Genomic DNA, 144,179 nt, shown 5'->3' with positions numbered 1-144,179 from the left:
TTAAGTATCTCTTTGGGATATAAGCCCAGTGGTAGCACTGCTGGATCAAAGGGTAGGTAGAGTTTGGTAATTTTTTGGGCGCAGTTCCAAATCATTCTCCAGAATGGTTGGATTCGTTCACAATTTCACCAACAAGGCATCAGTGTCCCAGTTTTCCCTCATCCCCTCCAACATTCATCATTTTTTTCTTGTCATCTTAGCCATTCTGACAGGTTTGTAGTGGTATCTCAGAGTTGTTTTAATTTCCATTTCTCTGATCAATTGTGATTTGGAACACTATTTCATATGAGTGGAAATAGTTTCAATTTCATCATCTGAAAATTGTTCATATGCTTTGACCATTTTTCACAAATCCAAGTCTTTCTGAAATTATTCATGTTTGAGACTATGATTCTTTCTGGGGTTTTCTTGGCAAAGATGCTGGAATGGTCTGCCATTTCCTTCTCCAGATCATTTTGCAAATGAGGAACCTGAGGCAAATATGATGAAGTTGACTTGCCTAAGGTATCACAGCTAGGAAGTCTAAAGTCAGATCTGCACTCAGGAAGATGTCTTCCTGACTTCAGCCTTGGCTCTCTGCCTACTCTACCACCTAGCTGCCTTCACTCTGCTGACTGGAAGATAAGAGAAATGGTTCTCTCATCAATGATTCTCACCATTTTTTGGTTGCTCAAGAATCTTTTAACAATAACAAAAGATGTATTGTGATTTAATATGCTATTCATATTATTCTATAATTTACTGCTTGATGCATACATGTTTGGCATACACCCATTGTACCATTGAACTACAATGGGAAGTACCAAATTAGAAGCTTTCTGGATAAATAGTTCTAAATTCTTGAGTCTTTGAGAAATCAGTGGTAAATTGTTGAATGAAATAATGGCTGTGAAGATCTCAAAATTATTATGAGAATTAAGGGATTAAAATACTTCTTGAAACCTCAAAGCGGATTAAGTGGACTAGAAGTGTGTTTCTCATTGTTTCCCAAATCAAGGAAGTCACTGTCCTCAATTTTTCCTTCCTTGCTACTTCTCTGATCAGAGAAGTCTTGGCTGTCCCACAGAGTGCTGACTTTGAAGTCCTTTGGGAGACACAGAATCTTAAAAGCATAGAATATCAGAGCTGGAAGGAACTTCATTGACCAGCTAGTCCAGCCTCTTTCACTTTGCATGATTTGGCAGCCATGAGGCGATACTAATAATCATCTCTTTATCCTCCAGTGGCCCTGGGCCTGAAAGGAAATTGGCCTGACTGCCCAGGCCTGGGTGGCAGCCCTCTGTCGGCTTGGAGCTGAGCTCTGTTTAACATGCATCTCACCATAAGTTCTGTCTTGTAGGGTTTCCAGTAAGTGTCTCAGGGAGAAGAGCAGCTCTGTGTGAGCTTGCTGGCCATGGTGACAGGGATGAGACTTGGCCCTGAAAACATAGACTGGCCATAGGAGCTAAACCTTGGGGGATTTCCTGAGCTGGGGTGGGCCAGGATGTGTGGCTTCTCACTTTCCAGTCATTGATATTGCACAACTGTAAAATCACTGGGGAAGTTAGATGGTTCAGTGGGAAGAGTGTATTGCGCCTAGAGTCAGGGAGACCTGAATTCAAACCTAATCTCAGACCCTTGTATGAATCTGGGCAACTCAGGTCTACTTCAGTTTCCTTAATTGTAAAGTGAGGATAAGAATATCTCTCACAAGGTGGTTGTGAGAAATAAGGTAATAGAAAAAGTGCTCAGCATAGTGCCTGGCGAATAGTAGGTGCTTGAGAAATGCCTGATTCCTTTCCTTTCCTTCTACCATAATTGCAGTTAAGGAAATAAGTTCTAAAAAAAGTGACTTTCCCAATGTCATTCAGTTTGATAGTGACACAGTAGGTACAATAGGAAGAACATTGAATTTGTAATCAAGACATGGGTTCAAATCTCAGCTTTGCCATTTTAACACCTACCTATGTTAACCAAGTTACTCCATCGTTTTGGCCATCAGTAAAATAAGAGATTAGACTTGATCTGTGATTCTCAAATTTTTGTTCTCAGTAGCTTTCTACTTTTAAAAATTATGGAGGGTCTGCCCAAAGAGTTTTTATATGTTATATTTATAGATGTTTACCATATCAAAAACTAATATTGAGTTTAATAGATGATCTTAGTTATAGATCTTATAGTTTATAGATTATAGATCTTCTGGATTACACTCTGAGACCCACTGGACTAGTTGACCTTTAAATCTATAATCTTATGAATACACAACCTACATGGGTCTGTTTTTCATTAGTAAAATGAAGAAAAAAAAGAAGGGGGGGGGGGACTATTTGACCTGGAAGGTCTTTTTCCAGGCTAAATCTATAATCTTATGACATCTCAAGATCTGGATTTCAATTTTCTTCTGTTGAAAAATAAGGTGTAATCTCCAGGGTTTCTGCTACTTAAGATTCTTATGACCCCAAGTGTGTGGAGTTTCCCTCCAGTGTTCCCTTTAGGACATCACTACTTCCTCATTCAAGTTTTTCTTTTCATTTGTTTATCAAATCATTTTTTTTCTTAGGCTAGAAGGGGAGGAGGAGATAGAGAAAAGGACAAGCCCCTTTTCTTTTACTTTAAGAGTTTAGGGTTTAGCTGGGGGGATTTCATGTACAAAAAGCAATAAATTGGCCCTTTACACCCCATGATAAAAGTGTTTAGCATTTGCAGGCTTCCTCTACAACAGAAATATCAGCTGTCTTTCTCATCAGGTCCTTGTATCTTTTCTTTGAGATGGAGGAAGATAAGGGAAGACTGCTACTTTGGAGAGGGCCTGGCTCTCAGCTGATGACAAAGCCATCTTCTTAGATGGCCAAGCCCTGGGGATAGGTGTTTTTGTTAGGGAGGATGTGTCTGCGTCAGCATCTCCAGGGATAACAATTTCTCAGCCCCAAGGGAAGCTGGGGAGTTTGGCAGGACTGGAACTGGGGAAAAAAAGAGTTAGGTTCATATGGGGCAGGCAGAATTTCATGCTGGTCCAAAGAAGGGGTCACAGACATAGCTTTATTTAATGCATTCAAAGGTCCTAGAGTCTAGATCTCAGAATTGAGAGGTATCTTATGAATTAGTTATGCTTCCTGCATGGTAAAATATTCCTACTACCACTGTTAAAATATCTTCAGTTGTACATAGTGCTTTGTAAACCTCATTCCATGTAAGGATGATACTATTACTCTGAGTGCTTCATATAAACATTCCATGGGAAGTTGGTGATATTATCCCCATTTTAGAGATGAGGAAAATGAGGATCAGAGATATTAAATCACTAGCTGAGGATCACTGGTAATAAGAATCTGAACAAAAGATTTGAATTCAAGTTTTCCTAATCGAAAGTCTAGTACTTTTATCATTTCCTGATTTATAGATGAAGTAAATGAGCCTCAGGTTAAATGAGCTGTCCAAGGTCATAAGGTTAGTGGAAGGAATGGAAATTAAACCTGAGCTGTCCTGCCTGCTCCATTTGGGCTTCTACCATATCACATTCCTGAAACTACTTCCCTATCTCTTTTTCAGGTCAGGTATTGACAACCTTCTAAAGAAAAAAAAATAAATCCAGGGTTTCTTTCTTAATCACAGTAGATGCATGTCTGAAGGAAATAACCTTATTCAGGAAGAGGGATTCCTTAAGTAATTTCTTAAGTAAAAATAATGCTTAAATGATCGGGTATGGTAACAAAGACCATGTGAAAATAGAAATAAATGTATAATTTGGAGTCAGGGAAGAACAGGAGATGGAAATTCCTATAGCAGGAAGGACTTTGAATGGGGAATTGTGGGGAGGGTAAGATGGGGCAGCTAAGAGGTGAATAGAGGAGATAGTTTCCTTAGAAAAACAGGTATCCACAAGAGGAGCAACCTGCTGTAGTGGGAAAATGGATGGTATTGAGAGAATCATCTAATCCCAGTTTACTACTTTGAGTAGTAATTTCCACATTACTCAAATGTTTCCACATTAATCACATTTTCCACATTTCCACATTAATCAAATGTTAGATGAGGTTGTATTGATGGTCTTTAAATAAAAATTCTATACTTTGTGCTATAGGCATAAATTTCTAAAAACTAATATTCTAACACTTCCGTATAAATAGGTCCAAACTTGACATACCCTCAGATATCTCTGGGACATAAGACACTTAATTTGTATGAATGAGTAAAGGAATAGTGGCACAGAGAATAGTGCTGGGTCTGCTAAATGTATGATCTTAAGTTACTTAATCTTTTTGCCTCAGTTTCCTCATCTGTCAAATGAGCTGGAGAAGAAAATGGTAAACTTTCTAGTATCTTTGCCAAGAAAACCTCAAATGGGGTCATGAAGAGTCAGACATGACTGAAATAACTGAACAACAAATCATTTGTATCCCTATCCCTTAGCATAGTGACTAGGAATCAAACATTAAACTATTATGTGCCATGACTGTACTAAACTCTGGAGGTACAAAAAGAGGCAAAAGACAATGCACATTCTAAGTGCACAATCTAAGAGGAAGACAACATGCTAACAAATATATACAAAGTGAGCTATTTACAGGACAGAATAAAAGAAATAAAAGCATCGGAATTAAGAGGGGTTAGAGAAGGTGAGATTTTAGTTGAGACTTAAAGGAAGTCAGAGGAGTAATTGAAGTGAAGGAGTAGAGGGAGAATGTTAAGAGAACGATCAGAGCTGAGAGATGGAAATGTGTTTATGGAACAGCCAGGAGACCAGTGCCACTGGATGGAAGAATACATGTTGGGGAATAAGGTATAAGAAGACAAAAGATGGAAGGGCAACTAGGTTATGAAGAACTGTGAATGCCAAACATAATTTTGCATTTGCTCTTGGAGGAAGTTTACTGAATAATAGGGTAAAATGACTGAGCTCATGCTTTAAGAAAATCACTTTAGTGATTGAATGAAGTAGTGATGGAATGGAAAATGGATTGTAGTGAGGTGACGAGGCAGGCAGACCCACTAGTAGGCTAATGAAGTATTAAAATATAGAATGTGTGGCCCTGGGCAAGTCACTTAACCCCAATTGCCTCAAAAAAAAAAAAGTAGGGTGATAAGGGCCTACAACGTTAGAAGAGGACCTACTTAAGAGCTATTACAGAGATGAAATCTGTAGTCCTTAGCAGCAGATTGGACTTGGGGGACAAGAGATTGTGAAGAATCCAGGATATCTGAACTGAAATGACTGACCAAATCATTATATATATTCCTATCCCTTAGCATAGTGACTAGGAATCGATAAACATTAACCTGCCCTCTACAGCAATAGGGAAAGTAGGAGGGAGAAGAGAGATTAGGGGAAAAGATAATGAGTTCTGTTTTGGACATACTGATTTTAAGATGTCTAGCTGGATATCTGAAAGGCAATTGGAGATGCAAGATTAGAGGTCGGCAGAGAAATTACATCAGGAAAGGTAGATTTGAGAATCATAAGCACAGAAATGGTGATTAAATTTAAGAAAGCTGATGAGATCACCAAGTGAAAAGGCTCCAGAAAAGAACCTTGAAGAAAATCTATAATTACAGGGTGTGATCTAGAGGAGGATTTAGCCAAAAAGATAGAGAAGGAGCAGTCAGATAGGTAGAATAGTAACCTGAAAACCTAGAAAGGAGAAGATTGAGGAAAAGTGATACTTAGCAGTGTCCTGTCAAAGGCTGCAGAGAAGTCAAAGAGAGAATTAGAAAAAATGACTGAATTTGGAAACTAAGATCATTAGTAATTCTGGAGAAAATAGTTTTGTAGGAAGTCAGATTGTAAGAGGTTTAGTTAAAGGAGAGAAAGAGGAGGCATCTATTGATTTTTTTTTCCAATTTAACTACAAGGAGCAGAAGGGATATAGGACAATAGTTAGCTGGGTGGGAAGATTGTGAGAGTTTTTTTCTTCTTTCAGGATAGAGAAACATGGGTATGTTTGTAAAGAGTAGGGAATGAGCCAATAGAGAGGGAGAGATTGAAAATAAAAAGAGTGGGATGATAGAGGGCAATCTGTTGGCAGAGATGAGATGGAATGGGATTATTTGAAAAAATAGAGGGGTTAGCTTTGCTAAGGATCAAGGTCACTTTATCACATGAGACATGGGTGAAAGAGAAAGAGGCAGATGAAGAAAGAAGAGGGAGCTCATGGTGACTACTCATTTTTTTCCCCTGTAAAATGAATCAAGGATCTTTGCTGAGAGAGTGAGGGAAGGAGGAACCATGGGAAATTTGAGATGAGATGAAAAGCCATTGTGGAATGAGCATTGTGGAATACTTTATCACTCTCAGTCAATGAGCATTTATTAAGTACTTACTGTGTGTCAGGTGTTGTACTGAGCAATGGGATACAAAGGCAAAAAAAAATTAATTCTTGGTCTCAAGGAACTCCTAGTCTAATGGGAGCGACAACATGTAAACAATTAAACAAGAAGATATAGACAGAATAAATTGAAGTAAACTTAGAGGGGAGGCACTAATATAAAGGAGGACTGGGAAAAGTTTCTTGTGGAAAGTGGAACTTTGGGGAGGAAAGAAAAACATTTATTGAGCATCTATTGCATGCCAAATGCATCCAAATTACATCCTCACAACAACCCTGGGAAATAGATGGTGCTATTATCCCCATTTTACATTTTGTGGAAACTGAGGAGACAGAGATGAAATTATTTTCCAAGGGGCCACATAACTAGAAAGTATCTGTAGGCCTGATTTGAATCCAGGGCTTGCTGATTCCAAGCCCACAATTATATTCATCGAGCCACTTAACTATCTATAGCTGAGACAGAGATGGAGAATTACAAGTTTGGGAGGTAGTCATTGAAAATGCCTAAAGCTGAAATGAATCTTGTTTGAGGAAGTTAGAGTATGTGGAAGAGATAAAGTATAAGAAGTATGGAATTATAATGAGTCAGGTTATGTAGTTGTTCAATTGCTTTCTGTCATGCTTGAGACTGCATGATCCTATTTGGAGTTTTCTTGGCAAAGATACTGGAGTGGTTACTCCAAAGATACTGAAGATGTTACTCTAAAGTTACTCCAGTATCCAAAGATACTGGAGCTTCTCCAGCTCATTTTCTAGATGTGGAAATTGAGGCAAACAGGGTTAAATGACTTGCCCAGAGTCACACATTGTCCTCGCTGTCCCACTGAAGAGGTGAAATAGGCATCAGAAGTGATTTTAGGAGAGCAATAGATTTAAGAGAGCATAATTGAAAAAATATTATATAAAAATTTGAGACATAGAACAACCATGATAAGACATCCATCACAGGTTACTAAGATTTTGCTCTTTTATTATGTAAATATAGCACACAGAACTTAAAAGGAAAGGGGCTTTAACAATTGACAAGGGGGAAAGACAAGTTCCCTAGTGGAACTCACAATTAATCGGGAGGAAGAAGCCATTAAAGAGAACATGGCAGGAAATGGAAGTATGCCATTGATTGGTAGGCTAAGCCAAAAGAGATTTAGTACTCTAAAAGAGTTAACTATTTTAACTTAATAGCTAAAAAGCCCCAAACTATTTGGGCTTTAGTTTCCACAGTTATGTGGTTAGACTATAGAGGGAAGCCATAAATTAGAATAAGAAACATAAAATAAGTGTATACAAAACCCAAATAACGTGAACTCTGAAGGGAGATGTAATTAGGGATAGAGACTCAAGTGTAGGAATTAGGCTCTCCGGATAGGCTATAACCTCTATAGTACCCAGTCAATAGGAAATGAGGAGAAAGACTTGCTCTTTGGGGACAGTGTATAAAAAGGCGTGCTCAGATGGTTCAGATTTTGGACACCCAGTCTTGCAAGATTGTGAAATAAAAATCCTTTCCTGTCTTCATTGGGTTTGTAGAGTTCTTAGTAAGATGCTTACCTGTTACAGCCATAACAAAGAAAAAGAGACCATGAGTTACCTATAGCTAGCTCACAATTAACAAGGAGGAACCATTAAAGGGAAGTTGCTATGAGGTGGGAGAGAGTACCTCATAGTCCTGAGTAGTTAGCAAAGATCTACACCATGAGCAGATCTTTTATAGAGGATAATATAATTTCGGGGATTTCTGATTAGTTAAGTAAAGGTGGGGTTTCTAGAGAAGGGGTTTCCCCTTCTCCCCCAACTTGTCTCAGGGAGTATTATAATCCTCTCATGCTTCAGGCTTTCCCTGCTAACACCCACCTTGATATTCAGTTTCTCATCACTTTAGGAAGAATTTCCAAAACCAAATAGAGAATTTGGAGGTAATAGGGAGTCACTGGAACTTATTGAATAGGAGTATGAGTGGGTGATATGGTCAGATTTACATTTTAGGAAGATTCATTAGTGGGGAAAACAAAACTTTATGGTAATCTTGAATAAAGCAACTTTAATAATCATATATAATATAATGATATAGTTATAATTTAGAGTTAACATTCTTCTTTCTTTAATAAAACAAGAGTCAATTCATCTTGCAGAAAAATTATCCGCCCCCCCCCCCAATTCCTCTTCAATCTCTTCCCTCTAGGCTTTTCCTCAAACTGGTGGAAAGTGACCTGAAGTAATCCAAGGTTCCCAATTCTCTTTCAGGCCTGGGGGGAGAGGGGGAAAGGTATATTTGCCTTAAAATGGTTGAGAACAATACTGTAATCCCTTCTGGAGCTGTGAGAAAGTGATAACTTTGAGTCAGACTATTTCCCTTTCTAAATTTGTTTAATCAATTTCCTGGAGTCATAGCTTTTGTTCTTGACCACTTTCCTAAGAGAAAGGGGTGAGGGAATTTTAGTGGGGGGCTTTGTTTCCTGAGAGGTTTGATTCAGTTACTGAGGAAGTTACCTTCCTACTGGTAAATCTGGAAAGAACTTCAGATTGGAGAAATAGTTCTTAATTTCAGTTGAACTGAAAGATTTTAAAAATATGCTTCCACGTATCTACAATACTTTCCAATGCTAAATTCAATAGTCAAAGAGATATAAAAATTAGGACCTGGATCAATTATTTCCAAGATTTCTTTCTTTCCTATTTTACCTTTAATAGGGCTGAGATAAGGAGGAGCAGCCCATTCAGTTCAATTCAGTAACTATTTAAGTTGTTGATATTTCCCCGGTACTGGGCTAGGCTTTGGGGACACAGATTATAATGATATAGTTCCCAACCTCTGAGAGTCTGCATCCAGTTGGAGGCAGGTTGGGGGTGGGATGGGGGGGAAAGAGAGAAAGGGAGAGAATAACAAGATCTTATTGGTCCATTGGCAACCACCAGGAAAAACTCATAGAGGATGTGGAATTGTGTGTGTGTGTGTGTGTGTGTGTGTGTGTGTGTAGATCTAAGTAGGACAGGCAAGGTTACCAGATTAGGGCATGAGACACTGCCCAGGTGGACCATCTTCGTGGTAGGATGACATGGGATACCCTGGACAGCTCAGGAATATCACAGAGGCACTGGCACTCACTGGGGAAAGTGCTTCAAAGGAAGATAAGATTTACAAAGACCACTCCTCCAACTTTCATAGAATTATAGATTATTTCAATCAATCAATAAACATTTATTACATACCTACTATATTCCAGAAAATTATATTAGATATATAAAAATATATATATATCCAGAAAAATTACAAAAAAGAAACTTTCAGCATTCTCAGGTATTGTTGGGGAAGATAACGCATATACATAAAAGTATATGTAAAATATATGCCATATGTTTGGGTAATATAGACCTAGAGGCCTGAGGCCTATTTTGTTGCATGGAGGACAGAGAACGTGGAGTCAAAGCAGACTTGAATACAAGACAGTTACTAGCTCCAGGGCGAGTCGCTGTCTGCCTTGGTTTTCTTATCTGTGAAATGGGGATAATAAGATCATCCCTTGGAGGGGTGTGAGGATCAAAGCACTTGTTAAAAGCACTTATCACAGTGCCTGATTTGTAGTGGGCAGGATACAAAGGCTTATTTCCTCCCCTTTACCTCCCTATTCCCTCGTTTCTCTTTATGCCATTCAGCCTTGCCATCTCGCCACTTCCCCTGCTTTTCCCTTATTTTCAAAGGCCAGGCCACTCCCCGTCCCACTTAATTTTTGCTTTGGGAACATTCATATTTACCACTAACATTTATACAATTGTAATATAGGTACGTCCAATATATATTGTCTAAAACAATATAGATGGGGCTTATGAGTGATGTGGTTAGATATGATCTTTTTCAATCTTGTCCTACTCTTTGTGACCCTATTTGGAGTTTTCTTGGCAAAAATACTGGGCTGGCTGGCCATTTCCTTCTCTAGTTCATTCTATGCCAAGGTAGGCAGAGTTAAGCAACTTGATCCCGCAACTAGGATTGTGGAGTTGTGCTTTATCCATTGTACCACCTAGCAGCCCGCAGATATGACTTGATCATATCTGTGAAGATGAGAAGCAGGAGGAGAGCAAAGGGCAAGGTCCTTATTTACAAATGAGATTATATATATGTAAAGTGCCTTGTAAATTTGGCTTTTAAATAAGCCTGGGGAGTTTTTCTTGTTGGTGTAATAACTGGAGGTGAGACAGAGAGGACCCAGCAGTGCTGAGAGGCTGGGTGCTTTTTGATCTGTTCTCCAATTTCTGAGAAGGGTCCTGAGCTGGAATTTTATCAATCTCTGCCTTTCCTCAGATATATCTGATCTGGAGATATACTTTTAGTCTCCAAAGGCAAGTTGCTTCTATTGCTTTTAATGGGGAAGGGGAAGTCTTTGATTTCACTTAACTTTTTTATCTCTTTCCTACCAAATACTAGTGATACAAATGTCCATCATAGATAGGGAATAGTTAGTAAACCTATTTTTGTTTTTTGAAAGGCAATTGGGGTTGAGTGACTTGCCTGAGATCACACAGCTAGCAAACTTTAAGTGTCTGAGGCTATACAGCTAGCAAACTTTAAGTGTCTGAGGCTATATTTGAACTCAGGTCCTCCTGACTCTAGGGTTGGTGCTATGTCTACTGTGCCATCTAGCTGCCCCTGGTAAACTTATTTATACAAATAAATAGAAAATAGACATTTGAAGAGTTAGGCAGATTGCAATAGAAGGAATAAGCTATTTGACTGAGGGAGATAAGATAACCCAAACTATGAGAAGAACATTTTCACCTGGAAGAGGAGAATTCTATCAATCTCTGGAATTTCAAGCAGACCCAGAGATGTGATGGAGCCAGATTCCCAAATATGGCTGTCATTTCCAGTCTATCTCTCCCATGTCCCTGAAGTGGACACATATCCTGTTCAACAGCATTTTCTTTTTTGCTATTATTGTTCATTTATTTTTCCTCTATGGTATGTTCTTTCTTTCTTTCTTTTTAAATTAAAGCCTTTTATTTTCAAAACATATACACGTATAACTTTCAACATTCACCCTTGCAAAACCTTATGTTCCAATTTTTTTCTCCCTCCCTTTCCCCAACCTCCTCACTAGATGGCAAGTAATCCAATATAGGTAAAACATGTGCTATTCTTCTATACATATTTCCACAATTATCTTGATGCACAAAAAAATCAGATCAAAAAGGAAAAAAAAAAAACCAGAAAGAAAACAAAATTCAAGCAAATAACAACAAAAAAGTGAAAATATTATGTTGTACTCCCCATTCAGTCCCCATAATCCTCTCTCTGGGTGTAGATGGCTCTTTCCATCACAAGACCATTACAACTGACCTGAATCACCTCACTATTGAAAAGAGCCACATCCATCAAAATTGATCATCACATAATCTTGCTCAACAGCATTTTCTCCATCAGTCCGGAGTTACATTTCCTTTTCCATACAGAGTGATAATAAAAACTCCTCAGGCTTGCTTAGAAACCAGTTATATCTCACTCTAAGGTTTGCAAAGCACTTTACATATATGTGTGTATGTATGTATAGATACATATATATATATATATATATATAGATAGATAGATAGATAGATACACACACACATACAACCCCACCCTCACACACACAATTTTTATTTGATTTACCAAACTAAAACACCTTTTCCTGGCCTCTCACTCACTTGAACAAGCCAAGTATGAGATCTGCAATCCTTTTTTTCTGTTACCACAAACACAGAGCAAGCTAGAGGTTGGACCCTAAGCTGTCCTTTTCATTCCGTGGGTCCCTCCTGCACCAAACACTGACAAGCAGCCCTATGTGGTCAGGATACCCTTTGCCAGCTTTCTACTTGCGTGGAGGGTTGTTTTACCTTGAGGGCACAGCAGCACACTGTCTCAGAGGGAAAGGCCAATAGCTCTGCATGGGAATATAGCATAAATGGGAAAAGTACTGGAACTGAAGTCAGAGATCTCAAGATTCAAATTCAGTGTTGACCAATTAATACCTATGGACTAGATGAAATCTAGTCTCAACTCTAAATCTCTTCTACTTTGTGGAGAGAGGGAAAAGAAGGGACAGAGATGGTGTTATGACGTTTGGGGAAAGGAAAACTATACCTGTTAGTGGTAGAAAGTGGTTTTGAGCAGCCAAGTGGGGTTTTGGTAAGACAATAGGTCCCATTTTATACTAGTCTTAAAGTTTACAAAGTACTTTACACGCATAATGAATGAATGAACAAAGAAGAAAAGCATTTATTAAGTGTTTATTACCAAATACTGTCATATATGCTGGATATACAAATACAAAGACCTTCCAGATTTCATTGTAAAATGGTGGGGAGGCAATACCTCTAGAGGAGGAGGGACCAGGGAAGGACACTTTGATCCAAGAAGTTACAGAAGGGCTGAGAGGATCACCATACCTTATCGAGGAGCAATGATAGAGTTATCTGTTTGATTGTGGTTCCAGAATTGGAAAGCATGTGTTTGTTGGGGGAGGGGGAAGAAGTGAAGTTGGAGTCTGGACTGTGCCCTCCACAGCAACACAGCCAATGACTGGGGACTAGAGATCAAAGTAAAGAATGACTGGAACTGCCTGAAATAATGGGCCAGGTAAAGCAAACACCCATTGCGACAGCAGGGGCCCAGGGTGGGAGTTGGGAAAGGAGAGGGTTAAAACTTTCAGGTCATGATTTTAAGTCTGGCCATCAAGGCAGATGGTTTGAAAGTGGGGAATAAAGTTATTTCATTGGTTCTCATAGCCATCACCCTGTGATGTTTCTCTTCTTTCCCTCCCTCCATTTTCTTTTCCTCTTCATCCTGCTCTTTCTCCTCCTCCTCCTCTTCCTCTTCCTTTTCTTGTCTTCCTCTTCTTTTTCTCTATTCTTTTTCCTCTTCATCCTTCTCTTTCTCCTCCTCTTGCTCTTCCTTTCCTTGTCTTCCTCCTCTTTTTCTCTCTTCTTTTTCCTTCTCATCTTTCTCTTCTTCCTTTCCTCTTCCCCTCATCTTCTTCCTCCTCTCCTTCTTCATCCTCTTCTTTTTCCTCATCTTCCTCCTTCTCTTTCTCTTTTTCCTTTTCTTCTTTATCTCATCCCCCCTCCTTTTTTTTTTTTTTTTTTTTAAATCCACATTTGTGATTTTATCCATGTGGAGAATTCTCCACCTTAGAAAAGTTCTGTCATGCAGATAGACACACTTTATGGTTGGGCCCCTAGGGTCAGAAAGGTTAAATAACTGACCCAGAGTCACATAATGAATAAGTGTCAATGATAGGATCAAACTCAGGTTTTCCTGACTTCAAGCCAGTCACTCTATCCCACTGCCACCATGTTGTCTCTCAGTCCTTAGCTTTGGGCAGCTGCTAGAATGGTGCCCTGAAGCAGGCCACTCCCCTCATGTGATTGGCAGAAATCCCAAGTTGTTCTCCTTGAGTACTTGGCTTCAAAGCAACCCTTCCCCTCTGGCTTCCTCATCCTCATTCTTCCTTGTCTTCCCAGCCAAGATCCATTTGTCCTTTAATTATAGCTCCTTTCTCCTACTATGGACTACTTCAACTCAATCAATCTTCAATCTATCCACATTTACTCAGTCATCAAGCTGGGATCTGGGGCTCTAAAGATAAATATGAAATAACTATTGTTTTTAAGGACTTAGCATTTTATTTAGAGGAGACAGTCTGTGGATTTCACATACTCCTTGATTGTTGGAATCTGGGTTTTCAAACTTCAAACAGTGGTTCTGGCTTGCTCAGTGGAAAGATCATGAACTGGCTAAGGAACTCTCTATGACTGTGGTCTTACCACCGCTCTCTGGCTGGACCAAAGGTCTAACCTGGTCATAAGTCCTTGTCTTGTAAATGGCAACACTAGGGTCTTTACTTGACTTCCAGATCTCTATTACCCTCCTACAATTTGTGAACCTCCCAATTCCTGACTTTGGCTTCTAAATTAGATGGCCTGCCAGATTCCTTGGACACTGCATTTACCTGTTCCCAGTCTGTCCTCTGACCCACACCTCTTCCCGATCTCATTGTTTGCCAACTACCCAAGGTCCCACCTTGTCTTGTGTTCAGTGCCAACTGTTGCCCATGCTCTCCTGAGATTTGAGTAGCAAGCCCTAGATTGAGCACCTAGACGATGTTATGTCTCTTACTACAATGGAGCTTTTTTGGGTAAAAAGTGAGGACTTAGGATAACATCTGCCAGGAAAGGCCTTTTGGAAATTCGGGGTATGTGTGTGTGTGTGTAAGTATGAATTTATCTATCTCCTATCCCTTCCTGGATCCCCATTCCCCTGTACTCCAATGTTATTGCTTAGTGATATCTGACACTGCAGCCAAATTTCACCCAGAGATCATAACGGACCTAAAGATCTAAAAGCAAATGTTAGTTCTTAAGGAAAAAAAAATTTGGGGGGTGGGGGAGAGAAGGTGCAGGGAGAAAAATGATTAATGGTTTGGGTTAAGATTGAGTGGTGCTATCAAACTCAACTAAGAGGCAGGGTACTAAACCATTCATAAGGGTCCCTGTGGGTACATAGTGACTTAGGAAACCACATATTAACATCATCTATGTTTTATTGTATTTTTTTTGTTAGATATTTCCAATTACATTTTTATTCTGATTCCTACTGCATTACCTGAAGCCAATCCATTTTTGTTTGCCTTAATTTCCTCAAATGTAAAATATAAAATAGAAATTACCTCTCAGGGTTGTTGTGAGGATAAAATATTTGCAAGGCATACTTAGCATAGTACTTGACACATAGTAGCTACTATATAAATGCTAGCTATTATTATGTATATGTTTTATGGATACTTTTAGCAGTCTGGTAAAGCTTACAGATTCTTCAGAAGCATGTTTCTCCTCCCCACCCTCACTTAGTATTTTATTTTTTCCCAATTACATGTAAAGATAGTTTTCAACATTCATTTTTGTAAGATTTTAAATTCCAAATTTTTTCTCTCCCTGTCATGGCAATCTGATTTAGATTATACCTGTATGATTATGCTAAACAAATTTCCATATTAGTTATGTCATAAAAAAAAAGAATCAGAACAAAAGGGAAAAACTGTGAGAAAGAAAAAACAAAAGACAAAATTAAAAAAAAAAAGAAAATAGTAAACTTTGGTGTTTTTTTGTTTTTGTTTTTAAATTTAATAGCCTTTTATTTACAGGATATATACATGGGTAACTTTACAGCATTAACAATTGCCAAACCTCTTGTTCCAATTTTTCACCTCTTACCCCCCCCCCCAGATGGCAGGATGACCAGTAGATGTTAAATATATTAAACTATAACTTAGATACACAATAAGTATACATGACCAAAACGTTATTTTGCTGTACAAAAAGAATCAGACTCTGAAATATTGTACAATTAGCTTGTGAAGGAAATCAAAAATGCAGGTGTGCATAAATATAGGGATTGGGAATTCAATGTAATGGTTTTTAGTCATCTCCCAGAGTTCTTTTTCTGGGCATAGCTAGTTCAGTTCATTACTGCTCCATTAGAAATGATTTGGTTGATCTCGTTGCTGAGGATGGCCTGGTCCATCAGAACTGGTCATCATATAGTATTGTTGTTGAAGTATATAATGATCTCCTGGTCCTGCTCATTTCACTCAGCATCAGTTCGTGTAAGTCTCTCCAGGCCTTTCTGAAATCATCCTGTTGGTCATTTCTTACAGAACAGTAATATTCCATAATATTCATATACCACAATTTATTCAGCCATTCTCCAACTGATGGACATCCATTCAGTTTCCAGTTTCTAGCCACTACAAAAAAGGGCTGCCACAAACATTCGTGCACATACAGGTCCCTTTCCCTTCTTTATAATCTCTTTGGGATATAATCCCAGTAGTAACACTGCTGGATCAAAGGGTATGCACAGTTTGATAACTTTTTGAGCATAGTTCCAAACTACTCTCCAAAATGGTTGGATTCGTTCACAACTCCACCAACAATGCATCAATGTCCCAGTTTTCCCGCATCCCCTCCAACAATCATCATTATTTTTTCCTGTCATCTTAGCCAATCTGACAGGTGTGTAGTGGTATCTTAGAGTTGTCTTAATTTGCATTTCTCTGATTAATAATGACTTGGAGCATCTTTTCATATGACTAGAAATAGTTTCAATTTCTTCATCTGAGAATTGTCTGTTCGTATCCTTTGACCATTTTTCAATTGGAGAATGGCTTGATTTTTTATAAATTAGAGTTAATTCTCTATATATTTTGGAAATGAGGCCTTTATCAGAACCTTTGACTGTAAAAATAGAAAATAGTAAACTTTGATCTGTATTTAGTCTTCATAGTTCTCTATCTGGATGTGGATGGCATTTTCCATTCTGAGTCTATTGGAATTGTCTTGGATCAATGTATTGCTAAGAAGAGCTAAATCTATTGTAGTTGATCATTATCCAATGAAGAACGAAGTGTTATGCTGAAATAAAGTTATTAAAACATTTGAATGGGATGGATTGGATGAAGTATTCTCAAGTTTGAGACTAGTTTATGAGATTGGGCCTAAATCATATGATCCCTATGTTGAGGTCAGGAACCAAATGTTGAGGTGTAGACCACATGAGGTCTAGATTTGGGGTACCTAAATGAAATTAGGGTTTAGTTAAGGTCTAGTGGCAGGTTTGGGGTATAGGGAGTCAAACAGAGTTCCCCTGCAACCCCCTTGGATTCGGTGCAAGGATACGGCGGTATATGAGGTCTAGTAGCGGCGCGGAATTCCCAATAAAAGCATTTATTGGCCCGGAGAGCTAGATTAATAAAAGAGGTTTATTACTGAGTTTAGAAGTAGGAGATAGGTGAAGGTAGAGACAAGGAGGGCACTGGACACAGGGTCCTCACATGGCTGGCATGTTTGGAATCTCTGCAAAGAGGGGTTCCCAGTGTGATCCTTTTAAGTAGGAGACTTAGCTTGAGGGGCTTTGGGGTGTAGCCCCAAAGTTGGCTCAGATCCGGGTGGGGCTGGGACAGGTCCGGATCTTCTATTGGAATTCAAAGGGACCAGGATTTGTGAGTCAAAGGGTAATTTATATTAGCTGGGGGGTTGGGAATCAAAGATTGGAATCTTTCCCGCATCACCTATTCCCAGGCCTTGAACCCTGGGATACAGGAAGTTAGTGAAGTTACAGGGAGCAACGTGAACCACAGGAAGCAGACAACACTGGTGACCATTGGTCAAGGATGTAATTTATGTCCTTTTGGTCTATCCAATGAAAAGCCTTGGGTCTTTTCCTATTTAACTGGCTGTTCTACTTCCAGCTGATCAGGTTCTAGGAGCCCATGGTGGGAGCTGGGATGGCTCTCAGGTGTGTCTGGGCTCTCCTTGCAGGGATTAAATTAAATGCTTTCTCTTTGTACCTAAAGATGTCTCTGATTAGTTAATTTGGGTAAGGGGTCTAGCACCTGTCCCACACACATTTAAAAAAATTCCTATAAGTTAAGAACCTCTGACCAAGAGCTAGCTAGTGAAATAAACATACCTTCCACCTCATAGCTCCACCTGATTAGACTCATTTGGGAGCTGCCATAGTCTTTACAAGGCCCTCGATGTCTGTGAGCCTCAAGTTTACAGGTGGCAGAGTTTACCTGGTCTTTCCCTTTCAGAACATGTGGGCAACTTGGGAACCAGCTTTCTATTTAGGGAAAAAAACCACCCAAAAGTCCCACTCAGCCCACAGAGAGGGTCACCCGACCAATCATCCATTTCTGCTTCATCCCACAGGAAGTTGACAAAGGCGTTTTGGGGAAGCACTGTGGGGACAGGAAGGGGACTGTAAGAGGGCTTGGGAGGAAGAAGAACGATAGTGGCTTCCCCAAAGAGCAGCCAGGGACAGTCCCATGGATAAGGTCCGGAGGAATTTTCAGTAATCCAGTATTGACTAGTACCTGGGGAAAGAGGGGAAGGCCCAGCTCTTGCTTCAATCCATCAGCATTTATTAAGTTCTTACTATATCCACTGTGCAAGAGATTAGAAATATCATTTCATTTTATCCTCACAACAACCCAGAGAAGCAAGTGCTATTATTATTCCCATTTTAGAGATGAGGACATTGAGATAAACAGACTTAAGTGACAGCTACTAACAGAATGAGACCAGAGATAGGCTGGGATGCTATCTATCTTCCACCTACAGTGAGCCTCCATGGAGGAGGCTATATCTATGTGTATGTATGTATGTATGCTCTTAGCCCCTGTGGTTTAGACAGCTCACAGCTGACTTCCTGTGCAGAATCAATTAGGGCCCTTTTGATATTGCACAACTCTCTTCTCACTTAGTGTTTCCTCAGAGATGGGGTGGGTGGGGCCTTGGCAGAGGGACAGTGATCTGGCCAGCCCCCAAACCAGAGACAAGGTTGGGAGGGCTTTTTTCTGGTCTGGCCGGGGTGTGGGCAAAGGTGATGAGTTTCTCCGTTTAGCCAGATAGACATTATCATACAGAGCATTGGATCTCAAGGGCTAGAGTTCAAATTCTGGCTTTGCCATATGATCTTGGGTTTATCATATAAGCTCTGAAGGGCTCAGTTTTCTCATCTGTAAAATGGGAGTTGGATTAGATGACCCCAAGATTCCTTTCAGTTCTAAATCTAGGGTTCTAGCATCCTGCCTAGAGTTATCCCATAGATGGGAGCTGGAGATCATAGCCAGAACTATGCTTGAAGCCTTCAAAGTCTGTTAGACTTGCCTGGTGTATGTAGCCTTAGAGACTCCACCCTACAGCTAGGGGCCACATCAGGATACAGTTTAACAAAGGTCATATAATGTTAAATAACATTTCTCTTTTGCAGATTGGCAATACTACTATTATCCAATCAATAATACTCTCACCATATGCCTCTCAGGTAACACTCTGGATCGCAATGTTGGTTCATGATGACAGTTATTTTCCCTTGTTCATTTAAGATACAGTAAAGTTCGCTATTTTTGGAGTCGGAGGCCCTGGGCTCAAATCCTGGCTTTTGTGTGACCTGGAGAAAATCATTTAAGCTCCCTTGGTTTCTATTTCTTCCTCCACAAATTGAGAAGGATTGGCCTGGATGGCCTCCAAGGTCTCTTTTATGGTACCAAGTCCGAGAAGAACAGGAACCATAGTAACATTTTGTTGTTTGTGGTTCAGTCATATCTGATTCTTCACGACCCCATTTGGGGTTTTCTTGGCAAAGATAACTGGAGTGGTTTACCATTTCCTGTTATAGCTCATCTGACATATAAGGAAACTGAGGCAAACAGGGTGCCCAGAATCATAGTAAGTATCTGAGATCAGATTGGAATTCTTGTGTTCCTGACTCCAAACCCAGTGCTCTATCCACTGTACCACACAATCTGAACCCAGGAAGACGAGTCTTCCTGACTGGGCCAGGGGCCTTCCTCACCATGTAACCTAGCTGCCCTTTGCATGTGCCCTATGCTAAAAGGTCATCTACTTGAGAGACCTAATTCAGGATCAAACTTGATCTCTTCCAAAGGATGCATTGGATGCTCCTGATCCTAAAAGCCTCTAATACCCCTAGAATATCACAATCTACTTGTTCACTGGCTATCATATTTACTTTTTTTCACATTAAATTTTTTAAGGCTTTTTATTTTCAAAACCTATGCATGGATAATTTTTCAACACTGACCCCTACAAAGCCTTGTGTTCCAAATTTTCCCCTCCTTCCCCCCACCCGTTCCCCTGGATGGCAACCAATCCAATACATATTAAATATGTTAAAATAAATGTTAAATCCAATATATGTAAACATATTTATATAGTTTTCTTGCTGCACAAGAAAAATCAGATCAAAAAGGAAAGAAAATGAGTAAGAAAAATGCAAGCAAACAACAACAAAAAGAGTGAGAATTCTATGTTGTGATCCACACTTATTCCCCACATTGCTCTCTCTGGGTGGTGTGGATGGCTTTCGTCATCACAAGATCATTGGAACTAGCCTCAATCATCTCATTGTTGGAAAGAGTCACGTTCATCAGAATTGATCATCATATAATCTTGTTGCTGTTTCACATTAAATTTAAAGATTTTATTATTCATTTCTATTTTTTCAATTTTATTTTATTTTTATATTTTTTATTCATTTCTATTTCTAAGCATTTATTTTCATTCTCTCACTTCCTTCTCTCTTGATGTTTACATGTTTACAATTTATCACCAACTGAATATATTCCTTGTTAGACCCTCCTTTGAACAAGGACAGTTAAAGAAAAACCAATTTATATGGCATCCATAGAGAATGATTCTTTTTGTGCCTGCGGGAGAGATGGAGATGTCAGGGTTTTTTATTTGTTTCTTTGTTTTGAGGGGGAAAAGATTCTTCATTCCTTGAGAGATATACAGGGGATTCCAGATGCCTTTTGGGGAAGAGATATTTGGAGGAAGAGAAAAAAGCTTTGGGAAATGGCAAGTAAATAGAGGAGTGGACACTTCTATATGTCTTTGATTTCAGTTTGTCTCCCTAGACATTGGGGAATTTCCCTTTGGATAAGATGAGGAACTCTCTTTTGGTTGAAATGAAGATATTTTCCCCCAGTGTAGAACTTATTTACTATGCATATTTTCTGCTATATTTATATAATGTCTCCAATTCTGTTTGTCATCTTCTTTAATAAAGGATTTTACTCAATAGTTATTATTTGTGATTTTTTTGTGTAACTAGCTTTTGGTGGAAAGGAGTCAAGAGTCTTCAGGGGGAAGCTTGGTGTTAGCCTTTCCCTTTTAAGAAATAGTAATCAGGAAAGTGATTTGAAGATTAAAAAAAAATCATGAAGTGATATTAGGGGAACAGATATGATTCTAACCTGCTATTTCCCCTTTTCTGGTTTCCTTCTTTGTAGGAATCAAAGAATTGAAGAATGGAGGAAAAGATTCTACCTTGGCAACCAATGTGGAGATATATATATATATATATATATATCCTACATGGGCAACACATATACTGTGTATATAAAATGAAGGGGCTGAATGAGATCAGTGGTTCTCAGGCATTTTTGTGCCCATGACCCAATAATGGTTTTTGGGAATGGGGTACAGTAGGGAGTAGAGGGAGACTCTAACATTTACACACACACACACACACACACACACACACACACGATTGCAAGTATAACTTCCAAATAATTCATAACATACCTATCTAGGACATTTGAGAACCACTGAACTATCAATCAATCAATATTTATTAATTACCTACTATGTGCCAGGTACTGTGCTAAGTGCTTTTACAAACCTATCAACCCTATCAAGGATGTGCTATCATTATCTCCATTTTATAATTGAGGAAACTGAGGCAGACAAAAGTTAAGCAATTTGTTTGATGTCACAGAGCTAGTAAGTATCTGAAACTGAATTTGAATTCATATCCTCCTGAATCCATGTCCATCTCTCTATCCAATGAGCTATCTAGCTGCAGAATATCTTTGGGTTCTATTTCCTTTGACAAGATGAACTTTACTGGATGAATCCTGGTTAATTCTTCTAGCCTGGGGATTTCAAAATCTGTAGTTCTATCACTGTGCTCGTCAAAAATTGTTTTTTATTTTTATTTAAATTTTTTTCAACATTAAAAAAAATAAGGACAGCTAGTTTCTCTAAAATAAATAGCAATGGTTTTCTTGGTGAATTCTCTTCCCTAGAAATTGGTGATGATGGTGATAATAATGTTGATGATGGAAGGGAAGGGAATAAGCATTTATATACTATCTACTACATGCCAAGCATGGTGCTAAGCACTATTTTAAAAAAGAATCTAAATTGATCCTCAAAATAACCCCTACAAAGTAGGGGCTGTTATTATCCTCATTTTACAACTGAGGAAACTGAGGCAAATGGAAGTTGAGTGATTTGCTCAGAGTCATACAGCTATGAACTTGATTCACCATGCCACTTAGCTGATATTATTATTATTCAGACAGACAACAACTCATAGTGGATAAAGAGCTGACTTTGTAATTGGAAAGATCTAGATTCAAATGCTGTGACTTTTACTGGTTATATGATCTTGGGCAAGTCACCATTTCATATTCCAAGCATCTCTAAAACTAAATTAGAGAGGAGATGCCAATTTTATTGGTAAAGGGAATTCGTCAAAAGGAGTTTCCTATGTTAATAAAATCACAGATCAGACTAAAAAAAGAGAAAGAAAAAGATGAAGAGGATGATCATTACAAGCTTGTGGGGTTGAAGATCTTTGAATGCTCCCAACTCATTAGCTGAGTGTTGAGCCCTGTCCTCCTAACTCTGTGAGCAGAGGACAGGATTTCTGGAGCAACTTCCAGGGTATGAGTGGGGAGGGCCTCAGACCTCAGAGTAACTGGCCACAGAGGTGGCCAAGATCGCCTGCAGTTACCCTTGCTTTATCCTGTTAGGAGAAAACACAGAAACCTCTGTTCTCTTTGAAACCCAGTTCCCCACCCTTGGCCATTTTCTGTGTGGGACTTTTTTTCTCTTTTGGTTTCAGCTGCTGGGTTCAGGTTTAGTTTTCTACTCTCTGCCCAGTTTTGGGGACTTAGTCTTCCTCTCAAGCCAGCTTTTGCAGCATTGCCTTTATACTATTCAGAACAGTTTATCAGAAGCATCAGGATCCATCAGCTCCAGCTGTCCCCAGGAAGCCAGGTCATCATAATAAGGCAGAGTGTCCAGAGACCCAGCCTACAGCTACTCTTTTCTCAAGCCCTCAGAGAAAGGCCTACCAGGACAGGATTCCTTTGTAAAGTCCCAAGGCCTAGTCTGGGCTAAGTTCTGAAACTTTCACTGACCCCTTACTCCTGAAGCCTCCTCTCTCTCTCTCTGAGAGCACATTGTCCTACTGGGCCTCTACAAAACATGGTAGCTAGTGGAAAAGTGCTGGCCCTCATGTCAAGAAGCTCTGAGTTCAAATCCAGTCTCAGATACTCACGAGTTCTATGACCCTGACTTTATCTTTCTTTACCCTTTACCCTTCTTTTTGTTTCAGTTTCTTGGATTGTAAAGTGGGGATCAATAGCACCTACCTCCCAGGATTGTTATAAGAATTAAATGAGATATTTGCAAAATGTCTGGTATATAATAGGAGCTTAATAAATGTATGTTTCCATCTTTTTTACCTTCCTTTCTCTCACTCCATTAAAATCCACTTTCTTTCCAATTCTAAATTCTGCTTCTCTCCTCTCTTTCCCATTTCCTACCATTCCAAAACAGATCCTTTGTCTTCCTCCATCAGAACTCATTCTCTGCGTGCTCTTCTAAAGAAATGTCATAGGCACTAATTCACATTAAGGTATGGATGATTTGAGAGAACTTCACTCTGGTTATCCCCTCAGGACTCTTTCCCTTTTAAAGGGGAGAGCCAACATAGCACCTTTCCTTTTACTTTTCTTTTTTTTTTTTAATTAAATCTTTTTAATTTTCAAAACATATGCATGGATAATTTTTCAACATTAACTCTTGCAAAACCTTGTGTTCCAATTTTCCCCCTTTTACCACCATCCCCTTCCCTAGATGGCAAGTAATCTAATGTATGTTAAACATGGTAAAATATATATTAAATCCAATATATGCATACATACTTATGAAATTATCTTGCTGTACAAGAAAGTCAAATCAAAAAGAAAAAAATGAGAAAAAATAAAATGCAAGCAAACAACAACAAAAAGAGTGAAAATGCTATGTTGTGATCCACACTCAACTCTCATAGTCCTCTCTCTGAGTGTAGGTGGCTTTCTTCATCACACTGATAGCACCTTGTTTTGTAGCTTTCTATTGCCCTTATCATGTATATTCTATTTATAGGTATTAATGTCTTATCCACCAACTAGAATAGAAGCTGTTGGGGACAGAGATCTTGTATTATTTACATTTTTTCTTCTCTCTCCTCCCATTGTCCCAAGTACCTAAACACCATTAAGTGCTTAATAAATGTTTGGGATATAATAACCTAAAGAAATGTGTCCTTAATAGTAGAATTTCAGGTATCATTATTAATACAGAAGATATTTTAAACAGGATGACTCAGTATCCATAGAATTATATCATATATAAATGATCTTTAACTGAGTATAGGCCCCATTGATCTCTGAGAGGAGATAATTGAGACCTAGTACAAAGGAGATTCATTTGACCAAAAAGACAAAAAGGTAAGCAGTTAAATTAGTTGGCTCAGTAAGGGTTTGGGTGGGTGTCAGTGGCAACGTCCAGGTTCAGCGTACCAGCTTGGTAGATTCCCCTAGTTATCAAAGGGTGGCCTCATGATGTGGCATTCCAAAGTGAAGAGAGGGGGTGACTGTTTAATATGAATATTCACCTTGATACCCTAAAAAGGGAGCATTTGTCAGTCACCAGAAATTACCTGGGTTTCTTTGCAATAGGGCTGAAGAAGGCTTGAGTTTTTCCTCACATCACCCTTCCAGCCTCCCATCTCCTTCTGAGTCAGAATGCTATACTCAGAGCTGGTTAGGACCCGCATGATTACTTAACCTATTAACTGCCTATTGTTCTTTATACCACAACTCTCTGCTGGGACAGAAAAATGCACGTATCTCCTAAGCACCCTAATAGTGGTAGTGGTGGAGTGCAGTGAACATTTTGGAACAACTAAGCTCTTTTGTCTGTCAAGTCTAATACTCCTGTGGAAGAGAGGCAAGCTTCCTCCCTTCCACAGAAGACGTTGTGATTGCTTCGTAAGAGGCAATCTCATTCTGGGCTTCTGGGTGGGGAGGAAAAGGAGGGCAAAGGGAAAGGGGAAGGAGAAATGGGAAGTAGGAAAAGACAGGGAAAGAAGGGAGAGAATCTAGAATGGTAGAAGGGTAATGGTTGTACCAGATGATCCCTGAGGTCCCTTCTACCTCTGAGATTCTGTGATTCTGAGGAGGAAAGGGGGGAGGGAGAGGAGTGGAAAGAAAATGAACCAATAAAGAGGGAAAGAAAAGGGGAAAGGAAGGAATTGGTGGAAGAAGATGGGGAAGGAGGAAGGCAAAACGGGAAGGAGAAATGGATGAGGGGGAGAAAATATGAGGAGAAGAAAAAGAGTTGGTGGAGGAAGAAAGGGGAAGAAGAAAGGCAGAGGGGGAAGGAGGAATGGATGAGAGAAAATATGGGGAGGAGGAAGGAAAGAGACAGAGATAAAGAATGATGAGAAAGGGAAGAGCTTTGGGAATGAAAGGAAAGAAGGATAGAGAGGAGGGAAGGAAAGAAAGAAGAGAAAGGAGGGAAGAGATAAGGAGGGGAAATCTAAGGGAGGAAAGAAAAGAAAAGAAAAGAGGTTAAAGGGTGGAGGGAAAATGGGGCAGAAATAATTTAGCTTTTCAAAAAAATGAAACCAAAAGTACTCTAGGTAATAATCTGAAAGAAAGATCTATTGCTGAGCTCCTACACCAGCAAATTGGAAACAAGGTGATCACTAAAGGGGAGATCTATCCCTAGAAATACCCCAAAAGTTCCCTGTGTTATTCATAGAACAATAACAGACATTTATCAAGGGCTTCAAAGTTTGCAAATCTCCTAATAGATATTCTATTCTATTCCTCACATCTAATCCTCACAACAACTCTGTGAATAAGTACTATAGAGAAATGTGGAAAACAAATTTCCCTTCCAGATCTTGCAGGCTAGGGTCATCACTTCCAGCGTCAGTAGAGAGGAAATAACAGTGATAGGAGATTTCCAGTTGTCAGTGACTTTCGAACAGACTAGAATTAAATCTCTGTAAAGCTGATAGAAGGTGCAGTGGATAGAGTGCTGGGCCTGGAGTCAAGAAGATTGATCTTCCTGAGATCAAATCCTGCCTCAGATTCTTACTAGCTATATGACTCTGAACAAGTCACTTAACCCTATTTGCCTTAGTTTCCTCACCTATAAAATAAGCCAGAGAAGGAAATGACAAATTCCTCCAGTATTTCTGCCAAGAGAACCTCAGATGGGGTCACAAAGAGTCAGACACGATTGAAAAATGGTTGAATAACAGGAAAATTATACTAGCGATTAGAGCTGCCCCAATGTAGAGGGGTACTTGGAAGGTGATGGTGGGGGGTACCCCTCCATGAAAGTGTTTAAAGATTGGGTAACCTTAAATATATGATATCTTGTAATGGGGGTTCCTTCCACACTGGTTGGACTAGGTAGCTACAGAGGTCCCTTCTAGCTCTTAAGTTCTGTGATTCTATGTAAAAGCTGGATTGGAAGGGAGAGAGAATGGAAAAAGAGATGCCAGTTAGGAGGCTATTGTCATGGTCTAGACAAAAAGTGATATAAGGTAGAGGTTATCGAAGTGGACAGAAGGGAACAGATATGAGAAAGGATATGAAGGTAGAATAGATGAGACGTGTCAGAATGCTGAATGTGAGGAATGAGGGAGAGTTTGTGAATTGGGATGACTGGAAGGATGGTGATTTTCTTGACAGAAATGGGGAAGTTTGGAAGAGAGATAAGTTTTGAGAAACATAAAACAAGAGAGCTAGTAGCCAGGAGAAGTTGATTGACAGTATCAACATTTGCAGAAAGGTTAAGGAATCTAGAAATCTATCCTCTTTCAGAGAAGAGGCCCCTCCTTTCCTGAAGCACTTGGTGCTTTTTGCGACAGAGATAGCACATTCTACTTTGTTCTGTAATCATTTGCTTACATGTGTCAGTCCCACTTGAGTGGAAACTGCAGGATAGAAGAGGATCCCCTTTGCTTCTCCCACAAGGCTCTGTAAACAGGAGGTACTCTATAAACACTGAACATTCACATAGAGTAAACCGACTCTATCTCACTAATATTTGACTTCAGAAATGCTTTGGGGTTTTTGTTGGCAAAAACATCACCTCACCCAGTTCTCCTGAACAAGGCGTTCCTCTGTGAAATCTGCATTGGTGAGTCTTGGACCAAAATTCCCGGGCCTCTGCTTTGGGCTTCAAAGGAAGGTTTTATCCATGGCGATCTCTGTGCCCTGATGAACCGGGGGAGAATTCTGGCCTCTCTTAGACTATGTTGGGGGTCTGTCTTTAGAGTTCCTGTAAAGCAGGGAGAGTTCGTCTTTAATAACTTCCTATTTTCCTCCTTGAGTTAGAGCTAAACTCGTGTTTCATTACAACGCTGACTTTTGGGAAAGTTCCTCTTTCTTGACAAATATTAGCAATCCAGGGAGTTTATGAAGGCTTCCAAATCAAGGCAGATTGTTTATGATTTCTCTGCCAGCTGCATTGGTTCCCCCATGTGGAAGGAATAAGTACTGCAGACCGATAATCAGCTGTGTCTCTAAAACAAACTGGGGGATCCTAAAGGAATGAATCATTCAAGTGCTAGACAATGAAAGAAAGTGACCTCTTTCTGACAGTTTTCTTTTCTTTTTTGTTACGTTTAATCAAAAAGTTTAATCATTCCCTTTTGCTTAGCACAGTTCTCTATATAGCAGGGTTTTTTTCTTCTTTTAATAAATATATTGTTCATTTATCTCTAACATTCATTTAAAAAATTGAGTTCCAAATTCCCTTCTCTCTAGTCCTAATGCTAACTCATTGAGAAGGAAAACAATATGATATTAATTATATATATGAAATCATCCAGATTATTTCCATGTTAGCCGTGTTGCCAAAAAACAAAAACAAAACAAGAAGGAAAATGAACAAAATTATACTTCAATATGTAGATTTTTTTGGTTCTTTTTTCTGAGGATGGGGAGCATTTTTTCATCATGAGTCCTTCAGAACTGTCTTGGATCATTGTATTGTTAAGAGTAGCCAAGTCTTTCACATGCTTATCCTTACAATACTGCTGTAACTATGTACAAGGTTCTGCTCACTTCACTCTGCATCGATGCATATAAATCTTCCCAGGTTTTTCTGAAACAACTCAGCATTTCTCATGGCGCAATGGTATTTCGTCATAATCATAAACTTGTTCAATTTTTTTTGACCATTGGTCTAATTGTTTCTGCTATTTTTCTAAAGGCAATATCTAATTTCTCATATTGTGATATTTTTCTGAGACTATTCACAGAGAGGCAGCAAGCTAAAGGGGATTCTGGGTGGAAAGTCTGATATTCAAATCCTGGATCTTACTATTTATGTGATTTGGGAAAAATTGGTTCACTCAGTTCTTCAGAGAAATGACTAGATATTAGTTAATGTCGGGCTAAGATATTCAGGGATTAGACAGAATCAGCTATACCCAGAGAAGGAACAATGGGAAATGAACGTGGACTAGTTGCATTTTTGTTTTTCTTCCCAGGTTATTTTTACCTTCTGACTCCAATTTTTCTTGTGCAACAAGAGAACTGTATGGATCTGGACATATATATTGTATCTAAGATATATTTTAACATGTTTAGCATGTAGGAAACTGCCTGCCATCTAGGGGAGGGGGTAGAGGGAAGGAAGGGAAAAGACAGGACAGAAGTGAGTGCAAGGGATAATGTTGTAAAAATTATCCATGCATATATTCTGTCAATAAAAAGTTATAATAAAAAAGAAATAATTATGAAAATGGGAGAAATTTGACTACAGCAAGTTTATCCTGTTCTACCTAAACAATATTTAACATATATTTAATTAAAACAGAAAAGTAACATTTTAGATTTTAAGAAAAAAAAAGATATGCAGGGATTAGATAGGTAGCCCATTAAGTCAACCCAACATAGAATCAGATCTAAATCTATAGATTTAGAGATAAAAAGGCCCCCAAAGGTCATCTTGCCCAATTGCTCATTTGTAGATAAACAAGCTGAGGCTCACAGAAGTCAAGAAACTTACTTAACATCATACATAAGTAAATGATGATTGAGATTTGAACTCAAATACCAAGATTCCAAGTTTAGCCTCCTTTCCTATGTACATGTATTGCTATTTTTTTTTTAAATTTCTTTACAACATTATCCCTTGCACTCACTTCTGTTCCGACTTTTTCCCTCCCTTCCTCCACTCTCTTCCCCAGATGGCAAGCAGTCCTATACATGTTAAATAGGTCACAGTATATCCTGTGTGTGCAGAACCGAACAGTTCTCTTATTGCACAGGGAGAATTGGATTCAGAAGGTAAAAATAATCTGGGAAGAAAAACAAAAATGCAAACAGTTTACATTCATTTCCCAGTGTCCGTTCTTTGGGTGTAGCTGCTTCTGTCCATCACTGATCAATTGAAACTGAGTTAGATCTTCTCTTTCTCGAAGATATCTACTTCCATCAGAATACATCCTCATACGGTGTCATTGTTGACGTATATAATGATCTCCTGGTTCTGCTCATTTCACTTAGCATCAGTTCATGTAATTCTCTCCAAGCCTCTCTGTATTCCTCCTGCTGGTCATTTCTTACAGAACAATAATATTCCATAACATTCATATACCACAATTTACCCAACCATTCTCCAATTGATGAGCATCCATTCATTTTTCAGTTTTTAGCCACTACAAACAGGGCTGCCACAAACATTTTGGCACATGTGGGTCCCTTTCCCTTCTTTAGTATCTCTTTGGGGTATAAGCCCAGTAGTAACACTGCTGGATCAAAGGGTATGCACAATTTGATAACTTTTTGGCCATAATTTCAGATTATTCTCCAGAATGGCTGGATGTGTTCACAACTCCACCAACAAGGCATCAGTGTCCCAGTTTTCCCGCATCCCCTCCAACATTCATCATTATTTTTTCCTGTCATCTTAGCCAATCTGACAGGTGTGTAGTGGTATCTCAAATTTGTCTTAATTTGCATTTCTCTGATCAATAGTGATTTGGAACACTCTTTCATATGAGTGGAAATAGTTTCAATTTCATCATCTGAAAATTGTCTATTCATATCCTTTGACCATTTATCAATTGGAGAATGGCTTGATTTCTTATAAATTAGAGTCAATTCTCTATATATTTTGGAAATGAGGCCTTTATCAGAACCTTTAACTGTGAAAATGTTTTCCCAGTTTGTTGCTTCCCTTCTAATCTTGTTTGCGTTAGTTTTGTTTGTACAAAGGCTTTTTAATTTGATATAATCAAAATTTTCTATTTTTGACCAATAATGTTCTCTAGTTCATCTTTGGTCACAAATTGCTTCCTCTTCCACAAGTCTGAGAGGCAAACTATCCTATGTTCCTCTAATTTATTTGTAATCTCGTTTTTTTATGCCTAAATCATGGACCCATTTTGATCTTATCTTGGTATATGGTGTTAAGTGTGGGTCCATGCCTAATTTCTGCCATCATGTATTGCTATTTTTGAGTCATTTTCAGTCATGCCCAACTCTTTGTGACTCCACTTAGGGTTTTCTTGGCAAAGATACTGGGTTGGTTTGCCATTTCTTTTTCTGGCTCATTTTACAGAAGAGGAAATTGAGGCAAAAAGGGTTAAGTGACTTGCCCAGAGTCATCCAATCAGTAAATATCTGAGGCCGGATTTGAACTCAACCAGATGAATCTTTCTCATTCCAGGTTCAGCGCTCTCTCCAGGAATACCTATGTTTAAGTCCTCATTTAACTTCTCACTGTCCTCAGATAATTTTCTAAATAATCTAAATATTATAGATGAGTGCCCATAGTTGTATCCACACAGGGAGTTGTTTTTACTGATGAAATTACAAGTCCAGACCAAAATAAAAAATGGAATTGTTCATCTAAATTGTTTCTTTAAATGAGTATAAATCAGGGTAAATCACAACCTTATTTATAGCAACTGCCGATTTCCAAGGCATAAATACCATATCTAAAATGTAAGAATCCAGCTCTAGCATAACATTGCTTCTAACTGAAGTCGCTGTGTGTCCTTTGCTTTACTGGGTACTCCTGTAGAAACCATGTACTCTGCACTTGTGGTACTTGTCGTCTGTTTCGGGACATAAGTTGACATATCAAACAATGAGTCAATGATACAAGTTGCTTTGAAATAAAGTGCCAGCTTTTGTTATATAATGGCATATTCACAGACACAAGCACATGCATTATAATCTCTTTTGAACCTTGCCACAACCTCTGGAAGCCTGTAGCAGCATGGCCTGGGTTAGCTTCATTTTGCAGATAAGAAAACAGATACTTAGTCAATAAACAAAAGCAGCAAAGGGCACAATGTATAGAGCATCAGATTCATCTTGGCTGTATGACCTTGGGCAAGTCACTGACCGTTTGCATTAGTCTCCTCATCTGTAAAATGACTTGGAGAAGAGAATGTCAAGCCATTCATGTATCCTTGCCAAGAAAACTCCAAATATGGCCATGAAAAGTTGGGTGTGACTGAAATGCCTCAATCAACAACAGACAGTAAATAAGCATTTATTAATCACCTATGATGAGCCATGAAATGTGTTGAACACCGGGATTACACAGTCCTTGCTTTTAAGGACCTCACAGTATAATAAGGGAGACGTATATTTATGTACAGGGCAGCTACCTGGCACAGTGTACTAGGCATCGAGTCAAGAAGAATCATCCTGAGTTCAAATCTGGCCTTAGACAAAGAAAACCTCAAATATGGGCCCAAAGAGTCAGATAGATTCAACTGAAATGAATGAACAACAACAAAATATAAACAAGAGATATACAGGATATACAGGAAAGATAATCAACCAATGGAAGGCACTAAGATTATGGAGGATTGGGAAAGGCTTTGTGCAGAAAGTCAGATTTTAGCTGAAACTTGAAGGAAGCTGGAAGGCAGAGATGAAAAGAAAAAAAAATACTCAAAAGCATGAAAGACAGCTATGAAAAGCTGGAGTTGGGTGATGGAGGGTCTTACTCAAGAAAGAGCAAAGAGGCCAGTACTACTGAATCTCAGAATTACCTGGGGATGGAAAGAGGTAGAAAATGTAAAAAGCTTGAAAAGATAAGAGGGGCCATGTTAAGAAGGGTTCTAAAAACTAACAGAGAACTTTATATTTGATCCCAGAATTAACAGGGAAACACTGGAGTTGATTAAATTTGGGATGAGGAGGGTGAAATGGCCACACTTTTGTTTAAGAATGATCAATTTGATAGATGAAGGAAGGATAGAATGGAATGGGGAGACCAACCTGAAAGCTATCTCTGTGATCCAGGGGGGCCTGCACAATGGTGGGTGCAGTTTCAGAAGAGAGAAGGTGTCATATTTAAGAAATGTTATGAATGTAGAATTATTAGTAACAGAGTAGACATAGGAGGTGATGGATAGTGAAAAGTTGAAGAAGACCTAGATTACAAGCCTGGATGACTGCTGTTAGGATTCTTACAAGGTACTAAGTCAGTGGAATTGATAGAGACAATAATTATCTAATTTAGCATGGTACTTAACAGTTCTCTAGTTCAGAAATGTACTTAGTTATGATGACCACGTATTTTAAAATCAGCCGGAGTCAGGAATTCAGGTTAAGGGAAAATCTTCAATCTTTATTCTTTGTGGAGGAGAAGGGGGACCGGAGGTGAAGGGGGATTGCAATAGCAATGTGAGCAGCTGCGACAAGAAGTCAGCCAGCAGTCTCTCCCCGCCTCTCTTCCTCCCTCTCTGCCTCCACCTACCAAAATTGTCATTTCCTATACAACACATCAGGACTTGCACAAAGAGTGGGCGGGGCCATTCTTTCTCCAAGCATATATATTAATAGAGTATGGTCCAATTACTATTTAGCCTCATGTGCTTGGGACCTCAGTGCATCAACCCGAGCTTCAGCCCATTACATCTCCCACTTTCTTTTGTTTTAGAACACAGGTGGTCATGCCATCCCTGACTCCTCAGGGAGGTCAGAGCCCCCAAGGGGAGGTGATCACACCCTCCCTGACTTCTCAGAAAGGGAGGTGAAAGCACTAAAAAGGAGATGATCTTGCCCTCCTGGACATCTCAGGAAGGGAGGTGAAAAGCACCAAAGGGAAGTGGGGGTTGCTAGCGGGTTTCTGGACTGAAGGGTCTTATTATGCACAAACCTATCAGCATGGGAGGTATTACACAAGCACATAGCAATAATGCAGAGGCTATTAGGGATGACTCTCCCCACAGTCAGTGCAGGCTCGATACGGTGTAACAAACATGAATTGTACACTGAAGTAGCGGAATAGCAAACAATATAAATCAACATGATGTTGTAAAAGATTGTCAGAAGTCCTAGAAGGAGGGTATGTAAACAACAGTCACACAAACATCTTCTTCAGCAGCCAAGAGATAGTCCAAAACCAATCTATTGTCCATTGCTTCACATGTCAGGGAATCCAATGATCCCTGAAAGTTTTTGAAGTCCTGCAACAGTCTTTTTATGTGTTAGGGAATCCAATAATTCCAGCAGATTTTGAAGGCCTGTAACAGTCTTATCATTTCTCAGAAAATCCAATGATTCCTGAGGGCTTTCAAGTCTTATGTCTCAGAGAATCCAATGATTCCTGAGGGTTTTCAAGTCCTACAACAATCTTATATCTCAGAGAATCCAAAGATTGCTGTGGGTTTTCAAGTCCTACAATAATCTTATCATGTCTCACAGAATCCAATGATTCCTGAGGGTATTTGAAGTCCGATAATTTTCGACGTCCATGAGCCAAATGCCATAACTGCCACGCTCTTTCAAAGGTGAGCACAATCAGCAACAGAACCACCCGATATTTCTTGGGTCTACTCCTTTGTTTCAAGGGTCTGCTCCATCTCTCTGCGATGGACAAGGCGAATACGGCCTGTTGGCACTTATCTGATTCCTTCTCAACCTGTAGAGATACAAGCAAACCCTCTCCCCCAAGCAGTTAGCCTATCTGGTCCCTTCCATTCACCACTTTCTGGATCTCTCCACAATCTTTAGATAATCGCCAGGCTTAATACTTATTAGAGTTCCATAAGATTCACACCTTTGATAAGAGACCATATAAGCTTGGACAAGCTCAGCCAGGAAGAGAACTGAGGAAGACAGAAAAGTGGTGGCAGTCTATCCTGTGGAGAACACTGAAACCAAGATCCAGAAGGCCTCTAAGAAAACTAGTCGAGCCCCAAGGGAAGGAGACAAGACTTTCAAGGAGACAATAAAGGATTTGGATTTTAACGTCTGGCTGCATTTGGGGTGATTACATTGAATTGAAATGAAGGTGGCCTCTAGAAGCCCCCCAAGAAACCTTCTCCCAGAGAACATTATATTTTAGAGAAAAACTGGGAAGATAGTGGTTCCCTTGACAGAGATGGGACAGTTAGGAAGAGGGGACCTGTTGAGAACCATTGAGTTTAATTCATCTATGTGGCACTAAGTTCAAGATGTCCAAGAGGCAGCTAGAGATTCAAGATGAAGAATAGGAGAGAAGCTAGGGCTAGACACATAGATCTGAGAATTAAGTGCATAGAAATGATAGTAGAATACAGAGTTTATATGACTTATTTATGTTTGTATAGCTGCGACTTAACAGTCTTTCATTTAAAGTCTCATGGTCATTTTTAGGTTGAACTAATCAGGGATATCATGGAAGAGGTAGAGTTGAATTGAGTTTTAAACATTTTTTAAAATAAATTAATTTTTTTCAACAAACAAAAATTAATGCTTTCTTCTTCCAATAATAATATACAATTATAACTCTAATTCCCATTAAAAAAAAAAAAGAAGAACAAAACCCTGGTGATGTAGTCAAGTAAAAGAAATTCCAACCTTGTTATGTTGAGCTGAGCTTTGAATGGTGGTAAGAGGATCAGGACAATCCAAATGGAATTTTGATTACAATCGGTTTGAGGGGAGGGGAAGGAAAGGAATAAGCATTAGTGTCTACTATGTGCTAAGCATCATGTTCAGCTCTTTACAAATTTTATCTCATTTTATCCTAACAATCCTAATATGTAGATGCTATTCTTCCCATTTCACAGCTGAGGAGAGTGAGACAGATAGAGTTAACCTCAGAATTGCCCAGGGTCACATAGCTAGTAATTGCCTAAAGTCAAATTTGAACTCAGGCTTTCCAAAATGCAGGTTCAGTGCCACTTACCTGATAGAGATCCATTGGTAGAGAGAGCCAGTCAATGACTTGAGTTAATAAAGCACATTGAATAAAATATTGGACTTGGAATCAGACTTGGATTTGTATTAGAAAGATCTGGATTTGAATTCTACTGTAGAAATTTATGGTGTAATTCTGGAGAAGCCATTTAACTTGCCTCCGTCTCCTTTTCTTCAAGAGTAAAATGAAAAAAGAAATCTGTAATACTTATCTTACCAGGGTTGTTATGAGGTTTAAATTATAAGGTTAGAGATCTAGAACTGGATAGGGTCTTAGAGACCTTTTAGTCCAAAATTTTCAATTTACAGCTGAGGAAACTGAGATCCAGAGCAGTTGTGATTTCTATCTTAGATCATATATGTAGTAAGCATCAAGTTGTATATAAAATATCATCACCATCACCATTAATACCTACTACTAACCTTAAAGCTCTAACTTAACAAGATATCCCCCCAAAATGTGAAAGTTTTAAGCTACTAATATTAATTGTTGTTTTTGTTGTTATTGCCACTGATGCCTCTCCAGTATAAACCATATTTCCCCTGATTTGTGATGTTTGGAGGCTGACCTGAGGTCGTGCACTGTCTGCCTGATGAAGATAAATTACCAGAAAGACAACAGCCATCAGCTCCACTTGGTTGCTGGCTGTGTGTCTTGAGCTCTGAGCTCTAGGTCATTGTTAGTCCTTTGAGACTTAAATATTTCCTTGTAGCTCAGACAACAGGCTCTTTTGGGACTGTCCCACAGCAGAAAAGACCAAAGGGCAGGACCCTAACTAATCACTGTTAGTAGTTGGAAGAGATTTCTTGCCAAAAGTCACCCTGATTTAATACTCCGCTCCCCCCCCCCCCCCCCTGTGTGTGTGTGTGTGTGTGTGTGTGTGTGTGTGTGTGTGTATGAAGGGGGGGAGACAGACAGAGAAAGAGAGAAGAAGAAGAAGAAGGAGGAGGAGAAGGAGGAGGGAGGAGGAGGAGGAAGAGGAGGAGGAGGAGGAGAAGGAGGAGGAGGAGGAGGAGGAGGAGAAGGAGGAGAAGAAGGAGAAGGAGAAGAAGAAGAAGAAGAAGAAGAAGAAGAAGAAGAAGAAGAAGAAGAAGAAGAAGAAGAAGAAGAAGAAGAAGAAGAAGAAGAAGAAGAAGAAGAAGAAGGGAGAAGGAGAAGAAGGTGAAGAAGAAAGAAAGAAAGGAGAAAAAGGAGAAGGAGGAGGAGAAGGAGAAGGAAAGGAGAAGAAGGAGAAGAAGAAATGAAGAGAAGAAAAAAAGATCAGGGAAGGAGATGTTTTCTATTATCATTCACTAACTCACACTCATCTCATCTCCAAGATCAATCTGGACTGATGCTGAAAAGAATCAGAAAATGAGAGGTGGGGAGGAAAGACCTTTCCTTAGGACCTCAACTTTAGGCAAGTAACTCACAGATAGCCACTAATGTGGAAACAAGTATTGGATCAATTGGCACATTCTGTTCCAAAAACCTAAGGGAAATTGAACAGAAGAAAGTGAAAATCAAAGATTTTCAAAGTGAATTAAGAGGGAGATTTAAAAATCACACTTGTGGGAAGATGTAAATAGTCTACACTTTTGTCCAGCATGGGCCAGACAGTATGTAGTTATTCCAGAAGTCCATGAGGTGGTACCCAGATTGGCTTAGAGGGATCTTTGCCCAGACTCTTGCTGGACTCCTCCCCAAATATGCTAGTATCTGGTGAAATAGGGAATTCCAGAATCCTAAGATCTTAGAATTGGAAAAGCCTCAGTACCTGCTTAATCCTAAGTAAGAATCCTCTCAGTAATATAACCAACAGCTTGCAGACTTCCAGTGAGAAGGAGCCTCTTGTCTCCCAACATAATCCATGCTTCCTTTTTGATAGTTCTGCTGGGAAATTTTTCCTGACAATGAGATTAAATTTGATTTTTTTCCATACTACTACCCATTGCTCTTTCTTCTAGCTTTTGGGGCCAAACAGAACAAGTGTAATCATTTTTCTATCTGACAATTAAAAACGTTTTTCTAATCAAGAAGATCCTCTGGAATCATCTGACAGTTTTTAAAATAGAAGATTTGGTTTAAAATCCGCCCTCCCCTTCTTCTCCCTTTCCCTCTCTTTCATTTTCTCCTTCTTCCTCTTTCTCTCTGTCTCTTTTACACACACACACACACACACACACACACACACACACACACTCCTCAGGCAAGTCTCTGTGCACTACTCTGTGCTCTAGTTTTTTTAGCAGTTGAATTTGATGGCAGCTAAAGTCTATTCTAATCCTAAATCTATTATACTAAAAGTAGTCTTAAATTTATTATTTTAAAAGTAGCAAAAGACAGGTATCATGTCCCTTCTGAATCTTTTTTTTTCTCCGTAGGCTAACCATTCTTGGTTCCTTTTCTTGATCCTCGTGTGGCTTCTACTCTATTCATGACTCTGCTTACCTTTGATTAGATCTTCTCCAGAATTATCTTTATTTATTTATTTATTCATTTATTTTTTGCTGAGGTGATTGGGGTTAAGTGACTTGCCCAGGGTCACACAGCTAGGAAGTATTAAGTGTCTGAGATCAGATTTGAACTCAGGTCCTCCTAACTTTAGGGCTGGTGCTCTATTTACTGCACTACCTAGCTGCCACTTCCAGCATTTTTTTTTTTTAGTGTTTCTTTTTTTTATTATAATTATAGCTTTTTATTTACAAGATATATGCATGAGTAATTTTTCAGTATTGACCCTTACAAAACTTTTTGTTCCAATTTTTTCCCTCCTTCCCCCCACTCCCTCCCCCAGATGGCAGGTAGACCAATACATGTTAAATATGTTAAAATATATGTTAAATACATTATATGTATATATAGCCATACAGTTATTTTGCTGCATAGGAAGAATTGGACTTTGAAATAATGTATAATTAACTTGTGAAGGAAATCAAAAATGCAGACGGACAAAAATAGAGGGATTGGGAATTCTATGTAGTGGTTCACACTCATTTCCCAGAGTTCTTTCTCTGGGTGTAGCTGGTTCTATTCCTTATTGAACAATTGGAGCTGATTTGGTTCATCTTATTATTGAAGAGAGCCACGTCCATCAAAACTGATCATCATATAGTATTGTTGTTGAAGTATATAATGATTTCCTGGTCCTGCTCATTTCACTCAGCATCAGTTCATGTAAGTTTCTCCAGGCCTTTCTAAAATCATCCTCCTCTTCCAGAATTATTTTTAAAATTATTTATCCTTTTAAAAAAGGAGTTCTCAGAACTGGATGCATAGGATATGAAAGGATAGGATATAAGCAGGATTATTACTTTACTGTTCAAATCTATGTCCTCTGAATGTAGCCCAAGGCTGTATTTCATTTTTTGACTGCCATAGCATACTTTGGAAATCCATTCAGATTCCTAGCTCAGTTTTCTGACAAACTGCTGTTTCACTTTGCCTTCCTATATTGTACTTTTGAAATTAACTTCTTGAACTCAAATGTAAAACTTCACACTTATCTCTCTTAAATTTCATTTCATTAGATACAGTCCTATTTTCTAAACAGATAATAATAATAATAATAATAATGGCAACTAGCATTTATGTAGCATTTTAAAGCTTGCAAAGCAGCTGACAAATTCTCATTTCTGGATCCTGATTCTATTAATTAATGAAATATAATGAATAAGAACTTATTAGGTATTTACTATTTTACTATATGCAAAACATTGTACTAAGTTCTGGGATTACAAATAGAAAAATAATCACACACCCACATATATAGCTATTAAGTGTTAAGTTTCTGAAGCTGGATTTGAACTCTAGTTCTCTGACTTCAGAGCTAGTATTCTATCCACTATACCATCTAGCTAACTCCAAAGTAATCATATTTTAAAGAAGAGACAATATCCATCATTCCATAAATTAATTCTTATTTCTAGCTTTGTATCATCTACAAATTCAATAAAGATGCCCCCATGCCTTTATCTTATCTTTATCTTATCTTTATCTTTATCTTCCACCTAAGGGCAGTCTCCCTTTTCTATTCCATTCCTTACACAGATGTCAGATAATCTCCCTCCTGCCCAGCCTTGAGGTCATCATTCCCCTGCTAAAACTACGACAATAATAACAACAACAAAAACAAACAAACAAAAAAACAATGACAACAACAACAACAACAACAACAACAAAAACCTCCAGCCCTTTCAGAAGCCACCCTAGATCTTAGGTGGATGACCTGAATGAATTAGAAAAGGATTAGTCTATTAAGGAGGACTCTGGCAAGAATCTTCCCAGCAATGACTAAGAGAAAGGACCTCTCCCCACACTACCTGACCTTGTGATTGTCACAGGACAACTTATTTCCCTTTCCTTTATAGAGATAAACAATGGAGGCATCCTTGAATTCCTAGGAAATAACCTCCTTTTTGCCATTTAACCCAGAAAATTTGTCAGCTTCTGTATGAACAGTGAACCTATTACCTTGTAAATTTCTGCTGGAATAGAACCAGCACCAGGCACTTTGCCACACAAAAGGATTCTAATGGCATTCAAAACTTCTTCAGTTGGAAATTTGGCTAGAGAAGGATTGACTTCAAATTGAGGTATTCAGTCAATGGCTTCCACATTGGTTGATAACAGTCTGCTGAAAACACTATAGCAAGTTCAGCCCATCTCTGCAGGATCATGCCCTTATCACTAATTAATATGGCTCTACCAGCATAGAGAAGATGAGCTGCACCATTGATCTTTGGCCCAATGGCACTTCAGGACATCATAAAAGTGCTTTGGATTGTTAACTACCATGGTAAAATTTAATCTCATCTGCCTTTTTAATGAGCCAAGAATCCTGCATCTCTCTCTCTCTCTCTCTCTCTTTTTTTTTTTTTATGACTTATCATAATAACTTTTTATTGACAGAACCCATGCCAGGGTAATTTTTCACAACATTATCCCTTGCACTCACTTCTGTTCCGATTTTTTCCCTCCCTCCCTCCACCCCCTCTCCTAGATGGCAAGCAGTCCTATATATGTTGAATATGTTGCAGTATATCCTAAATACAATATATGTGTGCAGAACCGAACAGTTCTCTTGTCTGCATCTCTCTTAAGTTTTGCTTGTACTTTACTTTTGATGGAGTTAAATTCTGCTGACTTAGAGATGGAGGAACTATCTCACTGGCAAACCCTGGGAGTTCTCATTTTTCATTTAGCAGTTTCTGAATTTCCCAATCTTGATTTTTATGAGTGTTTTGGCCCAGATGAGTAAATGCAGTACTGTACACCAAATCTCTGAAAGCTGCCCATTCCTTTTCTCCTCTACGGTTGCCAATTTTGTGTTGGCTCTGCTTTCCCTCCAATTAGTAACAACTGTTCACACTCAGAGAAATACATTTAATCTGTTGACATTAAGTATTCTGGTAGTCATCTTGCCTTGGGGCCACTACTTTTGTCAAATGCAAATATTTATCTTAGAGAGGATAAGTCTATGGTCAGTCCAGCACTCAGAACTACACATCCCCTTTGTCACTCTCATACCCTGTCTGACTCTTCTCCTTACAATGACATAGTCTATTAAATGCCAGTATTTCCTGCAAAATTGCATCCACAAAATTTTGTTGCATTTATATAAACAAAAGACAATGTTGGTGATGAGGAGGTCATGAGACACACAGCTCTTCAATAACAAGTGACCATTTCAGTTGCTGTTTCCAACTCCAATTCTCCCAAGGATTCCTTGCCATATCTGATAGTTTTTGCCTACTCTGGTATTAAATTCAGTGGAATTACAAACTTGGGCACATTGATGATGAGGGTCTCTGTCTCCATGAAATTTTTTCTTTGACCTCCTCAGGGTTCATCATGGTAGGAGCACACACATTGATGATGGTGGCATGGTATTTCCCTGAAAATGGCCATTACAGTCTTGAGCCTATTTTACTCTTTTTGGTAGGCATGCAAGCTTGTTGACTAGATTAATTTTGATTGCAAACCTATGCCAGCTTCATGGTGGTACTCTTCATTTTGGCCACTCCAGAAAAATATAGATCCAGCTCCAACTTTAGGAAGCTGGTCTTTTTTTGCCAGCCATGTTTCACTCATGGCTGTTATTTGGATTCAATACTTGCTATTCAATGAGCTGTCAGTGAGAGCTATTCAACTTTCAGATTTACCAGATTTCAGTGGGCCCATAAGAATATATCTATCTTTTACTGATAGTGAGTAGAATCATCTTTGCCAAAGTTTTTTGTACAGTGTGTGTGTGTGTGTGTGTGTGTGTGTGTTGACTACAAGGTAGGGCCCTCCCACTGACAAGGCAAACAGGGCACCTTTTCTAGGCCCTTCATCACACCAGGAAGTGAGCAGTATAGTTCTTTAAAAAGTTGCCCAGACACCCAAGGGGTGCTGAATCCCATTGCTGCTTTAGTCCATTGAAGATGACCCTCTGGCCTGGACTGCCTGAAGGCAGAGTTGTGACTACAGTTCCCAATGTATCTAAATCTGCTGCTTTGTCACTTGCCTGTTGCCATAGGACTTTGAAGTAAGAAAGAAAGGTAAAATGGTAGGAATGATGTCTTTTGACTTATGCATAAATTGGATTTAAGTGAGGCAGAGTTGGGCAAAATCATGAGCCTCACTCTCTCTTCCAAAGTCATGTGTTCAGTGGAAAGACAGTGGAACTGGCTTGAGATGCAGAGGATGAACAATGTCTAACCAAATTCTAGAAGCTCCATAGCATCTGCTTGAGCTGCCTCAATGGTCATTGGAACAAATTGTTCTCATTTGCCCATTTGCTGGGGAAGATTGTATTTGTATATTAAGAGCTAGAAGATCATTCATTGTCTCTATGATTTTTGCTTTTTTTTTTTTTTTTTTTTTTTTTAATAGAAAGCCAGCATGAACCACTTTGACAATGACTTGGGCTCAAGTCTGTCCCCTAACATACACAGTGTGACCTTTAGCACATTACTTAGCCTTCCTTTAACTGGGTCCTCAAACTACAGCCCACAGGCCAGATGCAGCAGCTGAGGATGTTTATCCCCCTCACCCAGGGCTATGAAGTTTCTTTATTTAAAGGCCCACAAAACAAAAGTTTTGTTTTTACTATAGTCCGGCCCTCCAACAGTCTGAGGGACAGTGAACTGGCCCCCTATTTAAAAAATTTGAGGACCCCTGTATCTAGGCACTACTCTGAGAGCAGAAGTTGCAGAGAAGGTGCAGATCTTCATCAGAGGAAAGAGATTCTTTACCAGGGAGTTTACTATACCAGTAAAATCACAGATCCAACTTTTTATCCCTATTCTTTGGTGTACTTTTTCTGAGATATCTTGTCAAATATGATTCAATACTTTCAAAATTGTGAGGCCCTCAGAAGGAATTTCCTCTATGTGTGGTCTGCTTCGGTACAGTAGCTCTTCCCCACATCTAAAGTGCTATTTTGCTTTTCTGTGGGGTTAGAGGTATTACTATATTCAGCCCACTATGCTAGGCTTGGGGGAAGATGGTGATAATATTGTAACTGACATTTCTACACTGTAGCAATTTAACATTTGCCAAGAGTTTTCTATAGATTATCTCTTTTGAATCCCATTAAAAAAAGAGCTATTTTGTTGTTCAGTTATGTTAAACTTGTGGTTTTCTTGGCAAAGATACTGGAGTAGTTTGCAATTGCCTTCTCCAGCTCATCTTACAGATGAGAAAACTGAGGGAAGCCTGCTTAAGTGACTTGTCAAGTATCACACAGCTAATAAGTATCCAAGACCACATTTGAGGTGATGAATCTTCCTGACCCCAGACCCAGATCGCTGTGTACTATGGTATCATCTAGCCCCATTAATGAGAGAGATACCATAGGCATTATTGTCTCTCCCATATGAATGAGGAAATCTCAGTTTATGTGACTTATCTATGGCCCCACAGTAAGTAATAAAGGCAGGATTTGAATCCAGATTTTCATGACTCCAGAAAGATGCAGTATTTATTTAAGACAGTCCTTACCCTCCTTGGGCTTCCAGTCAAAGAAGGGGATAAGACACAAACATAGACAATATAGTAGACAACCTGATACGTCCCAAAATAAAATGCAATGAGAGGTCTAAAGGAAAAGGGCCATTTTCTGGCCTAGGAGATCAAAAAAGCGGCATTTGAGTTAGGGCTACAGAAGGAAGCATAAAAATTCAACAGGTGAGGAGAGCTTGGAAACCTAGGATTTATGTGGCAGGAAACAAAGGAAGTGCCCATCCGAAGGACAGAAGGAGAGTCCCCTAGGGTCAGTTTCATACACCCTTATTGAAGGCCTGTTATATGTAAACTCGATGCCTGGAGCCGGACTGACAGACCCCCCTGGGATCCGGAGGTCTGAGCCGTTGCTCAGTCGCCGTTGCCCTATCATCGCTCCCTTTCCCATTCCCACTTCCAATCACCTGCCTTCCGTTCTTCCCAGCCACCCCGAAAGCTGGAGAGGCGCCCCCGCCCCTCTCAGTACGCAGCACCGGCGAAGCTTCACCTCCTGGTTCCCGACAGGAGCGCGCCTATGTCCGCGGGCCGGGGCTCTGTCCGGCTGCTTCTGGGAGCCTTCGGCCTCTGGGCTCCGCTTCTCTCCCACCGCCGGCAAGGCCGGGGAACTGAGCACTGGGGGGCTGGAGCGGAGGCGGTGGAGCAGGCGTGGCAGCGTCATCAGGGGCATGGAGGAGCAGCTAGCCTTGGAGAATGACTGCCGTGAGTCCGTGCGTCTGGGGCGCGTGGTCCTCCGGGGGTGCTGCCTTCTTCCTGGCCTCAGGGGAGGAGGCGTGTGGGGAGGCTGGGGGCTCTGCCCTCGGGGGAGGCTCCTTCTCGTTGTCGCGCCGCGCAGAGCGCGTGTGGGGCTTCTCTCGGCCGGCTGCAGGCCGGACTGCAAGCATCCCCAGCGGTGCTGGGCCACTGCGCGCTTTGGGGCGCGGGCTTCAGAGGTTCCCCTGCTCCTAGACGGACAGATAAGCGGACTGAAAGTGCTTGGCGAGCTTCCTTAAGTGTATGCTCCCTGTGGGTTTGCGGATTTGGGGGCAGTGCGGGGAGGAGGGAGGGAGGCTTCCCTTCCATTTTGATTTATAATTCCGATTTAGGCATTCTCAGCCGTCCCAAATAGCTAGACGACAATTCTCTGCTCATTCCAAGTCATTTATGCAAACTGACGGTGTTAGATGCATGGTGGAGTGGAAGCCAAGTCCCGCAGCCCTGCTTGAATTGATCTGGGAACGATTCCCCACACAAATGAATGGAAAGAGTGAGAAGGGAATCTTATTTGGAAACCTCAAAGGATTTCTATTTGGTCTCTGAGGTCTTTTGATTTCGAAGTCACAGAATCTCCAAAATTCGAATGCCAAGATCTGCTCGGCAGAAGCTTTTTATTTTACAGATGAAGAAACAGGCCTAGAGAGAGCGAACAACTTGCAAATGCATTTATTAATCAGGAGCACCCTAAGTTGTATGTGGGAAGGTTGATTCCTGAAACCCATCTTCACTTGGCTCACATCCACAGCCATAGATTATTGGAGCAAGATCTGAATCTGACTTGGCCTGTTTCACACCATTGCAGTCTGCCAGTTTGTTGTCTAGGGTTCTTTTGCACCTGACTGGCTGAGAAAGAGCTGATCGGAAGGGGGAAAAAAAAGACTAGTTCCGTTATGGCCCTCATTTGAGGTGTTCACTACATCGGAGAAAAAATGTGTTGGCTGAAATGAACCATAACTCTGAGGTAACATATAGAGTCTGGTCGAGCTAGGAAATGAAAGGGAAGAATTAGATGGCCTCCAAGATACCTTGCAGCTCTGGATCCATGATCTATGGCTCATGGGTAGGTAGACCAGGAACACTCACAGCATCATGGCAAGATTTTCCCTGACTAGTATATCTATCATTCTCCTACCATTGTAAATCTTCTCTCCTGGTTTGGGGACAGGGTTCACTCAGGCAGAATGATGAAGAAGGAAGAGGACTAGTCTCTTCCCCTTTTTGTGCCTCTTTCCTTCCTGATACTTTCAGGAGCCAGTGTCTTTATGTTATCTGTTAGCTATACAAAGCTTTCCCTAGTAATGCTGTATCTAGATCTCTCCCAAGTGCTTTAGGTTCAAAAATGACTTGCGTGGACTGAGAGGGCAGCCCTTTCTCTTCACCACCTCATCCCTCAATTAAGCTAAAGATCTGGAGAGCAATTGAGGTGGGATGTAATAGGGGATAGGTAATTGGACTTAGAGGCAGGAAGACATAGCTTCAAATTCCACACCAAATACTTACAAGCCACATGACCCTGGGCAAGTCAGGGTACCTCAGTTTACTCACTTGTAAAATTATAGGGTTAGACTTTATGGCTTCTAAGTTTTCTTCTAGCTCTAAATCTATGATCTCATATTCTAAATTAATTCTTATTTTGGGTAGGATGTTCCAGATGATTTCTCAAGGCCCATTTCTCACCTGAGATTTCTGTAAATTCATACTGATATAAATAATCTTTCAAGTCAACAAGCCTTCATAGAACATATGAAAGGTCTACACATTCTAGGAAAAAGCAGCTGTTTAGTAAGTAGGTCTGTTGCCTAGCACATTTTCCATCTGTATCTGAGGTGTATCAGCAACCTGACCATGAATACACAGTGGAGTCCAGGACCTTGCACCACAGACAAGGATCACAATTTGGCAGATGGTTTGGTAATAATAAAACATTAAGCTTATAGAGACTCAGGCACTATACATCTCTCAGATTGGCTAAGATGTCAGGAAAAAATAATGACAAATGTTGGAGGGGATGTAAGAAAATTAGGAACTAATACATCATTGATGGAATTGTGAACTGATTCAACCATTCTGGAGAGCAATTTGGAACTATACCCAAAAGGCTATCAAACTGTGCATACCCTTTGACACAGGAGTGTTTCTATTGGGCTTGTATCCCAAAGAGATCATAAAGGAGGGAAAGGAACCCACATGTGCAAAAATGTTTGTGGCAGCCCTTTTTTAGTGGCAAGAAACTGGGAACTGTGTGGATGCCCATCAGTTGGAGAATGACTAAGTTATGGTATATGAATATTATGGAATATTATTGGTCTATAAGAAACAATAGCAGAATGATTTCAGAGAAACCTGGAGAGACTTACATGAACTGATAGTAGAACCAGGAGATCATTATACTTGGCAATAGCAAGATTATACAATGATCAATTCTGATGGATTTGGTTCTTCAACAATGAGATGATTCAGGTCAGTTCCAATGGTCTTGTGATAAAGAAAGCCATCTGCGCCCATAGAGAGGATTGTGAGGATGAGTGTGGATCACAACATAGTATTTTCACTTTTTTGTTGTTTGCTTGCATTTTGTTTTCTTTCTCGTTTTTTTCTTTTTGATCTGATTTTTCTTGTGCAGCATAATTGTGGAAATATGTATAGAAGAATTGCACGTGTCTAACATATATTGGATTACTTGCCATCTAGGGGAGAGAATAGGGGAAAGGGAGGGAAAAAAATTTGGAATACAAGGTTTTGTAAAGGTGAATTTTGAAAATTATCTATGTATATGGTTTAAAAATGAAAAGCTTTAATAAAAAGATTATAGATTTTTTGATATCTTTTGTTTTTATATCACCTAATTTTCTTTTTGTATTCCTCCTCCCCAAGAAAAGATCATTTATAAGAATTTTTAAGCAATGCAGTAATCCAAGACAATCTGAAGAACTTATGAAAATTGCTATATTGAGAGGGTGTGATCTGGAAGAGGATCCAGCAAAGGAGACAGGGCAGGAGTGGTTGGGTAGGTAGGAGGAAAACCAGGAGAGAGAGTGGTAGTCTGAAAACTTAGAAGAGAGTTTCAAGGAAGAGAGAGTGATCAATAATGCCAGAGATTACAGACAAGTCAATGGGAATGAGGATTGAGAAGAGGATAATGATAAGATTAAAAGCTGGATTTTTAAGGGGTTAAGAGAATGAGAGAAAATGAAGTCAAGACACCTATTGTAGATAGCTTTTTCAAGGAATTTAGATAAAAGGATCCAAAGAGAAATAGGACAAACAAACAAATAAAAAACCACCCTTTCCAGAAAATCACAATCTTGGAGACTGTTTAGTCTTATCTATGTCTGAACAAGAAAGACCTCTACATCATTCCACAAGTGGACAACCAACACTTGCTTGGAGATTTTTTAGCAGGGGACAACCCACTGTCTCCAAAAAAGGCCCATTTTTGAAAATCTGGACTGTTGGGAAAACTCTCATACTTAAGCCCAATTTCCTGTTCTCTTGTAACGTGCAGAACAGAATATAGAATCCTTCTTCCAAGTGTCATCCCTTCAGATGCTTGAAGAAAGCTATGATGTCTTCTTTTCTCCAGGAGAAATTTCCCAGTTGTTCTTTCAATCAGTCTTACTGGGGCATGATTTCAAAGCTTATCACTATCCAGGTTTGTTTGTTTGTTTGTTTTTTGCTGAGGCAATTGGGGTTAAGTGACTTGCTCAGAGTCACAAGCTAGGATGTGTTAAGTATCTGAGACACATTTGAACTCAGGTCTTCCTGACTTCAGGGCTGATACTCTGTCCACTGCACCACCTACCTGTCCCTCCTGTTACCTTTCTTTAGATAACTTTCAATTTGTCAAGAATGGAACAGGATACTCAGATGGTTCAACCAGAGCTGAATATGGAGGGGGAGGAACAGTCACCTCCCTTCTCCTGCATACTACAACTTCCTTATTGTAATCTAAATTTACACTAAACATCTTTGACTGCCATATTGCCCCATGACTCCAATGGAGCCTTCAAAGATCCCTCCACACCTTCATGTCTTTTGCAGGTGTTCTGTAGCCGCACTTCTATCTTATACTTGTAGAGTTGATTAAAAAAATAAAACTAAACAGCGAGGTATGACTTTCCTTTATTGATATGTTCTGGTATTTTTTTTCACAGAACCAGAATTTTTCTCATTATTTCTCTTTCATCTCAGAGAATCATCCCATATAAATCTTTAATTTAAGGAAAAATTTAAGGAAAAACGAAATGAGATAAAAACAATCAGCAAAAACCAATCAATATATCAAAAAAGCCTGAAAATGTCTGCTTTGTATTATATCCGGCACCTCCCATCTCTGTAAAGACTGGGGATAGAGGTATCTTCTTATAGCTCTTTCTTTGGTACATGCTTATAAGTTTGCAACATTAGCTTTTGATTTTTTTTGTATAAGTGTGGTTATTCTTTACATTTATATTATTGAAGTCATTGTGTAATTTAGTAGTTTTACATTCATTCCAGCATAGTTGCATGTCAAAATCTTTTTTCTGGATCCCAGCTCTGGCATTCATTATATTAACTCTCATACAACTAGTCGGTTTTACTGCTTTCATTCCTTCCCCTCTCTCCTTCCCTTTTCCCCCTCTCCCATGACCCTTCCCCTTTTCCCTCTCCCACAATTTTCCTCATCCTCATTAATAACCTTCTTTAATAGCCTAGGGAGAAAAGCTGGAGGGGAAAGGGAGTATAGTTTCAAAACTGTATCAGCTGTAAGCTCTCTTCCCTCAGTACTCAGCTGTCCACTCTTTGAAATCTATCAGTGTGATGGGTTTCAGATTTTATCCTAAAAGCAATTTGATGGAAGGGTCGGGAGGAGAGAAGAGAGAAAGGGGTATTATTGAGAGTAATGGAGGTCAAGGAAGACCAGAGAGGTCTGCATTGCTGAAGACAAATTATGTTGCTTGTATAATTTGCTGAGGGTCAATGCAGCATTCATAATGGGTCATTAAAGAAGAAAAAAAAATTAGAAGGTAAATAGCAATTGTTTCTGTTTTGGTCAGAAATCTTGAGAGTTTTCTCCTCTCAGATTGAGGTTTTTTTTTTTTTTTTTTTTTTTTTTTTAAATTAGATAAAAGAGGCCATTTTCTGCCTCATTTCTTACCTAGCCTTAATTACTGATTGGGCATTATTTCAGTCAAAATGAGACCTCTTAAAGACCTTAGCTTTAAAAGGTCCAGATCTGCATGCAGGGCCATCTCCTGGTCCATATCTGGCCACTGGATTTGGATGGCTCTTCAAGAACAAAAACCAAACAACAACAAGAAAAACTAGGGTTTTTGATACATTAATCTTTTGAAGTTGATGTTACAAAGTAATGGTCATGAACTCTCAGAAGATTTTCATCAATCTTCTCTCCTGGCCAAATGGAGATTGGATTCCAGACTCAGTAGATCATGGGTATAATCCAGAGTGGATTTACTTAGGCTCTCAGGTTCAAAGATAGTTTTTTGGTGAGTGACTTGGTCTGGATTGCTCACTTGAAGGATAAAAACCAGAGCTAGGGCTGGCTCCTTTCTTTGGTCCTTTGGCCCTTCATTATGATGCTTATCAGTTATATATTCAAAGTTTCTTTTTTTAATCCTTTGCTGCCTTGTATTCCATCTTTCTTTCCTTTTCCCTTTAGTGCTTCCTTTGGAGAGACAATTCCATGAGGCAGCCAGACAGAACAATGTTGGGAAGATGAAAGAATTGATTGGAATAGGAGTCAATATCAGAGCTAAAAACAATGTAAGTCATTTTTCTCTCTAGAACCCCTTAACTTTTCTGGGATTTGGGGTGGGGGAGGTCCATGAATAGATTACAGGAGATCTGTGGAACTTAAATGGGGGGAAATGATATCTTTATTTTCATTAACCTCTGATTAAAACTTAACATTTCCTTCAATTACTAATGTCAGCAGCAAAACACTCTTCTGATAAGGTGGGTTCCAAGACTAATTATACATTATTTTACCTTTCCTACCATTTTGATCCTTGAAGAGAGCTCCATCATACCAGGCTCTCATTTATTCTTCCTTCCTCTCCTTTCTGACCTTAAGGTCACTTTTTCCCCCTCTTGGCTACTCCTTTTTTTTTTTTTTTTTTTTTTGTCATGTTCAAGGATAAATCCTATGCATTTTATATTTTTGAAATACTATTTTATCAATTTAAATGTGAAATTCAATTTAAAAAAAATTTAAAAATCAGAAGCAAGAAGAGAAGGCTAGAATTTTAGCAGGCTTAGAATTAGGAGGCTAGAATATAGCAGGAGTCCACTGGGAGGAGAATAAAGGAGAGAAAATAGGGTGTGATTTTTTTGAGTAGTTTGTGGATAACAGCCAAGAAAGAAGCAACCCAAGTTTAAGGCTGATGGAATCTCTGTTCTTCTGAAACAGGTGGGCAGGTTGGCACTACACTGGGCTTCTGGAGCTGGGCATGAGCAAGCTGTGAGACTACTCCTGGAGTATGAAGTGTCTGTGGATGACAAGGACATGGTAAGTAGGTGGTGCTGGGCCATTGTCTCTTACTCTGTATTTCTGGGCAAAAAAAAAGATCTCTTTGTGTCTTACTTTGTAAATTTGGGGTTTTCACTCTGAATTTGATCCACCAACCTTTATGATTTAATTTACACCTTCCAAACTAAAAAGAATACAATAGTGCCTTAATAATGGTATATAGACCATGGAAACAAACTTATAAGCATCTGGAGTGACATCAAAATAAAGAAATCCAGAGAGGTCCATGGATAAATAGAGAATATTTCACTGGGAAGAGGCAATACAACATTTGCTGGCCTCAGACACTCAACACTTATTAGCTGTGTGCCCCTGGGCAAGTCATGTAACCCCAATTGCCTCATCAAAAATAAAAATAAAAACCAAAAAACAGAAACAAAACAACAAAAAAGGGCAACATTTAGTGTGCATCTGATGTCTGGCATTTGAAGGTCTGCTGCTGGGAAGAAGAAGAAATGGACTTGTTCCATTTGGTTTTAGAGGATAGAACTAGGAAAAATGAGCATAGTCATAGCTAGGTTTGGGGGACGGAAAACCTTCCTAACAATCAAAGCCATCCACAGATGGTATGGGCTACCTCTCGAGGTAGATTCCCTTCATTACAAGTCTTTGAGTAAAAACTGGATGATCATTTGTCAGATATATTATAGAAAGATTTATTATTCAGGTTTGAGTTGGACTAGATGGCCTTGTGGGATTTTGTAAATGTTCAAGAATGTGAATGGGGCTGGCTGATAAAGAAATACACATATATATATATATATGTACGTACACACACACACACACACACCCCAAACTTTAAATTAGTGGTCTCAAAATTCAGTGAGTTTCCTATCAATGGAAGCATTCATAGAACATGGAAGGATTATGTATAAAATTTGCAGGTTACACAAAGCTGGAAGGACAGGATAGAACCAAGGGCAGATCTTCTTCTATATTTTGTATTAATGACATAAGAAGACATAGGATTTAGGTTTTTACCAAAAATTTCCAGGTCTCATAAAATTGGAAGAAATTCTTTATATGATAATAGAATACTTTATAAATTTCAAGTATTATATTCCTTTGAGTAGTTAAAAATCAGAATAATCTTAACAGGCTGAAATAATGGATTGGAGCCATTTAGATGAAATGTAAGAGACATATAAAGTTCAGATTAAAAAAAGGATGCAAATATGGAATGCGGGTATGTGTGGAATTTGTTTGATAGTTCTGTGATTTGAGATTTTAAGGTGACCACAGTGTGATACAGCTATTTAAAAAAAATTAAAAGCTAATGAAATCTTGCATTTCTTTAATAGAAACATTATAACATATCAGGAGAAATAATGATTCCATGATCAGCCTTATTAATCATTACTATAGCAATCTACTCTAGACATTCAGAGTATTGTCTTCAATTCTGGGTATTATACTTTTGATCAACTAGGACACACACCAATATGTGTGCATATTTACATTATATACATACATTACTATATGCACACACACACTACATGCATGTACACATGTATATACATATGTACATATCTACTGTATGTACACATATGTACATACATATAGTACTATATATGCACACTATAAAACTTATAAAAATAAATATTTTTTAAAGGATAAAGTAAAGAAAAAATATTTGATCCTAGAATCAATAGGGCATCTTTGGAGGTTTTAACTAGATTATGATAAGATTGATCAGGGAATATCAAGGTTATACTCTTAAATTTGAGGAAAATCACTTTGGCAACTCGGTAAAGGCTGGACAGGAGAACAATTCACAAGGAAGTAAAGAAAAGATAGACACCCATGAATATAATTTCTTTTACTAATATATATATATTTATATATATGCACTTTCTTGAACTGATACTTTGTTTATATTTTGAATCTTCCTTATCTTCTGCTGAACACATTGACAATGTTTTCTTGTCTTGTGTTTTGTACTGTATTCCTTTTGCTTTTCTTTTTTTTCTTATTTTGTTTTTTAAATAAAATATATGTTTAAGAAAGAAAATATGCAAAGTTACCCAAAAAAAAAAAAAAAAAAAAAAGATGAATTGGAGCAGAGAGAAACATAAAACAAGAAGATCAAGTAGGAGACTATTACAAGTCCAAAAAAGTGATAAAGGTCTGAGCTAGAGGACTGGCTGAGAGAAAGTGAATATGAGAAATCCAGAGTTTGGAGACCCCTGATCTAGAGTTTACGCAATAGGACCATTGTGTTAGTTATATGGAATAAAATTTTGCCTTAACATAAAGGGTTTTTCAGTGGAATGGGCTGTCCTGAGAAATGAGGGTTAGATAACCATTGCTGAGATAGGTTGTCTTTAGGCAGTGAGTTAACAGACATTTATTTTGTGCCTATTATGTGCCAGGCACTGCCAAGCATCTTCCCTGGGAGAGGAGATGCTTGCATTAGATGGAACATTGAACCATATGACTTCAAAATTCTCTCCTGACCCTAAAATTCTGAGACTAAAAGTCACAATTAGAAAATTATCTGAAATTTAGGTTCCTAGATTTGCAGATAGAAGATCACGCAGACACATAGGTAAGAATGGATTCAGATGCCTCAGCACATGGACATGCAGGGATGTCTGGGGATGTGATATGAGTACATAAAGAAATAAACACGCCTCCACGAAGCAGGAAGAAACACAGCTACAGGAAGAATGAAGACAAAAACAGTCTGCATTTTTCTTCCTCTCTCCCTCTAGTTTGGGATGAATGCACTGCTTCTCTCTGCCTGGTTTGGCCACCTAAGGATCCTACAGCTGCTAGTCAATTCAGGGGCCAAGAGCAACTGTGAGGACAAGGTGAGACCCCTGCTTAAATCTGGGGGCAGATGAGTCGGGACTACAGAACCCACCTGCCCCTAGCTGGGAGCAGGTTTGATGAGTGAACTACTGAGAAGCCTAGGAATGTGAGCAAGCAAGGTAATAAAGCAGGATCTCCACCCTTCACCCCCAATGCTATTTCCCCAACTAGCTTCTGGATTATAGTCTATAAAGCTTAAGCATGACTATCCTGGGGTTCTGGGATCCAAACAGGGATACAACCTTGGGGAAAAGTGTGGTAAGTACATTCTTTATGTGTAAGAGGCAGATGGGGAGGAGAGAGGAGATGGGAATACAAGTAAAATGGTTCTGTTCCCCTTCCCTCTCACTTTTCCTTCCCCCCATCCTACCTTGTGCTCTTCCTTCTCCCTATCTCCCCCTTCTCCTTGTCTCTCCCCTCTCCCTGTTCCCCCTTCCTCTTTCCCTTCCCCCTCCCTCTTTTTCTTCTCCCCTCCCTCTCTTCTCTCTCCCCCTCCCTCTTTCCCTTTCCCCTCCCTCTTTTCCCTTTTCCCTCTCCCTTCCTTCTGTTCCCTCTCCTCCCTCTCTTTCCTTGTCCCCTCCCTCTTTTCCCTCTCCCTTCCTTCTATTCCCTTTCCTCCCTCTCTCTTTTTCCTTGTCCCCTCCCTCTTTTCCCTCTCCCTTCCTTCTTTTCCATCTCCCTTCCCTCTTTTCCCTGTCCCCGTCTCTCCCTTCCTCCTTTACCTTTCCTCCCTCTGTCCCCTCCGCCATGCCCTCTTCCCCCCACCTTCCCTTTCTCCTCTTTTCTCCCCCTCTATAGCCAAGGACTTACAGACCAAACCACTGAAACTTTTGTTCCCTCACTGAAAGCAATAGGGATGACCAGGATATTTATTCCTTCTCTCCCCTACAGGCTTCCTTACCTATGATCCATTCTCTTCATCTGTTAAAAAACTCCCTTAGTCCTTTTCCCACTCCTTTCTGTTACCTGAATTTTGGGTATTCCACTCCCGCCATGATAGCTGGTATAGAAATAAAGGGGAGAGGGGTGTATATTTTTTTAAAGCTTTTTATTTTCAAAATACATGCAAAGGTAGTTTTCAATATTCACCCTTCCAAATTTTTCTCCCTTCCTCACCCCACCCTCTCCCCTAGACAGCAAGTAATCCAATATATGTTAAATGTGCAATTCTTCTATACATATTTCCACAATTATCTTGCTGCACAGGAAAAATCAGATCAAAAAGGAAAAAAATGAGAAAGAAAACAAAAAACAAACAAACAACAATTAAAGAGGTGAAAGAACTATGTTGTGATACACATTCAGCAGTGAGGCCCTTATCAGAGCCCTTGGATGTAAATTCCTCCCCTTCCCCCAAGTTTTCTGCTTCTTTTCTAATCTTGGTTTTGTTTGTACAAAACATTTTTAATTTAATAAAATCAAAATTATTCATTTTGCATAATGTACTCTAGTTCTTCTTTGGCCACACATTTCTTCCTCCTCCACAGCTCTGAAAAGTATATTATTCTTTGTTCTTCTAATTTGCTCATTCTTTCTGTCTAAATCATGAACCCATTTTGACTCTATCTTGGTATAGGGTGTTAGGTGTTGGTCAATGCCTAGTTTCTGCCATACTAGTTTCCAATTTTCCATTTCCATTTCCAATTTCCAAAAATGTCAAAGACATTTTTTACAGAGGGGGAAATGACCTACATATACAAAAATATTTAAAGCAACTCCTTCTGTAGTGGCAAATGAAATTTTGGAAATTGAGGGGATGCCTATCATTTAGGGAGTGGCTGAACAAGTTGTGGTTTATAAATGTAAGGAGATACTATTGTGCTATAGGAAATGGTGAGCAGGGGTATTTCAGAAAAACCTGGAAAGACATATGAACTGATACTGAATAAAGTGAGTAGAACCAGGAGAACATTGTATACAGCAATAGAAATATTGTACAATGACATGGCAACAAGATTATATGATGATCAATTCTGAAGGATATGGTTCTTTCCATCAATGAGATGATTCAGACCACTTCCAATAATCTTGTGATGAAGAGAGCCATCTACATCCAGAAAGAGGACTGTGGGAACTGAGTGTGGACCACAACATTGCATTTTCACTTTCTGTTGTTGTTTGTTTGCATTTTATTTTCTTTCTCATTTTTTTTTCTTCTTGGTCCAGTTTTTCTTGTGCAGCAAGATAATTGTGTAAATATGTATACATATATTGAATTTAACATATATTTTAACATATTTAAAATGTATTAGATTACCTGCAATTTAGGGGAGGGGGTGAGAGAAAAGAGGGGAAAATTTGGAATACAAGGTTTTGCAAGGGTCAATGTTGGAAAAACTATCTATGCATGTTTTGTAAATAAAAAACTTTAATTAAAAAAAAGAAAAAAAGAAATATTGTACAATGATTAACTATGAATGACTTAGCTATTCTCAACAATACAATGATCCAAGATAATTCCAAAGGACTCATGATGAAAAATGCTATTCATATCTAGAAAAAGCACTGATGGAGTATGACTACAGATGGAAGCATACTATTTTCACTTTATTTTTGTGTGTGTTTTTTCTTTTAGTCTAGTTTCGTCTTTCACAATATGACTAATGTGGAAATATGTTTTACATGATTGCACATATAGAACCTACGTTATTTCTAGTAGGCTCATGCCTAAAATAAAGAAAACAAAATTTTCTTCTATGGAACTTAGCCTCGTTTTATAACATTACTTCATGGAAAAATGTACTTTGGTCTCCTGATAACCATCTTATTTCTGGGACCCAAACCATTTCAGATATTAAATAACACAGGGGATTTAGAAGGGGAATTGAGAGGCTTAAAAAAGGCATCACTAATACATTTGCCTTAGAAGAGAATGACCAAGGCAGTGAATGGTGACATGGGCAGTGTTGGCAGGGGATGAAGTCAAAGGATATTAAAGAACATCCCTTTTTTCTTTTGCAGAACGGTCTGAACATACTACACTGTGCAGCCCAAAGAGGCCATGTCCATGTGCTGGAGTTTATAATGGAAGATTTAGAGGATGTGCCCCTTGATCGAACTGATAAGGTAAAAGCTATTACAAACCTAGTGACAACATTTTTCACTTTAGGATAATAATGATGAAATTTGAATCTGGGAACTGGGTAGGGGTAGAGTCTTCTTGGAACAGAGGTCCAACTTCCTTTCATCCTTTTTCAAATGTTAGGTAAAACATTTATTGAGAAGAAGGGAGGGAACATTTATTAAATACCTACTCTATGCCACGCACTGTGCTAAACACTTTATACATATTATCCCATTTGAGCCTCGTAGCAAGTCTGGGAGATAGGTGCTATTATCATACCTATTAGCATAAGGGTCTTAAATGTTAATTATTATTATTATGGGGCAACTAGGTGGTACAGTGGATAGGAACACCTGACCTGAAATCAGGAAGATGTGAGTTCAAGTCTGGTCTCAGACACTTAATACTTGTGTGATCCTGAGCAAGTCATTTAATCTCTGCCACGGTTTCTTCATCTGTAAAATAAGCTAGAGAAGGAAATGGCAAACCACTGTAGTATTCTTTCCAAGAAAGCCCCAGATGGCGTCATGAAGATTCAGACACACTTAATAATTAAAAAATAACCAAAAGTGATTGACTCGAGCATGGAGTATGTGAAGGGAAACAAAGTAAGGAGGGGAAGAGGTGTTTTTGATGAGGTACAAATGATGAGATGCAAGAATAGAGAGAAAGAGATTCCCTAACAGCAATGGGATCCCCTTGGCCGGTGGCAGGCTTTGCGAAAGAATTTGCAAACCCTAATAAATACAGGCCCGATGTTTGTGGCAGAGAATGGGATTTAATTACACTAAGAAGCTAGCTTGCTGGGAAGTCAGCCTTCTTAGTGGGCAAGGAATATAGCAAAGATGGCTTACACTGAGAAGAAAATATCTTCAGCAGTGGCAAGGTCCTGTTAGGAAAGACAGGAAAGGTCCTATCTGCAAAGGTTTGAGCAACTCTTGGTTATATCAGGTACACCTTGGTCTGGGGGATGGGGAACAGTTTGAGCCACACAATAGAGGACTATTGACTATGAGATCTCCAACTGAATAAGATCACTTAACTGAGAGTTTGAGACACTGTCAGGGACTTGGTCTTCAGTTCAATAGAAGGTGTTGATTATGTCCCTGGCCAAGATCTCCAATTGAATGAGATTACTCTGGGTGTTTACCTTATGGACAGAAGGGTGTGCCCCACCCAGGAGAGAACTTGAGACCCCGAATCACCCTTCCCTCACAGATTAAAGGGGACAGTTTCAGGGCCCTCTTCCAAAGGTTAAAGGGAAGATACAATTTACATCAGGTTATTCAACAATTAAGCAAAGATGTACCTCACTATAGCAGAAGGAGAATATTTGGCTACAATATGTGAGAAGAACTTCCAGAATTGCTTCCAAAACAAAAAGCATCTTTGCCTGAATTGCCTTTTGTGGTTTACAGGCCAAGAACATGACTATACAGGAAGTTCCTCATGGATGATTTATGTCAAGAAAGTGAACTTAACAACCTCAGCCATTATTTCCCTGAGTCAATCATGTTTCAAGGATAATTTTGATACTATTTAAAGACAAATTAGTCTAACTCACATGGGGGAAGGTTAAGATGCTGCTTCCAGTACAAAATGAATTAGGATCAGAGCAACTCATACATTGTCAATCAATAAACATTTATTAAGTACCAATTATGGTCCACTTTTAAGGCATGGTCCTAACCTACAAACTCCAACATATCTTGTGAGGTTGCAGCAGTCAAAATTTACATTACTTTAGGCAAAGCACTTGCAGGTAAGGGTATGATACCCTATGTGGGCAGAAGGAAGGGAAGGGAAAGAAGGAAGAAAAGAAATTATTTTGGCTCTCATTGATTGACTCACTTGGTCATTGTTTGGTTTCCGATTGCCCCAGAGTGAATGTAAGTAATAATTGTTTCTGTTTTGGAATCCTGACCAAATCCTGGATTCCAGGATTCCATATTTTTGACTAGGTAAAAAATCATTTTCTGCCTCATTTCTTACACCGATTGATTGTTGCCTCAGTCAAACTGAGAGCTGTTAAAGAACTTACCTTAAAAAGGCCAAAGTCTCCCAATGCCTCCAGGTTTATCTCTAGTTATCCGGATCTATATCTTGCCACCAGACCCAGATGGCTCTGGGGGAGAAAGTGAGGCTGGTGATTTTGCTCACTCCTGCTTCATTTAACTCCAACTCACTTGCATATATCATGGCATCCCTCCCTTTAATTTGCTTTTTCTGGATATTTTTCATGTCATGCTAAGTCATATAGATTATATTTTCCATTCCCTTATATTATAGTTCTTTTTGAAAATGAAGGACAAACAACAACTATGAGCCAGCCCTTATGCTTAGTGCTAAAGGTACAAAGTTAAAACAGAGTTTCTGCCTTCAGGGAACATTCAGTCTAATTGGAGAAAATAATACATAAATATCTCAAAAGAGGGCAAGAGTTCGCTGCAGTGCAGAGAAGTGTGGTCAAATGAGAAATGAGTCAATTGCCCTGTGTGTTTTCCATCAATGGAAGATGTAAGAGGAACTCTCTGAAGTCCAGTCCCCCATTGTCCAATCAGAAGGAAGGAGGGGCCCCAGGAGTATGGAGTCCTGATGAGGGATGAATCTTAGGATGGTTGTGATCTTGATGGATGATGAGTTTCTGAAGACCATGATGAAGTCCAGATGTAACTTTGAGGGATCATAGAGAGTCTTGAATGCCAGTCTGGGAATTTTTATTTCTTTTGGACAATAGGAGAACCATCAGTTCTCTCATCTGCAGAATGAAGGGGCTGGATTAACTGATTTCTGAGGGCTTTTCCAGCTTCAACATTCCATGATTCCAAGACATCAGATCAAGTTGGTGCTCAAGAAAGATTAACTCAGAAAGTAGTCCTTGGAGCTGGGAAAGACTAAAAATAGATTAGTAAAAAAGCTGTTGTAATAGTCCTCTTTTGTGAGAAAAGGCTCATTTTCTCCAAAGCCATGAGGAAAGAATGGTGATAATGATAATGGTTCCTATTCAGATAGGTTTGCAAAGCATTTTACATATATTATTGTATTTGTTCATTGGGGAGGAGGAGAAAGTGCAGATGGTAGATTTCCCCTTTTGTGAGAAGGCTGGAGAGGGAGGGTATCTACCAGCTGTTCCTTCCTTTCCATTGGAGAACTATGGGAGGAAGCCATGGCAAAAACAGCTTGTAGATCCAGCAGCTCCCAAAATCTCTTCACGCTGCCTATGTCTTCTCAGAGGGAGTCCATACATAAAAGCCTGGAAATTTATCAGCACATGCTTAATCAATGAAATGAACTCTCCTAGAACAAATTGCTGCTGGTGATGGCAAGAGCCCTTTGTGGAAACAGTATCTGCCCATTGGAATGTGTGCTCACTTGAGAAACTGTGGACAAGCTGACTCTAGAATTCTAGGAAAGGAGTCTTTGTAATGACTCAGGCTAAGTGGAGCTTTGGCTCTCTTATCTTCCTTTGCATCTCATGTCCCTCCCTTTAATTTGCTTTCTGAGCATTTCTCGTGTCATACTAAATCATAGGGATTATGGCTCATTCCCTGGGCCATGGGACTCTGGATTGTTTAAACTTCTTATTTCCAAAGCAGTCCAATTGGCTTTGTTTAATAACAGGATTGGGGATTATGACCCTAATAACTTACTGTACAATAAGATGCAGCTGAGAAGTAAGCAAAAGGCCAAACTGACCTAGAGGCCTTGGAACAGCAGCCCCAAAGTTTATACATTTCATTCACAAGAAAGTCTTTTCATTCAGATTTTAGATGTAGTTTAACCAGCTTGTTTATCTGGCTGCTAAGCTTCCAGCAGAGCAAGAAGAGAAAAGCTATTGGAGTAGATCCCCCAACCATGAGAGAGTCCTGAATGTGGAGTTTAAAGACCTGGAGGTGATGATAAGGGTATAGATTTGGATTTGGGCAATGAGGTGGCGCCGTGGATAGAGTGCCAGGACTGGAGCCAGGAAGAGTCATCTTCCTGCCATGGACACTAACTAGCTGTGTGACCCTGGGCAAGACACTTAATCCTCTTTGCCTCAGTTTTCTTATCTGCAAAATGTGCTGGAGAAGGAAAGGATAGACTGCTCCAGTATCTCTGCCAAGAAAACCCCAACTGGGCACAGAGAGATATGACTGAAATGACTAAACATCAACAAGATTTAAAGGTGGAAGAAGGACATCATCTAATCCAACTACTTCATTTTACAAATAAAAGAACTCAGGACCACAAAAGGATATCAAGTCACTTATCCAAAGTCTTACTGGTAATAATCCACAATGATAAGATTTAAAACAGGTCTTCTGACTTTAGGAGCAGTGTTTTTCCCCCCACTGACAGCATACTTCCTCAACAGTCATATTTAAGCTCTAGCATGTATTACTTGTGGAGCCCTGTGCTCTCGGTTTCCTCAACTGTAAAAATGATGGGATTGGACTTGATGACCTTTAAGTTTCCTTTCACTTGTGAATCTAGAGTCTTATGATGAAAAGTGGCAGCTTACCACCTGACTTTGAAGTCATAGACAGAAAACCAAGAAATAGCTGATAGGGATTTGGCTATTTAAGCAGGCTGGAGGACAGTTTCATAAATCTCAGTGCAACTCTGAAGGGCTCACTGTTACTGCATGCAAGATCCCTCTTGCTATTGTGACCTTTTTCTAGAAGCACTAATAGCATTTTTTGAAATTATTTTTTTTCAGTGAACAGAAATCTATTTTTTCTCCCTTCTCCCCATTGGGAAAAACCTCCCCTCCAAACTTTATAATATACAGAATCAAAGCAAAACAATTTATATTATCCATGTTCAGATAAAATGCATAAAATTTTGTTTTGTATCACTCTAATATACTTGATCTAGCTATAAATATTGTGTTATAGTTATATCTTATTCGTTGTATAAAATATATTTCAAAAAGATTTTAAAAAGGGAAAAGAATCTATTTTTTAAATAACTTTTTATTGACAGTACATTTGCATGGGTAATTTTTTACAACATTATCCCTTGCACTCACTTCTGTTCTCACTTTTCCCCTCCCTCCCTCCCTCCACCCTTTCCCCTAGATGGCAAGTAGTCCTATACATGTTAAATATGTTATAGAATATCCTAGATACAATATATATATGCAGAACCGAACAGTTTTCTTGTTGCTCAGGGAGAATTGGATTCAGAAGGTAAAAATAACCTGAGGAAAAAAACAGTTTACATTGATTTCCCAATGTTCCTTCTCTGCCTGTATCTGATTCTGTCCATTATTGATAAATTAGAACTGAATTAGATCTTCTCTTTGTTGAAGACATCCATTTCCATCAGAATACATCCTCACAGTATTGTTGTTGAAGTATATAAGGATCTCCTGGTCCTGCTCATTTCACTTAGCATCAGTTCATGTAAGTCTCTCCAGGCCTTTCTGAAATCATCCTGCTGGTCATTTCTTACAGAACAGTAATATTCCATAATATTCATATACCACAATTTATTCAGCCATTCTCCAATTGATGGGCATCCATTCATTTTCCAGGTTCTAGCCACTACAAAAAGGGCTGCCACAAACATTCGTGCACATACAGGTCCCTTTCCCTTCTTTAGTATCTCTTTGGGACATAAGCCCAGTAGTAACACTGCTGGATCAAAGGGTATGCACAGTTTGATAACTTTTTGGGCATAATTCCAGATTGTTCTCCAGAATGGTTGGATTCGTTCACAACTCCACCAACAATGCATCAATGTCCCAGTTTTCCCACATCCCCTCCAATATTCATCATTATTTTTTCTTGTCATCTTAGCCAATCTGACAGGTGTGTAGTGATATCTCAGAGTTGTCTTAATTTGCATTTCTCTGATCAATAGTGATTTGGAACACTCATATGAATGGAAATAGTTTCAATTTCATCATCTGAAAATTGTCTGTTCATATCCTTTAACCATTTATCAATTGGAGAATGGCTTGATTTCTTATGAATTAGAGTCAATTCAAAGAATCTATTTTTACAAAAATATTTATAGCAGTTCTTTTTGTGGTGGCTAAGAATCAGAAATCGAGAGGATGCTCATCAACTGGAGAATGGTTGACTAAACTATGATATATGATTATGTTAGAATATTATTGTGCTTATTCCCTTTCTCAATATAAAATTGCTAGAACAATTTTCCTTTTCCAAAATTTTTCCAAACTTTGTCTCCCATATTCTGAAAACAGGCTGGTACTTAATAAATGTTTTTTGGGTTAAACTGAATTATGATAATTGGAGAAGGAAATGGCAAACCACTCCAGGATTTTTGCCAAGAAAACACCATGGACAGTATTGGTGTGCTATGGACCAAGAGATCACAAAGATCAGAGGAATCTGCATACTGTACAACAAATTATGATAGCCAATATTTTTTAATAGATCCTGAGTCATTAAGAGAAAGTTTAAATCACATTAAAAAAATTCTATATAAGAAGGCAGGGAAGTATATCTTATGGTATATGTTAGAAAGAATTCTATTCCCAAATTGCTCTTTTAGAAAGTTTTGTTATTAATCCCCTATTACGATCTTATTCTGATGCCTTCTTGTGTAGCAGAGATGGTACTGAATTCCTTTCCCCCCCATTTTACTTAACATTTATTTTTCATATTATATTCATATTTCATTTCGTATTCAGATGTCACATTTTCCACACTGGAATTTTCAGGTTACCAACCCCCTCTGATCCCAAGAAAAATAAAGGATTTTATACAATTTTAGGATGGAATGTCCCAGAAATGACATTGCAATTACACTCAAGTTAAAAAGAACATAAAGAGACAAAGAAGGGGAAAGCTGCATAGAATACAGCTGCAGGGAGAACATCAGAAAAAAGAATCTTCGTGTTAATATTTGTGTCATAGGGTTAGCCTTAGAGAGGTCAGCATGGTCAGAAAGCAGGACCAAATAGTGAATTTCAACAGAACATTCTATATATGAGTTCAAAATATCCATTTACACTGTAAATGTGCTGTTCTTTCCCCTGTCTGTTATGATAGTAAATATTTTTGAGATTTAAACAGTAATAACATGAAAGAATACTAATATGCCTTAATTTATCAAGCTGAAATGAATGATATGTTCTTCCTAAGCAAATAGATTTTTGTAGCACAGACAAGAATAACTGGACTTCCCAAATTCTCTGCATTGGAGGCTTAATAAAGACCACCATGACAAAGCAGGAAACTCACTGTCACCAGATAAATACCAGTTGTTTGAAAGGTACACGTTTTGATATCTATCTTAGAAGGAGTAGCAGCAAAACCCAAGAATGCCTCCTCCTTCCAGAGTCAGAATCGAAGCCAATGGTTGTCTTTGCTCTGGGATCAACATAGATCATCATCATCAGACAGTAAAAGTTAGAGAAAAGGCTTTCTTTGCTAGTCTGCCCATGAACAGGCAAGAGCAAGTACAATCTGTTCTGGGCAGCAGCATGGGAGCAGTGGTATTTAGGATGAAAGGAGATGTTCTCAATTAAGAGGAATTAAATATATGTCTCTTGGATCTTTGTAAAGGATTTGTACAAATTTAGGCTTGTCCTTTATTTGGAGGCTAAGAAAAATAGTAGAGCTTCATATAGCCACACTCTTGAAGAGGTTTAAAGGAATAAAGTCCAGGAGAGCCAAATAATTAGGGTGTAATTAGATGATTAATAAGACCATTAAGTACAAACACACACATCAATAAAAGACAGCTTCAATTTAATAACCACTTTAACAAAGCATGGAAGATACTGGCTTTTTGAATAGAGGATATTTTAAAGTCTATTATCAATATAAAGCATAAGGAAACTGGCATTATATGACACCTGTTCTTTGTTTTAATTACAGGGTAACATGTAAACTTCAAGTCAGGAGGAGTGAGAAGGGGAAGGGTCTTAAGAATAAAACCAATATTTCACAGAGATGAAATTGAAATTAGTTCTTTATTGAAGAATCTCACGGGTAAAATTTGCTCAGAGTGTTTTAAGGAATTCTCTTCAATATTTCTTTGGGCAGGATTTGGAGGAGCTGCCAACCCAGTGTCCAAAGTTTCAAAGACTACGTTTTTATAAATGCCCTGAGCAATAAAATTCCTTTCAAATTTTTATAAAAATTCCAGATAAAGGAGAGCATTTGAAATGAGGGCTTCTTCTCAACAACTGCTTTCATGGCTTGTTCATCCTTACTAATAGCATAACATGCATCCAGCTGGTTAGATACAGCTGTATGATCTTTTCTGGTCATAACCTATCCAACAGCAGACTTCATTAACTGGAACATGGAGAGCAACACATTAATAGATGGATAAATGTGTCTTATGCAGCTGCCTGTCCGTTTAGATTTGTCCTTTGGTAATGTTTCCAGTCAAATCATGGATGGAATGAATGATATCATCATTGGGCATGGTGAGAATAGAGATCTGAGTAATTTTGCCATTTATGCCTTTCGTGAGCCGCTCATTCATATATTATGACTAAGTCTGTATACATATAACCAGTAAGCTACAAGGATCGGAGGCGACTTCTTGGGCTGCTGAAACCTCTTGAAGAGCTTCAGCATAGAACTCTTTTATCTGTTAGAATGATCGGTTTCTGCTGTAGAGCTAGATGAGGGGCAATAACATCTCAATGGTTGGGTCAATGGCCAAGTGAGAAGAGACAGACATTATCTATTGAACCATTTTCTTTAAAGTCTGATTTGAAGAATTGAGCCATTTCCACATTTACACCCATAGCACAAATACAATCATAAAATTTACTTCACTGAGTCCACAGCATCTTTGGATTTCTCCCCCAAGGCAGTCTGACATCAGATCTGAGCAGGACCTCATTAGGAGAAAATGGGAATTTTCTGCCTCCTAGCCAGATGTGAAGCCATCTATTGCTGAAATGCCTGTTTGAATCATTTCCTCAGGGTATCATTGACATTGAGGACTGAGTGGACATTCCATAATGTCAGGAAAGTGGGACGACTGGACTTCTGTCAATAGTTTCCCAGAACCATTGAAAACTTGGCCAAACATATCTTCAGACACTGTTATTTAAAGACTATCTCCTGTAAACTCACAGGCTGTCTCCTCGGAGACAAAAATTGGAACTATCACTGCTTTTCTGTCACTAACCTGACCACCTCTCGGTGCTATCAGGAAAGGTCAAGAAGATGATCTCAGTATATATGGGAAACTTAACTTGATGTAAGATTACCAAAGGATTGTGACTCCCAATACTGTTTTAGAGTGAGATGCAGTAGAGAGAACTGGCATCTGCTCCCAGATCCTTGGTGTGGGCCCCATGCTGCATCTGGGTGACTGGGACAGGTTGGGCACAGACCCAGTCACCATCCCCCAAACCACTCACACTACCATCTTGTCTCCTCTGTCCCATTAGGCCCTCTATGCCTCTGGATTCTTGAAGCCTATTTCAGCAAAGAGCAAAGTCCAGTTGGTCCTACCAAGTTGGATAGGACTCGAAGATTGTTCATTCATTTTTTCAGTTGTGTCGAATTCTTTATGACTTTTGGATTTTTCTTGGCAAAAATACTGGATAGGCTTGCCATTTCCTTATCCAAATAATTTTTTTCTTAGCAGAGGCAGTTGGGGTTAAATGACTTGCCCAGGGTCACACAGCTAGGAAGTGTTAAGTGTCTGAGACTAGATTTGAACCCAGGTCCTCCTGACTTCAGGACTGGGGCTTTATCCACTGCACTACCCAGCTGCCCCTTTCCAAATCATTTTTACAGATAAAGAAACCAAGGCAAACAGGGTCAAATGTCTTGTCCAGGGGTTACACAGCTATAAATGTCTGAGACTGAATTTTAAATCAGATTTTTCTGTCCACAGACCTGGTATCCTATTTACGGAGCCATTTAACTGCCTTAGGATTAAAAATGTGGATTGACAAATGTACAAGCCATGTATTGTCTATTGTCTGAGGATCAGTCTAGCTAAGTTTGTCATCAGAAGAGTATTAATATTTTTGACCACAGCAATTCTGAAATACTTATTTACCTAGACACATAGCACATGGGGTATCACAATATGTTTGTCGCTAGAGACTGGGGGTTTATGCCTACATTGATTAAAGTCATGAATTCCTGATGTAATAAAGCATTAATATTTAAAGGGGTGAATTTCAGTCAAAGCTAGTGTGTAGTTGGATGCTGGATGACTGAGGCACTTTTGTATTAAGGAATTGTCAATGTCAGTCCTTCAGCACATCAGAGGAATTGGCTGTCCCTGTTTTGTGGACCTCTAGGGATGGCTCAAGACCTCTAAGTTTGCTTCTGGGGTCCTTCTGTAGCGTCTATCCCCAAGGAAATGTGAGATGGGATTGACAGGGTGATGGAGGCTGGGGAGAAAGGTGACGACTACTTTGTTGGGTTGCATTGAAAATAACTGTATTTTTCCTCTGAAATCAAAGTTGAATCGGACAGCTTTCCATTTGGCGGCTGAGCATGGACAGCTTGATGCTCTGGATTTCTTGATTGGCTCCGGCTGCAACCACAGCATCAAAGACAAGGTACTGAGAGCTAAGTCTAGGGTGGGAGAGGGGAGACTGGAGAATTTCTAGTGTTTAGAGGGAGAGTCCTCAAAATGGGATCTGGGAGTCCCCAAGACTCTTTCAGCAGATCTTCAAAGTCAAAATTATCTTCATTATAAAATATTTTAATTTCTAATACAATATCAACAGGTGTAACCCATACAAACAAAAACTCTTTGAGGGGTCCTCAATGATTCTTAAACATAAAAACAGATCCTGAGATGGAAAAATTTGAGAATGGATGCTCTAGAGTCAATCAATCAGTAAGTATTTATTAAGAGTCTAGCCAAGCATGTGCTAGATACTAGAGATACAACATTGTCCTGAAGGAGCCTCCATTCTCTGGGAGATATCAAGAGACACTCACCCTCTCTCCCTCCTTCCCTTCTCCCCCTCCCCTCCCTCTTCCCTCTCCCCTCTCTCTTCCCTTCCTCTACCTCCTTCTTCTCTCTTTCTCTCTCTCTCTCTCTCTCTCTCTCTCTCTCTCTCTCTCTCTCTAATCAGCTCATTTTTCAGGTGAGGAATCTGAGGACCAGAGAGGTGAAGAAATCCCATTCAAGCACTCACAGCTAGTTCATGAATGAAAGGAAACTAAAATCCCACCTCCTAGAGTTGTTCAGTTATTTTCAATCATGTCCGATTCTTCATGACCCTATTGGAAGCTTTCTTTTTTTTTTTTTCCCCCATTTGAGGTTTTCTTGGCAAAGATACTGGAGTGGTTTGTTATTTCCTTCTTTAGCTCATTTTACAGATAATGAAATTGAAGCAAATAGGAGTAGGTGACTGCCTATCCAAGCTCACATACCTAGGAAGTGTCTGAGGCTGGATTTGAACTTAGAAAGAGGAATATTCCTGATTCCAGGCCTGGTACTCTCTCCACTGCATCAACCAGCAGCTCTGTCTCCCGTAGTACGCCTCCTAAAATTTTTTTATTATTATCACCTCCTCCACCCAGAGAGCCATCACTAATATCAAAGAATAAAAGAAAGAGGAATAAAAAGGTGGTTCAGCAAAACTGATGAACATATCAACCAAAGCTGACATATACATAATATTTCAAATCTATGATCTCTCACCTTTGTAATGAAGGGGGAAAAATACATTCTCCTATCTCTTTTTTTTGGGGGGGCCAAGCTAGTTCATTATAATTACACAGTATTCAGGCTCATTTTGCTTTTGTTCTTATTGTTCTTTCCATTTACTTTGTTGTGGTCATTGGGTATATTGCTTTCTGCTGATGCTTTTCATGACAGGAGAAATCTTTTTTTGCATAAGAATTCTTCCCTAAAAGTAATGGTGCTGTCAGAGAGGCCTGGAGAGACATGAACTCATGCTATGTGAACTAAGTAGTACCAGGAGATCATTGTACATAACAACAGCACAATTATATGATAATCAATTCTGATGGACATGGCTCTTCAACAGCGAGGTGATTCAGGCCAGTTCCAATGATCTTGTGATAAAGAGAGCAAATCTGCACTCAGTGAGAGAACTGTGGGGACTATGTGAATTGCAATACAGTATTTTCACCTTTTTATTGCTGTTTGCTTGCATTTTGTTTTCTTTCTCATTTTTTCTTTTTAAATTTGATTTTTCTTGTGCGGCATGATAATTGTGAAAATATGTATAGAGGAATTGCACATGTTTAACATATATTGCATTATTTGCTGTTTAGAGGAAGGGGTGGAGAAAAGGAAGGAGGAAAAGAAATTTAAAGTAATGGTCTGTCCAAGGCCCTCAGACATGAGTGAGGCCATATCCTCTCAGTTTATCAATGAACATTTATTTTCATTTGTTTTATCTTTATTTTAAATAGAAAATTATTTTCAGTTCCAAATTCTTTCCCTCCTCTCAGCTCCTCTCCCACCCATTGAGAAGGCTATCAGTTTATCAGTTATACATGTGAAGCCATGCAAAATGTATTTCCATATTAGCCATGTTGCAATAAAAATGAAGAAAAAATGCTCCAGTCTGCACTCAGAGCTCATTAGTTCTTTCTTCAGAGATAGATGGTATTTTTCATCATGAGTGTTTTGGAATTATCATGGATCATGGATCGTGGATCATGTGATAAGAATAGCTAAGTCTTTCACAGATGCTGATTATTGTTATAATATTGTTACTGTATATAGTGTTCTCTCACTTTTACTCATTTCACTTTGTATCAGTTCATAAGTCTTTATGACTTATGGTTTTTCTGAAACAATTCTATTGATCATTGCTTATGGCATAATAGTATTTCATCACAATCACACACAAGTTATTCATTTATTTCCTAATGGATGGACATCCTTTCAATTTTCATTTCCTTGCCACTACATAAGGATATACTATAAATATATTTTTATATATGTCCTTTTCCTTTTAAAAAATTTCTTTGGGATTATGATATAGCAGCACTATTGCTCAAAGATATGCACAGTTTTATAGCCCTTTGGGTTTAGATCCAAATTGTTCTCCAGGATAGACCAATTCACAACTCTACTAACAATGCATTAGTGTCCCTACTTTATCTCTTCAACCTGTCATTTTTCTTTCTTTTCATGTTAGTCAACCTGAAAGAGTGAGATAGTACCTCAAAGTTGTTTTAATTTGCATTTCTATAATTATTGTTTTAGAGTATTTTTATATAATTATTGATAGCTATGATAGCCTGTTTATATCATTAATTCACTTATCAATTGAGGAATGGCTTTTATTTTAATAAATTTGGTTCAGTCCATATATATATATATATATATATATTTTTATATATATATATATAAAATGAAACCTTTATCAGAGAAACTTATCTCTCTCCTTCTTGTTTTCCTTCTAATTTTGGCTGCATTGCTTTTGTTTGTGCAAAACCCTTTTAATTTAATGTAACCCAAATTATCCATTCTCTCCTCTCTCCCTGCATCAGGGAGCTTATGAAGTACTTGCTGTGTGACAGGTTTTGCGCTAGGAATAAAAAAGACAAAAATGAAGCATTCTCTGTTTTTATAGGTAGCTATATAGTATGGTGGATAGAGCACTGGGCTTGGAGTCAGGGAAGTTGTGAGTTCAAATTTGACCTCAGATACTTACTAGCTTTGTGACTCTGGTCAACCTCTTTGCCTCAGTTCCTCAACTGTAAAATAAAGATAATAGTGCTTATCTCCAGAATTTTTGTGAGTTCCAAATAAGATCATATTTGATTTTTTATTAAAGCTTTTTATTTTCAAAACATATGCATGGATAATTTTTCAGCACCCTCCCTTGCAAAACCTTGTGTTCCAAATTTTCCCCTTTCCTCCCACCCACTCCTAGATGGCAAGTAATCCAGTATATGTTAAACATATTAAAACATATGTTAAAATCTAATATGTATAAATATATTTATACAGTTCTCTTGCTGCACAAGAAAAATCAGATCAAAAAGGAAAAAATAATGAGAAATAAAACAAGATGCAAGCAAACAACAAAAAGAGTGAGAATGCTGTGTTGCGATCCCCACTCAGTCCCCACAGGTCTCTCTCTGGTGCAGCCGGCTCTCTCCATCACAAGACCATTGCCACGGGCCTCCATCATGAGATCATATTTGTAAGGCGTTTTTTGCAGACCTACAAACGCCTGCTGTTGCTTATAATCGATCAGACCAGAGGCAACTGAGCACTTTGGGCTTGGAGTACCCAGGCTCCGATGATGAGGATGACTTGAGTTTATATTAAATCAGAGCACAAAGCGCCGATATTTATAAACCGCAAGCAAAGGAACAAACAAAGACGGTCCCTCGGCCCCTTTCTGGGAGCTTTGTCTGCTTCCTTTGTGTCTCCCCGAACGTGAAAAGGCCCAGGCTTGGAGACGCTTCCCGCCGCGCGGGGACCAGCCACCCCCGCGGTGTGTGTGTGAGATCACGCAGAAGGTGGCTCCGGAGCCGCGGGTAAATCGCTGCCGGTTCTGCTGGGGAGTATTTTTGGCCCCTCCGTGATTCTCAGGCACGTTTTCAGACAGGATGATTTACATCTAAAAGCGGTGGCTCGGGCCTCTTCCGTCCCGGAGGGAGGATGGCATCCTCTGGCTGGATCCGGGCTTAATTTAGAGAAGTCAGCGGCTGAAGCCCGGAGGAGACCGTCCGGGCCGCCCCTTTCCCAGGGAGCGGAGCCTTTCCCAGGGAGCCGAGCCTTTCCCAGGGAGCGGAGCCTTTCCCAGGGAGCCGAGCCTTTCCCAGGGAGCCGAGCCTTTCCCAGGGAGCCGAGCCTTTCCCAGGGAGCGGAGCCTTTCCCAAGCCCAGGTTTATTGATGGCTGGGAAGCCCCGGCCGAGCCGCGGGGCCGGCTGTCCCACCCGCACCCCCTGCTGTCCCAGGCTCTAACCCCCCGGCCGATGGACAAGCATTTCTCAAATCCTTACTGCCCGTCAGGCAGCGCCCGGCCTTGGCGATGCCGAGGGAAAACTCGGCTGGACTCCTTGCCTTTCGGGCTTACGGGAAATGACACCGAATCCCAGGTTTCAGCCACTCGCGGGCCCTTCCCGTCCTTCTGGAGACCCGAGGGCACGGGCCGAGCGGGGGGAGAAGGACAGGCTGGGCTGGGTCAGCGCGTGAGCCTCCGTGGCCTGGTGTGAGCGGCCGTGTTTGGCGTGGATTAAGCCGGAACATGACCGTCTCTTTGGGCTTTCACCTCAAACGCCCTGAAAACGAATCAACAGCACTTAGGCTTCATACCCATCGTTCGTTGGTCCCGTGCACCTCTTTGGCAGCTACATAGGTTTATAGTATATAGATTTCTTAGAATAATATTTTTAAAAACATGTTGTTGATTCCCTTTTATTCTTATTTCCCTCCCGATATGATTCATAAAAAACGTGTATTTAAAAAAGTTGATATAAATGTATAAACAGAAAAAAACCAATCTTTTAAAATGCTGAATTGTTTTCTTCGTGACCCCATTTAGGATTTTCCTGGCAAAGATAATGGAGTAGCTTGCCATTTTCTTTTCTAACTCATTTTACAGATAAGGAAACTGAAGCGGATTGAGTTACATGACTCACCCAGAATCACACAGCTAATTAAGTGTCTGAGCCCAGATTTGAACTGGGTCTGTCCTATTCCAAGCCCAGCGCTCCATCCTCACACCATTTAGTTGCTCTCACGTCTCTCGTGTTACCGCCTTATAAAATGGATGGGTGGGTGGGCCCAGGTAGTCTTTAAGTAAGTCCCTGTGACTTAGGTGACTTTGGTTAGTATGCAGAAGCACTCACCTGCCCATTTTCCACCTGACCAGTATTTCTTTGCAGGAGGGAAACACAGCCCTTCATTTGGCAGCCAAGAATGGCCACTCTTCGGTGCTCCAGAGGATCATCGATATTGGACTGGATCTAGAGGAGAAGAATGCAGTAAGTCCCACTTGCCATGAGCCCCGCAGGCTCCTCCTGGCTCTAGGGTCGGTCTGAAGCCTCAGTTTCTCAGCTTCCCCTTTCAGCTTTCAACAGATATCCCAAGCACCCCTCTCTGTCTTAGTCCTGCTCTCGGTGCTCATTGGCTGATTTAGGTTTATTTGTCCCTTTTGCAGAATACTTTACCTTTTAATGTTATTTATAGAATACTAATATTTCCTCTAATGCAGGGGCAACTTTGCTTCGATAATTATAATTACAAAAATAATTATAAATATAATGATAATAACAACAAAAACAACAACATGCATGTAGCACTTACTATGTGCCTTATAATTATTATCTCATTTGATCCTCACAACAACCCTGGGAGGTAGGTGCTATTATTATCCCCATTTTACAGATGACAAACAGGTTGACTTACCTAGGGTCACACAGCTATTAAGTAATTGAGTCTGATTTGAACTCATCTTTCTTCCTGACTCCATGTCCAGCACTCTATCCACTGAACCAACCTAACTGCTTCTTTACCCCTAACCTTCCCCTCTTTTCTCCCCATTTCCAACACTTAATTGAGGTATTTGTAGTGTCTAGCAGAATACCTGGAACTTTGTAAACATCTAAAAAAGTATGGTTAATTTGATGTTCAGTTGTTTTCAGTCATGTCCAGTTCTTTGAGGCTCTTTTTGGGGTTTTCTTGGCATTTCTTCTCTAGCTCATTTGACAGGTGAAGAAATTCAGCCTGGCCCAGGGTCCCTCAGCTAGGAAGTATCTGAGACCAGATTTGAACTCCTGGTTCCAGACCTGTTACTCTGTCCACTGGCACCATATTTCTGTATTTGATTAGTGTTTAATTGATACTTTTGTTCAAAAGGTAATCCTTGAGATTTGGGGAATACTCTCCATGTAAGGGAGAATAGGACATGTTTTCTAATTCCACCTTACTCCTCTCCAAGTGGCTGGAGTCTTGGAATTGTTTACATGTGCATTAATGCAATAAAAAAATTGTTGAGCACCTGTTGATGTATAGAGATATTGACTATATATGTAATTTATAGCATATGTGTATATATGTAATAAAGCTAATAGATTTAGAGCTGCAAAGGTCCTTATTGGGCAACAAGTCTTCATTTTCCAGATAAGATAAAGGTCAAAGATATTATACTGACCCAGAATCACAAAAGCAGCAATTACCTGAAGTGGGAGGATAGTGAAATCGTATAATAAGTTCCTTACCCTCAAGGAGCTTATACTTTAGTTAGGAAAATCATACATGTGCATATGAAAAGTTAAATAGCAGTATTAATGCTAGGGATGTCAGAAGGCAGGACTTGTAGCAAGAAGAGTGGAACAATCAATCAGCAAGCGTTAATTGAGTACCTATTTGTGTCTCACATGGTAGAAACAGACAGAATTAGTCCCTGCCATCAAAGAGCTTACATTCTAATAGGAAAATAAATGTCAGAGGAATAGAGGAACCTGAGATCCCTGTGGCTGAAGGGGTCAGGAAATGCCTTTTAGATAAAGTGGGACTTTAGCTGTCCCATAAAAGCAAAGTTTTGGAAAAGAAAAGAGGAGGAGGAGGGCATCGCAGGTATTGGGAATATCATGAACTAAAGTACAGAGGCAAAACTGACCATAGCATGTCTATAGGACAGTGAGCAGATCAGCCTAATCAGAGTAAATTGTGTGAAATTATAACTATTCTAAATAGGGATAAGGACTGAGATCTGTGTTTTCATTAATAAAGGAAGCTTCTATAAATAAAGAGCATTACTTTCTCTGCAACATAAAGAGTGTTCGAGTTTCCCAGAGCATTCAAGAGTTAAGTTTCTTGTCCAGGGCCACACAATCAGGCTGTATCAGAGTCTGGAATTAAAACTAGGTCTTTCTGATTTTGAGGCTGGATATCTATTCCCTGTGATATGCTGCCCCCATCTCTAACTTGTGTTTCAGGAAGGCTTGACTGCACTGCATATGGCAACTGAGGAAGGCCACTTGGACTGTGTCCAGCTCCTGCTTCAGGCTGGCAGCAAGGTCAACGCCCAGACCCAGGTGAGCCAGCCCGACCTGTTTGTTTTCACCCTGTTTGGCTGCTGAGGAACGTGCCTTGTGCAATTTGCCTGATCCTGCTTCATTCTCTGTCACTTGGACAAATAATACATAGTTAAGGGTCATCAAAACGAATGGCCAGATAGAGGTGGATGCCTGATGAGAAAAACTGGGTAACACAAGATTTTAGATTTGTACCTTGAATGGATCTCGGAGTCCATCTCATCCAGCCCCTTCATTTTCACAGATGAGGAAACTTAGACCCAGAGAGGATTGGGATTTGCTCAATGTCACACAGGTAGTGACAGTGTTTAGCACAGTGCCGGGCACGTAATAAATGTTCATTAATTGACAAAAGCAAGTTGGGAACCAAGGTCCTGTGACTCCAGAGGTGGTATTCTTTTTTACTACCTTATTAATACACATTAATTCACATGAGAAGTTGTGAGGGTTTTCTTGGAGGCAGCCTTAGTCTCAGTTGAAATAAATAATTACTTCTAAATCGAAGCCAGCTGGTAAAAATGCAAACGTTTATTTCTCCTTCCAAAATAGCCCGGTTAGTTGAGGCCTATCTCTCTGCCTGGCTCCAAGAGATCTTGCAGCTTTGTCCTTGGCTTCTGCCTCTGCTTTCTTCAGCCTCCAGCCAGCATCAAGTTGGAAGATGCAATGAATCTCTCTGTACCTCCAGTCAGTTCCACCAGAAGAAGTAACTTCAAGCTTCAAAAGCTCCCTATATTTATGTGATCTCCCAAAGGTTAACTCCACCTTCTGGAGGGAGAGGGATTCTGGGTTATCTCCCAGAGTGCTCTCTGGCCCTAAGAACTTCTAGGGAAGTGTGAATTCAGACTAAACCCTACATGTGTGAACTCCATTGAGTACTTAGATACTTATGAGCTCTCTAAAGGTGTGAACACAAGCATTGTTTCCATCAGTTCCACTTAGTACCTAGTTCAAGTTATGGCCCAAAATATCTTCTTCTAAGATCAAATCAACTCCAATGTCTTAACACTTTGTAAAGGTAAGAAGTAACAAGAAAACTGCAGCAATAAAAGCAGCAGGAGGAGGTCCAACCCAAGAACCTGAACTGTTTTTGGAGCTTTGGGGTTTGGACATGAGTGGGTTTATATGCTAGGATCAGGGCTGCTTCGCATGGTTGTCCCAGGCTGTAGTGTGGAACTCTGCCAGGATTACCACCTGGAGTCTCCAGGCTGAGGCCTCTGGGGCTAATTATCTTTGGACAAGGATGGTAACTCACTCAAGGCAGGGAAAGTGACTTTGGGAGCAATAGATCTGGAGCTAAATGAATGGATTTACCTCTGGCATGTATAATGGCTGAGAGGGCTAGAATTCAAATCCTGGAAGCTGCTGTTAATAGCTCAGTTTCCTAATCTGTAAAATTAAGGGATTAAACGCCGTGGTACAGTGGAAAGAACACCAGAGAACCTTGTTTCAAATCATAGAACCAGAGATTTGGGGCTAGAAGAGACCTTAGAGATTTTCAAATTCAGCCCTCTTCATTTTACAGATATGGAAGCTGAGTGACTTGCCCAGAGTCACAGATCTAAAAATTGTCTGAGGTAGGATTTGAACTCACAAGATCCCTCACTTTATCCTCCCTGAACAAATCCCTTAAAACACCCTTGTCACCATCTACAAAATAAGGAGACGGAATTAGATAATTACATCCATGATTTGATACCCCTAGAATCTTTGGGGATGCTTTTGGCCGTAAAGTTCTTTGGATTTCAGGATGGACAGCACCGCATCCCCTGGTAGTCCACACTTGGGTCTCTGTGTTTGAAGGAGTAGCACGGACTATAGAAGACAGAAGATAGGAGGGGGAATGAGGATTCAGAGATGGGGACTAGAGGGTGTAGTTTTGCCTGAGCTCAACAGGCCAGGAGACTTAAGGACAGAACAGCTGATTCACAAGCATCCTGATGCTCCTCTGGCAGGCAGAGTTCTAGTGAAAGATGAAGTCTGGTCCCTGGAAACTGGGCCCTTACAGGCTTCTCTAATATAAAACCAAAGCAGGGGGCATTCTTTTTTTTTTTTAATTACTTTTTATTGACAGAACCTATGCCAGGGTAATTTTTTACATTATCCCTTGCACTCACTTCTGTTCCGATTTTTCCCTCCCTCCCTCCACCCTCTCCCCAGATAGCAAGCAGTCCTATACATGTTAAATAGATTACAGTAGATCTTGATACAATATATGTGTGCAGAACTGAACAGTTTTCTTGTTGCTCAGGGAGAATTGGATTTAGAAGTATAAATAACCTGGGAAGAAGAACAAAATGCAAGCAGTTTACATTCATTTCCTAGTGTTCTTTCTTTGGGTGTAGCTGCTTCTGTCCATCCTTGATCAATTGAAACTAAGTTAGATCTTGTCTTTGTTAAAGAAATCCATTTCCATCAGAATACATCCTCATACAGTATCGTTGTTGAGGTATATAAGGTTCTCCTGGTTCTGCTCATTTCACGTAGCATCAGTTCATGCAAGTCTCTCCAAGTCTCTTTGTATTCATCCTGGTGGTCATTTCTTGTAGAACAATAATATTCCATAACATTCATATATCACAATTTACCCAACCATTCTCCAATTGATGGGCATCCATTCATTTTCCAGTTTCTGGCCACTACAAACAGGGCTGCCACAAACATTTTGGCACATACAGGTCCCTTTCCCTTCTTTAGTATCTCCTTGGGGTATAAGCCCAGTAGACACTGCTGGATCAAAGGGTATGCAGTTTGATAACTTTTTGGGCATAGTTCCAAATTGCTCTCCAGAATGGTTGGATTCGTTCACAGCTCCACCAACAATGTATCAGTGTCCCAGTTTTCCCACATCCCCTCCAACATTCTGCATTATCTTTCCCTGTCATTCTGGCCAATCTGACAGGTGTGTAGTTGTATCTCAGAGTTGTCTTAATTTGCATTTCTCTGATAGTGATTTGGAACACTCTTTCACATGAGTAGTAATAGTTTTAATTTCATCATCTGAAAATTGTCTGTTCATATCCTTTGACCATTTATCAATTGGAGAATGGCTTGATTTCTTATAGAGTCAATTCTCTATATATTTTGGAAATGAGTCCTTTATCAGAACCTTTGACTGTAAAAATGTTTTCCCAGTTTATTGCTTCCCTTCTAATCTTACCTGCATTAGTTTTGTTTGTACAAAAACTTTTCAGTTTGATATAATCAAAATTTTCAATTTTGTAGTCAATAGTGATCTCTAGTTCTTCTTTGGTCATAAATTCCTTCCTCTTCCACAGGTCTGAGAGGTAAACTATCTTATGCTCTTCCAATTTATTTATGATCTCATTCTTTATGCCTAGATCATGAACCCATTTTGACCATATCTTGGTGTACGGTGTTAAGTGGGTCAATGCCTACTTTCTGCCATACTAATTTCCAATTTTCCCAGCAATTTTTGTCAAATAATGCATTCTTATCCCAAAACCTGGGGTCTTAGCAGGGGGCATTCTAAGGCAGTGGTTTAGAGACAGGTAAACACACGATGCTACTGAGGCAGGCAGAAGGGGTACAATGACCTTAGAACTGTAAATAATACTAAGGAGAGCTAATGCAATTTTTTATAGTGCCTACTATGTGCCAGGCACTGTGCTAAGCTCTCTACAAATAGCAGATGGGTCCCCAATCTCAGAGGGAACATGTAGCAGCTGCACAGATGGGGAAAGGCTTCCTGCAGTAGCAAATGCATCAATGGTGGCTGTAAATGTGGTCGCAGGAATCATGCTGCATTTCTGATGTTTCCATTAGAAACAAATGAATTGCCTTCATTATGCCGCTCTTCACGGCTTTGATGATATTGCTCAAGCTCTCATTGATGCTGGAATTAGCACAGATGCTGCAAATCAGGTAAGTTGAATTTTTTAGAGTTAAAAGTCTTATATACGTTGGTATTGAATATGTCACTAGTGGAAAGATGGCTCAAGTTGCTATAATGCATGAAATCATATGTGAAACGTGCTTTCTATGGGGGTTTTGGACCTTAGGGAACATATCTAGCCTAATTCCATTTTATAAAATGAGGGGTTACTTATAAAGTGTTTTAAAATTAGCAAAGCTTCATATACATTTAAACCTCATAATAATCCTGTGGGTTGGGAACTAAAGGTATTAGCTTCATTTTATACTTGAAGAGGTTGAAAAGATAAAAGGAACACACTACTAATAAGCATCAAAGTTGAGATTTGAACCAGGTCTTTGTATATATATATATATATATATATATATATATATATATATATATGTGTGTGTGTGTGTGTGTGTGTGTGTGTATGTAAAAGGTATATGTGCATATATAAATGAGTTTGCCTCAACTTCCTCATCCATAAATGAGCTGGAGAAGGAAATGGCCAACCACTAGTTAAGAAAATCCCAAATGGGGTCAAAGAGTCAGACACAAGACTAAACAACAATCTTCAATACCTTGCACATGTAGTAGGCACTTGGGAAGCACTTGTAGAATTAAATTGACCTAAAGGAAAACCAAATGAAATGAAAAGGGTGCTGTACTAGGAGTCTGATAACCTGGTTTCCATTTTCTTGGGCAAGTCCTTTAATAGTTTGTCAAATGTCTCATTAATAAACAAGAGGGTCAATCGAAATCTCTTAGGTTCCTTTCAGCTTTACAGTTCTGATTGTTTGACAGGATCACTAATTTAAAGTTTGTGAAGAGCTTTTAAAAGAGGAAATCTTACCTTATGGAGTACTATACTAAAAGAAAATGAGTTAGAGCAGGGAAGATAAGTTAGACCCCCCCCCCCCAATAGGAATAAGCATTAATATTATTTATTAATTTATAACATATCAGAATAAGCATTTATTTAGTAAAAACTTACTATGCACGAGGCACTGGGGATACAAAGGCAGAAATGAAACCACTTCTGACTCTCAAGGAGCTTACATTCTTTTGGGAAAATTAACATATACAAGAATATACAAACATAGATTATATAAATCCAAGATAATTGGAGAGAAGGAAGATGCTAGTACTAGTATCTGGGGACCAGATTGTTGTTTGCCTTTAGCTTTCGAAGAGGACCATGACATCAGGGAGGTAATGCTGTGCATGAGAGTGAATTGGGTTGAAGTGAGGGAGGCTGGGCAAGGTTACCTGTCTTACTTTCCCCTCCAAGGGTATCTGGGTCTACTGGCCAGATAGAGATCAAGACAACTGGAGATGGCCTTGGATTCAGTGGGAGACCTTGGCCTTTTTAAATTAAGGTCTTAAATAGGTTTCAGTTTGACTGAGGCAACAGTCTTTGTGATTAAGGCTACATAAGAAGAGAATGGTCTCTTTTACCTACTCAAAATATATCTATGTCTATACCTACTTAAAGAAACATATTGTGGCAGCCCTTTTTGTAGTGGCCAGAAACTGGAAATCGAATGGATGCCCATCAAGTGGAGAATGGCTGAATAAATTGTGGTATATGAATATTATTGTTCTGTAAGAAATGACCAGCAGGATGATGTCAGAGAGGCCTGGAGAGACTTACATGAACTGATACTGAGTGAAATGAGCACAACCAGGAGATTATTGTACATAGCAATAGCAAGATTATTCAATGATTAATTCTGATGGATGGGGCTCTTTTCAACAATGATTCATGACAGTTCCAATGGTCTTGGATGGAAAGATGCCATTTACACCCAAAGAGAGGACTGTGGGAACTTGAGTGTGGATCACAACATAGCATTTTTACCGTTTTTATTGTTTGTTTGCATTTTTGTTTTCTTATTTTTTTCTTTTTGATCTGATTTTTCTTGCACAGCATGATAATTGTGGAAATATATATAGAAAAATTGCACATCTTAAATATATTGGATTACTTGCTGTCTGGGAAAAGGGGGTGAGGGGAGGGAGAGAAAAAATTTGGAACACAAGGTTTGCAAGGGTGAATATTGAAAATTATCTATGCATATGTTTTTAAAATAAGTTTTGAAAAAATAAAAAAGATCACACACAAAACAAATATATATACATGTATGTGTATATATATATATATGCATGCATGTGTGTATATGTTTATTTCCCATACAGAATCTAAGTCAGGCATCTATACAATGATGCTGCTAAAGCACCATTGTGATGGGTTATTTATAGAAAAGATACATGTAGAGTGGCAGATAAGCTGAGTTTTGAGGAGCTTTAAAGACTGAAAAGCTTTTTGATTACCTGAGTGACCCAAACACAGAAAAGGTAAAATGGAGTCCACCTTCCCCCCTAGAGATTTTCCAAAAGAGATCTTATACAGATAGTTTAGGGATCAAGGAAACAAACATGTGACTAAGTTAGATGAAATCCCTGCCTGAGGTCCTTGTAGCTTGAGTATTTTATGGACTTTTGGGGAGATCAGAAAAGGGTGAATGAATCTCAGCAATAGTAGCAGGCAGCAACACCTGGTAGTAGTAATTGAGGTAGTAGTAGTATACTAGGTCTTACCTAGTTACCATCATTACCAACAGTCCTAACCAACAAATGTGAACCCTGTCATGGTGCTAAAAGTGTAAGAGCCTAACTGGTTACATAGGGCATACATATAAAAAGAAAGTATATGTACTTTATATTGTAAGAGGTCTTAAATAATCACTTTTGCCTTAAATATTAATCTCAAGAATATGACTATGATCTCTCCAAGACATAATTCCTTCGTCATCTGTATAATTAGGTAGTTGGACTAGATGCCTTTTAAGAATTTTTTCCTTTCCAGTTTTAGATGCTATAAATATTTGATTTTAATTCCCTAAGTCTTGGGACTTAGGTGAGCAGCTGGGAGCAGGGTGGTATTATATTGCTGGTGGCCCACAACTGTGATCCTGACTAGGGTAGGTTGAGGTCAGGGAATGGCTTGAGAACTGGGGATTCTTAGCTTCAGTGGTGCTAATGCAATTAATTAGAAGTTCAATATGTGCTGCACTAAGCTCCTGAGAGGAGGGGGCCATCAGGCTGTCTAAGGAGGGGCAACAGATCAAAGCTTTCTGTGTTGATCAGCAGTGCAATTGGGCCCATGAATCCAAAAACCAAACAACCCAAACTCAAAACTGTAATTCAGAAAAATGGGGGAGAAGGGGACACAGCACTTACAAAGTGCATTCGTATGTTAGTCACTCTGCTAAACATCTTATAATTATCTCATTTGATCCTCAAAATTTTAGGAAGTAGGTGCTATTTTTAGTCCCATTTTATAGGGGGAAAAACTCAAGCAGAGAGTGGTGAGTCTAGGATCACACAGTTATGAAGTAAGTATCTGAGGCTGGATTTGAACTTGGGATTCCCTGATTCCAAGCCCTGTATTCGACATAGTAATTTCTTTCCTTAGGTCTCTGAAATCAGTTTGTATTTCTTTATCTGTATTCATATTGGTTATCCTCCAGTAGAATATTAAGCTACTTGAAGCCAGCAACTGTTTCATTTTTGCCTCATATCTACAGTGCCTAACATAGCACCTGGCAAGTAGTAGGAGCTTAACAAATGCAAAAAGAAATTGAATTTTATCTGCATTAGGTAAGATTTTCTTGTGATGAAGTAGTCTGAAGTGAGGGAAGCAACCCCCAGACTTGGGCTCGGGGCTTCACATTTTTATTGTTAATGCCTTAGTCATCTAGGCCAATATTGTCACAAGCCCCACCCAAAAGCCAGTTCTGAGTTGTAAGCTTCTCTGGGGAGTGTTCTTGGGCTCACTGATGCAATTTCTTCACAGCAAAATGCATCTCCCATCCACATAGCGGTGTTGAACAATTTTCCTTCCATAGTCAGACTCCTCATTGAGGCAGAAATCAACCTGGATGTCACCGACAACGTAAGCTTTTATAAGGGCCATCCTTTGCAGATGTTAAGTGGCCAATGATCGTTTTGCCGTTTTTGGACTTTGGCAGGTTTGTTGCTTGATGGTGTAGTTTTGTCTTGGGAGTAAATTCTTTCATTTTGGGAGAGATAAATTTTGTTTCTATTAATAAAAATATTTCCCCCTCTGCTATCATTCTTCCCCATTCCCATTTGAGAAATCCCACCCAAAATGTTATTTGAAGTTATTTTAGGAGGAAAATCAACCAACTTACTATTAACATGGTTGCTCAGTTGTAAATACGGTTGATTTCTCTTTTACTGTTATAGGTCATTAAGCATGCTGTGTCTGTAATTTGAAAGTGGAACTGCTGTTCCATTTGGTTGTGGATTATTTGCTTTATTTCAGGGCAGATTCTTGAGGTCCTTTTTCTGTCAGTGGGAAGCCAAAGACCACATTCCGATCCAGAGAATTAAATCTTGCAATGAGAGAATGTATTGAGGCCAAAGGCTCTAGTCGTATGAGGGCTCCTGATAAAAATCTTTTCATTTTGTCCAGTTATCTTTTTTTGTTCAATTTGCAAATTTCTTTAAGCTAACCTACAGCAAAGGTTTTTTTATTTATTTTATTTTTTTTTATTTTTAAAAAAACCTCAAGGCATAATTAGAGTGCTAATGGCCATTTCAAAGCTTGACTTCCTTATTTCAGAGCCCCACTGCTACATGGGCCATATCACTTGTTACCTCCTAAGTTTAAAGGCTTTTGCTCTGAAATTCATTTCCCTTTCATCATGTTATTTTCTCAGAGGCAACAGACACCCCTCCACATTGCTGCTGAGAACGCGAGACAAGACATAGCAGAAATGATCCTCCTCGAAGGAGTGAACTTAAATTTGACAGATAAGGTAGATTCCCTACTCACCCTCCTGTTGTTAAGGCATTGCCTCTTTACCTAGTATCAGGAGCTAGGTCTCATGGAGGTACACCATAAGCTATAACCCCTAGCAAGGGATTATTTAGGCACAACTCTCCCACATAGGGAGCTGTGAAAGCCTTATCCATGACCTCTTGTGATACTGCTGAAATATATTTACCCTCAAGTACAGCCTTGCAAAGGGATAAAGGGGTGGGGACGATAGGTGAAACAACAGGCAACAATCTATGTGGAAATGGGGAGAATCAAGATGGGCCAGGGCTTTTTCATCTTTTTTTATGTTCTGGATTTCCTCTTACAAAGATGTTTTAAACAAATAAAACAAAACACATTTACATGATACAGTGAATGCAGTGCTGTCTTAGTCAGGAAAATTCATCTTTGTGATTTCAAACCACAGCTGCAGCTGTGGGATGCTGAGCATCACTTAGTCCCATTTGTCTTAGTTTCCTCATCTGTAATGGCAAAAACTCCAGCGTTTCTGCCAAGGAACACCCCAAAAAGAGTACCAAAGTCAGACACGAGAGTGAAAAACAACAACAAAATACATAGGATGACAGAGGAAACCAATTATATTGAAATAATTACCAAATTATTTAAGAAAGCAAGTTCACCGATGAGAATCCTTTTAAGAGGCTAAAACTTAAAAAAGTATGAGCCTCAAGTCATTTTTCCCCCTTAACATCTGTTGATCCACCTGCTGCCTCAATGAGTTATTTCCAGGGGCCTCTAGAATCACAACCCAAAGTTTCTCCAATTTCCTGTACCCAGGGGGTGACTGTTTTTCAACATGAATACAGGTCACTCTTCACAACAACAGAAAAGCATTTACTATGGGTATTCTGTATAAACTATCACAGAGGTGAAGTCCTTTTCCTGGCTTGGAGGAATTTGTTATTTAGCTGAGAAATATGTCAGCATCATAGACTTAGAGCTGGAAAGCACTTTGTAAGCTGTTGACTCTAGCCTAAGAAAACCAAGGCTAAGTTAAGTGGCTTGCCCAGGATCATTCATACATTAAAAAACAACATATGGCAGTACACAATGAAGTGCTAAATTGGGTGATAAAAGTTGTACAAGAATTTAAGGGACAAGTTTTTTCCCCTTTTGACCTGATTTTTCTGGTACATGACAAATGTGGAAATGTTTAAAAGAATTGCACATTTAAAAAATGTTTAAAAGAATTGCACATTTAAAAAAAAGAATTTAATGGAGGGATGGATCATTATTACTTGTGGAAAATTACATACTGGAAGGACTTAAAGGATAGTGGAACAGAGAGGGGAGAACGGTAAGACGATGACTAACAAAACGTCATGTACCTTCTTAAGAGTGGTGCAGGCCATTTTATCGTGGCTGTCCCCAGGAAGCTGGAAGCAAAGTCCCAGAGGCTGTGTTTGCAGGGGAGAGATAGGGGGCAAAACAAAGGACTGAGGTGTTCCAGTGCTCATGGCTCGTTCAATTTACTCAAGGGCAACCTTTTGACAGCTAGGTGGCGCAACGGGCTGAAGTTAGTAAGACCTAACTATAGTGGATCACAGATACTGGCTGTGATCTTGCTGCCCTACCTTCCTCAGCTGTAAAATGGGGATACCATCTACCTTCTAGGGATTCTTGAGAAGGTCAACTAGTTGGATAGCACCTTATACCATGCCTGGTATATTGTAGGCCCTACATAAATGCAAGCTATTATTATTATTTTGAAATAGCAAGATAATCTGGATTTTGTAGAGACGCCAATATTTACATCACACTACTTATTAGTTGTGTGACTTTAGGGAAGTTATTTTAATCCCTGATCTTCTTTTCCTTCCATAAAAAACATAATTCACTCACATTGTGATATTCATAGCACAGAGGGTTGTTTGTAAGAAAAATGCTCTATAAATCTAAATGGTATAACTATATATAAATGATTCCTATGAATGTGAATATTCTCATTATGGAAAAATGTTAAAATATTAAACATTTAATATCATACCTAAAGAAACCTCTCATTTCCCCCTCTCTAATATAGATAGGGAATGTCATCCTTTCAGTATATAGGGCATACTAGAAAAAAAAAATCTCATTTTCATTTTATATAAATAAGTGTAATAATGCCATTTGTTCTTTCCTCTTAATTCTAGCAAGGAAAAACATCACTGGATGTCGCTGCTCGTGGCAACCACATCTGCTTGGTAGATATGATCATAAAAGCAGATCGGTTTTACAAATGGGAGCAGGTAGGAAGGTACCCCGCTGTTGGTGTGTAGAGAATGACATGACTCACGTTTCAGGGTAATTTGGCCATAGTTGGCTCCAAGTAGCCGGTATTGCTTCCAGGTGGTGATGGAAGAGATGTCTGTGGAGGTCAGGGAGAGGAAAAAGAGAAAATAGCAGGATACCCACTGCATTCACTCCTCCCATTTTGACAAACTATCTCAAATGAATGAAGTGTGCTTATGGGATGAATGTCACTGAGGGTGGTCTTTTTTTCCCATCCTGCCTTCAGGGCAAATTACATCCATCAAAGTGCTTGTTTGAAAATCAAGGCAGCTGAGGTGGAAGAGTAGGGACTGGCATTGTGGTCAATTAGCTGACAAGATATAGGTAGAGTTTAGAAGGCACGGATTAGAAATAAGGACTGCAGGTATTATCCCTCTTTATAGATAAGGATCCAGAACTTCAAAGGAAAGATTTTCCTAAGTTGCCCAATATCACAGGATGGTAAAAACATAGAATCAGTGACAAGCATCTTGAAAATAAGCCAATTCTAGTTCACAAAGCCTTTTTTTTTTTTTTTTTTTTTTGGGGGGGGGGAGGTATGTGTCGAAGCCAGCCCCAGGGTTTGGTTAACCCAAGACCTTCATGAAGGAGTGGATAAAATCTAGGTTAGAGAAATGGTAAAAAGCATGGGGATGAGGAGCTGGGAATCTCTGACTACTATTACAGTAAATCTCAATTTCTGTAAATCTGTAAACTGGGGAAAACACTTGTAGATCTTTTATTTCACAAAGGACACTGTAAACATCAAAACCCCATACAAATATCAGGATGTTTATTCATTTTGGCCAAAACAAATAAGTCTTAAGACTAAATTTAACCTAATTTCTTTCAATGTTTTATTGAGGCATTTTTATATTATTCCATTTCCCAATGGCTCCCCTCTCCCCAAGAACTTTCAATTTGTTTCCCTTAAAGCCTCTTCCATTTAAAAAGTCAGAGAATATATATGATCAGATGAGATGTAGAAAATTCTGTATTACTGGGGGTTTTCAAGCACAAACTAGATGGCCTCTTGCAGAGAGCACAGAAGGATGCTTCCATGGCCTCCTCACTTCATCTACTACAGCATCTTCCGGAAGATGCTGTAGTAGATGAAGTGAGGAGCCAACAGTGACTGGTCCCATGACCAGCATCACCCTCCCCAAAGCAGAAAGCTGGGGCACTCAGCAGATTGTTTCTAAACAGTTCTTTTTTGGCCAGGCAGACTGTGTCCCATGATTTCCTCCTGACAGGCTATTTGCACTTTTCACACCATCAGCTTCTATTCTGCCGCTGCAGGACAACCTCAAAACTGGGTCTGACTCTTGGGCTATGAAACCCTTAACCTTTAAACAGGACCATGGGGTGGAAACCCAGCATATTCGCTCAGTGCTGTGGCACTTAGCCACCAAATACCTCAAGCACAACGACTGGAAGAAACTGGCGCATCACTGGAAGTTTACTGATGCACACATTCGCGCTATTGAACAGCAATGGGCAGGTACTTATTATACACAAACTCCTATTTCTGGGGGAAATCTTTTTTACCCTGTGATGCACTGGAAAGAACTGCGTAAGGCAGGTCACGTTCTAGCTTCCTCTTTGTACCTGTTTTGGCTGGCTGACCTTGAGCATGGAAATCATTTCTCCTAGCACCTTGTAACTGACATAACGTCCTTGCCACAGGTTATGCCCCATTACAGGGATGTGTGGGTAGGTCTTATTTTCTCTCAAGTAACCCTGTGTTGGATGAATACAGCTGTGACCTGACAGCAGAGTCCAAAATATCTGTTCAATGATATGGTCTGCCTTAGAACCAAGATTCTTCTGGGCTCCCTCTTCATTTCTACCTTTTAGATTTCTTCTCTAGGATTAGTTCAGGTAACATCATGATGTCTTCCTTAATATCCACAAATTGTTGCTGCTTTCTCCCTCAAATAGTCCCCCAACATTTTCATCTCTCCTTTGCCCTCTCTTTACTACCATTCACAAATTATTTCATTTTTGAATTCTCAGTACTGTGGTTTCTTGAACATATGCTACGCCTTCAAATCAAAGTGAACTTTGTCTATGGGGTTCCTGTATAAAATATGAAGAACAAGTATGATAGAGAAAATGTACAAAGCATATCAAATGAAGAGGAGTCCTGGGATACCATACTGTTGTGATGGGCTCTGTGGGTTTAGCCAAAAAATTCAATGATCAGTGTGGTTTATCTGTAATGTCCTGTGAAACAGATCCTTCTATTTAGTAAGCATGACTCCTAGAGGGCCAGAGCACCAAACTTACTGAATGTGCACCCTGTTGTCCTTTCCAACAAGTGCTGCTGTTTTTTAAGTACCTGCCATTTGTTTCCCATGGCTGGGTCCTACAGGGTTTACAGAGACCTAAGTCAGGATACTTGTCCTAGAGGCACTTAATTGTGTATGCAGGGAGACAAACCCCCTGGAAAAGCTGAACTAGAATTAAATAATTTTAAGACTCTGTGTGAAAAATACTAAATAAATGGCACCAATTATAAAGCCTGTAAAAGCTCAGAAATCAAAGGATATGAACAACAAATGATAAACATGGAAAAAACTCTCTGACCTCACCTGTAATCAATTAAAATGAAAACAAATGAAGCATATCCAGAACTTACTGAACTGGTAACAATAAATAAAGAGGACAAAACATGAGAGTGGAACTGTAGGGAAACATAATCTAGGCATGCCTGGTAATATCAATGGTCTAGACCAGAGGTCCTCAAACTACGTACGGCCCGCGGGCCAGATGCGGCAGCTGAAGACAATTATCCCCCTCACCCAGGGCTATGAAGTTTCTTTATTTAAAGGCCCACAAAACAAAGTTTTTGTTTTTACTATAGTCCGGACCTCCAACAGTCTGAGGGACAGTGAACTGGCCCCCTAGTTAAAAAGTTTGAGGACCCCTGGTCTAGACAATACCCAACACAAATAATATTGACATGAAATTATCTCCACTATCCCAGTGTTGGAAATGTGCCCCAAGAATTTACTAAAAAAGGAAAACATAGAGTGATACATGAATGATCCTGATAGTGGCATTTTAAGCCAGAAGCAGAAAAAATCCTGTCAAAAACTTACATGTCTCATGGTTGAGGAAAGGCTAAGTATCTGCTAGTAAGAATGACAAATATAGGGATTATTTTTAAAAAAAAATGCGATAAAACTGAACAGTACAGTGATTACAATTAACTCTCGTTTCTAAAAGTAAATCCTAAGAGGTGCCAAACACATAGTCCTTGCGGCCCAATTTATTTCCAAGGTGAGCCAAAATGGATTAAAATGTAATTGGAAAATATTTAACAAAATAAATTAAAATTCAATTCAACATAATATTAATGTGTGTTTTTCCAAGTCCAGATATGGCCTATGGGAATCCTTATTCCTATAACCCTATATGGGTTAATGGTCCCCATTTACAGTTGAGGGCAATTAGGTGGTATGGTGAATGGAACAGAGACCTCACATCCAGAAGACTCATCTTCCTGAGTTCAAATCTGATTTCAGACACCCTTACTAGCTATGTGACCCTGGGCAAGTCACTTAACCCCGTTTCTCTCAGTTTCCTCATCTGTAAAATGAGCTAGAGAAGGAAATGGCAAAGCATTCTAAGTATATTTGCCAAGAAAACCCCAAATAGGGTGAGGAAGTCATTCACAATTGAAATGATCAAACTGTCAAAATTATATTAGAGTTTGATACTCCTGATCTAATACAGATATGAATATATCATCAGATGGGAAGGGGATTTAGCTAGAGCTGCCAAGAAGTTGATATTGCTATTGTGTTTAAGTATGCTTTTGTTATAGTTTGGGAATTGATGCTTATGTTTTCATGGAAAGTGAAGTAAACTAAAAAATTATTGTAAAAAAAAAAAAGTTCAGGGAAAGAGATTACTGGGCTAAAATGATTTTAGAGATACTTGGGATTAAGGTTCATGGAGGATGGTGACTTTCATGGAGGAACTCACTTTCCCTGAGTGAATCATCACCCTCATCTCTGTATGAGCCACCTAGGGAAAGGAGCTTCATAAGGGGCATCTTACTGTTTTCCTTCAAGGAACTGTTAAGCATTAGCTAAAAACAAACAGACTCTGAGATTGCTGCTGGTAGCTCTGAGTTTTTGCTGAGTTGTTTTTCCCTCCTATTCTCCATTGTCATCAGGCACTAAGAGCTATCGGGAACATGGCCACAGAATGTTGCTTATTTGGCTCCATGGTGTAATCATGGCAGCTGAAAACCCAAACAAAGGACTATATGAAGGGCTTGTGGGAATCGACAGAAGAGATCTCGCTGGTAAAATACGTCCTCAGCACATTCAGCTAAGTAGAGCACTGGCGTCCCTTGGGGAAGATGATCATTCAATTGTTTTTCTACACAGCTCCATGGGCAGTGTGGCTTTGGCAGGGGCCATTTTCATCTGGAACACCACCAGATTTCCTTAGGGTGCATTTACAAAGGGAGTCTGATATACTCCACCTGGGCAGCCAGCCCTAGCCAGGGAAAGAGCTAGATGTGGGGTTTAAGTCCTGACTGATTCACCCTATAGTGACCTTGGGCAGGTCACGGTCTCCAAGCTATTTACAAAGGAGACTCACTGGATTCTGGGCAAGATGTATAAATGAGGTTATTTTTCTTGAGATGGGTTGGAGCATACATTTTTTACAGCATGGTTTTGTAGAGGGTAAATGCTAAGCTGTGGGCACGCTAAGCTACTTTTCACCTCTGTTGCTTTTCTTGTAGGCTTTTCCTCTTGGTCTCCACCCCTCACATTCCTGACAGCAATATTTTCCTGTCATTCAGAAATACAACTATAATATTCCTTCTCAGACAAGTCAGATTATATACACAAGAGTTTAATCTGCTCTTGGGTGAAGGAAGCATAATAAAGAAGGATAATGGGTTTCAGGTCATGAACAGTTTCTCATTAAAATAAAATCAGTTCTGCAAGGTAGATCAGAGTTTTCCATCAACAGAAGGAAATATAAATTCCTTGTTTTCTTTTACAGAAAGCATCAGAAAGAAAGCGAATGCCGATTCCAGTTCTTCCAAGAAGTGTATAACAATGTGACTTGACCTAGAGGGAGCCGGGTGGAGCAGCCCTCCAGAAAGTGACTACCCTTTTATGGCTCTGACACATTTCTCACTGAACCCAGAATCTCAAGATCAGCGCCACAGAAGTCCCATGCCAGTAAAGCTTTCCTTAAAGGTCTGTGCAGGGGTTTGTTCCACATCTCCTCCAGACTAGGAAACTAGTCACTGTAAATGGGTGCATGAATAACTTATGGGATACACTGGGCTTTGGAATCACATAAAATTGATCGCTTTGGTTTTATTATTGTAGCCTGTTTACCCCTACAACTGTTATTATTTATAAGCTGGTTTGTCTGCAACTCAAGAATACTGCTTTCCTGAGTTTTGCTAAGAGGACTGGCCAGGACAGGTTGTTATGAGTTCTCAAGTGTTACTGATAATAAGTAGAAAAAATTACAATGGCCATTTTGAATCTACTAGGTCCAACATTTTGTGAAAATCACAGCTGCACAGTTGAGTAAAAATTTTAAAATGTTTTCCGAAAATTACACATGACCATGTTTTGCTTTATTGCATAATTTCAGAGAGAGATTAAGGGGATTACTTCTTAGAAAAATAAATACACTGGCAACTAATTAAACCTTTTTCATTTGGCAAAAGCTGCCCATTAGGGGAAAGGTCCAGAGAAGAGAAAGAGACTCAAGAGTTTAGGGCTTGAAAGAATTTTCAGGGTTCTTCAAAGTTGTCAAAATCTCCATCTCCCTTTTAAGAAACATGTGAAGAAACTGATCCCATGGCTAGTTAGCAAAACTGGGACTAAGATTTAGGTCTGTTGAATCCTCCAAGTCACGTGTAGTTCTGAGGAATGTGTATTCCCTTAAATGCAGTTTTTCTGCCCTCCCTTACAATATAAAAAGATTCCTGGGGCAAAAGGAGGAGGGCAAGCTGTGATTTTCCTTGAGTGCTGGTTACTTAATCACATGTAGACATTGAGTTCTCTGGGCAATATATGCCATCAGACAGAACCTAGATCACAGGGAATTTAGATGGTCTAGTAAAATGATTTTTACAAACAAAGTTTTCTAAATTTTTTAAGAGGAAAAAGTTATTAAATTGATTGCGGATTCTATAATAATAAACTTTGAGTTGGACCAAGTGAATATTAATTAGTTCATTAAACACAATGGCTTTTCTAAACTTCCTCTCAATTCTACCGACAAGTATTTATTAGTAGTATCTATCTGGGCAGAAAAGATGACTCTCATGTAAACAATGATGACAGCACTGACCCAGTCTGTCAGACTGGTGCTAACAGCAGTTCCCTCAATATCACTGTTTCCTCACATGCAGAGAAGGGAGAGGTCTTCCTGACTCCACAGTTGGCCCTCTGTCCACTACACCATCCTAACTCTTGCTCAAAGATAATTTTTCCATTGTATCCTTTGGCTTTTCAGATCTCAGGAACAAAAATGATATAAATGGGGCCCTATACATTTTCTGCATTATCTGCTGTCGTCACGTTAGTTATTCCTGAGAGAAATCCTCCACAATTCACATTTCCTGATGACTGGGAATTAGTTCTTTAGTTCTCTTCACCTTGTATTAATAAATGAGAAATCACTGCTTGGGGAAAGCAGAAACCTGTGAGTAATACAACAAAAACTCTATCATTCTCAGTGGTTATCCACAAAAAGGAAACCTTTTTAGCTCATGCAAATGTATAATGTAAGTAGGCTAGCTACCAAATCAGACACCACAGAAGATATTGGCTTTTCTTGATAATTTACCCTTTAGAGCCAGCAAGAAGCCAGTAAGAGCCACTGATCCCTGTGTTTGAGAAGGTACCACCTTTTATAACCACGGTGGCTATTTAGCACCATTTTTAATCATGTGCTTTATGGACCTTCTTAATACACATTCAGCCCCCTTCACAATGATTCTGAAGTATAATGTTCTAATAAGGGGGAAAAGAAACCCAACCTAAACTTTTCTTTCTTTATGAGTAGTCTAGTTCCTAGAGTATGTCCATTAAAGTAGAAGTAAGTTGAAAGTTAAGTGTACCCAGCATAGCTATAATCAACTTCTTGGGCTTAGATGCCTCTTCAAGTCTGAATCAAACTGTCTGTACCATTAAGAATTGGCAGGCAGAAACACTTTTCCTCTTTCACAAAGAAAATAAGTGACAGAAAAAACAAATTAAGCTGTTTGAAATAGTTTTCTCAACATTAACACCACATATTTTCCCCTTTTTAAAAGACAATATGAATGATGATACTGAGCTTCCTACACAGACACACGTACAAAGATCATCTGATAAGCAAACAGCAAGAAATCAACTTTAGGAAAAGCCCTGTAACTAAAATGGAGCAGCAACAATTATGATAAAGAAAACCACTTCTTGAAACTGAAGTTTTATTCAAAATGACTGTAGTAGTTGGCAAGATGACAGCTAAAAAAAGCCCAAACAATTTGTTTTGATTACAAATAAAGCAAAGAAGTGGATGGTAGCCTTGGCACCTTAACAAGTTTTAACCAAAAATAGATAAAAAATAATCAATAAGCTTCTAGTACACAATCTGGATTTGCAGTATTTACATTACAGCTAAAGCATTAAAAAACACTCAAACTTCACGAATTAATGTTCCCTTAAATGCAGAGGTGAAGACTTTTGGTAGCAAAATTTTTCACAATTCTTAAAATAGGAGGTTTCAAAGATATTCCTTTAAATTCAAAAGCTAAAAGTCAAACCAAAAAAAAAAAAAAAAAAAAAAAAAAGCAGTTACACTGGCTTGGGGAGCTCACTGGTGACAGTGTCACCAGTCCTGTCACCAGTAATGCATTTTACAGAATGGGTTCTATTTCAAAAACCCAGTGATGACTGGCTGATTAAAAAAACAAAACAAAACAAAAAAAAAAAACCCACTCCAAAACAAAGAGGCAGATTGAAAGCCCTGATTGTACCGGAAGGCTGGTCGACTGATTCATAGTCAAGCTGCAAACAGCCCAACTTATGGCTCTTCTTGACCACTGATATTAAGGTTTCCTTTTTGTACTTCAAGTTCTTCAGCACTGACCATAGAGGGATCAATGGCTGCATATTTTGTTCCATGAAACTGCAATAAATGGATCTATGGAAATAGAGAGAAGCTATTTAAATGGTTGTTTTTGGAATTATTTTTCATTCTTTTTTAAAAGACTCTATTTACTCATCATTACATTTGATTCTACAAAAATAGTTATCCCAGAATCCTCGATTTATTCCTTACAATTAAAGTCTTCAATGAATAGCAGTCTCAGGATAAAAGGTTGTTTTCCAAATATCAGAAAATATAAACATTTCCTCAATACGATCCAATGTTTGCAATTGCTGATTTCCACATATATATTAAGGAAGCATTAAAATGAGAAAAACATTCTAAAGTTTCAGAAGTCCCAAGTTGGGACTTACCTGTACATAAAGGTTCACCTCAGCACTTCTGCAAAGGTAAGGAAAATTGCCTCCAGTTTTAAGATGTGCTCTCCTAGCATTAGGATATAATTTATACATTTCTTCTTTAGCTTCAGTTGAAAGGGCACTCTGGTCAAATACCTTTGAGGAAAAAAATGAGAAAAACTAAAAATACAGTTGTATTTAATGATGAATAACGATGAATAATCTCTTCAAATGATGAAAATTATCAAAAAATGCAAAAAGTTTTCTTTCTGAAGTGTTCTATATTCCCATCAAGTGGCCTACAAACTCCATGTATACTTCCCATACAAAACATTCCATTTCCTTTCTTTGTGCAGGATCTCTTCTATGTCTAAAATTCTCTCCCTCATTATCTTATTTGGAGTCATAACTTCCTTCAAGGCACAACTACCTACTCTAAGAGTTCTTTCCTGATTTCCCCAGTTATTAGTTATTAATTATTATGTTATCCATAGTTATCATTACTTCTACTTCCCTTGAAAATACTCCAATTATTTGTAAAAATTTTGCCTTTACTCTTCTATGTACATGCTATTTTCCATCAGTAAAATGAAAGCTCTTTGGGGGCAGAGAGGAACTAGTTTTCATCTTTGTCTCGTGCCTAGTATGGTTTTTAAAAAATTTTGGGTCTGTTGTTGTTTTATAGACACTTGCTGAATGCTTTATTGAACTGTAAAGAGATCAAGTTGAATCATGCTTTAGCTTTCTCCCAACTAGTATCAACTTTCAAGTGTGTTCATAAAAATAAGCATAGACTACAAATTTGGTGATTATTGAGTGGGCAGTAAGGCCAAAACCAGAGAATCTGCCATGAGAAGTCATCAACTCGAATTTCTTGATGATTAATCCCTTTTACACTATCCTTGATAAGAAGCTATCTATCTGTTCTTTGAAGACTTCCACTGACAGAGAGCTCATGGGTAAGTCTCTCCTTTTCAGACAGTTCTAAATGGTACCAGGTTTTTTCTTATACAGATTCTGTCTCCCTCCACTAGTCTCATTTCTCAGTAGAGGAATTACAAAGAACTAAATTTACCTCAAATATTTATTAAGAAGTTCACCCTTGACTCAGAAGTTTCACTGTTATCCATATACCACAAGGAGGTCAATGAGAAAAACAGTCCCATATGCATAATCCAGATATAGTGGCACTTTTGGGGGATAGCAAAGAAGTAAAAACATAGTAGATAATGGCTATCAAATTGTGGTACATCAATACAATGGAATATTATTATGCTATAAGAAATCATGTGATGAATACAGAGAAATATGGACTTTTTACAAGTAAAGAAAGGTGAATCAGAAATAAAGCATATACAACTACAATAATGTAACTGAAAAAAGAACTGAACCAAATGCTTCAAAATTATGATGACTAAGCTTGGGCCCCAAAGAAAAGATATGAGAAGACACTACTCCTAGCTTTCTAGCCAAGGACAGGGACCAAAGGTGTGAAAAAAACTTTTTTGGATTTTTTTTTTTTTTTTTTTGACACATTGATTACTTTTGTTAATTTTTTCTTCTTTTAAAAATCCTTTTAAGGAATGGTTCTTTAGGTGAAATTTGGGAAGGAATGCAGTAAGAAATGCAGGTTATATAAAAATAATTATCAACAAAAAACTAAGATATGTATAGGTACCCCCCCAAAAAAAAGCCAAATTATCCATTTCATCTTCTGTGATTCTGTCCACATAAGATGAACTACTAGCCATTGACACTTTAGCACCTGATTCTGTTAATTTTCATAAGCTTCAAGGAGAACACTGCCTTCCTTTATTTCTGGCTTTCAATATCCTTATTTAATTCAAGGTTCAACTCCAGGATCCCTTCTTCCTCTGATCTCCCAAGCTATTAATTTTCTCTCTATTCAATTTTCCTTGAATTCTTCTCATTTGTTTTCCTGTTGTAAACCCTGGACAAATTAAATGACTTGCTGGCCACAGACCCTTTTGTTTCTGACTGTGTCCCCAATATCTACTTAGTATCTTGCACTGATGTTTGTTGAATTGAATTATAAAGAAAAAAATTTTGAGCAGACTTGGAAACTGCCTGGATATAAAGTCAAAGATAATTCTGAGTTTTTGAATCTCACAGACTGAAAGAATGAGGAGGATGATGGTATTCTTAATATGTATGTATATATAAGTGTGGAGGCAGAGCAGGCAGGTTTGGGGAAGATGATAATGATAATGTTTTGGATATGATACATTTGAGATCCCAATAGACAAGGATATTTCAGTGGTAGTGGCAATATGGGCTTGGAGTTCAGGAAACAAATCAGGGCTGTAAAAAAAAACAAAAAAACAAAGATTTAAGAAATATCTACGTAGATGATAATTAAATATCCATGGGAGCTAATGAAAGCACCAAGAAAGAACACAAGAGAGAAGTGGCAGCACAGAGCTCCTTAGGAGAATAACCACCACTACAAGGCAGGAAATATACGATGACCTAGGAAAGAAGGTATAGGTAGGCAGGAAAAGTTAGGCAGTAGTGCCATGGAAACCAAAGTAACTTCCCTAGTAGGAAGGCATGGCAAACTATGCAAGGCTGCAGAGAGGTCAAATGAAGGCTGAAAAAAAGCCACTGGAGTAAATGCTTAAGAAGTCATTGGTAATCTCAGAGAAAGCAATGTCAATCAAATGGTAAAAGTCTAGAAACCAAATTACAAAGGCTGGTGAAGAACTGGGATCAGGTGAGAGAAGATAACTTTTCCCTAGGAATTTGATTATAAAAGGTGGGGATAAGATAGTAGTTAGAAGGATTGCTGGGTATGAAAGTAGAGAAGAAATCAGAAGATAAGAAAGATAAGAGCAGGGGAATGATTAAAGATTCAAGCTCTAGGAGGAGACTGGAGGGGATAGAATCAAGGGCTTAAGTAAAGGGGCTAGCCTTGATGAAGAGAAGGCCCCCTTCTTCCTTAGAGCTTAGACCAAATTCAGAAAGAATATATATGTAGTTTTGAAGTAGAAAGAGAATGGCAGGTGCCTTTCGGATGGCTTCTATTTTATCAGAGGGGAATGGGGTGGGAGTTAGAAAGGAAAATGTTTTGAACAGCCACTGAGGGACTGTGACAGAAAGTTAGTCAGGGAAGAATAAAAAGCTTGCTGTGCAGCAGAAGAGTCAGTAAGGTTAGACAGCCTAAATCTGTAGTGCAGCCAGTCAGAAGAGTTGTATGACTTCAAGCCCTGTTCAGTAGCATTTGAGTAAGAGCAAAGAATATGGGCAGAGGGTGTAATCCACAGTTGGAGTTTGGCATGAATACTAATAGGATTAAGGACAAAAAGACTGCAAGGGTGGAAAACATCACAGCCTGGGAGAAAAGGAATGAATGGAGAAAAGTGATGGTGTAGGTAATGGAAGTCATAATGAGGAAAAAGAATGGCTGCAGAAGGAGTGAAGGGTATGACAGAAGCGAGAAGGTTAGAATCAGAGAAGGGAAGTATAGTATAGGCTTTAGAATCATGGAAAGTACACAGATTGGGGCTGTGGTGAGATGCCTGAAGTTGGCTAAGTAAAGTGAAGATATAGGTAAAGACAGTTGAGGATATGTTGAAAAAATGAACAGTTTGATCCCTTTCTAATATGATAGCGGAGATTCAGTGGAAAAATCAGTTTGACAATAGGGTTATTTCCAGAACAAACCTATGATAAATAACCAACAAATAAGCTACTTCTGATTTTAAGATTCACAAAAAAAACAAAGTTAAGCTTCTGGAAGGCAAGGAAAATTCTGAATAAAAAAGATACAAAGGTTCTTCTTTTATGTAAATGAAGGTTCTACTTTAATATACAAAAAGAAAACTTACGTCCATAATAGTTACAGGAATGTCCCGAATTTTATGAGGTTCCACATAAGAATTCTGACAGTTCAAAGTAAGTCTAGAAGCCAACTCACTTTGACCCAAACTTTCTAGCTGTAGGAGAAAACAAAAGTAAAGATTTATTTTTTTAGTTAAAATTTAAATCAACAGTAAAGACAGTGCTTCCACTGGCATATCACCCAAAGGGTGTTCCAACAAATATCTCTGATGACGAAATATGCTCAACATGACAGAAAATAGACCTGGCCTTTCTTAGTCCCTACACCAAGTCACCAAGCCTTATTTTTCTCTATAACAATTGTAACGTCTCATTCCCCATTCCAATGATGGTTTAAAAAAGAGAAACTGCAATAGGCATTTAAATTTTCAACTTCAATTTATCCCTCAAATGGTTGTAAATGATTACCCTAATTCATGATATATACATAATGTCAGCAGACAATTCTTCAAGGTTTCAGTTTCCAAAAGACTATTTACTTGCTAAGTATTTAATAAAGCAGATGAACACAAAAAGGTAGGACTATGAACTCATATCCTTCCCCAAGTATAGAAAAAAAAAAAATTGAGAATTAAGCAAAATGTTACATAGTTATAAAAGTAAACTATTTATTACCTACAAGTACTTGAGTGCAATACCAGAGATCATTCGGGATGAAAGCCCATGAGTGTAATGACACCTACTATGGCTTACAATGAGGCACAATGAGAAATCCTCCATAGAGACTATTCTTTATATCTGACTCATGGCTGCCTTCCTCACACCCTACTAAATAGAACCCTTTCTTTCTTCTCTCCCTCATTGCCCAACAGGAGAATACTGTCTTCTAAGCACTGAAAATTATAATTATGAATGAAAACCAAAAACATTCAATGGACTTAACTGCATTCAAAGGAAGCAATACACAGAGAACATTGATGAACCCTTAAGAGTCATTCAAGGACCTAAGCTTCTTTAATTTAAATGCAAAATAATGATACTTCCTGAAATTCACCACTGGCCAGATAAGTTGATAATGACAAAAAGTGATCGTTAACCCTTAAATAATAAGAAACTACAAAGTATAGAATGAGAGACAGATTTCATAAATAAGTAATCTTGGGCAATTATGTAATATCTGTTCAGAAGTATGAAAAAGTTAATACTCAGAAACAAACAAAAAAAGACCCAACCTGTGATATCTAGCTTAAAGAATGCAGGGTCACAGGTAGAGGGGAATAGTCTACATATCAAAGAACATATATAGTGAGACACCCCTTACCCTGTCAACCATGAAATCAATAGCATCTGCCATGACAGGATCCACAGGACCAGATGAAAAGTTTCCAAGTACTATTTTCTTGAGCATAAAGGCTGGCATTAACCAAAAGCTGCAATGTACAGAACCAAGTATTTTGAATATCCAAGTATATATAACAATTCTATATATTCAATCAATCAACAAGCATGTATTAGGTATATACAATGTGCTAGGTACCATACTAATCATTGGGGATGGAAAGACAAAACTGAAACAGTTCCTGTCCTCCACAAATTTACAATACACTTCAATAACTCTATGCAAGATAAATACAAATGATTTGTTAAAGGGAGGTTCCAAAACCCGGAAGAATCAGGAAAAGCCTCATGGAGAAGAAAGTGGAATTTGCCTCCAGTATTCTGCTGTCTATCCCTACTAGGCCCCTTTCAGTCTCTCCCATTTACAATAGAATTTTACTGTGTTAGGAGGGATTCTCTATTGCTTTCTAGGTTCTCTTTTGTCTTTTCAAAAATTCTAAACTCTGGTTCTCAACATAAGTTCTAGGAAGTTACTGATTCTATGGGTCCTTCTCCTCTACAGTTATAATTAAGTTCAACTTTGCAGAATACATTATTTTGTTTGTTATTAAACTATCATGTGAAAATTTCAAAGAATTATGGGTAATAATTCAAAACACTTTAAAGAGGTAGAAAAGTTGATGATTTTACTTGGATACTAGTCTATAAAAATCATTACAAGTTCAGCCTAATTCTGTTAATCAATCTGTAAATGAATCAGTTGTTCCCTTTGAAAATACAGGTTGCCAGAGCACAGTCTGTGAAACTGCTGCTTCAAAGAAAAGGAATCTTCTGGCAATATGAAAAAATATATTCCCCAAACTAAGTAATCTGTGAATATGAACATTTAAGATCATCAAGCATCCATTTTATAGTTTTAAAATAATTCTTTTTCACTTAGCTGAGAATCATAATAGGTATAAAATGAGTTTTGGTTCATGCTGAAATTGAGAAAATCTAGGGAGAAGAGTAATGACCACTTATATTTAAATACTGTTTTCAGACTAAATGGTTTCTTCTCTACAATCCTATGTGACAGGGCTTTCAAAATGGTCATTCCCATTTTATAGTTGAACACTGAGGCCCAAGGAAGTGAACTGACTTGCTCTTAGGTTATGCAACTAGTAAGTAGCAATGCCCAGTCTCAAAACCAGGTCCTCTAGCTCCAAGACTCTTTCTGTTGCATCACTCTGTGCCAGGGCCAATGTTATTCCTTCCAATAACCACTACATTCTTTCTTTCTTCTTTAATATTTTAAAGATGATATTGGATCAAGTACTGAAAATAAAGAATGATAATGCTGGAATAGTATAGAAGGATATTTTAAAACATAACACTGCAATTCTATCTAGAGTGTGAAAACCAAGCCAACAATATTTTCCTTATGAGGACACCCGAAAACTAGACCAATCCCCAACATATATTTAAGTCACTGGTATTTTAAAAAATGTGTTAGCATAGCTTCACCAGCAAAAATGCCACAGACCTGTTAAAATTGAAGAAATAGATGAAAATAACAAAATCTCATAGTAGTCCGGATGTGGCCACATCTACAGTAGGTAACATTTAAACTAGTTCACACCTCAAAAAGAGCAGCAAGACAATATGTGCTAGGAAAAGCAAAACTACTGACATTTTCTAACCTTATTCTTCCACTATGAGAAATATGCCCCAAGGAAGTAACACAAAAGGAATATCAACAACATAAAACAAAATCTGTATAAGGACTTTTACAGAGGCATAATTTATAATTGTGAAAACCTGGCAATAATCTTTGGACCCCATAAATGGATACTATCTGACTATTAGAAATGACAAGGTGAATTACACATGGAAATGTATATATAAAATGGTATAACATAAGGGGAAAAAAGTAGAATTCATGAGAGTCTACAAAAGCTGGTTATAAGTATGTAAAAATGTGTATGTCATCAAAATTGGGAAGAGAATCTAAATGTTCGCCAGGCTCTTTTTTCCCCTATAAAGTTAGGTTTTCTTAAGTTTTTCTTTCTTTTTTTTTTTTTTTCCTTTTTTAAAAGAGGGCAATTACATGACCATAGGCAGCTAGGTGGCACAATGGATAGAGTATTGGGACCCAGAGTGAGGAAGACTCATCTTCTTGAGTTCAAATCCAGCCTCAGACACTTACTAGCTGTGTGACTTTGAATAAGTCACTTAATCCATTTTTGCCTCAGTTTCCTCATCTGTAAAATGAGTTGGAGAAGGAAATGGCAAACCACTTCAGTATCTTTGCCAAGAAAACCCCAAATGGGGTCACGAAGAGTTGGACATGACTGAAACGACTGAACAACAAAAAAGCAACATGACTGTGAGATACAATTATTTTTCCTTCTCCCTTACTCCCCCAAAACTGTCTAGCATTTTAGTATTAAGCAAAATATCAGTGTTAGTTTAATTTTCTTACCTGTTTGCAGTCCAGGTCTGGTTAAAGATGGAGGTATCACTGAAGGAATTACAGAGGATAAGGGAATGAACTCTGGGAGATTTGTGAGTATATTCAGCAAACTTCTGCGCCAAAAAGCCTCCCAAAGAAGCCCCAAAAAGATGAACCTTAATTTGAATCAAATATAAAATTACCAAAGATTGCAGTAAAATGCCTGGAAATCCCATCCCAAATTTAATTTTAAAATAAAACTAAATAAAATGTATCAGCTTTGGCTATTCTCTGCCATTTGAGATATCTAAACAGATAAAAAATACAAGATGTTTTTTGTTTAGATTTAAGTATAGCTTTAAAAACAAATATCTCAGCAAGAAATATGATGTAACTAAATTATAACCAAGTTTAAAAAAACTATATGAAACACACACGTCTAGACTTGTAATTTCACTTTTGTGGGAAGTTGCATGTCAAGAAACACTCTCAACCTATATATATTATCAACTATTAGGCAACCTATAATAGTTACCTGAGATACTAGGAGGTAAATGATTTGCCCGTACTCTCTTAATATAAGGTAAATTTAAATTATGTCATTTAAAAATTTGGGTGTACTAACTTTATCAAGTTGTAGATGGTCTAATAGTTTTCGGAATCCATCACAAAACTCAAGATGGTCCCAATATACGGGATACTGCAGCTGTAATAAGAATTTTTAATAATAATGTATTAAAACAATGAAAGCTAATCCATATACATCTGAAAAGTATCTCAATATACAATAGCATTTATATAGCAAAATTTCAGTTTTTAGTTGAATGTCATATTAAAAGATTCATTCTGTTGTTTAATAAAAATTAGAACTAACATTATCCTTCTTTGTAGAGGTGAGAGATGGTGTGTGTGTGTGTGTGTGTGTGTGTGTGTGTGTGTGTGTAACAGTATTAGCTAATTTCACTGTGTTGTTTTTCTCTCTTTTTTTCCCTTTGTTACAAGTGAAATTTTTTTGGGGTAGAAGAGTCATATTTAGAAATAGATATAAAAACAAAAGACAGCAATAATTTTTTTTTTAATTAGAGGTAACAATGTAGTAGGAACAAAAAAAAGATTAAGTCGGTGTTAAAGAATGGATAAACATGAATTTCCTAATACTATATGAATGACAATTTTAATGCAGATTAATTTTGATCCCAAACACTCAAAAAATTGTGGGGATGATGAGAAAACATAATCTTTCTTTGAAAAACCTTGTTTTTGTTCAAATTAAACTTCCTGCTAAATTGAGTCAACAGAATTGAAAATAAAATCTACAATTAAGCAAAAATTTGAAAATAAATGGGGGTTGTAGATACTTTATATAGCTTCCACTGTGTTTTCTTGCCACAATGTATCTTTATCAAGCTTTTAAACAAAATCTCTCTTTTCTTTTTGGTATTGAGTCATACTGTGTAATTTTATACTAGTCTTTTTATCTGTGAACATGATTATGGCATCATGAACCTAGAATATTCTCAATTAGATGATGAAGAAAAGAAAAGCAAGTTATTAACCACAGTTTATTGGGAGTAAGCAGGTCATCTCCAAATCCTTCTATATGTAAACCAGTCTATATCAGTTGGATGTTCGAAATTAATAATATTCATCTTGTCTTTTAATTGACATTAGGTTAGGCTGAATCAATGACAATGTATGGCTTTTATATAATTAACACTACTTTTATTAAATTTCACAAAGAATTCATGAAGAAGAGAAAAAGATCTGAACAGTAGAGGAATTAAAGAAACTGTATTAGTGATGAATGTTATTTTGAAGTAAAACAAAAATAAAAACAAAAAACCTTTGCCAATTTCCTTTCTGAGCAATGAAAGAGAAAAGATCTGAGCAGTATAGAGATTTCTGACCAAATATATATAGTGAAAGTCCATCTAGCTAATAGGATCAAAGAAACAATAGCTAAAACCCAAAGAAACTAGCTAAAATATTTCTATATAACTAACATAATACCTAATATTATCTATAGCTAATAATAGTTACTTTTCACTTAGGCATAATTCCAAAGAAAAGAAGAAAAATCCAACACAAGTGGACATTTCGCAGATATGAGAAAAGTAATTTATACAATGGTTTTAGAGACATAAATCTATGCTCAATTTTCAGTTATCAGAAGAAGGAAGCTGGCTTTGATTTCAATTCTCTACTTGACATTGAACTTTTCTATACTTAATCTCACTGGTTAGCATATAAGACAGCTTTCCAGAAGGAACTGGAAGAAGAAAGAAGGCTCCAAATGCACAGCTGGAATATACCTTCAGAAAAGATCATTTAAAACCCAACAATGAAATTTTTTTTTCTCTCTCCATTACCAGAAAAAGTTTGAATCAAAGAGTCACAAAATTTAGAGAGACAAATAAGTTTGTGGTGGTGCTATCACATTCCTATATGTAACCATGTCTTTAGGGTTATGATAATATGACCTACAGTCATATATATATATATAAATAATATATCTGAGTATACATGCTATTTCTCTTTAAATATCTTGACAATTTTTTAAAGCTTCTCAAAACAATCTCACTGAAAAAACAACTGTGAAACTTGGCTTTCATAACTGGCCTTAAAAGTTAGTAGAAAAAGAAAAACCCAATTCTTTGATCCCTCAATAATACTCACTGCTATAACTCTGTAACCCCATCCAGTCAATGCCAAAATCTGCCGGAAAAACACATCTGCAGTTCCACTTACAGGGGGAAGAAATATGAGGGGACATCTGATACTTCTGGGGCCTGCATCATAGAGTGACCACACTTTACTATCATCATCATCTACTATAATCTGAAAGAAAAAGTTAAAAATTATGAAGACTCCTGTAATTAATTTAGTTTTTAGATAGTTCTTATTTTACATAAGTAGAATGTCAATGACAATATTAATATTATTGTCCTATTAAAAGATAAAACTAGGGTATCCAAAGCTTAATGCCAAATTCCCATTTGTAAGAGCTAAATTGGTATCTTTTATTTTCTTCAGGTTAATATCGATAACCAAACTACAGAAGATGGCTTTGTATTCTTCCAAAGAATAATATTATCCTTTATTAGTGTTAACATTATACAAATTCCATTTCCATAAAGACAATGTGAAGAAATATAATTAATAAAAGTGAATATGGTATCTACTCTGTAGCAAATTAAATCTGAGTGGCCTTTTGTATATATGTGTTTGCTGGAATGGGGGAGGTGATGGAGTAGAGAGGAGTGAAGGCAGGAATTGCAGAATTGTTCAGTGATTTCAGCTTCTAGGGAAGCTCAAGGAGAAGCCAGCTAATAGAAATGAACCACAGAAAGGAAGATGGGTGTTTCATAATGGAGGGAGAAGGAATTAACTTTTGTGGCCCTGGGGCTTTCTCACAGAGGACCAATTAGCTTGGAATTACAAAGTCATTTACAAATGTATAATCAGTTGGGGATGGGTTGTTTAAAGGAGGTACAACTCTGCTTGTTTGGTTCCCTTTTTGTCAATTCTATATTTTGATCTTGTTATCTTGGAAAAAGTACTCAAATGGCTTTCATGGGGGTTCAGGCTAGGCCTGACCAGGAATTTCCTCAACAATATCCCTGACAAGTGGTCCTTCAATTTCTGTTTGAAATACTCCTTTGTTATTGGAAATAAAATTTTACTTCACTTTATAATTCTAATTCAGCTTGTGCCTTCCAAACAGAGAAAAAGTCCATGGCAAGAAGCCACAGCAGATTTCCTGGGCCTTGACACTGGCCAGAAAGGATGACCACTGTGCTGGCAAGAGTTACAGCTACCACACTAATGTTTCCATTCACTTGAGTCACATAATTCCCCAGCCTCAAGCACATTTTCCAAAGTAAACTCTTGCAAAAATGAAGGCTATTCAAGGTATCTCACAGAACATAGCAATATGATCTAAAAGTTTAGGCTCTTGGAAGCATATGCTCTAAATCTAGGAGATTTTGTCAAGGACACAAATTTAGGGAAACAAAACAAGATGGTATGTACTAACAATGGGAGTGAGCCCTGAAACTGTTTCAAGCTTTCCCCTGGAAAAAGCATACCTTTCCCAGACAATGCCCTCCCCAAGTGGTCTCATTCAGTTGGAGATCTTGGCCTGATGATAGTCCTATTGAGTGGCTCTGAAACCCAACATAAGTAATCTCTTTTCAACTGGAAATCTAGGCCTAAAGCACTGACAACATTGAGAGAAATCTCATTTAATTTTGAATGGAAGTCCAAGCCTCAGACAGCTAATAAAAGACAACTCTGAACCCCCGAATCTTTGTAGAAGTCCTAAACAGGATTATGTTTGCCAAGGAAGCTATCTTGGCAAAGCTGCCTGGCAGGACTTTTGCCCATGGGATATTCTCTTCTAGTGTTAACCTTTGTTTCCTTCCTGACAGGACCTTGCCACTAAGAAGTCTGTCTTCCTAGCAAAACTGACTACTCATTGCCAAACTCTTAATGAGGAGTTTTGCCCAATAAGAAAGTTTCCTTCTTAGCGAACAATAAAATTCCCTTTTTTGCCATACAGATTTCAGATTTGCAAATTCTTTCGCATTGGATCTGCAGGGACCAAAGGGGTACAATTCTTGTACCTCTTCACTACCTCATCATTTGCACCTCATCATTTTGGTTCCCTGACCAGGAATCCAGGAGAATCTGGATGAAATAAAGCCTTTTCTTGTTGTCTATTCAATAGCCAGGACAATCCAAAATTTCCCAAGGAAAATTGGGATTGTGGGAGCTCAACGCTAAGCAGAATTCTCTGTCCCGGGATTTCCAGACTGGAATTCCTGTGCCTTGACAAAAAGTCCCCTTAATCAAGGAAAGTTTTTGTCACATCTATCTCTCTTTAGGTATGCCTAAAGAGAATGAGGAGCTATAGAACAGAAAAACCTGGGGCTTATGGCAAAATAGGACAAAACACCTCTGTTTCTAAGGATCCTTCCTTAGGCAGAAATAAATTCGGCTTGAAAGACCTCAAAACTAAAAAGCTTAAATTAAAACAGCATTGCAGGATGTTGCTTAAACTTGCTGGAAGGAAATCATACTCACTTCTTCCAGCTCCTCTAGGGACAAGGGAGCCCTCTCCTCCGCACCCTTAAGCATTCCCTATCAGGAAGCTTCTGAATCCCTTCCAGAACAGTACCTTATGTCCAGCAATATCTTTTTAATTTATCTGTCACCTGAACCAGATCCTGAGACTCCCAGCCTTTTTTCTCATCCTCAGGATATTGATTTTACCTTCTGCCCCCCTCGGAGAAGCAGCAGACTCTCAGGGAAACACACTCAGGGAGACACAAAAAGGCAGAGGTGCCTTTTTCAATGTCAAATCTTTCCCAGACTAAAGAAAAACCTGGCCATTACTCTGAGGACCTCACCCAGCCTTTTGAGGGGTCCAAGGCCAATGCCCTGCTTGATCTTTCCTGGGAAAGAAGCCAGATTTGGTCCGTTGGTCTCTCAAATTTCTCCCTTAGAAACAGCTGTTGGAGTCTTTAATGATAGGGATCACACTGCAACTGAGAGGCCCCAGAATTAAAGCAGATTTGGAGAATAAAGCCTACTCCTGGCTGGTGACATTTCCAGGAACCATAAAGATTCATGCTTTAGATGTTATGGACTCTGCCTGAGGAGACTCTCCAGTCCTTGTCCTGAGTTTGAGCAGGAGGGGCACTAGAGAAGGGACTGCCTACAGGGGACGAGCTGCCCTGCCTTCCAGCAGGAGTTTGGAGCTTGGTCAAGCTCCACCACGACAACCCAACACCTGGTGGGCTATTTCTTTTTACTATGACAATTGAATTTTTTTTACTATGGGAGGGGCTTCTCCTTCACTCTGGCTCTAGGACTCTGGTCTCTCTTACCCCTCCCCCAATAGAGTGGGGACTGCAGGGGACTCAAAAGCTACCTTGAGATCTCTCCTTGCCAGCTTGCTGACCTGCCATTTAAACACTCATTTGTTATTATTCCCTCCTATCCTGCTCCCTTATTGGGGTGTGATTTAATGGTGAAATTGGGGACTCAATTTTCTCTTCTCAGACCTCCAGATAGTCTTTTTGTATCGCACCCAAAGCTCTCCAAGAGTGAGAGATTTCTTAAGCACAAACTTTTGGCTATAGGGTTAAGAGATTTGGAGCTGCTTAACTGAAGGCTTATCTTGATCTGCAGTCCTGAAAGGAAGGGTCACGCCCTGGGCAACCCCAGACCCGTTGCCCACTTCTCAAAGAAACTGGACTCTACTTTCCAGGATGGCCCTCCTGCTTTAGAGTGGTAGCTACCCCAGTCTTTTAATTGAAGAAGCCTCAAAACTAACCTTGGGACAGCCATTAGAGGTTTTGATCCTGCACTGAGTTCAGAGTATTTTAGAAGCCCAAGGACATCAGGGGCTGGTGGTGGGAGGCTTAATAGGTATCAGGCTCTCCTACCTGACCTGACTCTCCAGGTGTCCCGTACCCTAAATCCTGACAGCACCCAGGGGGGAGATATCATTTATAGCTTTCTTGAAAATGGGGAAAGAGTGGCAGGTTATTCTATGGTGACTTTCAATGGCACCCTAGAAGCTAAGCCACTGCCTCCTGGGACTTCTCCCTATAAGGCTGAACTCAGTGCCCTAACCAGAGCTTTGGAACTGGGGAAGGGAATGAGAATGAACATCTATACTGACTCCAAATAGGTTTTCATATTTTGCATGGTCTTTCAAATAACCTATACTAATCTATAACTATTTAAACATTTACTTTCACTTCACCTTTTTAGGAAATCCTTTCTAAGGAAGCAATAGAAAAAAAAAAAAGTTAGAGAAAAAGAGAACTGGAAGTATTAAAAGTCTATCCAAACTCTTAAGCAAACTTGTCATGAACTATAATTTATACTAAGTGTTCTGGTAATTAGAGATAATTATACCATTAGATCTAATGTGTTGCACACAGTGGTTATTTAACAAATGTTTATTGAATTGATTGTATGGAATTCCTAAAATTCAATATTTAAGTACCTACTATGTGCAAGGCCCTAAGTGAAGATCTGGGAATATAAAAATGAAAAAAAAATCTCTTTTTCAGAGAGAAAGATCACTTTGAATTGAGAAGATAAAGGAAATGGTACCAAAACCAAGCCAGGAAAAAAGAAAAGCATGTCAAAAGGCAGAGATGGGGGAGTGGGTGGAGGTGTTTCAAGCAAAGAGAATGGTTTGCATGAATATACTGAAACAAGAGAGTCAAGGACCAGAGGAGGAAACAGTTTATGGTCCAGGATGGTTGGCAAAATACAGTACATGAAAACGTATAGACACTAAAATAAACCTGAAACGGTATACTAGAGCCAGATTATCAAAAGCCTTAAATGTTAAGCTAATGAGGTTGTTTCTTATGAGCAACAGGAAGTCGATAAAGGAAGCACTAGTTGTTTGAAATTATATCCTCTACTTTTACATATACTTAGAGAAAGGACTATTGACTTTTGAAAAGTTGTTCTATAGTCCTATATGGGTATGGTCGTCTAGGGAGCTTGAGTGAGGTGGGGTGGGAAAGAAATGATGCACACATTTCTCTCCAAAGAGGGAAGGGGAAGAGTTGGAAACCAGCAACTTGAATACAATAAGGAAAGGACAGAGTGCTTTCTAAAGTGATTGCCCTAAACCAAAGAAACCTGTAGGACGATTAGAGAAATATACTTCTGGTTTTCAATATGGAAAATTATTTTGTAATTAATCTAAGTTTGTGTCCTCTTCATTGCTACTTGATGTGACAAAAACCATAATTTTGTGAATAAAGGCATATGTTACATATGAACAGTAAAAAATCTTAAGTACATAGCATATTGATACCTCTGTGAAAGTATCAATTTTGATAACATTTGTAACTAAAGAGTTGCTTTTCTCCAACATTATTGCTGAACTATTTTTAAAAATTATTTTGGGAACCCAAAATCAACACAACAATTTTTTAAAGAGTTTTTTAAATCATCACAGCCAAAAGTCTTCCAAAAGATGAATACATTGGTTTGGAAGCACCAAATGTTATACCCCATTTTGCTGGCATGCTTTTTATTGAGAAAATGCACCATTTAATAATAATAATTATATATATATATATATATATATATATATATATATGGCAATTTTGATCCAAAGTACTATGAACCAATCTGGGGAATAGACAGGCTTTATAATAGATTTTTCACCATACTTTGTGGAATTCTGATGATGATCCACTTCTTTCAAATTAAAACACAGAAGTGCATAAGCAACTATATAAACTAACCAAATTCTATTTGCAAGGACATGTAATCTGATTAGAGAAGCATAAGAATAGAGGGACTTACTACCAAAAAATGTGTTTAGAAAATAAAGAGGATAGTCATCTGTACCTTCAATCTTGCATTAACCTAAAAATATAATCATACTTCACAGATTATGTAACCTTTCTGTTGAACAATAAAACCACAGTGCTTGGCAAGAGTGGAAATCTCTTAGGTTACACTAGCATTGGTCTAAACCACAAAAAAAAAACCAAACCAGAACTTTGTAAAAATTTCAATTCCATAGATAATTATTAAGTGCCTATTATATGGAGAGCATCAGTCTAGGAACTAGGAAGAAAGGGAAAAATACAAAAGAGATATAGCAAAATCACACATACCTTTTTAAGGGGAACTGTACTCCTGAACCAGTTATAATCAGGAGAGACTTTAATCTCTCCCATGATTTGCTGAAACAGCTGTTAACCCTGAAATAAAAACATGTGATGTTTTACACCAAGAATTCATGTTTATACAAAAACCAAACACAAAAGCTGTTCTTATGAACATAAATAATGCTTAAGGCAAGAGAATGAGAGCTATTTTATGCTGTCAATAATTTTTTTTTTTTTTTTTTTTTGCTCTAAAGAACACACTAGCTCATTGCAGTGCATCAAAACAATGTTAGAAGTAAAAAATACCTTAGAAATCATCTGGTCAAAAGATTTCCAACTAGATGGAATCTTAAGATAGTTCTTCTAATTTCTTCATTTTTCCAGATAAAGAAACCAAGGTTTTCCAAGAGGCTCAGTGATTTTTGCTCAAAGTCATACAACTCATTAGCAGCAATACCAGCCACTCTCCTGCCTTCCAATTTTAATGTTTCAGTATAAGTGACCGTTTGACAAGAGTATTTTAAAACTAACTTTAATAAATCTAACTCTGGAATTGTCTTTATCAGCTACATAAAACTTTTTTTTAACAGAGTACCCAGATCAGAGGTGCCCAAGTAGTGGCCTACATAGTCACATATGATCTTCCAGAATTTCATGTTACTTGAAATACATTATAGGGTCACAATCAGAGATTGAAGGGGATACACCACATTGATTACCTAGATGAACCCCTATATTTTAAAGATGAGGAAACTGTGGCCCACAAAAGGTAAGTGACTTTAAAAGGTCATACACACAGTAATAATGTCAAAAGCAGGATTTAAACTCAGAACCTACCTGAATCTATTGTTTTTTCTTATATTGCCTCCTACATACATGGGAAGAGAGCTATTATATAAATCACTGTCCCATCTTCAAGAAGTCTTTTTTAGTCCTTCACCTTAGTGCCAGCCGTCTGAGATTATCGCCAATTTATTTCATATGTAACTTGTTTGTATATAGTTATTACATACTGTCTCCCCCATTAGAGTGTCAGCTACTGGGGGCAAGGCCTGTTATCTGTTTTTCTTTGTATTTGACAAGACTTAACAAACTACAAGGCACATGGTAAGCAATAAATGCTAGTCAACTAAATATCTAATGTTAGGATTAAAAGTTGTACAATGCCTTCTAGAAGGCCAAACATAGTATCATGACAGATTTATAAGTCTACCACCAAACTAACAAAGGAGAAACATTATTTAAAATATGACCTTTTTTCCCCCTCACCAAAAATGTCCTACTTTGGTGCTAACCATTTATTGATGAACATTTTTGGCCACAAAAATTCACCAAAACAATCTTTACTAAAGCATGAAATAGCTGTAATCTGTGGTAGTAAAGGGAATAATCACACCTAATAAGCTACAGACCCTATGAAGTACTGAAATAAGCCTGTACCAATGAGATTGGTGAACCCAGGGTTTACAGTTATGTAAGGGTATGTTAACTTCATCCCTCTGGGGGCTAATTCTAATATTCTAATAATTTAGTTAGCAAAACCCGTTTGTCATGTTCATCAGCTGTAGGAAGTTTCAGATATAATCACAGGAAGCATTCTAATTAACTTCACTATTAACACCTGCACAACTATTTAACCCAATTACTCAAAAGAGAGTTTGCAAATAACTATTTTCCTCAACTAAGTTCTTCAACCTTATAAATCAACTAAAAACCTGGGAAGAGGAGTTTTATAACCTGTGGGAACTTTGGACTGTGGCGAGTTTAGATTTGGGCAACTTTGCTACATTTCAAACATAAGTGGAAATTCATCTTCCCAATCCAAAAACTGTAACCAAAGCATGGCCTGGAACTGAACTACCTTCAAGAAAAACAGCTGTTTGTTTCCACAAATTATATGCTATGTCAGATAGAACCCTGAAGTAATACTTAAGGATTATCAACAAACTGCCTGTAACTCAAAAGTTATTTAAAGCTAGATATTCCTACATTAACATTTCAATCTCAATCCATATATTTGATAACTATCTCAATTTGATCCCAAGGGGTACTTTTAAAACAAATCAATTTAGGTCAGGAATGATTTGCAAAAACAAAAAACCAAAGGTTATCTCATACATAAATATGACCAATAAAAATATGTACTAAGCAAAAGGAATTTCATTTGGGGGCGGGGGTGGGAGTGGAGATTTATTTCTAATTTTCTGAGGAATGAATATTTAGGGGCAGTTAAATGACAGTTTGATAGAGCACTGGCCCTGAAGTCAGGAGGAGCTGAGTTCAAATTTACCCTCTCAGACACAACACTAGCTGTATGATCCATCCCCATCCTTAATTCCCAAGTACAATCTTTGGGCTAATTATTTTATCAAACTTAAGGCATCTGGCATATTAATTAGGAATATATTTATCTGGATGATCTCAAACAACTGTCATTTAAAAAAAAATCTACTTAGGTAATGATGAATTTAACATTCAATTGCGAAATTAGATTACAAGAAAAAAATTGTATTCTGAGAAAGCAACATTCTAATCTTGCTTAGTAAGGGAAAATGACTTGTTATACTTATAAAACCAATATTAGATAATAAGGCCAAAAATAAGTGAGCTTTCCAAATCACCAAACTGAAAGCAAAATGAACTTTTAATTTTGGAACTTCAAAGTACAATCAACAGACAAAAGGCAGAAATACATCTCCTCCTCTCCCCCACAGCCATTCATTATACTCATTCTTAACTTCCCATATCATAAACAAGAGATTTCTTACCAATATTTCTTTGCAATACAGAAAAAAAAAATCACTTCACTTTCTAACTTTAGACTCTCTAAATTTAAAGATTCATTGGACTGGAAATTGCTGCTCAAGACAAGTGACGTTTAACACTTGTGCTGGTCTGAAAGTATATGAAAAGTAAAAGCGATACCAAGTGTTGACTGAGCAACTGATTGTTTAGTCAGCTGGGATAGAAAAACAGCTGGGTACCACTAGTGTGGAAAAAGGAAAGTTTGTTCATGTAGATCCTTTTTATCCCTTTAGAGTGGGTTTAAAATTTCCAAGTCACATGAGGGATAAACTGAGGCAAAGAAACCTTAACAGTCTGGCCAAGCTGGTTGGATTTAATCAGCAAAGAGAATAAATTAAAACATGGTTAAATTTAAGATAATTGGGACGAGAGAGAAGCTCTTTTATGTTTTGATGAGTAAAACTGTAATTTTGGCCCCAACCCTACTTAGAATATTTTCTATATATATGTAAACATCAAAGTTTATCTGTTTGTTGAACCCTAAATTCCTCCTACCTACCCCTTAACAATGCTTGGCATTTATGAGAAAGTTTAGGATGATAAACACCTGCCTCACAGAAATCCAAATAATGGTTATCTTATTTCATGCAGTAAAATGTCACTTTCTTCATTAACAGTAAATCTTTTATCCTTATCTATAATCTAAGACTACATGTGATGAATAAAGATCATATGAGTAATTAACAATAACAGCAATAATCATATTATAAGAGTTTCCTTGCTTTAGAGGCTGCTGGCAAGATTGCAAATGTAACAGGACCAGCTATTCTGTCCTGAGTCATGGCTGGGAAAATTTCTACCCACTTTTCAGTAAATTCATTTTAACAGCTGCCAAAACTTATAATCAGAAACTAACTACCTTAGATCTTTCCTGCAGCAATTTAAGGCCATTTCCTCTTGTTCTCTGGATCAATTGGAGACAGAACAGATGGCGTAATAACCTCAGAGACTTTGGGAACAGCTATTACGTTACCTCTCAGTCTATTAGGATTACTTGAATTATGTGTCTATAGGAGTAAGAAGTACCCAAATAGCGTTAAGTTAGCAACGTAAAGTGCATTCTATGGATGCTTAAAATATATATATATATTTCTGGAAAAAAAGTTCATGGCCTTGCATGAAAAACTAGAGGTGATTTTTAACCATTTCTGCAGCATTTGTCAAACCCACTCGGCACAAGCCCAGTCCTACCAGGCTGAAATCACCAGCTGAATATCAACGGGACTCTGCTGAAGGAGGCAGGCCCTTGTGGTCCACGCGTGGCTGGAAACGAGCACCAGAATGAGATAGCTTCCCTGGGCTCAAGCACCCACTGGGGAGACAGGCGCAGACTCCCACGGGAGCACGCACGGGACCTACCCACAGCACCCTGCGGGGAGCAAGTTTTTGTTTGTTTTGGGTCAGGACGTGGGACGTCCCTGCTGCCGAGGCAGTCCGGCCACTCAGGATCTTAGAGAGGCGTGGGCCGCAAAGGTGAATGACTCGTTCAGACTACCAGTAGATGTCAGGGGGCGGGACTCGAACTCGGCTCCTCTAGACTCCAAGGCCGGTACTCTCGCACTAAACATGGGGGCCCGCCTGCCTGCCCCAGGATCCCAAAGCGAGTGGAGCCGAAGGCCCCCCGCTGAGCTCAGGATCCGGACGCGCCCCCAGCACAGACGCCCAGCCGCTCCAGTGCCCGCGACCCTAGCCACACACGCCCGTAGCCCGAGGCCCCTCACCTGCCGCGGGCCGGCCCCCCCTTCCCTGCCCAGCCCCAGCTTATCGTAGCAGTCCCTCGGGGCCAAGGCCGCGGATCTGTCGGCGTTCGTACCTGAGGCCGAGCGGCCGGGCGGAGCGGGGGGCTGCCTCCGGAGGTGGAGCGCGCAGCCGTGCAGGACCGGGCCCCACTCCGCTCGGTGCCCAACAGTCCCGGGCCGCCAGGCCGCGCCGCTTCCGGGGGTGGTGGTGAGAGGGCGGGGCCACTCTGGGAGGTGACATCACGTGAGGCGGAAGTCGGGCCGAGCACCGGCCGTTTCCATAACTACGGAGACAGCGGCTGCACACCCCTATTTCTCTTGGCAGTTCTTGGCTAAGGGCCAAACAGCAGAAGCAAGATCTGAACCCCTCGGCGCCTAACGCTGACTCCAGATCTGGCATTCTTTTCGTTGTAACCCCTTTCTAATAACATAGTAGTAGCCAAGTAGTGGTCAGGACCTTTTGAAATCAGGCTTCCCAACTCCATGTCCATGAGACCGTAAGAATTTGAAGTGATGAACCAATAAAGAGGCAACAATATTTTGTAAAAGCAAAGAACAGGAAACCAAACGCCCATTACCTGAAGAGCTGCTAAACAAGTTCTGAAGTCTCTGGAAGTGGGGCTTCAGACAACGCCACTCAACTGAAACTATTCTCCCCAAACTACTAATCTTCCAATTGCCAAATCTAATGGTCTCAGATCTAACCCCGCCCCTGACCGTCTGTCTTACAGCTCCAACTCCCAATTAAGATCTCTAACGTGAGATCTCCTAAACATTGGAATTCCACAGATCCAAACTTTTCTCCCAAACTCCTCTTCGCCTTCGAAACCTCCCCATTACTTACTGTTAGGGGTACCATCCTCCTCCCAGTCACCCAGGCTTACAACTTAAGTGTTACCCTTTACTCCTCACTTGTCTCTCATATCCAATCAGCTGCCCAGTTTGACTATTTTGACATTGGTAACAGTTCTTATATAATTCTCCCTCTCCTCCTGATACTGCCACCACCTTGGTATAAGGCTCTCATCTCCTGCCTGCACTGCTGCAGGAGCCTATTGTTCTCCCTGATTCAATCCTCTTCCTCTACTTCCATCCATCCCCCACTAGTCTCTCAAATTCCTAAAGCATATATCTGACTATATCAACCCCCCTTCCAATAAATACCATATAACTTCCATACAAATCCCTAAAACTTCCAGTATCAAATGTAAACGCCTTTGGCATTCAAAGCCCTTCATAACCTTACTCTTACTTTTTCAGTTTTCTTATGCCTTATTCTCCACCACATACATTTTCATCAAGTGATACTAGCCTCCTTGCTGCTCCTTGCACCCCATCTTCTGACTGCATTTTTACTAGCTGTCTCCCCATACCTGGAACTCTTTTATCTCTACTTTCTGGTTGCCATGGCTTCTTTCTAGTAGTCTTAGTTTAAGTTTTATCTTCTACAAGAAGCCTTTTCTAGTCCTCCACATTCTTAGTATCTTTCCTCTGTGATGACTATCCCCAATATATAGCTTGTATGTAACTTGTTTGTAAATAATTATTTGCACAGTCTTCCTTATTACAACTGTGGGCTCCTTGAGAACAGTCACTATTTTTCGCTTTTCTTTGAATCTCTACAACTTAGCATAGTGGAACCTTAGCTCATGGAAGGTACTTAATAAATAAATGCTTGTTAATCTGATATGAACATGATAGAACATTACCCTACTATAAGAAATGAATATGATGTTTATGAAGAAGCATGAGGAAACTTTGAAATGATGCAAAGTAAAACAGCTAAGAAAGTGATATGCTTAATTACAATTAAGGAAATGAAAGAAATGCATCAAAATAAAAACTGAATAATGTGTGATTATGATGACCAAGTTTGGCTCCAAAGAAAGAATATAATAAGCATCATCCAATTCCCAAACCCAATGTGGAACACTTTATAATGCCAAACTTTAAAAAAAAAAAAGGCTTTATTGACATTTTTTCCCTTTAAAAAATCTTTGGTTATAGGGGACGATTCTCTGGAAAGAATATTTGGGATATATAGGTATAAAAAACAAAAGATAAAATTTAATAAAATGATGGGTCAAATGGAATAGGATTAAATTTAACTGCAGGAGTACAAAGTTAGGGAGTCATTGTTAGCCAACAGTTCATCTGCAGAAGACCAAGAACTTGGAAACACAATACAAATTAACAGTATAACTTGGCAGCTCCCAAAAGCTAAGACAATTTTAGTCGCCTTGTCCAGAACAAAGACTTAGACTTTAAGTCAGATTATTTGAGTTTAGGTCCCAGCTCCAATATTTATTAGGGATATAACTTTAGGCACACCACTTAATGTGGGCCTCAATTTCCATATACATAATTTTCATTACCTACCTCACAAGGTTATTTGGTGGAGTGGGAAGGATTTGTAGATTAATATATAAATGTGAAGTATTATTAGGCTACTATTTTATGAGATTATCTTAAAATTTTCTTCCAACTACAAAGTTTATATTTTGAAATTTTTTTTGGCTTTAACTACTTTAATAAATTCCACCTGCTTTCAATGATCCAAGCCTTTGGATTAAAGAATTTTTAAAAGGGGGGAAAAAGCACTTTCATAAAACCAGGTAATTTGATAAGTATATCTGTCAATATTTACAAGACTCTACACTCAAGAGTTCCCACTTCTGCAAAGAAAGGACATATATTTTCCTCAATTCTTTTCCAGTGCCAATATTGTAGCATAATAAAATTCTCTGATACTATGATTCCATAATGATATTTGACAGAACTGAATTCATGGTCTGTAAAACCTAAGTCTCCAGTGCTTATCCACCCCTTCTGCTAGCAACAACCATGTCATCAAGACACAAACTACTGATACATTCATACCTGCTAGGTCTATCTATACAAACTTTGAAATTTTTCCTTGTGTTTTATCATTGTAATACTAAAGATATCATCTGGATCAAATACATAATGAATAATTGTATCTTCTTGAAATGTATAATAAACATATGCTGACATTTGTATTTTCAGATTATGCAACCACAAATGGTAGGCATATTCTCTAATTCTTTAAAAGAATAAGAGCATTATCTGTATGTTCCAGCTGTCTCTAATTCACAACTGTTTCTAACATACTTTTCAATTCAAAAACCTACTTAAGCACAAGGAGACTGCATGGCTGGGATACAAAAAATCACTCACTGTTGATTTAAGAGTTAGCAAGAGGGGTTGGCAGCTGTTGTGGGTACGGGCCACCAGATGGCTCTCACAATACTGTCATCTGTTAGAAACTCAGCTGAAAACCAGAATGTCCATGAGGTATGCTTTTAACGAATAACCAAAACAATTTCCAAAGCAATAAATCTTATTGTCCACCTCATATACAGTAAAAACTTCATCTGAATAGACATGTTGAAAGACAAACAGGAACAGAAAATCTTTTTTTTTTTTTTTTTTAAGTTTTTTAGTTTTTTTTTAAGGAGTAATCTTAATGTTGTCACTATTTCAAAGATTCCCTGAAAGACAAACAACTGTAGTATAGTGAAACTATATTATGTCAAACACTCGGGACAGAATACTAATGCCCATTCCTCACTGCCAAAATCGAATCTTCCCTTCACATTGTATTGGGTTTTTTTGTTCTGTTTAGGGGGGGAAAAGTGTTATTGCTGTCTTGTTCTTAAAGGATTGATTTTTGAATATAACTTTTTACATCTTCCTCTCTCCCCTACCCCCACCATACTGATATCTTGTAACAAAGGGTTAAACAAATAAATCAGTGATTGCATCTGATAATACACACGCACACACACACACACACACGTTTTGTTCTTAGTTTCATGCCTCTCTATCAAAAGGAGGGGAAAATATGTTACTTTATCAGTAACATTTTCAGCTACTCAGTTTTCACTGGAGTAGTTTTATATATATTACATATATATCTATATGTATACATATTTCTGTTTCTGCTTATTTTACTTCGCATCAGTTCACAAAATCTTCCCTTGTTTCTCTGAATTCCTCATATTACTACATAGAAACATTCCATTATTTTCACATACCAGTTCCTCCGGCGGCGCTTCCTCAGTTGATGGGTACCCACTTTGTTTCCCATTCCTTGCTACCAGAATGGTTATTGTGAATATTTTGGTATAGGATTCTTCTTTCTGGGTTCTTATCTCTTTGGGGATATATGCCCAATAGTAGGATTGCTGAGTCAAGGAAATAGGAAATGTTTAGTCACGTTTCTCACATAATTCCAAAATGTCTTCCAGAGCAATTCACAACTCCAAACATTGCCTTTATTAGCGTGCTGTCTTTTCATAATCCCTGCAATGCTCGTGACTTCCCCCTTTATCCACTTTGCCAATTTGCATCACGAGGTAAAATTGCAGAGCTGTTTTCAACTGCACACACCAATGATGCATTGTGCTATCGATCAGGGACAAAGTTCATAAGTTGGAGAGCTAAAAAAAAAGGAATTGGAAGGCAATTCTAGTCTGCCATTAGTGCTATGTAATAGGAATTTCTACAAACATACAACAAAGTATCATCTAAGGTACTATATATAGTTAATTACTATGTTTTACAAGTTAATTATAATTAAAATACAAATGTTCCCAAACTGGGGTATAAACTTATCAAAGGAGCATAGGAAATAGTTAATAAAAAAATAAAATTTTCCTATTGAAATAAATCTTTTGTTTTTTACATGCATAGTCATGGTGAATTTGAAAATTTATTCTCACATTGAATAGAGGGTATAGAGAAAACTATTGAAAGCCAAGGGGCAGGTTAGAAAACTCTGGTGCAATGTTTAGAGAATTGGCTGTATTCAAGTAGAATCTCTAACATACTGGCTGTGTAACCCTGGATAAGTCACTTCTCAGTGTAGTAGGCAACTCTCTAATACTTTTAAGTTATAGAAGGGGTGTTGATGTGCATAGAGGAAACTCCTCACAGAAACTATGTATTTGAAATAGCAGGTCCTATTGTCATTCTTAATTACATATATGATATATACACATACATACACACAGAGGAAAAGATTTTTGTGCTATAAAAATTGTAATAAATTCATTGTTTAATTGAATAAAATACAAATTAGGAAAATTATATTCATATAATGTTTTATGAAACTTGTATGGGGATATAATTTTGTTTTTAAAATGGATAGTTACTACACAAAATTCAAAGCCTCTTCTGTTACCATGACAACCAAGATAGCTGTGGTTCCAGATAAGGAGACAATAAGCTTAGAGTTGGTGGCTCCCTGCATAGAGCACTGGGCTTGGAGTCTGAGTTCAAAGACAGCTTCAAACACTTCTGCCTTGGCAGGTTAGCACGATGGTCCAAATAGAGAAAGACAAAATTTAACAGGGATAAATGTCAACTCTTACCCTTGGGTTAAAAAAATCCACTTGACAGGTACAAGATGGAAAGTACAGTAGTAAGACAGCAGTTTGTTTGAAAAGGAACTACTGATGTAAGTGAACTTCAAGCTGATATGGCAGTTGATAGCTGGGAGAATCTGAAGCCTGCATTGACAGGTGTCTTGGTCATATCACATCTAGAATATCACTAAGTTTGGGGACAGGGGAAGTACATTTTAGAAAAGCACAGGGAACAAAGAGCCCAGGCTGATCTGGAATGCAAAGATCACCTTGGTCCCTGTCTTTGGGTTTCAGATCATCTGTGTTCTTGTCTTTGCATTCTAGATCACCCCACCTGTGTTCCAGATCACTTGAGTTCTAGATCACCCAGAGCTCTGCACCTCTTGTCTTCACTATCTAGACTACCTATTTCCCTTGCCTTTGTGTTTCTAGAGCACCTGTTGAGTTCTAGATCCCCAGGCTCTCCATCCCTTGTCTTTGTCTAGATCACCTATGCCCCCTGCCTTCAAGTTCTGGACCACTCAGTGGTCCTTACAGCTTGCCTTCCATCTTCACATTGTTTTCTCTTCATGTTCTAGATCACTTAATGGCCCAGTCTAGATTACTTTTCCCTGTCTTCACATTCTAGATCACTCAACAGCCTGGACCACTGTTTTTCCCATCTTTGCATTCTAAATCACTTAACAGACCAGATGACCTACTTTCCAGATCATCTGTTTTCCCTATCTTCCCATTCTAGACCACAACTTTCCCCATTTTCAGGTCTAGATCATCTTTCCCCTGTCCTTGTGTTCTAGATCACCAGTTTCCCATCTTCAGTCTAGATCACTCAAGTTCTAGATTGCCCAGCACTGTGCCTCCTGTCTTCATCACCTGTTTTCATGATTTTATGGTCTAGACCATCTGTTTCCCTGCCTTTGCACTCTACATTACCCGTTTCCATCTTTGACTTCTAGATCACCCAGCTCTGAGCCACCTCTCTTTTCTGTCTAGATTACCTATTTCCCATATTTGCATTCTAGATCATTATGGCTCTGTGTTTCATTTTGTGTTCTAGATGGCCTGTTTTCTCTGTCTTTGCATTCTAAATCACATTTTAGAAGTCATGCAAAAATTGGAGAATGGATAGAGGGCCAACCATAATTGTGAAGGTCCTTAAAATGATGCTATATGTGAATAGGCTGATGGAACTAAGGATGTTTAGCCTAGAGAAATATGAAATTGAAAATTGATTTTAACTCTATTTTGTTAAGGCTTAAGCTACATAGATTTAATATTCTCTTTCACTGTATGTGCCCAAATTCGTAACTCTTGTGACTTGTACTCCCACTCTTATAAAACTTCCATCACACTTTCCATAGTTTAAAAACTGTTGTACCAACTCTCATTGTCTGCAGCCTAATCCTATCACTTAAGAATTGATCTCATCTCTCTATGACCAATTAGGGAGTTAAAAGAGCATTCATCTTACTTCCTCATTAAAATGTCTAGTCAACCAGACACCTGTGTTGAGATTTTGCTCAGTCATCTTATTAATCACTAAAAAAGATTGTATCATCCCTAATTTGTGTCTTTGGTCATTGAAAGGCCACTGGTTAATTGTCCCAGTTTATTGGTAAATGCTAGCCCTACTAATAATTGGGTGATTGGAACTTTTATCTTTCAGAATAACTCTCAGGACAGACTTATTAAAGCTTCCTTAAATTATTAAAGGACTCTTATGAAAGATACTGAACTTGTTAAGCATCAGAAAAAGTAAGTACATGTGGTAGGATACACTAATCTCTCCCATATTTCAATTTTGCTTGATACCAGTGATCTCAAGTGACACTTAGGCTGCATAAATTCAATAGGTAGAGTGAAACTCCTTTCCTATTCCTTCTCAGCCAATCTGTTTTTAGAATTCAAACCTGATTTTTGGAGTCTAGTAACTTGATATTTAACTTAATCATTTACCTTTTTTTTTTGTTCTTCCTTTCCTCCCATTCACAATTTGGTTCAGTACATGCTACAATCTTTTAATATTTTTTAAAAGTTATTTGCTTTTATAGCCCTAAATAGCATTTATTCAATTTCCCTTTTTAGATTTAAGGTCACTTATGGGCAGAGAATTTACTTACTACTTTTTGAAAGTTATGTCTCACTTCTGAAAAAGTGATTATAATTTGTTTTATTATAACATTATATTTTGTTATAATTTTATAAATTATAATTTGTTTTATTTTATGGGAAAAATCAATTGCTGGTAGAAAGAATACTGAGTTGGAGACAGAATATCTGGGTTAAAATTCCAGTTCTGTTACCAGCTGTGTGGCCTTGGATAAGGGACTTCCCTCAGCATCTCTTACAATGGAAACATTTTGCAAAGATTTCCCAGCAAATTGCCAGTGTGGAAATTTAACCCTCAAAGGCACCTAATCTGTCATTCCCTCTTCATTTGGGAATATAAGAAAATAGATACAAAGTGAGAATTCTGTATCAGGAGAACTCCATATTGGGAGATCAGACTTATATGATGGGAGTTCAGCAGGGGAAATTATGTCAACAAACAGAAATTCAAAAGTTGACCAAAGCTCCTTCCACTCTATTCTTGGAGGCAAAAAGATAAGGAATAGATACTCAAAATCTTAATTCATCAAGGTAATTATCAGGAATTCTTCATATTACAGAAGGATTTTTCTGCTTTGTAAGAGGATTCACAAAGAAACAAAATCTCTTAGCTTTCCTCATGTATTTAAATGTTTACTTATATGTTAATTACCTGAAAGGAAAATGAGGGAGAAGAGAGAAACTTAAAGTTCACTGCTAATTAAATTTACTGAGAAATGGAATTAAAACACTGCCTCTGAAAGGGGTAATAATTCCATTTTCAAAAAATTCAATATACAAAAACCATTTAAACAACACATCATATGGATAAAGTATGGCACATTTATGTTCATAAACATATCTACAGACCATGATATGCTCTTAGACAGATAATTTTATCCATTTTGCAATCATATAAAGTTGTATTTACTTCCAAATAAAACAAAAATGTGTTTATTAATAATTTACCTTAGCCATTAAAGCAGACAAGGCTATTTTGTAAAAAGGAAGCTGTTGACCGGTTTTAAATTTGAAGTAGCAAATAATCTCTTCCCAAAATAGTGCTGCTTTTAGCAAATGAAGTAGTAATTCCTAATAAATGAGATTTCTTAAATTAAAAGATGGAAGATTTTTGTCCAACTTTTCCCTAAACACTCAATGCACTGTTGCATAGCAACAATTTAGATTGTTTCCCATGTTTCTTTTTGGTAAGGTTAAGAGTCTGAAATCTGCACTCCTTCAGCTGGGCTTGGGAATTCTGTTGGAACCAAAGATGCAAATAACCATTGTAGAAATCAGTAGCTGTAAGTTTTTTCTTGAATATAACTGACTGTACACCAATCCAGCCATCCTGTAGAGAAGATAAAATACATGGCAGTAAGACCAGGCAGTTATAGCAGAAAAGCAAAGCTCAGTTTTATAGACAGTCTTTATAATAATTATTTCCTTAGTACCTAATCATAGAAAGTATGGTTGTAAATCCTGCTAGACAGATATATAAATACAATCCCATCCTATGTGAACTTATATGGCAGGAAAGACAAATACAAAACCAGAATGCATACACATAATATATAGATAATAGAATAAACATGAATTAAGAGGAAGGTACATACAATCAATATAATCAAGAGAAAGTCTATTTTAATTGAGGGGAATGGAGAGCCTGAAGTAGAGTGGTAACTATATCTTCCTCTGAACCCAGCATAATCATTACATAAAAGATATTTAGTGAATGTTTATTAAATTTGTTATTATTGTATATCCTTTCAGATTTTCAGTTAGGAATGAGTGCTCAACTAAACCTCATAGGTTCATATCACTTAACAAATGATGCTTTAGATTGAATGGCTCAGAAGAGAATTGAAGATAATTTGTTTATTGTCTAAAACTATTTGATATAGGAGTAGTTGGCGTAATGGATAGAGCACCAGCCCTGAAGTCAGGAGGACCTGAGTTCAAATCTGACCTCAGACACTTAACACTTTCTGGCTGTGTGACCCTGGGAAAAGTCACTTAAGCCCAATTGCCTCAGCAAAACAAACAAACAAACAAAAACTATTTGATATAAACAAAGGAGATATGCAATAATTATATGCATACATGCTCAAGATGGTAAAGACAGCAAATGAAATATTACAACAACAAAGAAAACTATACCTTGCAACAAACCAAGAGTGTTTGTGACTGTTTGTGGTATATTATTGTTCCTGGAAGAACAGACTGTCCAGTTAATTTTTGATCTAAAAAAGTAAAGAAAGAAGAAAAAGAGCAACTTTTTGACTGATGATGATGAATGGAAAAGTTTTTTTAAGTAATCTTAGAATAGCCCCCAAACTGGATAGAACTGCTAAATTTTTGAAAAGCTCTCAGTATTGCCCTAACATTCCAATTTTATACACTAATATCTGAAAATCTGGACCCAGTGTGATTCATTAATATAACCAGAAATTTTCTAATACAGAGAGCAAAATGAGTCTCTTGTTAAACACATACTAGACTTAAATACTGGAAAGATCCTGATAGGTCTGGAACTAGCCTAAAGTTTAGTTTGAGAACAGTAGGATTCTATTATCTGTGGCTAAAGAATCCTCCACCATTAAAAATATTCAACAAGTTGCCCATGGATATTTATTTATGGCATTACCCTTGGATGAAATTTATTAGACTACTTATACCCTTCAAGGAAAATGTTAACTGCCAACTATGCTAATTAATGAAATTATACCTAACCAAACTTGAGTTTCATATAAGAATTACATTTCAGGCAAGGCTGACCTGACATAAATTACATTTTCAGTTATCAAGTAAAAGCATTTTTTAAAAAATTATTTAAAGGTTACCAGCAAGGACTGGACTACTAGCTTCCACCAAATCCAGAAGTTTAATGATGCTACCCATCCAGAGTGTCTGCAGTGGAATCTGAAAATGATTGCAAAATAGGGATGAAGAAGGAATACATTGCTCCAAAATTTCTTCTCAAGAATCATTAGATGTTTTTTCACTTATCTTCTATTAGTGAAGGACTAATCTAAATGTTGCCTAGGCCTTTCTGGATAGGTTATATTGCTAATCCTTCTTTAATATAAGGATTTGGGTTACAGGATATATAAGACACCATTCAGTAAAAATTAATCACTATAAGCATTTGTTCAACACCTACTATGGACAGTATACATCAACAAGTCTTATGAGCACCACACTAATTGTTTTGATTACTTCTAGGATTTAAAAGAACATATGAGAAAGACTTTATCTCTCAAATATAATGAATCAGAACAGGTGGCTGAAGAATCTAAATCTGTTTCATGCCATGGAACAGGTGGTAATAAGTGCATGAGGAGAAACACATGCCACAAAACTGCTTTAAGTTACTCAGCCACCTGTTCTGATTTAGTGTGTTGGAAAGACAAATTCTTTGTTCTATTTTTAAAAAATTCTTAAAATAAAAAGTACACAGATTTTCTCGAAGGCAGTAAACATTTTTTTTTATAATACAATGAATTCATTTCCACACACTGTGGAGCTAAGAGTTTTTAAAAATTAAAAAACAGTCCTTTTGGTTTCTTGTATGTAAGAAAAGAAAGAGTTCATTAAGGTTTTAGAAAACTTAAGTTTCTGAAAACATTTAGGAATTGAAATAAACCAAAGATATCTGAAAAGCCAAATACTGATTTCCATTCCCTCTGATCTTCTCTCCCTATCCCAATGAGTATAACACTGATTTCTATAATATACTTTCACACTCTAAGAATTGTTCATCTCTGACCTATAAATAAGCTAAGCTAGGTGGTGTGGTACAAGAAGATTAGTAATGCAGCTCAGCCCAAATTAAAATGTAACTAAGAAATATTTAACAAAAATACAAATAAAATATAGGTAATGCTAATATGTGGTTCATATCACTAATGTAGCCCATAGTAAACAGACACATATGTCAGAAAAACCGAAGTCCTAATACTGTCTCAGATCTTACTGTGTGAATCTGGGTAAATTATTTAGCCTCTCAGTCTTAGTTTCCTCATTTATAAAAGGGGTTAGGGACATTCACCTCATAAGGTTATTGTGAAGGTCAAATGATGATACATGTATAGCATTCTGAAATCTTTAAAATGTTACTTAAAACATTTTAAATCTTTAAATTAAATTAAATCTTTAAAATGTTACTCAATCCAATCATTGAGACTTATGGGACACTCTGTATAATCTATTCTTTATTTCATATCTTCATCTAGAAAACTCATATCCTTTTTGGAGCCTCCAAAATGTTTCTGAAACATTATTACTGATTAAAATTAAAATTTACTAAGAACTCTAAATGCCTTAGGCACTGTTGAGTACATTTAGAATATACAGAAACTAGTTTATAGAAATTAACATTTTAGGCTATGCCTTAATGCAATCTTTAGAACATCTCTGATAGAAAATCCACCATAGAATCAGCAAAAAATAGGTAATTGAATACAAGTATCTGAAGATACTAACATATATTACAACTTCAGTACACTTACAGTAATGTGTGAGATTTAAACGTGTGATCATGAAAACAAGTCAATCTTTTGTTTATATTTAATATATTCCTGAATTTAGTCATGTACAATCAGTCCTGATGCACATATCCAAAAAGGTGATTTCCAGATAAAACTGAAAACAGATAAAACTGAAAAAGATGCCTTACCATGCTGCCAATGGCACGTTGAAGTCGTAATATTTCTTCTGGAGTCTGTTCCTCCCATTTTATACAACTCATAGCAACAGAGATCTTGGGAGCTATAAAATATATTATATTATAATATATTATTTATTATATCATATAGAAAATTAATATTATATATTATTATAAAATAATGTCAATAATTAAAATTAACATTTTCATACCTGCTAGATTATAACATCTATAAAAGCATAGACTATGTCTAATCTAAAGTTTGGATCCTCCCCTGATCCAGTTTAGTTCTCTGCCACTATAGGCATTTAAAAACAATCTACTGAACTGTTGAATTTCATATTTATGGTGAAATAAGTACAACTGTATCAATTTATATTCCAGTTCTCTTAAAACTCCCTACTTCTCAAGGATAACAATCAGCATGACATACACATCAAGTAATCAATAAAACTGGAGAGAAAGTAAATAGGGATACAAATTTGGATTATGTGCCAGTTTGATGCAATTTTCAATAGTGTAGTTTGGGACATGGAATTTTTAATTAAATTTTACTTGTAATTTCATTGGATATATCATTTAAAAGTTAACTTTTTTATTTACAAAACAAAAATATACCTTCAAACCTCTGTATTTCAAAGAAGTATGAATTTTAAAAAGGACAATTAAACAAGAATAAAATAGTTTAAGCCATAGTTCATCCCTCAATACCATGTTTTGTCTCTTGACTGAGTCTGTTTATGGTAGAGTTTGATGGAGGGAGGGTTTGATAGGGGGCCTCAATTTGTTAGCAGGCCAGGTAAAAATTTACTGTAGGTAAGCAACTTTCCTCTTATGATACAAGGGAGTTAAGCAAGAGAGCTAATGAACCTGTTTAGCCCAAGGTGGAGTTTTCTGCAATTAGCACTTACCATATGTTACTCCTTCAGCTGATTGCTGCCTTTCATTTTTTAAGCTTTCAGGTAAGTTTCTCAAAACTGAAATAAGCTACAAAAAAGAATATTAAGAAAACTAATGTAATAAGTACACCAAATTTTGATATGGCATAATTTCTTTTTACTTCAAAAAAATGGAAAGGGAGAGAGCCAAGTCAGCTATTATATTGGTTTTTTACTGAGATATTATGTCAATAATTTCTAATAAGGCACTAGACTTTGCAAAGACACTAGTAGAACTACTCTTTTTTTCTAGTGGAGCTATACAGTGTCAATCAGCCCACGCTCCTGGGTTGGTGAACCAACAGCATTCTCAAAGTCAGTGGTTCAGATGAGGAGTGTAGTCTGTAGTTAAGACTTTTTTTCTTAAGCTAACTGGTCCACATGGGAAATATTCATTCATTTACTGGAAATGAATTAGTATGTATTCACCATATGAAATATAAAGTCATAAGCCTGTTGACCATATAACAGTATCTCCTCAACTTGGTTAAGCAGCCTAAATACTAAAGTCTAAATGCATATTTACTAACTTATTCAATAATACAAATTTCAAGAAGACCATACACAAGTTAAGAACAAAGCTTCTTTAGCTCTCTGGTTATATACAGTATGTTTCTATAAATATTAATAAATGTTAATTAATTCAGATAATTCCCAAATCCATCCACTTTCTTCCTTACACTAAGATGCTTTCTCACACTCAACATATCCACAACAGAACTTCTCTGCCCTTTAAAGCCCACTCTTATTATGATCCTTGTTATTTCTGTGTGTGGCCCCATCACATTCACAAGTCTCCCTCTGCTCACAACTTTAGAGAAGTGGTTGGTTCTCCTGTGCTGTCAGTCCCCAGGCTGTCCTGGCTATAACTGCCATGTTTCTCAATTTTGCACATCTTTTCCTCTCTAATATCAGTAAGACCACTTTAGGACACTCCTTGACTACTGTGTACCTGAACCACTGCAAAAGTCTTTCTGCCTCCATTTTCTTCTCCTTCCTCCAAAATCAATTCATCACAATGTTACTAGAGTGATACTTGTGTGAGAGACACCCAACATCCTTTTCAACATCTTTTGGCAGCCTCCTTCTGCTCACAAAGTTGTGGTCCAGAGAAACACTTTTTCACACAACATGAATAAAAACATCAATGCTAACATTATTTCTCCTTTAAAATCTTAATTATGAAGTCTTATAAAAGTACTTTTCACATTTAATAATTTTTAGTATAAAAATAGGTTTATTTTTTTCTTTCTTCCTCCAAATTTCCTAGAACTCCTTTACCCTGAATATATTCCACATCCCCAAATCCTGAGACCAGCACTTAGGGTTCTGTCAATAAATTTCAAGCCCCAAAATATTTTGCCAACAAATTAGTTTGGGAAACATTGGCTTACCAAATAAAACAAATTAAGTTACAAATAAAGTTCAAAATACTTTGGAATTGAAGGTCTTCTACCTTCTAGCACCAACTGCCTCTTTGGTCTTTTCACACAACTCTCTTCCATGTTCTCAGTGCTCAGGTCAAGCACAATTCCTTGCTTTCCCTTCACATGTTTTCACTTTCCCATCTTCACACCTTACTTCACAGGAAACCCTAAAGCTGGAAGCCCTCTCCTATCTCAGACAGTTCATTTTACCATATTAATTAATAAACACTTATTAAGTTCCTGCTTTATGCCAGGCACTGGGAATTCAAAGTTAAAAATGAAAGCTTATATTTTATCAGGAGAGACAACATAGACATTTATGAGTATATACAAAAGAATGCAAAGTAAGATTTTTGTTGTGGTATGATATGGCCTAGAACTCTGAACTTGAAACAAGGGTTCTTACAAGGATATGTTGATGAGACAATGGCAATCTAGTTTAGCATGGTTCAGTATGATTGATTTAATCTTACAACAAATAATGGTTTCCTAGTGATATAATGATTGGTTTATACTCAATCAGTACAGCATGAGACTCTTAATCTCAAGGTTGTGGGTTCAAGCCCCATGTTGGGCGCCAAAATGTAATGTTCTTTTTTTTGTTTTCTTGGGGTCTCTGGGCAGCCTTCTTTCCAGTTCAGTAATCACCACAAGAGTAGCCAGGAATTAAAGTCCAAATCCTTTATTATCTCTTTCTAAGTCTTGTCTCCTTTCCTAGGGCCCAGTTAGCTTTCTTAAAGGCCTTCCGGAGTCTTGGTTTCAGTGGAGAAACTAAGGAGGATAGCCCTGCCACTACAGGGTATGAGATAGGATGAATTTTCTGTTTGAGTCCAAAGGCTTGTGCTTCAGCCTCCAGTCTGCTTGTCTTCTCTAGCTCTCTCAATGAATCTAGCTGAGGATCCTAACTTATATGCTCTACAGTAAGTATAAAGCAACTATTATATCACTAGGAAATGATTATCTGTGGTAAGATTAAATCAATCATACTGAACTTAGAGAACTATTAAGCATCATGCTAAACTAGATAACCATTGTATCATCAATTCCACTTACTTGTAAGAATCTTTGTTTCAGGTTCAGAGTTCTGGCCCATAACAGTGGTAGAGAGAGGATCTAGTAGTTGTAGAGACTAAGAATTGTCTCACAGAAGTGAAGACGCTTGAGCTGAGCTTGGGTGGAGGGGAAGGAGATGCAACTTCATGCTTGGAGGACAGCCTATGCAAAAGTATAAAGCACGGAAAAGTATAAAGAAGGAAAGCATGTAATGAAAAGTAAGACGGCCAGTTTGGGAAGCATGGGGATTATGTCAAGGGAATTAATGGCTGATAAAACTGAAAGATAGTCAAAAGCCAGCTTGTAAAGGCCCTCACATGGAGGGACAGGGAGTGTTTTAGCAATCACTTTAACAACTATGTGGAGGATGGATTGAAATAGGGAGAGAATGAGGCAAGGAAACAAATTCGATAGCTAGTTTTATATTCCAGATGAAAAGTGAGGAGGGCCTGAACCAGAGTGAAGCCAAGTAATCAGAGAGAAGGGACTGTGTAAGAGATGTGATAATTAGATAAATGAGATGAGGGAAAAGCGAGGATTTGAGGATGATTCCGCAGTTGTGAACCTGATTGACTGGAAAAGCTGTGGGGCCCTCAACATAAAGAGGCAATTTCAAAAATGAGATGGGGTGAGGTCTGAGTAAGAAACACTGAGTTCTGTTTTGGAAATATTAAATGATGAGATGTCTATGATAAGTCCAGTTCAAAAAGTCTTTTCAGTGATTTAGAAAAGAGACTAAGGTAGGACATATAGATCTGAGAATCACTTGTACAGAGATAATTATACAATAACAGGAACTGATGAAGTTACCAAGAGATAGCTCTGTTAAAGTGGCATCTATTCTTTAAGGACCGGTTCAAATGCCAATTCTCTTCTATGTAGAATTTTCCCCTCAGGTCAGGAATAATTTTCCCCTCTCTGAACCAATGAATTTATCATTGATTATTTTATGTGACAGATATCTATGTATATGTTTTATTCTCCACTAGACTATAAAATTTATCAGGAAAAAGACAATGTCTTATTTAAGCCTAAAGTTTTAGGCTTGAACTTTAGACTTTATTGTTACAAAAAAAAAAGTTAACTAAAAGAATATTAATAACTTTAGATTCATGACTATTTTCCAACTCTCCCAAATCTTTACAGGAAAAATCTACACATACACAGAAGGCATCACTAATAAGGATTTACAGACAGCTTTTTACAAACAATATTCTAGAGCAAACTATTTCTTTAGTGGTTTAGATATACAGAAATTGACTGTATTTGCTTCTATAAATTTGCTCTATTGATTCAGGCTATCAAAATACTCCCAACGAGGTGTCTTGCATGCATATGTCAATATTACATAGGATTCCTTGAAAATGAAAAATTTTTTCAGTGGTCTTGTGATTAAAAATATTAAGCAAGAATCAAATGGGAAGACATGAATTTGCCAAGGTTTTTTTTTTTTTTTTTTGCCACCATCAGACTGTTCAGCACAGACCAAATAGAAGATGTATTTCCTACAAATGGTGAGGTCCTCCAGTTTGCAGATGATGTTAAGCTGATTTCATCAAGCCCAACAATACTGTAGAACTTTCTACATGAGATCTATAATCATTCCAAAGATTCTGGTCTACCACATATGCAAAAATGTTCATAGCAGCTCTTTTTGTGATGGCAAGAAATTAGATTACAGGGATCCTCAAACTTTTTAAATAGGGGGCCAGTTCACTGTCCCTCAGACTTTTGGAGGGCCCAACTACAGTAAAAACAAAAACTTTGTTTTGTGAGCCTTTAAATAAAGAAACTTCATAGCCCTGGGTGAGGGAGATAATTGTCCTCAGCTGCTGCATCTGGCCCTCAGCCATAGTTTGAGGACCCCTGAATTAGAAATTGAATAGATACTCATCAGTTGAGTATTAGCTGAACAAATTATGGTACAAGAATATAATGGAATATTATTGTTCTATAAAAAATGATGAGCAGACTGATTTCAGAAAATCCTGGAAAGACCTGCATGAACTGATGCTAAGTGAAATGAGCAGAACTAAGAAAACATTGTATACAGTGACAGCAAGACTGTGTTAATCATTAATGACAGACCAAAATCTGTCTCTTTTCAGCAATACAGTGATTGAAGACAATTCTAATAGATTTTGGATGGAAAATGCCACACATGTCCAAAGAACTATGGAGACTGAATGTGGATTGAAGTATACATTTTCACTTTTTTTTTTCTTTCTTGTGGTTTTTCCCTTTTGTTCTAATTCTTCTTTCCCAACATGATTCATGTAAATATGTACATGTATAATCTATCAGATTGTTTGGTGTCTTGCGGAAGGGTGGAGGTAAGAGAGGGAGGGAGAAAAAATATGTTAGAACTTAAAACCTTACAAAAATCAATGTTAAAAATCCTCTTTACATGTGATTGAAAAAATAATATGTTATTAAAAAAACACAAATGGATAATGAAGGGGAAAGTCTGGTCTAATTATTGGTACAGAAAAAAATAAAAAATACCTATGGTCTAGTCTACTATATGGTTCACTGAAAAGCCCACAAAGCTGGTCCATCAGTATATATAACTTAGATACACTAGGAAAATGGAGAGTAATCTAGTCTAAAAATGCAATAGCAGGAGAATGGGTATAGTGTTTTTATTATCCCAAATTTTTCCCAGAAACAAAGAATCATTTTTTAAAAGAACAATATTCTATTGTTATTCTATAAGAAATGATGAGCAGCCTGATTTCAGAAAGGCCTGGAAAGATCTACATAAACTGATGCTGAGTGAAGTGAGCAGAACCAAAAGAACATTATATACAATAACAAGAAGATGATATGATAATCAACTATGATGGATATGGCTCTTTTTTAACAAATAAGGTGATTCAAGGCAATTCCAATAGACTGGTAATGGAAAGTGCAATTCACATCCAAAGAGAGAATTATGGAGACTGAATGTGGATCAAATCATAGTATTTTCACCTTTTTTGTTGCTGTTGTTTGCTTGTTTTTTTTTTCCTTTCTTGTATTTTTTTCCCCTTTTGATCTGATTTTTTTTTTTTGCACAGTATGAAAAATATGGAAGTAGGATTAGAAGAATTGCACATGTTTAATCTATATTGGGTTGCCAGATGTTTCAGGGAGGGGGGAAAGAGGAAGAGAGAGGGAGAAAAATTTGGGACACAAGGTTTTGCAAAGGTGAATATTGAAATCTATCTTTGCATGTATTTTGAAAAGTAAGAACTATTAAAAACAACAACAATAATATTTTTTGATGCTATCTAATCCTGAGTCATGGAAAAGCATATTTCAAAAACTAAAATTGAGAGGACATTAATTAAGACATTAAATTAACACTCCCTCATGCTCATCAAGAGATTTGGGGGAAGGTTTCCGTACAATGGGTAAATGTGCTACAGATTCAGAATAGGAAGTATAGGTCATACAAGATAAGAAGGTGAAGATGGCTAAAAACTACATCCCTGGAAGGAGTATTACATAATTGAGATCATAGATCTATCTATCTTTCTCAGAGTCCAACCCAGAACTCTGGATAAAGTAAGAATTTAAAAGTTTGTTGAAACTAAATGTTCAGAGTTGTACTCTTGATGATTCATTTGTCTAAAGAATTTAACCAGACATTTTTCATTGTCTGCTTCAGTAATATGAGGAACAGTGGCTCTCAATCCTGAAAATGGACACTTCAGTAATATGTATATGCATGAATGAATATATTTCATTTCGCATGCGGAACATCACAAACTTGTTCATAATAAGGTAAACTTCTAAACATTATGCTTTAAAAATATGGATTATAACAGAAAAAAAATGCTTTAAATTTATATAGCATTAACAGGAATTCCTAATTACTAGTTTTCTATAATGTTATATGGTTCAGATTTTTAAATATTTTCTGTAAAAACATTCCTTTTGGTATGGGTTTAAACTTTACTGACACTTATACAGTATTTCTTTTCCTCAGTATTGTACAATAAGTACTATTTGTTATGATATTGTTTTTCCTGGCTCCTAAATCTGTGAATCTATTTCTTTTTTATTTTTTTTTATTAAGGCCTTTTATTTTCAAAGCATCTGTATGGATAATTTTTTGACATTGGCTCTTACAAAACCCTGAGTTTCAAACTTTTCTCCCTTTCCTCCCACCCCCTCCACTAGAAGGCAAGTAATCCAATATATCTTAAGCATATGCAATTCTTCTATACATATTATTATGCACAGGAAAAATCAGATCAAAAAGGAAAAAAAATGGGTAAGAAAACAAAATGCAAGCAAACAACAAAAAAGTTAACAATCTATGTTGTGAGTCACACTCAGTTCCCACAGTCCTCTCTCTGGGTGTAAATCGCTCTCTTTACCACAAGATCATTTGAACAAGATCATCTCACTGTTGAAAAGAGCTACATCCATGTGATTCTATTCTTTAAGAATATTTCTACCTATTTTCTTTTCCAATAAAAAGTGGGTTTCATTCCACTAAAAGCAAAATCAGATTTTCAATTCAGCAGATATTTATTAAGTATATGCAGAACACTCAAGTAGTAAAGAAATACAAAATTTAGGTAAGAGGTGGGTCTTACCCTTTGAAACTTCAAATTGTATAGGTATGTTGACAACTAAAAGAGGTGATGAATGAGTACATGGCTGAGGATCAAAATGAATAATTTAAGAAGGATTAAGGGGGAAAGGTGGTTATAGCTGAAGAAGTAGTAAAAAACTTATGGGAGAATTGATATTTTCTGTGGGTTCTAAAGGAGGGGTAGAACTTTAATACATAAAAAGGGGAGGAAGATCATTCAGGCACAGACACATTATCAAAGATATCAATGTGGAAAAGTGGAAGGCATGTTCCAGATACAGAACAACTGAGGTTAGCTAAAGAACAGAGTACAGGATAAGAAACCAGGAAAGGAAGAATTAATGCCAGATTGGGAAAAGTCTTAAGCAAACAATAAAGGATGATGGAATACTTCTAAGCCATCTGGAATGATGACTATGAAGAACACATCCTGAATGTAATTATGTAAAGGAAGATGATATAGCAAAAAAATTTCATGATTGATACAGGAAGCAATTCTGGTGCAGTTGTTTAAATGATGACCAAGGTCTCATTTCTTTTATTATGGGTAAATAACTGAGAAATATAGTGTCAGATGCAATCATTAATAACCACTTCTTTTGCCGTTTTGTGAATTGTTTCTGGGGCCTTAGAGCATCCCTTGGCCCCACCTCTGTTCTATACATACTATGATTAATTTTCTGAGTAGTTTAGGGGCTTTTGTCTATTGTTTTTGCTTATTGTCGTGTTTGTACTGTCTCTGATTCTGATTCCTATATATGAACATCTGTATATGGTAATAGAGTGGTAAGGAGAGAGAAGCTAAGTGATGCAGTAGAGTGCCAGGCCAGAAATCAGGAAGATCCCGAAGTAAAATCTGGTTTCAGACATGTACTAACTGTGTGATCCCAAGTAAGTCACTTTCCCCTGTCTGCCTCAGTTTCCTCATTTGTAAGATAAGCAGAAGAAGAAAATGGCAAAACCACTGCAATATCTCTGCCAAGCAATGGAGTCATGAAAAGTTGACAATTGAAAACAACTAAACAACAATCTGGTTAGTGGTTGTTAAAATTTATCAACTTTTAAAAAAAGGTTTTTGGCAAGGGGGTAAAATGATTAGATTTATGCATAAGAAGATTAATTTAACAATAATGTAAAGGCTTACTAGAGAAGGAAAAGAAAGGCAACATAAAATTCTACAATAGTACAGGCAGATAGAAATAATGGCAATGGGAATAGGAACCAGTTGGTATGTGAAATACTGCAGAGGTAGAACTGACAGGATAATGAAAGTTATTATTTAAAGATATGAGGGTGAGGGAAGATTTAAAGATAACTCCGTCAATTAGTAAACATTTATAAAATCCTTTTAAGTTCTAAAACTATGCTAGATGATAGAAATACAAAAACAAAAAAGAGCCAATCCCTGCTTTCAAGGAATTTACATTCTATGGGTAGACATGTTCACAAAAAAGAAATGTAGACTATATATTTAAAAATTATGCAGTGATATACAGAGTACTAACTGAAAGAATCAGCAAAGGCTTTTAGAAGAGTTCTTCTTAATCTGAAGTCTATGGGATTGTTGTTGGGTTTTTTCCCCCTATAATCATAGTTTTTTATTTTTCAAAGTACATACAAAGATAGCTTTCAACTAAGCAAAATCTTGTGCTCCAAATTTCCTTCCCTCCCCTAGACAGCAAGCAATTCAATCAATATAGGTTAAACATGTGCAATACTTTTAAATATATTTCCATATTTATCATGCTCCACAAGAAAAATCAGATCAAAAGGGAAAAAAAATTAGAAAGAAAAAAAAAAATAAGCAAGTAAACAACAACAACGAAGGTGAAAATACTATATTATAATCCACATTCTGTCTCCATAGTCCTCTCTCTGGATATGGATTGTTTTAAAAAATATTTTGATAATGATTTTGACATAATTAGTCTTTTTTGCAGTCTTATTTTATCTTATGCATTTAAAATATTCTGAATATTAAAAACTATGTATGTGTTTTGATCTCCTTTTGTGATAGGAATTCTAGAATAATAGATCAGGGTAAAACTGACTATAATTTGCTTAGATTTTACAACTCCTTTGACAAAGTAACTTGTGCTAGTCTTATGGACAAGTTGTGGATATGTGAGCTGCACAAATAAAACAGTTAAGTAATTTTGAAGTTGCTAAATTTCTGCACACAAAGTGCAGTTAACTATGATTCCATATCAACTTTAGTTCTTTAGTGAACTAACTCAGAGATCACTGCTTGGTCCAATGTCACTGAACACGTCCCATATGATGAATAAATGTGGCTAAGCAAAACAAACTAACACAACCTGCTCCTTCCTATCTTTCCAGTCTTCTTGCACATCATTCTCCTCCAAGCACTCTACAATCTAACCCAGAGATGCAATTTTTATTCACTGTTTTTAAATAATCCTTTTCTAATCTTTTTTCTTAAACAAAAAAAAACTCCTATTTTTTTGATGCTCCATTATATTGCTGTCACTTCCCAATAACTCCCTTTGATTTCATCAATAATTTTTTTTTTTTTTAACAAAAAGAAAAGGGTTAAGCAACACACAATAACACATGTCCCACCTATAATACACTATTTCTGGGCTGAAAGGGAAGCATGCTTTACTATCACTCCTCTGAAGTTATAAATGGTAACCGTATTAATTAGCAGATCAGTGCATAATCAGTTCCTAATCACCACCCTAATCATTAGTGCTCTTCCCTTCAGATTATCAATTTATTTCTAACATAGTTAAAATGAACATAATGCTCTAGACATGATCTAACAGAATACAAAGGAATTAGAAACTCCCTCTGTTTCTATTAATTTAGCTGAAGATTACATTTTCTTTTTTCACTGCTTTGGCATGTTATTGATTCACAATGAATTCAGAGTCAACTATAAAGCCCTATGTTTTTCAAATGAATTGTTGTTTTCCCCAATCTATACATGTGTAGTTGGTTTTTTAAGCCTAATCATAAGATTTTAAAATTAAATCTATCAAATTTTGTTAGATTTATCCCAATGAGATTTTTGTATCCTCATTCTGTCACTGAGTATGTTAACAATACTTTGTAGATTTGTCACATGTCACATGTGCCCACATCACTGATAGAAATCACTAGACAGAAGAGGACCAAAAAGAACCAAAATCAATACTATTGCACTCTGCTAGTGATCTTCTCTCAAGACAAAAATCAATCCAATAATTATAATTATTTTTAACCACTCATTTAACTAGTTATAAAGTCATTAAACTGTTCTATCATCCAGACGACATCACTGCATCTTATCCATATAATGGAATACCTGTCAAGTGGCATACCAAAGTGCCATACCAAAACCCAGGTAAATCCCTAAGAAAGGTCCTATGTTAAACTACTCTAGTATGTGAAACATTTCTAATTTCATTAGCATGGAACACTCCCAGCCAAGCAGACTGGAATCCATTTATGATTTAGTACATTAGTCCAAGGGGGTTCAGTGAGGTACACAAAAGTTAAAAGACCTGCCCAAAGTCATGCAAATAATAAGGATCGGAGGCAAGATTATAATCAATAGCTTCCTCGCTTCAAGCAGAGAACTCCATCTACTACACCGGATTGCCTCTATGACTCAAATAACATCACCTAAAAACAAAATGAACTTAGCCTCACTTAACTTGCTCTTGCCTTACCCGCTTTTAACAAGTTTCCCATTCTAAGGACTTACAAGATATTCCTTTATTGATATAAATCTCACTTATAAAGGGCTTTTCCCTATAGGAGCCTTGTGAGGTAGATAATGCAAGTGTTATCTACTTTTTATAGAGGAGGTAACTGAATCTTGAAGAGGTTTAAGTGGCTTGCTTTTATAATTAATAAGCTATAACTGGAGTTGGTTTTTGAACCTAGGTCTTCAAAATCCAAGTATAGGATTCTTTATATGTCATTTCATACTTTTCCAACAAAAGAATACAAATGAGTAAGTACAAGGCACATAGGAAGCCCTGATTATGCTGTCTGAATTTCTAAATGAATACGCTAAATATTGAATGAATGATGCTAAAGAAGTTTGAGGAAGAAGAGATCACAGAAGGCTGGGATGGTCAGGGAGTACTTCAGAGTGGGGCTGCAGCTGTACAGGCAATGTAAATCTTGGAGAAGAAATGAGAAAGGAATTTCAGGGAATGCAAACAGCATATGCCTTAAAGGGGGAGAGGCAGCAGAGCTCTGGATATGTTTGAAGAATAGGAAATATGTTCAATTAGGCCAAAATATGGGGGGATGGGGAGAATGAGAGAGATAAGGTGAAAAAGATAGATGCACTGGATTATAGAGGACTATGAATGCCAGCCTAATATTTAAATAACACAAAATTCAATCACTTTTTACCTTCCTCAAAGAATTAGTTTAAATACCTCATCATTCAATTCAGGAAGTATTTGTTAAAAGACAACATGGAGGATACAAATAGAAAAACGAAAATAGTCCTTGCCTTCAAAGAGTTAACCTTCTACATGATAAACTGTTTCTTATATTGGGACCTTAAAGGAAACCTTTATTTGATGGACTGAAAGAAACTGTGAAGTGGGAAAACTTACCATGTTGGCACCCAGTCTTGATAATACTGTTTCCAATTCCTTTGCTGTACACTGAGGTGGTACAGGAATTGCTTCTTGTTTAATAATTGGACCTACATCGAACCTAACAGAAAAATTAAAAGGAAAGCCAGTCATACTGACAATATTTACAAAGAACAATATATCACACTCACATTTCTGCTCTCTTGGACTTTTAGTAAAAACAAAGAACATTAGCTACACAGGGAGGGTCTTACACAGAAGGCCAATCTGATTAGTACCTGACAGCTACCTCTAACATCAAAAATAAGGGGAGAAATGCAGTAGTTTAATAAAAAATGGTCTGTTTTTTTTTTCCTTTTGCTGAGGCAATTGGGGTTAAGTGACTTGCCCAGGGTCACACAGCTAGGAAGTGTTAAGTGTCTAAGGCTGGATTTGAACTCAGGTCCTCCTGACTTCAGGGCGGGTGGCTCTATCCACTGTGCCACCTAGCTGCCCCAATGGTCTGGTTTTGACAACATAAATCAATACAGAATTAAGAGGCAGAATAAACAGACAGAAACCAATCTGTTTGCAAATTTAATTTGTTTTAAAATTTAAAATTTTCTTTTCTAAAAAAGGAAAAAAGCATGATGCATATAACACATCAAAAAATATACAAAAGTGAAATTACCTTTAGTCAGGTGTCATGGGGAAGATATTCTTTTACTACAAACATATTTATCTTTCTTTACTAAATATACAGATTAAAAGGTCTACCATCCATGGAAATAAGATTAGAACAAGTATTGATTCTTTTTATATTTCTTTCTCCAAAGATTACACTTTGTTTACTTAAAAGTTCTGCATTTATTAAGTCATCAGGACTACCAATAAATAACATGTAAATTTTCACGTGTTTCATTTTATATCAGGGAGCAAGGTTCTCCTCTTCATATATATGCATGTGTGCATACACACACGTATGTGTGTAGATGTAGGTATATGTTTGTGTATATGTTTGTTTGTATATATGTTACACACATATATGGCTTCATATTCCTTCACATATGCTGATAGCAAGCACAGGTTTTATGACCTAGCTACAAGAATAAAAATTTAAACAGAATGACAATTTGTAAATTTTTAAGTTGTTCTTTTCTGCTATTGACATTAACTGACAAGGAACATATATAAAACTGCTATACTTAGCTTTTACTTTTGTAGTATGTATTACGGAAAATCTGTAATTAGCATTTAAAAGCATATTCATCAAAATTTATAGCAACAATATTACACAATCATGCATTATTCTTTTTTCTTCCTGTGATAAATAACAAATGGCTATTATAAACAAGAATATAAATCCTACTGTTTGATAGGCAGAGTTAAATCCATATCATCTGACAGAATTACCCAAAAAAGAGCACTTGATTGGAATTTAATTTCTAACAATCTAAACTGAAAAGTTTAAAAACCACACAAGGACTTTATGAAGGTATGTATGTTCTAAAAAAGTAAAGAATTTATAACTTAAGGTTTGGAGTTTATTATTAAGAAAAAAATCAGCATACACTCACTTCCATTTTTATGGAGTTAAAAATAAACTTTAATACTCAGAAATTGGAGAGAACGATTAATAATTAGTACCATTTGAAAAGCATACTAAGGATACTGACATTTTTTTTAAAAAAGGAAATTTGCTGTACCTTTTAGGTTTGATTTGCATAATTGTTACCCCAGTAACTGTGTCTCCATGAAGCACTGTATGGACTACAGGGGCAGGACCTCGCCATCTTGGGAGATAACTGGGATGGACATTCAATATTCCACTGGATTAGAAAATTGGGGAATTAATATATATGTGGGTTTATAACTTACTCTTAGGTAAACTGTTATATGATTTTAAATAATGCTTACTTTTTCTAATTTACAGAAAATTGCTTTTTACATAAAACCATATTAGTTTATTATTCCAAGTGTTCCATAATAATTCATTAGAAACTTAATAAACAATTATTAAAAAAAAAAAGATTTACCACAAAATGAAGGAAAAGATCTCAAGACCCAGTATGCGTTTTATTCCCACTAAAATCTTGGACAATGTAAAATATATTAGTAATCTATTCAGGCACTGGCGGCCCTCATTTCATCCAAACCACCCAAACCAATCTTTCTATAACTCTACTATCTGTACATGTATTTCTGTATTTCTACCATGTTATCTGTTCACTTCTATATACTTATCCTTCATGTAAATGTTTCATTGCTCTTTCTGTTTATACTGAATATGCTTATGACAATCTGTATATTTGTCTCTGTAAAGTCCTAAAGTTTTGGATTATTACTATAACAGTACCTAGGCTCTATTGGGTAGTACAGTGCCACCCAAAATTAAACATCTACTGCTTTTTGGTGGTAATGACTCATAATAATAAGTCCTTTTTTCTTGTTATTTTTAATGACAAGCAGATTCTGAGATTAAAGGAAACAAAATTAAAGTTCAAATAGTAACTATCACACTTTAACACCAAGTTCAGCTATGAATACTGATATCTAAATTTCTTTTTAAAAAAAAGAACTTACTATGGAAATTTAAGAATGAGTTTTTCACTCAAAAGACGACCAAATGAAGCCACCACTCCAACATCGAACTCCCCAGATCCCACATCAGGCCATTCATATAATGGAAGCTGGGACTGAAGGGCAAAACTTTTCACTGGCAATCCTTTTGGTGAAGGAGTAGGCACTGTGACCACTTCTAAATTTTCTACTAGCTGGTCCCCTTTATTTTCCCTTAAGATGGTAAAACAGGAAGGAAAATGCCAAGCTTAGTGAGTGATTTTCTTAAGATATATAATACAGCTGAATGAGAATACCATTTGTTAAATACAGGGAGTATACCTTTTTGATTGAACTAGTAAAAGATTCAATGTCAAATACCTAAACCAAAAGACTAAGTGAAAAATTTGGGATCAAGGTGAAAGCCAGATGAATTTGTAAAAATGTTGGAATAGTTTAAAAGAAATAATTTTATTTACTTTTCAACCATAACACACAACATGTCAATCTATAAATTGTTATTGCAATAATAAGTAAAATAACATAAATTCAGGAAAAATTTAGGGTCACAAAATCAGTCAGGATATTTTATAAAACATTAAATAATCACAAATGTTCTATTAGGTTCTGAATATTTTATTCAATAACTATGGCAGTCATGTCAAACTCCTAGCCTGTGTACAGGAGTTACCAGTGTGGTCCAAACCAGATTAAAATGTAACTGGGAAATGTTTAACAAAATAAAAATATATATAAAGTAACATAAATAATGCTAATCTGTAATTTACTTAAGCTCAGGTTTGATTCCACTGAACCACTGTTATATAGAAAGGATTGGGAGGCAGCATGAAACAGTAGAAAACATACTTATTTTGGAGTCAACAAAGCCTGGACTGAAATTCACTGCGTTATTTACTTGCTATTTAAGTGATTTTAAACTCTTCAGGCCTAAATTTTTTCCTCATCTACAGAATGAGGATAAACCAGTAACTTTCTCCCAGGAAGACTGTTGAGACGAATATGCAACAATACTTCACAAGTTTAAAGTATTATGCCAGTTACTATGTATAGAGGTAAGTATCTCAGAAGGAATATAAAAAAAGTGGGGAACAGGAGGATAATACAGAAGGTTTATATTGGGGTTTAAATTTAAAGTATGTGTCCAGTCAGCAAAAATTCTTTTTTTCCATCATGGGGTCAACCCCTTCGGCAGGTTAGTGAAGTCCAAGGACCCCCTTCTTAGAATAATTTCAAATGCATAAAATATGCAGAATTAATAATAACAAACTAATATTTATATAACACTTCTTAGAATATTTTCGAATGCATAAGATATGCATCATTAATAATAATAAACCAACATGTGCATAGCACCTAAAAGTTTGCAAAGCACTTCACAAAATATCTCCTCTGATCCTCACAACAACCCTGGGAAGAAGCTGAGGCTTCTGTCATTCCTATTTTACAGGTCAAGGAACAGAGGCAGAGGTTATGTGATTTGCCCAGGCTCGCAAAGCTAATAAGTGTCTGGGCATCCTAACTCCCAGAGCTGCTCCATCTATGCACCAAAGGATAATTATCAACCCATTAGTGCAGCCTTTTTTTTTTTTTTTTTTTTTTTTTTTTTTTTTTGCTGAGGCAATTGGGGTTAAGGGACTTGCCAGGGTCATACTGCCAATAAGTGTTCCATGTGGGCTAGATTTGAACTCAGATCTTCCCGACTCCGGAGCGGGGCTGCGTCACCAGGTAGATACCCTTCTTCCTTTCTGCCACACACACACACACACACACACACACACACACACACACACACACTGGGGGGCGGGGCGCGGCCTCCACACGGGCGCGGGCTGCGCGCGGAGACCCGCGCCCCGGCCCCAGGTACCTGGCTGCGCTCAGCGCCTGCAGCGTCTCCCGGGCAAAGTCGTCGGTGCCGAAGAAGAGCACCCGCCAGGGGGGCCGTTCCCGGGCTCTGGGCCGGGCCGCCGGGCCGCCTTCTAGGCCGGGGCCGGAGGCGCGTCCCCGCCACCGCTGCGCCGGCCTCCGGCGGGAAGCGCAGCACGAACTACAGGGCAGCGCCGGAGCCCGAGCGGGACCCGGCAAGCGCCAAGTCAGTAGGAACGACCGCATCGCGCACACGTCGTCCCGTGGCCCACGCTCCGCATGCGCAGTACGTAAGGGGCGGGGCCTCGCGAGGGGCGGGGCCTCCGGGGCGGGGGCGGGGTTAGGGGGAGCCTTGGAGAGCTGGTGGCGGAGCGCTCTCTGGTGGCGTCCCTAATTCTCCAGCAAAAAGTGTTTTAGGCGGGAATTGTGTTCCTGGGCCAGAGTTGGGCCGTGCGTAGAAGGCAGAGAGCCCCGGCCCTGAGCGGCTTGCCTTTAAGGCGCGGGCGCCTAGTCCGCCTTCTC

At 38.0% G+C, this 144,179-nt stretch overlaps 3 protein-coding genes and 1 pseudogene across 9 annotated transcripts; 1 reads left to right on the top strand and 3 right to left on the bottom strand.

The window, feature by feature from the left end:
• Positions 1–43,251: 43,251 nt before the first annotated feature.
• ANKDD1A (ankyrin repeat and death domain containing 1A) lies at positions 43,252–90,626 on the top strand. 3 transcript variants are annotated; one of them, XM_031955376.1, is made up of 15 exons: positions 43,252–43,853; positions 49,567–49,670; positions 50,317–50,415; positions 53,151–53,249; positions 56,212–56,316; positions 66,726–66,824; positions 72,104–72,202; positions 74,159–74,257; positions 78,041–78,139; positions 81,991–82,089; positions 82,880–82,978; positions 85,137–85,232; positions 86,554–86,755; positions 89,441–89,572; positions 90,286–90,626. In XM_031955376.1, exons 1-15 carry the CDS (start codon positions 43,451–43,453, stop codon positions 90,345–90,347), a joined length of 1,896 nt encoding a protein of 631 aa, XP_031811236.1. In that variant the 5' UTR covers positions 43,252–43,450; the 3' UTR covers positions 90,348–90,626. The 3 variants fall into 3 exon arrangements, with proteins under 3 accessions (XP_031811236.1, XP_031811234.1, XP_031811235.1); XM_031955375.1 differs by lacking the exon at positions 81,991–82,089 and having other exon boundaries at positions 43,254–43,853; XM_031955374.1 differs by lacking the exons at positions 81,991–82,089; positions 90,286–90,626 and having other exon boundaries at positions 89,441–89,743.
• Positions 64,243–65,671, bottom strand: LOC105749535 (annotated as a pseudogene).
• Positions 90,627–92,704: 2,078 nt separating the features above from the next.
• On the bottom strand, positions 92,705–123,054 carry SPG21 (SPG21 abhydrolase domain containing, maspardin). 5 transcript variants are annotated; one of them, XM_031955381.1, is made up of 10 exons: positions 122,968–123,054; positions 118,579–118,728; positions 109,983–110,069; positions 103,993–104,154; positions 101,942–102,022; positions 101,347–101,492; positions 98,866–98,974; positions 97,592–97,699; positions 93,759–93,899; positions 92,705–93,438 (listed from the first exon to the last, which is right to left on the bottom strand). In XM_031955381.1, the coding sequence occupies exons 3-10, from the start codon at positions 110,043–110,045 to the stop codon at positions 93,319–93,321; spliced, it is 930 nt and encodes a 309-aa protein (XP_031811241.1). In that variant the 5' UTR covers positions 110,046–110,069; positions 118,579–118,728; positions 122,968–123,054; the 3' UTR covers positions 92,705–93,318. The 5 variants fall into 5 exon arrangements, with proteins under 5 accessions (XP_031811241.1, XP_031811239.1, XP_031811242.1 ...); XM_031955379.1 differs by lacking the exons at positions 118,579–118,728; positions 122,968–123,054 and adding an exon at positions 114,595–114,751; XM_031955382.1 differs by lacking the exons at positions 118,579–118,728; positions 122,968–123,054 and adding an exon at positions 114,503–114,581.
• Positions 121,776–143,941, bottom strand: MTFMT (mitochondrial methionyl-tRNA formyltransferase). The gene is made up of 9 exons (XM_031955377.1): positions 143,659–143,941; positions 141,798–142,007; positions 140,921–141,043; positions 139,254–139,356; positions 127,576–127,651; positions 126,677–126,768; positions 124,842–124,920; positions 124,159–124,241; positions 121,776–123,349 (listed from the first exon to the last, which is right to left on the bottom strand). The coding sequence occupies exons 1-9, from the start codon at positions 143,901–143,903 to the stop codon at positions 123,146–123,148; spliced, it is 1,215 nt and encodes a 404-aa protein (XP_031811237.1). The 5' UTR covers positions 143,904–143,941; the 3' UTR covers positions 121,776–123,145.
• Between the last annotated feature and the right edge of the window lie 238 nt (positions 143,942–144,179).

The sequence above is a fragment of the Sarcophilus harrisii genome, chromosome 2 (assembly GCF_902635505.1).
Source record: "Sarcophilus harrisii chromosome 2, mSarHar1.11, whole genome shotgun sequence".
Lineage (NCBI taxonomy): Eukaryota > Metazoa > Chordata > Mammalia > Dasyuromorphia > Dasyuridae > Sarcophilus > Sarcophilus harrisii.
This window is presented reverse-complemented; position numbering and strand designations above follow the sequence as displayed.

What these genes read in the sequence shown, in the direction of transcription:
- SPG21 (XM_031955381.1), bottom strand. Translation starts at nt 110,045, where the DNA reads ATGGGAGAGATTAAAGTCTCTCCTGATTATAACTGGTTCAGGAGTACA. An exon ending in GGGGTTACAGAGTTATAGCA is followed by an intron (nt 102,023 to 103,992) that starts GTGAGTATTATT and finishes TTCTTATTACAG; the next exon opens with CTGCAGTATCCCGTATATTG. An exon ending in ACCATCTACAACTTGATAAA is followed by an intron (nt 101,493 to 101,941) that starts GTTAGTACACCC and finishes ATTCAAATTAAG; the next exon opens with GTTCATCTTTTTGGGGCTTC.
- ANKDD1A (XM_031955376.1), top strand. Translation starts at nt 43,451, where the DNA reads ATGCCTGGAGCCGGACTGACAGACCCCCCTGGGATCCGGAGGTCTGAG. An exon ending in AGGTCAACGCCCAGACCCAG is followed by an intron (nt 74,258 to 78,040) that starts GTGAGCCAGCCC and finishes TGTTTCCATTAG; the next exon opens with AAACAAATGAATTGCCTTCA. An exon ending in ACTTAAATTTGACAGATAAG is followed by an intron (nt 82,979 to 85,136) that starts GTAGATTCCCTA and finishes TCTTAATTCTAG; the next exon opens with CAAGGAAAAACATCACTGGA.
- MTFMT (XM_031955377.1), bottom strand. Translation starts at nt 143,903, where the DNA reads ATGCGGTCGTTCCTACTGACTTGGCGCTTGCCGGGTCCCGCTCGGGCT. An exon ending in CAGGCGCTGAGCGCAGCCAG is followed by an intron (nt 142,008 to 143,658) that starts GTACCTGGGGCC and finishes TACCATCTTAAG; the next exon opens with GGAAAATAAAGGGGACCAGC. An exon ending in CTCATTCTTAAATTTCCATA is followed by an intron (nt 141,044 to 141,797) that starts GTAAGTTCTTTT and finishes TTTCTAATCCAG; the next exon opens with TGGAATATTGAATGTCCATC.